The sequence below is a fragment of the Cajanus cajan genome, chromosome 9, assembly GCF_000230855.2.
Source record: "Cajanus cajan strain Asha chromosome 9, NIPB_CcT2T_4, whole genome shotgun sequence".
Taxonomy (NCBI): Eukaryota; Viridiplantae; Streptophyta; class Magnoliopsida; order Fabales; family Fabaceae; genus Cajanus; species Cajanus cajan.
This window is the reverse complement of record NC_138525.1, coordinates 10,885,507-11,021,017: the sequence shown is the minus strand read 5'-3', so window position 1 is coordinate 11,021,017 and position 135,511 is coordinate 10,885,507. Positions and strand designations below refer to the sequence as shown.

General features: G+C 32.8%; 11 protein-coding genes and 1 pseudogene across 16 annotated transcripts; 8 read left to right on the top strand and 4 right to left on the bottom strand.

The window, feature by feature from the left end:
- Positions 1-14,721: 14,721 nt before the first annotated feature.
- Positions 14,722-21,316, top strand: LOC109816186 (cyclic nucleotide-gated ion channel 1). 5 transcript variants are annotated; one of them, XM_020381085.3, is made up of 8 exons: positions 14,722-14,877; positions 15,471-15,589; positions 15,864-16,434; positions 16,545-16,757; positions 18,153-18,445; positions 19,009-19,120; positions 19,850-20,086; positions 20,485-21,316. In XM_020381085.3, the coding sequence occupies exons 2-8, from the start codon at positions 15,555-15,557 to the stop codon at positions 21,181-21,183; spliced, it is 2,160 nt and encodes a 719-aa protein (XP_020236674.1). In that variant the 5' UTR covers positions 14,722-14,877; positions 15,471-15,554; the 3' UTR covers positions 21,184-21,316. The 5 variants fall into 5 exon arrangements, with proteins under 5 accessions (XP_020236674.1, XP_082919486.1, XP_020236693.1 ...); XM_083063360.1 differs by having other exon boundaries at positions 14,728-14,917; XM_020381104.3 differs by lacking the exon at positions 14,722-14,877 and adding an exon at positions 14,916-15,026.
- A 4,010-nt stretch (positions 21,317-25,326) lies between these two features.
- On the top strand, positions 25,327-28,322 carry LOC145951934 (uncharacterized). Its single transcript, XM_083064128.1, has 2 exons — positions 25,327-27,055; positions 27,118-28,322. Exons 1-2 carry the CDS (start codon positions 25,327-25,329, stop codon positions 28,320-28,322), a joined length of 2,934 nt encoding a protein of 977 aa, XP_082920254.1.
- A 1,937-nt stretch (positions 28,323-30,259) lies between these two features.
- On the top strand, positions 30,260-30,646 carry LOC145951933 (uncharacterized). Its single transcript, XM_083064127.1, has one exon. It carries the CDS (start codon positions 30,260-30,262, stop codon positions 30,644-30,646), a length of 387 nt encoding a protein of 128 aa, XP_082920253.1.
- A 4,774-nt stretch (positions 30,647-35,420) lies between these two features.
- Positions 35,421-37,552, top strand: LOC109794562 (putative 6-phosphogluconolactonase 4, chloroplastic). The gene is made up of 3 exons (XM_020354007.3): positions 35,421-35,837; positions 36,060-36,195; positions 36,805-37,552. The coding sequence occupies exons 1-3, from the start codon at positions 35,479-35,481 to the stop codon at positions 37,273-37,275; spliced, it is 966 nt and encodes a 321-aa protein (XP_020209596.1). The 5' UTR covers positions 35,421-35,478; the 3' UTR covers positions 37,276-37,552.
- A 14,760-nt stretch (positions 37,553-52,312) lies between these two features.
- LOC109795013 (putative 6-phosphogluconolactonase 4, chloroplastic) lies at positions 52,313-54,489 on the top strand. The gene is made up of 3 exons (XM_020354418.3): positions 52,313-52,813; positions 53,050-53,185; positions 53,827-54,489. The coding sequence occupies exons 1-3, from the start codon at positions 52,464-52,466 to the stop codon at positions 54,295-54,297; spliced, it is 957 nt and encodes a 318-aa protein (XP_020210007.1). The 5' UTR covers positions 52,313-52,463; the 3' UTR covers positions 54,298-54,489.
- A 7,039-nt stretch (positions 54,490-61,528) lies between these two features.
- On the bottom strand, positions 61,529-64,788 carry LOC109790593 (protein phosphatase 2C 51). The gene is made up of 3 exons (XM_020349780.3): positions 63,864-64,788; positions 62,827-62,932; positions 61,529-61,991 (listed from the first exon to the last, which is right to left on the bottom strand). The coding sequence occupies exons 1-3, from the start codon at positions 64,581-64,583 to the stop codon at positions 61,681-61,683; spliced, it is 1,137 nt and encodes a 378-aa protein (XP_020205369.1). The 5' UTR covers positions 64,584-64,788; the 3' UTR covers positions 61,529-61,680.
- Positions 64,789-71,413: 6,625 nt separating this feature from the next.
- Positions 71,414-75,505, bottom strand: LOC109795461 (uncharacterized). The gene is made up of 4 exons (XM_083064126.1): positions 74,841-75,505; positions 74,580-74,728; positions 72,472-74,516; positions 71,414-72,385 (listed from the first exon to the last, which is right to left on the bottom strand). Exons 1-4 carry the CDS (start codon positions 75,503-75,505, stop codon positions 71,414-71,416), a joined length of 3,831 nt encoding a protein of 1,276 aa, XP_082920252.1.
- Positions 75,506-78,280: 2,775 nt separating this feature from the next.
- LOC109788285 (LEAF RUST 10 DISEASE-RESISTANCE LOCUS RECEPTOR-LIKE PROTEIN KINASE-like 2.4) lies at positions 78,281-93,405 on the top strand. The gene is made up of 4 exons (XM_020346977.3): positions 78,281-79,188; positions 79,836-79,871; positions 79,972-79,998; positions 91,871-93,405. The coding sequence occupies exons 1-4, from the start codon at positions 78,375-78,377 to the stop codon at positions 93,100-93,102; spliced, it is 2,109 nt and encodes a 702-aa protein (XP_020202566.1). The 5' UTR covers positions 78,281-78,374; the 3' UTR covers positions 93,103-93,405.
- Positions 93,406-100,218: 6,813 nt separating this feature from the next.
- LOC109788276 (LEAF RUST 10 DISEASE-RESISTANCE LOCUS RECEPTOR-LIKE PROTEIN KINASE-like 2.1) lies at positions 100,219-109,062 on the top strand. The gene is made up of 4 exons (XM_020346965.3): positions 100,219-101,203; positions 104,710-104,742; positions 107,308-107,331; positions 107,468-109,062. The coding sequence occupies exons 1-4, from the start codon at positions 100,381-100,383 to the stop codon at positions 108,715-108,717; spliced, it is 2,130 nt and encodes a 709-aa protein (XP_020202554.2). The 5' UTR covers positions 100,219-100,380; the 3' UTR covers positions 108,718-109,062.
- Positions 109,063-118,051: 8,989 nt separating this feature from the next.
- LOC109788302 (rust resistance kinase Lr10) lies at positions 118,052-120,277 on the top strand. Its single transcript, XM_020346998.3, has 2 exons — positions 118,052-118,923; positions 118,996-120,277. The coding sequence occupies exons 1-2, from the start codon at positions 118,212-118,214 to the stop codon at positions 120,111-120,113; spliced, it is 1,830 nt and encodes a 609-aa protein (XP_020202587.2). The 5' UTR covers positions 118,052-118,211; the 3' UTR covers positions 120,114-120,277.
- A 2,090-nt stretch (positions 120,278-122,367) lies between these two features.
- On the bottom strand, positions 122,368-129,235 carry LOC109788294 (LEAF RUST 10 DISEASE-RESISTANCE LOCUS RECEPTOR-LIKE PROTEIN KINASE-like 2.1; annotated as a pseudogene). The gene is made up of 4 exons (XR_014429554.1): positions 128,455-129,235; positions 128,099-128,131; positions 123,960-123,983; positions 122,368-123,817 (listed from the first exon to the last, which is right to left on the bottom strand). The product of XR_014429554.1 is annotated as an LEAF RUST 10 DISEASE-RESISTANCE LOCUS RECEPTOR-LIKE PROTEIN KINASE-like 2.1 (transcript).
- Positions 129,236-132,725: 3,490 nt separating this feature from the next.
- On the bottom strand, positions 132,726-134,813 carry LOC109788312 (rust resistance kinase Lr10). Its single transcript, XM_020347009.3, has 2 exons — positions 134,032-134,813; positions 132,726-133,940 (listed from the first exon to the last, which is right to left on the bottom strand). Exons 1-2 carry the CDS (start codon positions 134,717-134,719, stop codon positions 132,853-132,855), a joined length of 1,776 nt encoding a protein of 591 aa, XP_020202598.2. The 5' UTR covers positions 134,720-134,813; the 3' UTR covers positions 132,726-132,852.
- Positions 134,814-135,511: the final 698 nt, after the last annotated feature.

Below are 135,511 nucleotides of genomic sequence, written 5' to 3'. Positions count from 1 at the left end.
GAAGGAAGACGAAGAAAGCCCACAAGACAAACATAAGGGATTTGCAATAGTCACCTTCCAAAGCTAAATATATAAGAAGCTTGAATGAACTAAGAAAGAAAGAATAAGAATGCATATGCTTATTCTTTATTCTTATACTTTCTATAAAAGCATACTTTGTACTTAATTGTTTATCACATCTTGTGTGTAAGATGATTCTTGGTTAGTTTACCTAACTTAAACTTTGTATTTTATCTTGAAGCCTAAAGAGGTTTTATTTTTAAAGAGTACTTGGTGCATAAAGCCTAGAGAGGCTTTCTTAATTAAAAAAATACTTAGATAGTTTGCTTGAAAAGGCAAGTCAAATAACACTTGGGTTGGTCCAACAATGGCTTGTGAAAGAATACTTTGTATCTTTTAGAAAGATACAAGAACTTGATTAGTTGATCAAGAATTGGACGTAGTCTTAGTGGTTGAGACGAACCAATATAAATCCTTTGTGTTCATTGTTTCATCCACACCCTCTAGTCAACATGTTTAATTCACGACTTTTGAATATGTGTTGATGTTTTTGATAAACACCATTCAACTCCAATTCTTGTATATGTCAATACTTTTATAGTATTTCTTTTACACTTGTGTGTAAGTAATCTCGAGTGGTGATAATTGTAACATCCTATTTTTTTATCTATATAATTTATTTAAATTATTATATATTATATGAAATAAATAATATGTGAGTTTATTGTGAATGAAATATATGTAATGTTATTTAACAAATGTTTTTTGAATTTAGTAACAAGCATTTTATTGTTAAATTTGACTGTTTCCCAAACAACATTGTGAACAAGTGATAAAATATGAGAAATTAAGTTGAAGAAAACTTAACTAATTTGTAACCTAAATGATAATTTATTGAGTGTAGATTAAGAATATAATAGTTAAGGAAGAAAATCTCTGAATTATAATTTATAAAAAAAAAATTCAAGAATTCAAGTTAGGAAATTTATTTAGTTAAAAAAAATAAGTTAGAAAATTATGGAAAAATGTTCAATAGGATCTAAAGAATTTTATCATAATTATAGTATGCTTAGAATAATTAATAAAAATTTCCATCTAGAATAAACTAAAATACAAATCTCAACCAATCAAATTATGACACATATGCAAATTTTAATTAATTAAATTAATATTAATTAGCATAATTAAGAGATGATCAAGAGACCAAATTATATGTCATTGATGGTGAAGATTTTAATGATGATATTAGTTTCTCAAAATTATAATTAATTTGTTAGATACTTTAATAATTCTATAATATTCTAAAAAGTTCTATAAAACTCTCCATAGTAGATACCTAATCACCAAATGATTAAATGGGTTGAAAGCTTAATAATTTAGATACTTAAATAACTCCATAAATATCTATAAAATTCTACAAATTAAAATGGAAATCTATAATAGATTGGAAGCTTAACCATTAAGATATTTAAATAATACTACAAAATAATAGCATGTTCTACAAAATTCTACAAAAAAACAAAGGACACATAATCACCATGTGATTAAAATGTGATGGAGAACCCTCCTTGAGGATGCATGTAGGTCCCATTACTAGGTTCATGGCTAGGAGAGTGGAAGAAGATGAAGGAGAGGCTACCTTAGCTAGAGTTATGCTCATGGTGACCATTGAGTATTAATTCTCTCCTAGGTCTATAGTAGATTAGGGTTTACTGATTTATTTTGTATTTCATATTTTATCCTTGTATTTTGGGGTATCCTAGATGATAGGATTTTATTTTATTTTTTTTATAGCTAGGGTATTATATTAGGGTTTGAGAGATAGGCCTAGACGTGTTCTTAGTGTTTATTAGAGTTAATTTTGGGCTTGGTGAAGCTTAGGCCCAAAAGGAGGGCACCTAGGTTGCATAATCTTATTATGCGCCAAGAATTAGCTTAGCCAAACCAAAGATTCCATCCTTGGCCACCAAGTAGGCATGATATTTAGGGTTGCATATGGGTTGCATTTGTGATGCATTTCCTTCCCATTTAGCATGGAAATGCACACATTTATAGACCTAGTCGCAACCCTCATCATTGGTCAATGACCTCATATCCTAATCTATAAATACCTTAGACCATGCTTCATGTATTCACTTTGGAGTATAAGTATATTGAGTGAGCCTTAGTGCATTGATCTCTTTCCATAGTCACTTGGTATATTCTGCCATTTCCCTATTTCTCTTTACCTTGAGTGAGTGGCCTTCATCCACCATGAAGCAAGCCAAACCCTAGAGTACATCTCAAGCATTTCATCAAACACCTTATCTCCATAACCATTTTCAGCCAACATCCTTATCCAAGTGTTAGAAGACTTGAAGAATCATGATCCTTGGAGAAATGGAGGTCTTCCATTGGTAGTTCTCATCCATCAATGATTGAAGGTCCTATCAAAATGAATTGAAAACTTAACCATTAAGATAACTAAATAACTCTACAAAAATCTAGAAAGTAGACACCTCATTACCATGTGATTAAATAGATTGGAAGCTTAAGCATTAAGATACTTCAATAATTCAAAAAAATAATTCTATAAAGTCCTATAAATATCTACAACATGGACACCTAATCACCATGTGATTAAAATATCTTAAGAAATATCTACAAATCTAGAAGAATTGAGAATGAAGGTGGAGATTAGTATAAATAGGAGAAACCACACCAAAAAGCTCACCAACAATCCTTAACAACAAGACATAAACCAAGTAAAAAAACCCAAAAATAATCCATCTTTACCACAATAAGGGAAGAAAACAAGGAGTAAACAACTAAAATTTAAGGAAGAGAGGAAGAAGATAGGAGAAAGAAAAAGAAGTAGGAAAATAAGAAATCAAGAAAATTAAGAGAAAACTAGCAAGGTTGGAGAAATAGGTATGGGTTAGATGTTTAATTTTATTCATGTCTATATAGTTGTAGAGTAAGTCTTGATCATTACTTATAAGTTTTGTCATGGAACTTTAGGTTAGTTGATATGGTTTTTGATTGTACTTATTGATAAATTTGATGTTTTAAGGTTAAATCTTTAAGTGATTGATTGTTTATGATTGGAAGTTGTTATTGAAATTGTTTGAGTTGTATTTGAAAAGTTTGATTGATAATGATTTTTGAAGTGATAGATTAATAATAATGCATGTTCCATATTGCATAATGTGATTTTTGAGTCAAAAGATTTTTGGGGGGAAAAGAAAAGTTATATATATATGAGAAATGACTTTTATATCAAGGATAGTTGATAGAAAAATAATGAGTTTTGAAAATGATGTTTTTTCTTGAAATTATTTTCTTTACGTTTACTATTTGAGACATTGATGACAAGAGATTGATTGTGATAATGGATACTATCAACGACAATTGGTAGTACGAGATGGAAATAAAAAATATAGATTGAGAGAGAGCTTGATATGGTTATGAAAGTTTGACTGAAGTATTTGTTTTATGCTACCAATGTCAAAAGATAGTAAATGGGGTTTGAGTAGAATGGATAAGACAAGACCTCTAGTTTAGGGGATAAACCTTTGGGCAAGGGAGTGTTTGAGCATGGGCAATCCCACAAATGACCAATCTTTGTTTGATTTTGTGTCGTGGTAGCTTGTTGAATGCATTAACACTGATTACTGTCTACTTGTTTGTATTTAGTGACACATTGTCAAATCATTGGACAGAGTGATGTTAAGTTCTAACTTTACTAAGCATTTAAAAGGAAAAATCTTCATGGAGTATTGAGTCAAAATGATTTTGAGTTAAAATTTGCATCTCATAAGCATATTGCATTATTTGGACTGTTATTGGTTAAATACCTAATTAAGTTATGTGTATTAATAATTTTATGAACCTTTTTATGTGGTTGTATGATTTGTTTGTGTGAGATTTGGATGAAATTAAATGTCTAACCCTATAAATATTTTTAAATACAAATACTAGGGATCTCATGATGTAGAAAAATCAGAAGTGCAATTAGAGGTTCAGATGCATAAATCCAAAGCATTGGATTGAGATTTATTTTATTAAGTTATGGTATTTGTATAAGAAAAAGTTGTTTGTAATATTTAGTGACTTTTATATAATAAAACTTTATCTAGATAATTAAATATTAACATATCACATGTCTTATCATATCATTTCATTGTCAACTAATCTCAATATAACAATTAACAATTCAAATATATCAATTAAATATTAACAGTCAATTGCATAAGGAATCACATCACTACAACTCATACATAGCTCATAATCATATCTATAGCATACTCATATACCACAACTAGTTATCAATATTAATTGATACAATGATTACACCTGTTTGCAGTTTAAACATAATAATTACATAATATCATTTGATACATCTCAAGACAAAATCATCATGAAATCGTCGAATCATATGTTAATACCTTGACCATAGTCACCAAGTATTCAAATCAATTGCTTAACTAGTTTAACAACCTTATCAATATTACACATTAAGTCCTTAGACATTGTTACCATCAAAACAACTCATGTCATTAACAATCAAATTACATCATAAATTATTAATAAATGTTTTCTATCATAATTCATCATTCCTAAACATTGATATAAGTACCTCAAACTATTCATAAGATTAAACATTTAAAGGGTAAAACTATTCATTATCCCCACTTACAAACTACATTTTCACAACTTAATCTTTTAAAACATCGTGTGATCCAAACACCTATATAGAGCTATATATATGATATCAAGTTGACATTAATTTTATTATGAATCTAAGACAATTATCTCCAACTTTTATGTTGATCTTGAGAGCTAATTATGTCATATACTATTTTTAAAAAAATACAAAACCACAATATTTCAACCTAAATCTTACAATCTAACCTTTGTTCACTAATTTGACAATAACTCAAGTTCTAGACCTCTTTTTTAAGTAATTATAATGGAATTTAAAATTTATCATCAAAGAATACAACTTTCATGAAGATTACAAAACCTAATTTTGCCATTTAGGTCTACTTAAAAGGCTTACAACACACGCACGTTATATTTTGTGCATAGAATATGAGGTTTATCTTTTAAATCACATAAATTGGTCATTCGTTAATATTTTTTTATGTGATTCTTGAATCTAAAATTTAGCTCCAAATGTGTACTTTCTAATCCAACAATCGAAACTCAATTTCATTAATCACACAGAGAAATCACATAAATATCAAGATATATTTATAACAAAATTTTCAAAACCAAACACAACTCACATCCAAACTCTCTTCTCTTAATATAATCGGTAAAAACATAGACTAAAGTCTAATATTACTCCATTATATCACCAATTACTCAAATTCAATCTCAATTTCACATAATTACATAATAATAACATCTCCTCATATAATTATCCAAATGCATTCCCTTAAGGTTCCCACAGCCAACTCAAATCATATCGAGATGGCTCATCACACCAAATTAACTATTAACAATTACAATTAACATCAATAGGGGAGTTTAAGAGTCATGGAACAAACAACAAATCACTAACAAAAAGCAATAGAGTTCCCCCCTTCATACAACGCATACAAACATGTAGATGTTTGGGGTCAACCTCACTACCTAACAATTATTCCACACTCTAAAATGATATTACTCACTCCCCCTTAGCTCGATCAACATTTGATGAAGGACGTGGATCTCCAGGGTGTTCTCCTATGAGTTTTGTTCTCCTTCTCATTCTATAGAGCATATGTGTAATGTGTAAAATGATAAACTTAAAAATAAAGAACTGTCGTAACCCCCTTTTTAAAAATTTAACCCACACTTAGCCCTTTTAAAAAATACTTTAACCATAGTTCTATTTTCCTTTTTCTCAAATATTAAAACTTATAAATAAATAACATATCAAATAAATATATTTTCCTCAACCCAAATAATTATAACAAAATACAATAATTAATAATTAATAAATATATAATATATAAAATAAATATTTTTCTTCCAACATAATTATAATTAAAAAATATAAAGAATTAAAATAAACACATATTTTTCTCCAAATACTTATTATAAAAAAATATCATGAAAACACATATTTCTCTAATAAATATTATACAAAATAATTTTCATAAATATTTATTATTTAGCTAAAATACTCATAATTATTAAAAGTCTCTAAAATATTTTATAAAATATATTTAATTAATTAAAATAATTACAAGAAAATAAACCCAATAAATATAAAAATAAATAATAATTAAACTATTATATTAGTAGAAAATTTGAGATGTTACATTTCAGATCCATGGAAACAAATGAAGGAAGCTAGGAGTTGCATGGAAAAATCATCAACCATTCTCTGATGAAATTCTTTTAGATTGTTACAGTAGAAACCTGAGAGTATTTTATAAATAAAATAATTAATACCATATTTAATAAATATTTATTAAGTATTATAAATATATATATTTACTTAATAGATATAATATTTAATAATATAATTAATGTTAATTAAATATTATATTTAATAAAAGTATAATTAATGCTATATAACAAATTTTTTGTTTTTTTAACTAAAATTTAAGTACGTAATATCCACGGTTGGAAGTAATTACTAATATCAAAGACCATGAATGTACATAATAAATTTTTAATCTTTTGTTCAAAAATATCTTTTATAAACCTATTTTAAATTATAATAAAAATATAAAATATATGAATTTATATGTTTACATATTAAGTTTTAAATGAAGAGAGAGAAAATATTTAGGTATTAAATACGTAATAATTAATTTTTGCTTCAATATTTTTTAGTGCACACTTTTTGTTTTATATATAAAAGAGGATTCACTTATTTTAAGAGTAAGTTTTGATAGACTTGTTTCACTCAATAACAACTAATGTTTTACATTAAATTTTAATGATCTAGTTGTTTAATTAAAAGTTCTTAACATATAGGCGAGGTCTATAAATTTTTAAAAATTTGAAAATTATGTGGTACTTCGTTATATAAGTTTAAAATCAATGTATAAAATATTTTTATGATTATTCATTAATTTGAACTATTGAACCAATGTGTCAAATAGTTTTCAATTTTTTTAAAGTTTGTAAACTTTATCTATGCATTAAGAACTTTTAATTTAATAGTTAGATCGCTAAAAATTGATGTAAAATATAAATTATTGAATAGAATAATTCTACCAATACCTATATATGAGAGGAGAGATCCGTTTACTCTGATAGTAACTCTTCTTAGACTTACTCCGAGTTCTACATCAAATTTCAACGATCTAATTATTAAATTTAAAATTTTTAATGCATAGATGAAGTGTACAAATTTTTAAAAATTTTGAAAACCATTTAAACTTCGTTTCATTAATTCAAATTGACGGATAATCATAGAAACATTTTATACGCTAATTTGAATTAATGAAACAATGTATCAAATAATTTTCAATTTTTTTTTAAATTTGCAAACTTGATCTATGCATTAAGAATTTTAAATTCAACGGTTGAATCGTTGAAATTTGATATATAACATAAGTTATTGAACAAAGAAAGTTTAGGTAGACTTACTTTTGGAGTAAGTCAATCTCTCTTTCTTTCTCTCTCTCTATATATTTGTGGGTGAATTCTCTGACGGACCACTTTCACAAGTGGTCCATGGGTGCATAATCAATTTTCACCCTTAGATTTATCTAAACTAGTACACCATAATACACCTTACCACACTGGATCTAAATTTTTGATTTTTTTACTATTTTTTTTTTAAATTACCCAAAAAAAAAAACACGTGGCAACAGACGCAGCTGCTACACTCGGAACGGGCCGTTCTGAAATCAGAACGGCCCGTTCCAAATGAACAAATAACACATAAATATTGGACCAGAACGGGTCGTTCCAGATGACAAAAAAACACATGACGAATGGAACGGAACGGCCCGTTCCAATATCAGAACGGCCCGTTCCGAATTCAAAAATGACACATCAATAATTAAATCAGAACGGGCCGTTCTGAAAATGGAACGGCCCGTTCTAACTACAAATTTGTCACACGAATTTTTTAAAGCAAAATAATATATTTTTTTCCATTCTACTAAATTACATCTACACCCTAAACCCTAAACCCAAAAAATCTTATACTAAGGTCCATAATACAAGACAAAACAATATAAACTCTTGTACTACCAAATATATAAGAAAAGTGGTCATCCACTAAGGCTCATAATACAAGACCAAACATTATAAACTCCTATACTACCAAATATATGAGAAAGGTGGTCATCAATGTAAAGTCCAAGTAAAGAGAACCTTAGGCCCACCAAACTCATTGGGCTCACTAAGCTCAGAAGTAAACAAAAGTCCAAAGGCCCACAAAGCCCAAAACTAGGTCCAATAAGCTTAAAACCCAAAAAGTCTTATACTAAGGCCCATAATACAAGACCAAACATTATAAACTCCAATACTACCAAATATATGAGAAAGGTGGTCATCCATGTAAAGACCAAGTAAAGAGAACCTTAGGCCCACCAAACTCATTGGGCTCACTAAGCTCAAAAGCAGTCAAAAGCTCAAAGGCCCATGAAGCCCAAAACTAGGCCCAATAAGCTTAAAACCCAAAAAGTCTAATACTAAGGCTCATAATACAAGACCAAACATTATAAACTCCTATACTACCAAATATATGAGAAAGGTGGTCATCCATGTAAAGCCCAAGTAAAGAGAACCTTAGGCCCACCAAACTCATTGGGCTCACTAAGCTCAAAAGTAAACAAAAGCCCAAAGGCCCATAAAGCCCAAAACTAGGCCCAATAAGCTTAAAACCCAAAAAGTCTAATACTAAGGCTCATAATACAAGACCAAACATTATAAACTCCTATACTACCAAATATATGAGAAAGGTGGTCATCTATGTAAAGCCCAAGTAAAGAGAACCTTAGGCCCATCAAACCCATTGGGCTCATTAAGCTCAAAAGCAATCAAAAGTCCAAAGGCCCATGAAGCCCAAAACTAGGCCCAATAAGCTTAAAATCCAAAAAGTCTTATACTAAGGCCCATAATACAAGACCAAACAATATAAACTCTTATACTACCAAATATATGAGAAAGGTGGTCATCTATGTAAAGCCCAAGTAAAGAGAACCTTAGGCCCACCAAACCCATTGGGCTCACTAAGCTCAAAAGCAATCAAAAGTCCAAAGGCCCATGAAGCCCAAAACTAGGCCCAATAAGCATAAAACCCAAAAAGTCTTATACTAAGGCCCATAATACAAGACCAAACAATATAAACTCCTATACTGCCAAATATATGAGAAAGGTGGTCATCTATGTAAAGCCCAAGTAAAGAGAACTTTAGGCCCACCAAACCCATTGGGCTCACTAATCTCAAAAGCAATCAAAAGTCCAAAGGCCCATGAAGCCCAAAACTAGGCCCAATAAGCATAAAACCCAAAAAATCTTATACTAAGGCCCATAATACAAGACCAAAACAAAAGTCCAAAGGTCCATGAAGTACAAAACTAGGTTAGTGAGCCCAATGGGTTTGGTGGGCCAAAGGTTCTCTTTACTTGGGTTTTACATAGATGACCACCTTTCTCATATATTTGGCAGTATAGGAGTTTATATTGTTTGGTCTTGTATTATGGGCCTTAGTATAAGACTTTTTGGGTTTTATGCTTATTGGGCCTAGTTTTGGGCTTCATGGGCCTTTGGACTTTTGATTGCTTTTGAGCTTAGTGAGCCCAATGGGTTTGGTGGGCCTAAGGTTCTCTTTACTTGGGCTTTACATAGATGACCACCTTTCTCATATATTTGGTAGTATAGGAGTTTATATTGTTTGGTCTTGTATTATGGGCCTTAGTATAAGACTTTTTGGGTTTTAAGCTTATTGGGCCTAGTTTTGGGCTTCATGGGCCTTTGGACTTTTAATTGCTTTTGAGCTTAGTGAGCCCAATGGGTTTGATGGGCCTAAAGTTCTCTTTACTTGGATTTTACATAGATGACCACATTTCTCATATATTTGGTAGTATAGGAGTTTATATTGTTTGGTCTTGTATAGTATATGACTTTTTGGGTTTTAAGCTTATTGGACCTAGTTTTGGGCTTCATGGGCCTTTGAGCTTTTGACTGCTTCTGAGCTTAGTGAGCCCAATGAGTTTGATGGGCCTAAGGTTCTCTTTACTTGGTCTTTAGTATAGGAGTTTATATTGTTTGGTCTTGTATTATGGACCTAAGTATAAGACTTTTTAGGTTTTAAGCTTGTTGGGCCTAGCTTTGGGCTTCATGGGCCTTTAGACTTTTGATTGCTTTTGAGCTTAGTGAGCCTAATGGGTTTGATGGACATAAGGTTCTCTTTACTTGGACTTTACATAGATGACCACCTTTCTCATATATTTGGTAATATAAGAGTTTATATTGTTTGGTCTTGTATTATGGGCCTTAGTATAAGACTTTTTGGGTTTTAAGTTTATTAGACCTAGTTTTGGCCTTTATTCATAAGATGTTTGATGTCATTGAGGAAGGGGCTTCATATCTCGCTCAATTGAAAAACTATACTTAAATTTTAAATGTGATTTAGTAGAATGAAAAAAAAAAACAAATATGTAGCCAGAACGGGCCGTTCCGAATTCAGAACGGCCCGTTCTGGTTTAAGTAATCATATGTTATTTTTAAATCTGGAACGGGCCGTTCTGAAATCAGAACGGCCCGTTCTGGTGTAGTTTATCACGTGTTTTTTTTCTTCTAGAACGGCCCGTTCTGTTGCATTATTCCTGTGTTATTTTTTCATCTAGAACGGGCCGTTCTGGTTTCAGAACGGCCCGTTCTGAAAGTGACAGCTGCTGCATCCTCGTAATACGTGTTTTTTTTTAGGTAATTTAAAAAAAAAAAATTTCAATAAAAAATTCAGAAATTTTATCCAGTGTGGGAAGGTGTACAATATATTTTCTCACTAAATCACAATCTCAACCATTCATTCTTTTTAATATTATATCTATGGTGATTTTAGATGCACCACCCATGGACCACTTGTCTCTCTGGACTATCAGAGACATCACCATATTTGTGTGTGTATATGCATATATATATATATATATACACACACATAGAAGATTCGTTGATACCATGTCTAAGTATAAAAATTTACACCATATCTTATACATTCAACAACTTTTTATATAACACAAATTTAATCAATTCAATCGTTGAATTATGTAATACTATATGTACATAATAAATTTAAAATTTTCTATTTAAAAATATCCTTTATAAACTTATTTTAAGCTATAATAAAATATCAAGTATATGAATTTATATGTTTACATATTGTTTTATGTGAAGAGAGATAAAATGTTTCAATATTATGTAGTAATTCATTTTTGCTTCAATTTTTTTTGTGCATACTTTTTGCTTTATGTATAGAAAAGGGATTCACTTATTCTCAGAGTAAGTTTTAATAGACTTATTATGCTTAATAACTCATATTTTATAGTAACTTTTAATGATCCAATTATTTAATTAAAAGTTCTTAAACATATAAGTGAGGTCTACAATTTTTAAAAATTTGAAAATCATATCATACTTCATTATATATTTCAAATAAACATATAAGTTACTTTTATAATTATTTGTCAATTTGAACTTATGAAACATTGTAGTAAATAATTTTCAATTTTTTCACAATTTATAAACTTAATCTATGTATTAAAAACTTTTAATTTAATACTTGGATACTTAGATCATTAAAATTTGATATAAAATATGAGTTATTGAATGCAATATTCTATCAAGATCTACTCTTGGAGTAAGCGAACCTCATGTGTGTGTATATATATATATATACACACACACATGGAGAGAGAAAAGATTCATTGATATCATGTGTAAATATAAAAAAGTTACACCAAATCTTATACATTTAACAACTTTATGTATAATGCAAATTTAACCAATCCAACCGTTTAATTATATAAAATTATATGCACTTAATAAGTTTTAAATTTTTCTGTTTAAAAATATCTTTTATAAACTTATTTTTAAACTATAATAAAATATCAAATATATGAATTTATATGTTTAGATATTAAGATTTATATGAAGAGAGATAAAATGTTTAGGTATTAAATACATAATAATTAACTTTTGCTTCAAATTTTTTGTGTGCTTTATATATAGGGGAGGGACTCACTTACTTTAAAAGTAAATTTTGATAAACTTATTCTATTCAATAACTCATGTGTTACATTAAATTTTAATGATTCAATCGTTAAATTGAAATTTCTTAACGTATAGGTGAGGTTCACAAAGTTTTTAAAAATTTGAAAATTATGTAATACTTCATTATATAAATTTAAAATAAATTTATAAAATATTTTTATGATTATTCGTCAATTTGAATTAATAAAATAATGTATCAAATAATTTTCAATTTTCTTAAAAGTTTGTAGATTTAATCTATGCATTAGAAACTTTTAATTTAATAATTAGATCATTAAAATTTGATATAAAATATTAATTATTAAATAAAATAAGTCTACTGACTCTTAAAGTAAGTAGACCCCCCACATATACTAGTACAAACCTCCTCTTACACACACATACACAAAGATATGATTCGTTGACATCATGCGTAAGTATAAAAACTTACACCAAATCTTATACCTTGAATAATTTTTTGTATAATACAAATTTAACCTCAAGATCATGTATATATCAATATTCACATTATTCCAATATTATTCATTATTTCATCATTTTATTTTATTTTAACATATAAAATAACATTTAAAATATGTGTAAATATCAAGTTTTGTATAACATAATAAAAAAATTTAAATCATGTGAAATTTGATACATACACACACACACACACACACACACACACATATATATATATATATATATATATATATATATATATATATATATATATATATTATGAAAGATCAAAGTACTCCATTCAACAACTCATGGTATACGTTAATTTTGAATGATCTAATTGTTACATTAGAAATTTTTAATGTATAAACTAAATTTACAAATTTTTTTAAAATTAAAAATCATATGATATTTTATTATATAAATTCAAATCAATATATAAAATATTTTTATGATTATCTATTAATTTAAAATAATGAAACAAAATATCAAATTATATAAATAGATATTTTTAAATACATATATATAATAATATTTATGATAAATAATGTATATTGGAATAAAATATTATTTTTATTTATTTATAATTTATTATAAAATAGTGTAATTTAATTAAAAATAATTATGATAAATAAATATCAAATTATGTAAGAAGTTAAAAAAATTCTAAAACTTTTCTTGTCAAAAAAAAAATCTTTAAAAAACACTCACGAATAAGAAAGATGTTCATATTTAATATATAAAATATAAAATTGGCATATATTTTAAATAAATGCAATAAATTATAAAATAATTTTCAAATCTTATAAAAATTTGTAAATCTCTATATATAATGTCATGAAAATTTATTTCTTTAATGAACATTTATGAAATCTAATAATACTACTGTTGATATGCATGTCTTTTAATTAATTTGTTACAAATAATAATTATGATCGAATATCAATATAAATTTAGATGAAAATGTACAACTTCATAAAAAAAATATTAATAAAAAATCTATGTTGAAGGTGAAATTTAGTGGCTGCCTTCTCGATGGGTAAAAAAAATAATAAAACAAGCAAAATGTATGATTTTAGGGAAATTTTGTGACAGAATAAAGGTGAGATATTTAAAGAAACAATTTTAAAAATATATATTTTGTTAATATTATAAAGATGACAATTAAAATAAAATATTTTTATTAAAAGTCAATAAAATAAGGTAAAGAGAGTATTTTTCTGAGAGTGACGATAATATTAGTATGAAATATCTATCAGTTTTATTAATGATTAATCTTTAACGAAGAATTTAAATGATTATTTTTAGAGATCTCTTTTCTATTTTTTTTCTTCATAAAATAGTGTTTGTTTTAGTCTATGAACATGATCAACATAATGTTTCAAAATTGATAATTAAAAATTAATTTATATTTATAAAATATACCTTTCATTGACCAAATATTATTTTAATATAGAAAGAAATCGAACTTAGAAATACTAAATCGATCGTATTTGAAATAAAACATCTATAATATATAATATATATAAAGACAATAACCTAATTTAAGGTACACATATTTTAAATAATTTTATCTTTAAAATTTTAAATAATAAAAGATAATATTAAAAATTAATTACTCTTATAAATATCTAAGTGTAATATCAATTAATTTAACAAATGTTAATAATTTTTAAACATTTTTATTATATAAAATATTAAAATAAAAAATATTTCAATTTAATTAATATAAATAAAAAAATATGTTAAGAAGAAAATATTTTCTTTATATACTCATCATTACTTCTGATTATGAATATTTCATAATAATACCTAGATTAAAAAAAAAGTGTTTAATGTATGTTTGTAAAACTATATTTTACTTTGTTCCGGTGGATGGAAGAACCCTGCCCAGTGAATTGGTTTTGGAAAATGTGGTAGAGGTACGACCCCTGTTGTCAACGGACTTGACCGCCCATACGCACAAATTCAACGCAGACAAAATTAACGTATTTATTAATGTGTAAACTTTGAACCTCAGTGGGACCCACCACTCACATGAATTTTCTTGTCTCATCGTCCTCGTTCACACGCCAAACACACTTCCCTTCCTCCCATTTCCCTCTAACCCCCCCCAACTTTCCTCAAATTTTAACTTTTGAATGCAAAACCAACCCACTTGGCGTAGTAACCGTCACTTCCATACCCTTTTCCACGAACCTTCCTATCTTCTTCCTTCCAAAGGTTCTCTTTTTCTTCTCTCTTTCTCTCTTCATTTTCCATGGTAAACTAGAGTTTTTCATGTTCCTCCTTTCTCCGCTTTTTTCTTTCCTTTTCAGTTTGACTTTTTTTTTGCTTCTTCACTGCTCCGTATACTAAACAAGTTCATTAGGGTAATAGAGTTAGACTAGTATGCAAGTGATCTCAAGTTCTTTTACATGTAAAAAAAATGCTCCTGATTTTGTTTCATTGCTTATGTGTCATTACTTTTTTTTTTTTTCTACTTTACCACTGTTTGGTTGGAATCTGGGAGTTTAATCAATATTTTAGTTAATTTAATTTCAATGAGTTTTGTTTTAAAAGGGCTTAATAAACAATAACAAAAGATTGGGTATTTGGATTTTAGTGGATTAATAGAATCTATCTGTTTTTGACTATACATATGGGGCACTCTCCAGAACTATATTTTTGGGTATCCCATTTTATATGTTTTAATGTTACAATGTTGAATTAATTTCACCGGTTTGTGTTTTTGGTATTGTTATGGTGGGGTTTCAGGTTTGTGCTTTGCTTGAGCAATGGAGTATCTGAAATTCAACGTCTCTTTTTTATTTCAGGATAAGGGAGTTGGTGCATGAAGGAGTTACTCTCTGAGATTTACGAGTCTGCTTTTTCTGCATTGTTTTTTGAAGTTGGCTGCAATGATGAGTACTACACAGCAAGAGAAGTTTGTTAGGTTGGTTTGATGATACGTGTCTTATTTACTTTCTCGGTGATTTTATGTTGCTGTCCATGGAAATTTTAGAAGCATTCTATTTTTTACTCTCAGCAAGTTTTTCATGCTTGCCGTTGAGGCTAAGAGCCAATATTTTAGTTACCACTTCTTTAAATCCAAGTGTTTCGTAATTTCCAAATTGTTACGTGTTAACCTTTTATTTATAAAGTTTTATTCCTTAATCAGTATTACTTGCGGAACCATTAGATAAGTTTAATATTTATATGATGTTCAGGTTTCAGGATTCGAATTCAGAGAAGGGTTCTGAGAGCAGTTATCCTGCAATTAAGATAACAACACAATCAGGGAGATTTAGAACTACAATGAGTTCAGTTTCTGAGAAGTTTCAACATGGATTAGAATCTGGTTCTGAGAGGATAAAGAGATTCAGAACATCATTCAAATCTTTTCCTTATAGTGGAGTTCTTTCTAGAAGCTTTAGTTCTAGAAAGAAAATCCTTGATCCACAGGGTCCGTTCCTTCAAAAGTGGAACAAGATTTTTGTATTATTATGTGTTATTGCAGTATCGCTGGATCCCTTGTTCTTTTATGTCCCGGTTATTGATGATGAGAAGAAATGTCTTTCACTGGACAGCAACATGGAGATTACAGCCACTGTTTTAAGATCTTTCTCAGATGCTTTTTATATTATCCACATGATTTTCCAATTTCATACTGGATTCATTGCTCCCTCTTCTCGTGTTTTTGGAAGAGGCGTTTTGGTTGAAGATTCTTGGGCAATTGCACAAAGGTATCTGTCGTCATATTTCTTAGTTGACATTCTTGCTGTTCTGCCCCTCCCACAGGTATGGATACTTTCATCTTGTGTATGTTCCTCTAATTGGTGTAGATTCAATTTTACTCATGGGATTTATTTGTAATCTTATTGACTCGAGGCTCGCTATGATATTGCTAGGTGGTGATTCTAGTTATCATTCCAAAGATGAGTGGCTTTAAATCACTTAATACAAAGAACCTGCTGAAATTTGTTGTTTTCTTCCAATATGTGCCTCGTCTATTGCGAATAATTCCATTATATAAGGAAGTTACACGGACCTCTGGTATTCTTACTGAAACTGCTTGGGCTGGAGCTGCATTTAATCTCTTTCTTTACATGCTTGCAAGTCATGTAAGTTTACACTATATACTTACTTTATATATTTATAGAAAATTATAGAAAATATTTTTCATAGTACTGCTTTTATTATTATAGGTATTTGTTTTTGTTATTTACTTTCTATTTCTGGGTTTACTAGTTCTTTTTTCTTTTTTTTCCTTCCAATCCATTATTGAAAATTATTACTTTGCAGCGTGATGGTGGCAGTTATATTCTTTCCATAACAATTTCGTTTTGTCTGATCCGTTATTAAAAGTTTTGGTAGTCCCAGATATATGTGCTCTTATGGTGGCTGTTCCACTTGTCACTTCTGTATACTATTACTATGCTAGTTTCATAACAGCGATGTAGAATATTATATGCAGATATTTGAAGATTGGAGAAGATAAGTCTAGGCTACGTTCTTATAGGAACAATCAGAAATGAAAATTGCAGAATAGAGTTTCAAAAGTGTCCTATACTTGGGAACAACCATTTCCATTCAATACCTTTATATACATTTCTTCCTATCTCACCAAACCTTCCCTCTCTTACATTTATTTCACTCTTTTCTATCAGAATCCTCTGTTGCCTGCTGCCTCATGTCTAGGTAATTACAAGATTTCTAACCTCTTCTGCTCCAGTGAATAATTCATGTTAACCCTACTACTCCAGAGTCCAGAGGCAGGGGCAATCCAATGTTTTATTTGATTTCCATTCCCTTGGGGTCGGAGAGGTGGGTATGTTGCTTTTCCATGGGAAAATTGGATGTTATCTTTTAATGTGGGTAGTAACTTCCCTTCCCTCTCACCCCACTCTTTCCTCTTACCATTTGAACTTTTAAAGATATTCTCACAAGTATTAAATTCTAATCAAACATGTTTATGAATTTACCTATAAATAACATTTTTGGTTTTTTAGAGGTTTCTAGTTGGGCTTTTTGCCCTTGTATTCTTAGAAAAAAAAATATTACATTTTTGGTCAGAGAAATCCCTGAAATGTCAAAATATTACCTTGGTAGAGATGCAACTTGAAAGGTTAACCACACTGGATCTGCTAATTTGCTTAACAATGGTTGGTAAGTTTCCTAGTTGTGTTTGAGAATGTGAATAAATTCTCGTGTCAAATTAGTTAAGTTTTGTGATCAGCACATTGTTTATGATCACTTACGTAACATATATACTTTAAAAGAACTCGTGCCTTTGCTGGACACATTTTGGGCACTTGTGTAGATGTGAATGTGCCGCACTATTTAAGTCTTTCCATGTATATTGTAGCTCACTTTGTTTTAGTTCCTAATATTGTATGTTTATATCTGACACATCAATGTTGCATTTTTTTTTAACAAAATTATAATAATAATAATGAAAGTTTGAAATGATGTTGTCAGTATATCTTTCTTATTGCTGAGTTAATTGTTTGTTTTAGGTTGTTGGTGCCTTTTGGTACTTGTTTTCCATAGAACGAGAAACCACATGTTGGCAAGAAGCATGTCGAAGTAATACACTGTGTAACAAGGCAGATATGTATTGTAATGATTATTGGGGTGGGTTGAGCAAAATTTCGACATTCCTGAATACTTCTTGCCCAATACAGAATGAAGATAAAAAGCTCTTTGATTTTGGAATATTTCTTGATGCCCTTCAATCCGGTGTTGTGCAGTCAAGAGATTTCCCACAAAAATTCTTTTACTGCTTTTGGTGGGGCCTAAAAAATTTAAGGTGCGCTTCATTGATTCTTTTTCATTAAGGGGTATGAATTTAGATTCGAAGGTAAATCATATTATGTTGCAATATGTTTATGATTGGCTGCTTTATGAGGTTTGGTGCATAATAAGAGTATTTTGTGAACTGTAGCTCTACGAGGATTCTTTATGTCTGCATGCTCATAGCATGTAAATGTTCATGATAGTTCCCTATTATAATGGATGTCTTGTTATTAGGGTTAAAAGTGGTTGGGCACAAATAGTATGTGTAGATAAATAGACAAAAATAAGTTATCTTGTCATGCTCATTTTCTATTGAGAAAGAATAGATCATCAAGTAAATTAAAGCATGTACATGTTAGACAATCTCATTTATTGCTGAAGACTGGAAATTGATTTTCACTTCAGTTTTTATCTGTTTAATGGCTCAATGAAAATGCTGGCTGGGGGGTGGGGCATTCTCAGCCACCATGAGTGTATATATCATTTACATTTTAAAGTTGAGAATATTATTACTAAAGTTATTATCTAATTCTGTAATTGTTCCTCAATTGGGGGAACCGGATGCTTTTATTGCAGTTCTCTTGGTCAGAACCTGGCAACAAGTACCTATGTTTGGGAAATCTGTTTTGCAGTTTTCATTGCTGTTTCTGGATTGGTATTATTTTCATTCCTCATTGGAAACATGCAGGTTTGTACCAAATATCTATAGAAATTCTCGTAATCATGCAATAGAGCTGTCAAGCACTATTTACTAATTTTGGATTTTGTAATACATTGATTGCCAGTGTTGAAATCTGTCCAAAATTTTCTATGGTAGGTTTTTTATTTTTTCACTATTCTTCTATAAGAGTCTGTAATTTATATCTTGCTAGTTGAATTACAGCATTATCATTGCGAGATTTCCTTGGAAATCAACTATCAAACTAATTTTTCTTATCCTTATTTTAATCATACCTAAATTTTTTGGTTCCCTTAGCATTATCTTCACATTTCTACTGTCCTTGTTAAGGTGATTCTGAAGTTAAAGAATTTATATATGTTGGAAAGCTACCTTAATTGTAGCCCCAAGGATGATGATTTAGTTTCACATCAACTTGATATATGACTTAATTAGAGCTTACTTATGAAGTTTGGACAATCCTCATTTTAGGGTTTAGGATTTAGGGATTAGTTAGACCCTAAGTCCAATTTCTAAGAATGGATGGTCATCTTTGTAACTTAAAATAAGTTATGGAAGATAGTGTATTGAGTTTAGTAGAGATAAATTAGTTTGATATGAGTATAAGGGAGCAGAGAAAGAGTTGCTAGAAGTTTTGATTTTCCATGCAAAACTCAATTTATTAATAGAAACCTGAGTCCTTCTGTTATGAGGTTATATTCTTCCTAGGTTTGACCAATTATACCTGTTTTGAAACAGACATATTTGCAGTCAACAACCACAAGATTGGAGGAGATGAGAGTTAAAAGGAGGGATGCAGAACAGTGGATGTCCCATCGATTGCTTCCTGACAGCTTACGTGAGCGAATCAGACGATATGAACAGTACAGATGGCAAGAAACCAGAGGCGTAGATGAAGACAATTTGATTAGTAATCTTCCCAAGGATTTAAGAAGGGACATTAAGCGTCATCTTTGTTTGGCTTTGCTGATGAGAGTAAAGTCCCCTTGCCCCCTTGATGGATTTATTTAAGCATGTCTATTTTTTGATTGTTGAGCATTTAATTAGTTTTGCCAAATATAACAAAAATGCTGCTTTAGAAAATTCAATCTCCTGGACTTCTGCTTTAGGTCATAGTGTAATACAAGTCCGGTGCTAAAGCATAAAGCAGCATGCAAATCTTTTCTTTGTTTGAACATGTGCTTTACGTTTGAACACTTATAAATGATGACGTTAATGTTTTAATCAGTACTTATTCTCTTCATTTTGGTAATGTATTGCTACTCTTATGTGCTTTCAATGACATTACTATTGGAAAAATCAAAAGCTGTAGTTGATTTCCAGTCTAATATTATCAATAACCAACCAAATATTTTCTCTTGTATGAACTTAAGGTGCCAATGTTTGAGAAAATGGATGATCAACTTCTGGATGCAATGTGTGACCGTCTCAAGCCAGTGCTCTACACAGAAGAAAGCTACATTGTACGGGAAGGAGATCCGGTCGATGAGATGCTCTTCATCATGCGTGGCAAGCTGCTGACGATGACCACTAATGGCGGAAGAACCGGCTTCTTCAACTCTGAGTACCTCAAGGCTGGTGACTTCTGTGGAGAGGAGCTTCTCACATGGGCCTTAGATCCTCATTCCTCATCCAACCTTCCCACCTCAACCAGGACTGTGCAAACCCTTTCAGAAGTGGAAGCCTTTGCCCTGAAAGCCGATGACTTGAAGTTCGTGGCGTCGCAGTTCCGGCGCCTCCACAGTAAACAGCTGCGGCACACTTTCAGGTTCTACTCGCAGCAATGGCGCACGTGGGCTGCATGTTTCATACAAGCAGCATGGCGACGCTATAGTAAAAAGAAGCTTGAAGAGTCTCTGGTTGAAGAGGAGAATAGGCTGCAAGATGCATTGGCCAAAGCAGGTGGTAGCTCACCAAGCCTTGGTGCAACAATATATGCTTCAAGGTTTGCTGCTAATGCACTTAGATTGTTACGTCGTAATGGAACAAAGAAGGGTAGGGTGCCTGAGAGATTACCACCCATGCTGCCTCAGAAGCCTGCAGAACCTGATTTTACTGCTGATGAGGAATAGAGGCTGTGACTGTGAGTGATGATTGGTAGAATTTTGAGGTGTATAATAATATGGCGTCCATTAATTCAGGCAAGTTGTATATATAATATCTTGTTATTGAACGCTTTTTAATATAGTTTTTGCTTTCTATTTATTCTTCCCTTTCTCCATTGTATTTGGTTGTTTTGAGTCATCGAGGCTCATGATTGGAGTCTAGAAATCGTATATATTCAGGAAGTTCTTTAATTGGGAAGCATGGAGATGATCAGAGAATCTACATTCATCATACTTATTTTAGTTGTTTTAAACTACTTTTTATGGGCCTCATCAAAACACCTTATCTTTTTGCTTATTTTGTACAACTTCAGCAACTTTTCTGTGATGGAATTTTAAAAAATTACTAAATTGGTCTTTTAGTTCTCCTTCCACCCCCCATATTTTTTAGTTTTTATTTTACTTTTATTTTAATTTTGATACTAAAATGAAAATATATAATACATTTTAAGTGTCATAATTTATTTCTGCTTTTTATAAAATATTTTATTTCAGAAAATCTAAATTTTCTAAAATATAACTGTTTTTTTTATTAATTAATTTATATCAAAAGCTTTGAAATACTTAACATTTTATAATGGCTTAAATACAATATTTTGTTTTCAAATGTTGAACCGTTAAAGATCCAATGAGCGGAAGTGCAAAGAACTGCAATAAAAAGTACAATATAATGAATTATGTTGTAAACCATAAATGATTATGCAATATTGTTCTTGAACCCACACCAACACACATTGTTATCCCTTCCTCACACAAATTACATACAGACAAATTCAAGGATTAAATAAGTTTTTAATCTCTCAATTATTCTTTATTAATTTTTTTGTCACATTATTTTTTAAGGTTAAGTCTCTTGTGTTAAATGTTGATGTATATCGATAAATTATGGTTAGTTTGACTATTAATGTTTATATGACTATCTAGTAGATACTAAATCATAGATATGTGTAATTTTTCTATTTATTCACGAATAGACATTATTTTTGAAAATAAAAGACATTATTAAAACAATTTTTAGTCTTTGTAAAATATTTTTGGTCATTATAAAATGAGTAAATTATATATATATATATATATATATATTATTTTCATCACTTTAAAATCTAAAATCAATATTTTTAGTCCCTAATAATAATTTCAAGGTAAATAAATAATCTTGGTATTATGGATCTATACAAATTTAGGGGTGTCACATATTAACATGATGTCACTATTAATTATAGAAAATACTTAAGATAATCACTTAACCTTTTAATAAACAATAAAATAACTAAAAATAATTAAATAACAACATGGAATAAAAACAATCATTCTAAATTTTAGAGGGATGAAAAATAAAGAAAATAATTATAGGGCTAAAATCAAAATTTGATCATTTTACAAGAACTAAAAATATATTTAAGTAAATTTATTATTATTATAAGTTATTTGTTTATAATTCTTAAATTAAATTATATGAAGAATCATCCGTTTATTTTAGGAGTAAGTTTACCTAGACTTATTCTATTCAATAACTTATATTTTATATTAAAACAATCCAACTGTTGAATTTAAATTTTTTATTACATATAGATTAAGTCTACAAATTTTTAACAAATTTGAAGACCATTTGATACTTTGTTTCATTAATTCTAATCAACATATAAAATAATTTTATGATTATCCATCAATTTGAATAATGAAACGAAATATCAAATAGTTCTCAAATTTTTTAAAAAATTGTAGACTTGATCTATGTATTAAGAACTTTAAATTCAGCGGTTGAATCGTTGAAATTTGAGGTAAAACATAAGTTATTAAACGAAGTAAGTTTAAGTAGATTTATTTCTAGAGTAAATTGACCCATAAATTCTCTTTATCTTTTATATATATATATATATATATATATATATATATATATATATATATATATATATATATATATATATATATATATATATATATATATATATATATATATATATATATATATATATATATATATATATATATATATATGGATGACAACAGGGCGGATAGGGATATGAGTTTCTCTATCCCTATTTCTTTATCCTATACTCATTCTCGTTTCCATACCTGTCGGGGTTAAAATTTTTGTCCCCATCCTTGTACTCCCCAAATATACTCGTACTTGTTCTCTATCTGTCTAAAAATAATTAAATATTATTATTTTTCAAAAATATAAAAAATAAGAATTTCAACATAGAATAGCAATTACAAAACTACATTAATTAAATTTTATTTGACATAAATTAAATATAGAGTAATAATTACATAAATATTAAGTAAATTTTTTTAAAAATAGATTAAGCATCTAAAAATTTAAAATGAGTACGAGTATGAGTACGGGTACAAGATGACATGTATATACCCATTCTCATCTTCGTACTTGATTTAATAAGTTGGATATTACCCATATCCTTACTCGTACTTGGTTAAACTAGATATTTTTCGTCAAAATCGAGACAGGTTCAGACATTACTCACAGGTAAAAGTTTACATGTCATCCCTCCCCCCCCTCTCTCTCTCTATATATATATGTATATATATATATACACACATAAAGTATTATTAATATGATTAATTGATAATTTACTATTAATAATATAATTAATATTTTGATATATTATAAAATACATAGTTTTTATAATTTTTTAAATTTATGCAATTGAGCTATTTAAGTTATATATAATAATTTTAAATAAATAAAATATATATTATTAGTATTAATAATAATATTATTACTATTATTAGTATATTTATAATAAATTAATAATGTAATAATAAGAAATATATCATACAAATAAATTTTAATGATAAAATAGGTAAATTATATACGCAATATTTATATCATATATTTTTAATTCACCTTTTTCTTATATATTTATATTTATACTCAATATAAATATAATTGTTAATTAGGAATTATATATGATATACTAATGGTACTTATAATATTATTAATAATTAATATTAGTTTTAATTTATCAATTATATTATGAAAACTAATAATATATACACTTGTTTTTTAATTTTATTTAGTGGTAGTAAATATGTGTGCAATTTGATTCGTATCGAAAAATAAATTATATTTTTCATTAATATATTAAGGAAATTTATTAATTTAGTGGTTAAGTGTCAGATCTTAAATATCATGATTAGAGTGAAAAAATTACATAATCAATCAGAAATTACAAATTATATAACTTTTATGATAATCATAGTAAAATTTAACAAATTTATCATTTATAGTAAATTATGATTGGATAATAGTGTAAAACTATTTTTCATTATTAATATATTACTATTAAACTTTACTTGTAGTTATTATTAAAGATAAGGGTTATATATAGGTTTTAATCTCATATATAAATATTTTGATAATATTTTTCTTATTTTCACACATGATATTATCATCTCATATCACTTAATAAATCACTCTTCACATCATCACTTAATAAATTACTCTTTGCATTATCTGTCACCTTGTTTAACATAAATAATCACTAAAATTTTAATGAGAAGATTTAAAACAACACAATTACAGTTCTTAAATAAAAATTTGAAAAATTAAAATTGTACTGGCAAGGCCTTTCGGCCACCATTTGACCGATACCCGATCGACACCTAAAGGGCCGAACCAGGTTGCCGACATCCAATCGGCACCCAAAGGGCCGAACCAGGTTGCCGACGGCTGATCGGCCATTGGATACCTAGTGAATGTGAATTATCATTAATCAAGGGACAAGAGTCATCCTTAATCAAGGGTTAAGAGTTAATCACACTAATAAGCCGATTAGAGGCGTATTACCTAATATGGTAATCTTGTGCAGGGCCCATGGGAATCCGGGCCCATAAGGGTCAATATAAATAGCTCATGTCACAAGGTAACGTCACTGTTCATTAATTGCTATCGATATTTGTGCTTTGTCCTGACTTGAGCATCAGAGTGCCTTTTGCAGGTACTTCCCCATCACCGGAGTATTCGATCGGAGCTCTCGTTCGGCCTTCAGAACACGAGAAGATTACTAGTGTACCCTTCGGCAGGTACATTTTGGCGCCCACCGTGGGGCCGAACCGAGATACTTGTGAAGTTCGACGAACAAGGCAATGACGAAGACAAGGAGAATGAACACAGAAAATCACCAAACCGAGGAGGAGGAACACGTAGAAGTTGAAGACGAAACTGATCTCTCCGAGGCCGTGCGTCTGCTCAGGCAGGAGATGGCCGCAATGAAACAACAGCGGGAGAGGGATGCAAAGGAACTTTCGGCCTTGAGAGCTGAAAACGAGGCGTTAAAAAATCAGGATCCCTCATGGAAACCTACCCAGCCCACCAATACTCAAACACAAGGATCCTATCACTCTCATGACTTCCGTACCTCGGCCCTTCACGCTTCGGCTGCTGCACCTGAAAAGTTCCAGTCGGCCCTTCCTACTGTTGGACGTCCAACCGACGTAGCAACAATGGGATCACACCGACACCCGTTTACACCGTCTATCATGCAGTTACCTTTGATGGATAATTGGAAGTCTTTGCCGATTGATAAATATGACGGTACAACTGACCCTGATGAGCACCTTGATGTTTTTCTCACGCAGGTGACCTTGAGCACCACGGATGATGCGGCTTTGTGTCGGATCTTTCCAACGTCTCTCAAAGGCAGGGCTTTGAGTTGGTTCACTCGGCTACCTCCTAACTCAATCGACTCATTCAACACCTTGTCATCACAGTTTACCATCCAGTTCGCAACGAGCCGTCCCCACAGTTTGACCTCTCTTTCATTGGTAAGCCTTCGGCAGGACAAGAAGGAATCCCTTCGGACCTTCATGGATCGTTTTAACAAAACAGCATTGGAAATTAGAGACCTCAACCCGGCCGTAGCACTCCATCACCTCACAACGGCATTGAAGCCAGGGCCGTTCGTTAATAGCATTTGTAAAAAACCTCCTTCGGACATGAACGACTTACGAAGGAGAGCCGACAAGTATATGCAAATGGAAGAGTTGGCCGAATACCGCAGTCAGGCCCGTGCCGAATCAGGGGGCAAGGCCGAAAAGCAATCGGAACCACCATTTAGGGGGAAAGGCAAAGACATAACACTGCGAGACCGACCCACTCGAGGTCTGAAATACTCTCATTACACCCCCCTGAACGCCAACAGGGCAACGGTGTTAGAGCAAGCCCTGACATCTGAAGTGCTAGCAATCCCGAAGAGGGCCTCTACCCCACCACGAGCCGATACCAGCAAGTCTTGCAGATACCACCGTAACCGTGGACATTCTACCGAAGAGTGTGCTGCCCTTAAAGATAAAATAGAAGATTTGATCAAGCAGGGACAGCTTCACAGCTTCGTCGATCGGTCAGGCTCATCTCGACCTCGCTCAGCATATCAGCCGCGACACCGGGATCGGCATCGGCATGATAGCTCAGAAAGGACACGGCGAGGCCGAAGCAGGTCTCGCGATAGGAAGGACGATCCCTCGGCCGTTCAAAGGAGGGTGATTAATACAATCGCAGGAGGATTTGCCGGGGGTGGTTCGACCTCCTTAGCACAAAAGAGACACTTGCGCGCTATTCGGTCGGTTCACGCTGTTGAAAGACAACACTCACGAAGATTACCAACCATAACCTTCACTGATGCCGACTTTCAAGGCATCGACCCCGTGCAGGATGATCCAATGGTGATCAGTGTAGAAATTCACAATTGCATCGTCAAGAAAACACTGATTGACCAGGGCAGTTCGGCGGATATCCTATATTGGAATACCTTCAAACAGTTGGGTATTTCGAAAAAGGAGTTAATCCCTTATGATGATCCACTGGTCGGTTTTGCAGGTGAAAGGGTAAGCACCAAAGGATACATTAAACTTCTCACCCGCTTTTGTTTTGACGAACAGGAAAGCAGGAAATTCAGATAAAATATATCGTGGTTGATGCTAACACCTCCTACAACATCCTCCTCAGACGACCATCGTTGAACATGCTAGGTGCAATTGTCTCGACACCGTACTTAGCAATGAAGTTCCCATCCAACAAGGGGCAGATCCTTACAATCCATGCCGATCAGAAGGCTGCTCGAGAATGCTATTTTGCCAGTCTACGCGTATCTCCCGTAGAAGAAAGGCAACAAAAATCCAAGAGAGTTCATGCTGTAACCCCTTCGGCATCAGGCGAATCTGAAGCATGGGATCTCGATCCGAGAATGAATGACGAAGAGCGCGTCGAACCGATTGATGAGAAGATCCAGCTACAACTCGGCATACTTCCAACCCAAGTCACATACATCGGCGCCGATATGTCCAAGGAAGATCACTCAGCCTTGAGCCTTGTGATCAATCGGAACAAGGACCTGTTTGCATGGACACCATCCGACATGCCTGGCATAGATCCGAATGTTATGTGTCACAAATTGTCAATATGTGCAGAAGCACGACCGGTTGCTCAACGCAAAAGAAAAATGGGAACCGATCGAAAAGTGGCAGTTGAAACCGAAGTGACAAAGTTACTTGAGGCCAGGTTTATCCGGGAAGTTCAGTACACTATGTGGTTGGCAAATGTAGTCATGGTAAAAAAGCCAAACGGCAAGTGGAGAATGTGCACTGACTATACGAATCTCAACAAGGCATGCCCAAAAGATGCTTACCCACTCCCGAACATCGATCGGTTGGTTGATGGTGCATCGGGTCATAAGGTCCTCTCTTTCCTTGACGCCTATTCGGGATATAACCAAATCCGAATGCATCCCTGTGATGAAGAAAAGACGGCTTTCATCACTGACACAACTAATTATTGTTATAGAGTAATGCCTTTCGGGTTAAAAAACGCAGGAGCAACTTATCAGAGATTGATGAACAAGATTTTTCGACGCCAGCTCGGCAGGAATATGGAGGTATACGTCGATGATATGGTTGTCAAATCCGAAGGCATCACACAGCACATAACTGACCTCTCCAAGGTATTCCAACAACTCCGCAAATTTGACATGTGGCTCAATCCGGATAAGTGTGTGTTTGGCGTATCAGGTGGAAAATTTCTTGGCTTCATGCTCTCGGTGAGGGCATTGAAGCCAACTCTGGTAAATGTCGAGCGGTCATTGATATGAGAAGTCCCCAAAACCTCAAGGAGGTTCAGAAATTGGCCGGACGGCTCACATCTCTTTCAAGATTTTTACCATGTCTCGCCGAGATTGCCAAGCCTATTATCGGTTTGTTAAAGAAGGTTAAGAAGTTTGATTGGTCCGTCGGTTGTGAAGAGGCCTTCAAGGAGTTGAAGCAACGTCTCGGCTCCCCTCCTGTTCTCTCTAAACCTGATCCGCAGGCGGATATAGTGGTGTACTTGTGTGTATCAAACGAAGCCATAAGTGCCGTTATTGTGCAGGAAAACGGCGAGCAACGACCTGTGTATTTTATCAGCCGGCTTCTACAAGAAGCCGAAACAAGATACCAACTCTTGGAGAAGGTGGCGCTAGGGTTGGTGCACGCGGCACGACGCCTTCGCCAATATTTCCAGTCTCATCATGTGGTGGTTCGGACTGACTGCCCGATTGCCAAGGTACTGCGCAAGCCAGAGTTGGCCGGCCGAATGATGGCTTGGTCAATCGAGCTCTCGGAGTTCGACATCACCTTCGAAGCGCGAGGCCCTATTAAATCTCAATGCTTGGCTGATTTCGTGAACGAGTTGTAGCCGAAAGGCCATTTTGTAAGTGACCTATGGACAATGCATGTAGATGGGTCTTCAAATAACCAAGGTTGTGGAGCAGGGGTGATCCTCGAAGGACCATCCGGATTGGTACTCGAACAATCCCTGCGATTTGCATTCAAGGCCTCCAATAATCAGGCTGAATACGAGGCATTACTGGCAGGGTTAAGACTCGCCCAAGAAGTTGGTGCTCGGCGAGTAGTGTGTTGGACAGATTCAAAAATCGTCTCAGAGCAAGTCAATGATCACTTTCAGGTGAAAGACCCTAACTTGTTGAAATATTACCATATGTTTCGGAATGCACAAAGCGCTTTCGATGAGGTCCAGGTCAAGCATACCCCTAGAGAACACAATGAACGCGCCGATCAGTTAGCTCGGCTAGCTAGCAGTAGCCGAAAACCAGGGCAACTCCGAACTACTCTGCATCTTGACCTCGCAACCCCTAGTGTGAAACCACTTGAATGTATGCCGGTTGATGAACCTCAACAGACCTGGATGACCGAGATAATGGATTATATTGAGTTGGGAAAACAGCCAACCGAACAGTCCGTCGCCAAGAAGCTCCGCACACAGGCAGCCCGATACTCAATCGTAAACGGTGAGTTATACCAAAGAGGCTTCTCCACCCCATTATTAAAATGCATTGATTCAACACAAGCAAATTACGTGCTGAGAGAAATCCATGAAGGGATTTGTGGTTCTCACTCGGGTGGAAGAACTCTAGCTGCCAAAGTGTTAAGAGCTGGGTACTATTGGCCAACTCTTAAAACTGATTGTGCCGAATTTGTGAAGCGATGCATACAATGCCAACGCCACGGGAATATTATTCATGCCTCGGCTGAAGAGTTACATAGCATTAGCGCCCCTTGGCCGTTCACACTATGGGGAATGGACATCCTCGGTCCGTTCCCCCTTGCCAAAGGCCAATGCAAATTTCTGTTGGTCGCAATCGATTACTTCACAAAGTGGATTGAGGCCGAACCGTTAGCAACAATCACAGCTGGTATGGTGCAGAAGTTTTTGTGGAAGAATATTGTCACGCGTTTCGGCATTCCATACGCCATTGTAACGGACAATGGTCTTCAATTCACAGATCAAAAGTTGAACAAGTTCATCCAAGACTTAGGCATTCGGCACCGATTCACATCGGTTGAACATCCTCAGTCGAACGGACAGGCCGAGGCGGCGAATAAGGTTATCTTAACAGAGTTGAAAAAGCGCTTGGGAGATTCTAAGGGCGCATGGGCCGAAGAACTGTTAGAAGTCTTGTGGGCTTATAGATGTACGCCTTAATCCACAACAAGGGAAACCCCATTCCGATTAACATACGGCACTGATGCCATGATACCTGTGGAAGTAGGTGAACCTTCTTTCCGTCGATTGCATTTCGACGAAGAAAGCAACAACTCGTCCCTTAGAGCAGAAATTGATGTCATAGATGAGGTCCGTGACAAGGCACGTATCATAGCCGAAGCATGCAAGCAAAGGATGACTAAGCGATTCAATTCCACCCTGGCAAAGCGATGTTTCAAGGAAGGAGACCTAGTATGGCGCGTTCAGGGATCGGCCCGGCGTAACCCCCGTGAAGGAAAGTTGGCAGCCAACTGGGACGGCCCGTTCAGAATCCGTCACTCTCTAGAAAATGGTGCCTACAAGCTTGAGGAGCTTTCGGGAAAGGTCATTCCAATAACGTGGAACTCGACTCACTTGAAGGCTTATTTTAGTTAGCAATGTTTTGTGTAAAGTTAGTATTTGCTGTATACATACAGAGTGCACTCTTTTCCTTGATCGGTCTTTTCTCCTCTTGTAAAAAAGTGAAAAGAGGTTTTGGCCAACAAGGTTTTTAACGAGGCACATATCAATGAAAGGCAATTCATGTCGTGGTTATTCTTACTCTTCTACTTGTTCAAAAATTTAAAAAGGTTTCCCTCCCGAGTGACCAACTCGGCTAAGGATGTACCTTCAAATCTCAACAAAGGTTTCCCTCCCGAGTAACCAACTCGGCTAAGGATGTACCTTCAAATCTCAACAAATCTCAACAAAGGTTTCCCTCCCAAGTAACCAACTCGGCTAAGGATGTACCTTCAAATCTCAACAAAGGTTTCCCTCCCGAGTAACCAACTCGGCTAAGGATGTACCTTCGAATCTCAACAAAGGTTTCCCTCCCGAGTAACCAACTCGGCTAAGGATGTACCTTCAAATCTCAACAAAGGTTTCCCTCCCGAGTAACTAGCTCGGCTAAGGATGTACCTTCAAATCTCAACTCAGCATCAAGTCCGAATGACCTCATTCGGTTTTGACTCAGCATCAAGTCCGAATGACCTCATTCGGTTTTGACTCAAAAGGCATCAAGTCTGAATGACCTCGTTCGGTTTTGACTCCAAAAGCGTCCGAACGACCTCATTCGGTCTTGACTCCAAAAAGCATCAAGTCCGAATGACCTCATTCGGTTTTGACTTAAAAAGCGTCAAGTCCGAATGACCCCATTCGGTTTTGACTCAAAAGGCATCAAGTCCGAATGACCTCGTTCGGTTTTGACTCCAAAAGCGTCCGAACGACCTCATTCGGTCTTGACTCCAAAAAGCATCAAGTCCGAATGACCTCATTCGGTTTTGACTTAAAAAGGCATCAAGTCCGAATGACCTCGTTCGGTTTTGACTCCAAAAGCGTCTGAACGACCTCATTCGGTCTTGACTCCAAAAAGCATCAAGTCCGAATGACCTCATTCGGTTTTGACTTAAAAAGCGTCAAGTCCGAATGACCCCATTCGGTTTTGACTCAAACAATCAAAATAAAAGGGCAAGTTACACAATCCAATTTTGAGTTTCTTCAAAAAACGAGTACTTGTCATTAACAAACGTTAAAAGGCTCTATTGGCCAACACTACAATCAACCTACACTAAAGTCAAATTAAAAAGGCTCTATCGGCCTGCCATACAACATAATCACTCTTCGGCGTTGTTGCCCGCGTCATCTTGCACCTCAGGCTCTCCCTCTTGATCTTGGTTTGGCTCTTCCTGTTGGGTTTCAGCCTCATCATCCGAAGCATCAAGGGTCTCTTCATCCTCGCGGTCATCATTCGGCGCGTCATTGTCAGGGACGGCCCCCTCGGGCATATCTTGGAAAGACATGAAAGACCCTTGATAGAAATCTTTCGACATGTCAAACTCAAATCCCTCCCTAAAACTACCGAAGTATTGTGCTTGCCGAAGAGCATGGCGAAACCCAGCTTCATGCTGAGCAACGATACGCTCCTTGGCTTGCTCTTTTACTCGCTCCAGTTCCGCCTTAGCTTCCTCCAGTCGGCGCTTTTCATCGTTCGCGGCTTTTTGCATGTCCAGCCGAAGAGTATCATTGTTGCGCCGTTGCACATCAAGTTCGGCCGCAAGTTGACGACTTTTCGCTAATGCTTCTTCAGATGCCGCCATAGCCTCGGCTGTGGCCTTATCAGCGTCCTCAACCCTTTGCCTCAGTTGAACCAACTCGCTGATTGGCTCCATAGCGAGATGGTGCGCGAGTGCCAATGACCGAGACTGCACCTCGCAGAAATATTTCCATTTCGCCACGGTATCCAACTGGCCTAAGAACTCACGGCCATGATCCGAGACTGAGTTAGACCGAACCACTGATTCAGCAGTGACGTCTTCACTCATAAAGGCCCTCGACATCAGCATGGGGGGCACACAAATAATTGTCCCACCCGGGGAGGACGCCGAGTGCTTAGATCTCTTGGTTTTTTCCGGCCTCTCCTCATTACTTTTTCGTTTCGGCCCCTCCCGAAGAACCTCTTTCCCCTTCTTCACCTTTCGGCACTTTCGTTCCGGCGTAGGCGGACTTCGATCATCTTGTACTGGACGAGGCGTTTGGGCAGGCGCCGAACTGCCCACAACCCCCGAGGCCTTAGCTTGTTGAATTCGACCAGCCAAAAGATTGCGGATGTTGAACTCATCGGCACCACTCGTCACCATGATTCCTGCACCAATAACCAAGTAAACATCAATAGGAATTAACTTAAAGGCCGAAACAAGAATGTTACATACCTATCAAATCGTTCTCCCATCGGGAAGATTCAACTACGTTTATTAAAGACTTAGTTGGCAAGCGCCTAGGAAGTTGAAGTAAAAATTGCAAATCCCTTTGCTCTTCGGCTGTGAGCATCTCATTCGGCACTACATCGTACGGCCGAGGGGCACGGGTCCAGAACAGCGGAAAAAAATTCTTGTCGTCGGCTCTAAAGAAGAAGCGCCTCCCGTTCGGACGAATGGTCACTCGAAAAAATCCCGCTTTAAAATTCTTATACGAGGACGTAAAGCTATCTAATAGCTGCCGAGAGCCCACTCGGCTAAGAGACACCCATTTGGCCAAATCCGAAGGGCGGGAGGAATAGAAAGAAAGAAAAAGTAGGGGTGACGGCCTAATGTTAACACATAGGCACAGATGCTTGAAACCTTGAAGTTGGGCCCAGCTGTTCGGATGCAGTTGTGTCGGCGCAACGTTCAAAACCTTGAGCACTCCCATCGTGAACTCATCGAATGGTAGTTTTACCTTAAGATCTCGCAGAAGGCAATCATAAATATAAAACGAGGCCATCCTATCGGCTTGCTTGTCCAAGCACACCGTATCTGGATCGGGAAATGCGTTGTTTCGGCAAGCACGCACGCCAATCGGATACGGACTCTCGCCAGCATCGAAATTCAAACACTTGGTGTACCCCAATAAATTGGTTATCATCGTGGTATCTCGATAACGAGAATAGTAGGAAGTAACTTCTCCATTGACCCACTCGTACCCAGGTACCTCGGAAGGCCCATACTTTTGCCGATTGGAAACACGTTTCACGCGGATCGGCACCTCCTCACTACCGCTGGTTGAGGCCTCTTCGGAAGTACTCACATCCTCGCTGGACCTGTCCCCGTTCGGCGACGACGTCTCCCTAGACAACGACCCCTCGGACGATGACGACCGAACCCCACTCGCCGAAGAGCTCTCGGAAGCAGTAGCCATCCAATAAAACTTACCAGGAAGTTGAGATTGAAACGATCACTCGGCGTGTGCTGTTGTATCGGATTTTCCCAAATGATGCTATTCGGCTGAAAGCGATACGCGTGAGAGGCCCTACCACGCAAGGCTATATATAGCCATGGAAAATGGCGGGAAAATTCAAATCTTTAAAACCCTAAAACCAATGAATCCACACGATCCAACGACAGAGATGACCCTAACCTTTCAACTTCTCCTACATCATAACCGCTATACCCTTGAAGAAGGTACACCTTCCCCAAGGCTGGGGGGCAAGTGTATTGGCAAGGCCTTTCGGCCACCATTTGACCGATACCCGATCGGCACCTAAAGGGCCGAACCAGGTTGTCGACATCCAATCGGCACCCAAAGGGCCGAACCAGGTTGCCGACGGCTGATCGACCATTGGATACCTAGTGAATGTGAATTTTCATTAATCAAGGAACAAGAGTCATCCTTAATCAAGGGTTAAGAGTTAATCACACTAATAAGCCGATTAGAGGCGTATTACCTAATATGGTAATCTTGTGCAGGGCCCATGGGAATCCGGGCCCATAAGGGTCAATATAAATAGCTCATGTCACAAGGTAACGTCACTGTTCATTAATTGCTATCGATATTTGTGCTTTGTCCTGACTTGAGCATCAGAGTGCCTTTTGCAGGTACCTCCCCATCACCGGAGTATTCGATCGGAGCTCTCGTTCGGCCCTCAGAACACGAGAAGATTACTAGTGTACCCTTCGGCAGGTACAAAAATTATATAATTTTTTTATATAAAAAATACATTTAGACCTAAAGTTTATTTATGATTAGATTAATATTTCCTACTATTTAGTAGCGAATAACTTCTTCACCGACAGAAGTACTACTCAAGAGAATCTCGACTTGTGTGTCTTATTCGATTTTATGTTATGGATTTTTGTATTTCGGTTTAGATAGACTCTAGATGAAACGAAGTGGTATTTTAAGATACTATAAAATTATAAATCATTATGCATGCAGAAATTCCAACCCGTTATCAAGTTTGATTTTAGTATTATTTTTAAATTCCAAAATTCTATTTTTGACAGTAATGTTATTTCTCTTATAATATTAAAAAATACTAGTAACAGTTATTTAACATACTCTATTATTAATTAACTTTATTTTTTATATACTATATATAAAGTTTTATAAGTCTCACTTCACTTCAGATAAGTCTCATTTATGATTTTATAATTATAATGAGTTTTAATTAATATTAGATTATATGTTAAAAGGAGTATATTAAAATATTATCCGTAACAAAAAAGAAATAAAACCAAGTATAGGAACTTTATAAAGATTTAATTTGGTTTATTTGATCCATATTTTTACTTTTAAGATTTTGTTTACCTTTTGCTTTGTGGTTGCTTGAACAACTTACATGAGGATCCGCACCTTGCTTCCTATAGTAATAAAAGAATCCAAACTGTTTGCCATAAATAAGGGAACCTACAACCAATCTAATGCAGGTTAATTATAAAATTTGCACATCAACTTGTTGTTTCTAACTATCAACAATGGCCACTTCTACAACTTTCTCTCTCTCATGCACTCCCCAAAGCACATTGCTGTCCAAACCAAAGTCTCACACACTATCCCCATCCATGACACTGTTGTCACCCCAAGGGGGACAAAGAAACCTCTACCACCCTCTAAGAAACAATATTATTGCATCTCCAATTTCCATGAAGCCTAAGAGAAACCATGTTGGAGGCTTAGTGAAGGCATCAATGGATAACAAGAACGTGGAGGTGTTCTCCAAAGAACACCTTGCTGTGTCTCTGGCCAAGTATGTTGCTGATCTATCTAATAAGTTCATCAAAGAAAGAGGGTGCTTCTCTATCGCTCTGTCTGCTGGGTCTATCAAGTACCTCAGGTAACTTATTTTCTAGTACTACAGTTAAGGATTCATTGAAAATTGTACGATTCCCTTTTACAAATCCAGAGAATGTATGAGGATATTTAATGTTTGTTATTTGAAACAAAGTTTGCGAATTTTGTTTGATATTACAATTTGAGAAGGGTGTGGTTGAAATCCCCCATTGATATAACACAACTGACAATTAACATTTGCTGATAAAAAAAAAAACAATTTCAGAAAGCTGGTGGAACCTCACTATTCTAACACTATCCTGTGGTCTAAGTGGCATATATTTTGGGTGGATGAGAAAGTGGTGCCAAAGACTCACGTTGATAGCAACTACAAGCTCGCTTATGATGGATTCATCTCCAAGGTATACACATATATTAGGTCCTGCTGATGATTTACTTCCTCTATTCTTTATTAGTAGAAAAGAAAATTAATTTCACATTAAATATATAGAAATGTGTTTTTTTTATTACTTATAATAATTTAGGGAAAATATTATTAAATTACGTAAACGTAATTAAAATTAGTTTATATTTAAAATAAAAAAATATTTTTTTGTTGCTTATATATAAAAGAGTGTTCATAAAGTAAATTTTAGAATATGAGTAAGAAGTTTCACATTAAATAGAAATGCACATGTTAAAACTGAAATACCTCATACCTTAAAATTTTTGGTTGATGTAATATCAAGTTTGTAATTTGTTTATGACCGATTCATGAAGATCTATCCGATGTTTTACCTGCCTGTATTTTTAACAGTTAGCATTTAAGATTACAAATTGGATGATTTTCTATAATGTGGATATAATATATGTTTTCTTTTGCTGTAATATGTTCATCTTTTGTTTTCATAATAAACAATGTTGAAAGGCATAACCCTTGACTCACTCTATACTATTATGATTTAATTAAGGATATTTCCAAATCAAAAGGTTAATTAATGAAGCTTGCTCTCATTTTTCTCTTTTAACAGGTGCCAATTCCTCCACACAATGTCAACACTATTGATGATGCCTTGCCAGCTGATGGAGCAGCTGATGTGTATGAAACAACTCTCAAACGCTTGGTTGCAAGCAATGTGATAGCCAAATCATTTGTCACAGGATTTCCAAAGTTTGATCTTGTGCTATTAGACATGGGCCATGATGGGCATGTAGCATCTCTCTTCCCAGGGCACCCTACACTTAATGAGACCAAAAAATGGGTCACCTTCCTCAAGAATGCACCAACCCCACCACCAGAGAGGATCACTTTTACCTTGCCAGTGATCAATGCTTCTTCAAACATAGCAATGGTGGTGACTGGTGCTGGTAAAGCAGATGCAGTCTACTCTACACTGGAGGAAGCTCCTAGTGATTATAAACTCCCTGCTCAATTGGTTTCACCTAAAGAAGGAGAGTTGAAATGGTTCCTAGACAAGGGTGCTGCATCAAAGTTGTGGTAGATATATCCAAGTAATTTAGTGGATTTCTATACAAAATTGTAGTTGCATAAGGGAAAATAAGGCATTAAAGATTGGACTCTAGCCATGTTTCATATTAATGCAAGTTTTATATAGTTATATATTGTTGTTTGGATCTTAAGATTGTAAGAATAAATTTGCCTTTTGTTTCTTCTTTTTGAATGTAAAATGGATACTATTTAAGTATCCTAAAATGCATTACTTGTTTTATGGGTTTCCAAAAAATATAATTTAATACAATAATGATATTTATTTAACATTCCTTATGCTGTATCATTTAGTGATCATTTCTATTTTTACAATTTGTGTGAAATTGTTAATGAAGGTGGAGAGAAATATCATAACAAAACTCAACCTTAGTAAAGAAGACTTGAAAAGAGATCGAGCCAAGTTAACTGTAGAAATAGTTTATGAAAAATCAAACATAAATTGTAATTCAGACAGGGAATAATTAAATAGTCAACGAACAACTATAAGAGACTTGAAAAACGAAAAAGGTATCGACATAATTTAAAAAATTAATATAAAGTAAACAATCGGTTAACAAAAAGAAAGTGATGCGGATTGAATTAAAATTGATTTGATGATTTTGCTCAAGAAAATATTAGAAGTAAGATTGAATGCGTTTCCTGTGGTTTGTTCCTTTGAGCAAATGGATGATAAATCCGAAGAGTTTAAGGACATGATAGAACCTCATCATGTTTGGATAGTTACAATGTAAAAAAAAAACATAAAAAAGAAACTTTATCCTTTTCTGTTTGAGGATTAGTGTTCTCTTCTTTAGGAAAAGACAAATACAATGAAACTACCTTGACATGTGGCACTGGTATATGATGTACGACTTTATTTCACTATTAGATTTATCTCATTCATAACATTATAGCGTGATAAGAAGATAAAAAAACTTCAAAATAGAGTTGTTACTATGAGACACTTTTCTCTCACTTTAAATTTTCTTTCAACGCCGTTGAATATGAAACGTCACACCATATAAACCTGTTGTCCAAAATTCAGCCAGATCCAATGGTGAACGAATCTCCAATTGTAATTCAACAAACGCTGCTTGATGGATATGTGACTTGAAAAAAAAAATAGTAGATGTTTATACTGAATAAAACCAAGCTCCTATAAGAATTTCCTCACCCATAGCAACTCCTTGCATGCATTAGTAATGACAATGAATTCTGTCTCTGTAGTAGACAAAGCTACACACCTTTATAATCTAGATTGCCAAGACACAACTCCCCCTGCAAATTTAATCAAATAGTTCAAAGTGGACTTCCTGGAACCAATGTCTTCAGCAATATCAAAGTTTGAGTACCCCATCAGTTGGTTTATCACCACCAAAACAAAGCCTTATGTTTTCAGTACCATGAAGATATCTCAAAATCCATTTAACAACATTTCAATGCTCTTTACATGGTTTGACAGAAATCTACTAACAATACCAACAACATATGCTATATCTAGTCTTGTGCACACTATTACATAGATCAAACTACCCACCATAGACGCATAAGGAATCTGTTGCATATCTAATTTCTCAGCTTCATTTGACGGACTCTGTTTAGAACTTAGCTTAAAATGAGTAGTAAGTGGAGTGCTCACTTCCTTGGCCTTTTCCATCTAGAATCTCTCCAAAACTCTTTTAATATGGTGTTCTTGTGATAGTCAAAGCTTCTTCTCCTTTATGTCATGCATGATTCTTATACCAAGAATCCGTTTAGCTGTTCTCATGCATGTACTTTATGGCAAATGAATCACCTAATTGCCTCTTCAACCTGTCAATTTTGGAAACATCTTTTCCAACCAATAAACATGTCATCAACATACAATAATATATAGGATAATTAGGGGTGTAAATGGGTTGGATTGGATCGGGTTTGGATAAACCTGTTACCTGACCCAATTAAAATTTAACAGGTTTGATTGGGTCAGATTTGTGCAATTTTTTTAAAAAAAACCCAACTCAACCCAACTCAATCACGAACATGTTGGGTTGGATTGGGTTAATTGAGTCAACATAATTAAATTTATTGATTTTTTATAAAAAAATTAAATATTTTAAAACATATATAAATCATTTGATACATTGTTACAAATACAATGTTATCAAGTTATAAAGAAATCAATGATACAAATTAAATTCTAAAATAAATTTATTAATTTGTTACATTATTATCAACTCAAAAAACCAACATTAATCAATATAAAATAAAATTTTAAATAAAATATTATATTATTATAATACTATCAACCTAAAACACAAAACTTGTTACTAAGGTAGAGTAATAGTGAGTATTGTCCTGAACAAATGATCACTCAAACACTATTATTATTATTAGGGTATATATATATATATATATATAACTGGGTGGGATTGGGTAACGAGTTGAAAACAAAAAACTCGTTACTCGACCTGTACAGTGTCAAGTTTTGATTAGATTAGGTTGGATCTGACTCAAACACTTGGGTTCGTTCAAGTTTGCAGATTACCCATACCCATTTACACCCTTAAGTATAATAAAGTCATCATTAGAAAATTTTCTAACAAAAACACAATGGTCAGAAGTAGTATTCTTGTAGCCTTACTCACATATAATAGACTCAAATTTTTTATACCACTGCCTTAAAGCTTGCTTAAAACCATATAAACTCTTTCTCAGCCTACACACATAGTGTTCCTTGCCTTCAACAAGAAAACCATCAAGTTGCTTCATGTTGATCTCTTCCTCCAAATCACCATGAAGGAAAGAAGTCTTCATATTCATTTGCTCTACCTTTAAATTAAGAGTAGTAGCCGAACTCAACATAGTTATAATGGATGTCATTTTCACCACAGGTGATAAGATCTCATTAAAATCAATACCTTTTCTTTGAATAAAGCCTTTGACCACTAATCTAGCTTTATACCTCGAAGACATAGAGTTACTCTCATGTTTCACTCTATAGATTCACTTGTTATCCAAGGCCCTCTTACCCTTAGGCAACTTCACCAAATCAAAAGTGTGATTATCATGCAAGGATTTCATCTCATCCTTTATAACATCCAACCACTTTTGTTTGTCTTCACTCTCCATGGCCTCTCTAAAGCACTCAAGGTCTCCCCTATGTGTCAAGATCATATACTTATCAAAAGAGTACCCCATAGATAGTTGTCTCTACCTAGTAGACCTCCTGAGTTGGGTTGGTGGTGGATTAGGTGCATCACCAAGACTTTCATCTTATGACATCTCATGTTCCTCGTCATCAACATCATCAATAGGAACATCTACCTCATCTCTAAATCATTGCTCACCAACATAGTCATGTTGCTCACCATTCTAAACATCAATATCCAAAATTATGAGTTGGAAACTGAACTGGATCAACATCAGCCACACCACTATCTCCCTTAGGTGTAGACTTCTCCACCTTATCAATTTCTTCAATGATTTGGTCTTCCATGAACTTAACATCATGACTTCTAACAAGTTTCTTCTCAACAAGATCATAGAATCTATAAGCAAATTCATCCTCACCATAACCAATGAAGATACATTGTCTTGTCTTTGCATCCAACTTGAATCTCTCATCCTTTCGAACATGCACAAATGCCTTGTAATTTAAAACTCTCAAGTGATCATACTTGACATTCTTGTCAAACCAAATTTTATTTGGCACCTCACTGTTCAAAGAAGCAACAAGACTAAGATTGAAAACATGCACTATCATGTACAATGTTTCACCCTAAAACTTCTTAGGTAACTTAGCCTCATAGAGCATACATCTCACTCTCTCAATTAATATCTTGTTCATCCTCTCCACTAAACCGTTTAGTTGAGGAGTTTTAGGAGGAGTTTACTCATGTGCAATACCATATTGCCTACAGCAGATATAAAATGGTCCACAATACTCACCACCATTATTAGTATGAATGCGCTCCAGCTTCTTGCTTGATTGCCTCTCAACCAAGGCATGGAACTCTTTGAACTTCTCCAATACTTGGTCTTTTTTCTTCAAATCATAGACCCATAATTTCCTGGAATAATCATCAATAAAGGTAACAAAATGAGGTGCATCGCCAAAATATTTTACCTTTAAAGGGCAACAAATGTCTAAATGCACCAATTCAAGCAACTCAGATTTCCTAGAAGGAGGATTCTTTAAGGATACACAAGTTTGCTTACCAACCATGCAATGAGAACATTTCTCCAATTCTACATTCTTCAATCCTTGAAGCACATCCTTTTTGGCTAAACAATTTAACCTTTTCTCACTAATATGACCAATCCTTCGCTACCACAAAGATGCCTCCATATACACAACATTCACATTATCTTAAGCAACTAAAGCTTTTAGCCAGTAAAGTTTAGAATTTCTCTCCCCTTTAGCCATTATTAAGCTACCTTTGGTGAGTTTCCACTTTCCATTGCCAAAGTGATTATCATAACCACCATCGTCAAGTACCTGCACAAAAATCAAATTAAAATGAACATCTAGAGCATGCTTAACACCTCTAAGAAACAATTGCATCCCCATATTGTTTTGCAAGAAAACATCACCAACACCAATAACCTTGGACATGCCATCATTACCCATCATCAAGACTCCAAGATCACCAGAAGTATAAGATGTGAATAACTCCTTCTTGGTTGTAACATGCAATGTAGTACCATTATCTATTACCTTTGATGATTACAAAGGAGAATATTGAAGATCATGAGCTATTTGAATGTTTAAATTGTAATAGAGTAGTTTATAAGTAGTAGTTTCTTGATTGTTTTGTCTTATGCATGTTTATGTTAGTTTATGCTTTGTGCATATGTCAAATATTTATCCTAATTGTCTTAGAATTAGTATGATGATGATATAAAGCATAACTTGGAAAGTTTTTGAATGTTTTGAAATCAAATTTTGAGAATCAATTCAAAGTAATCGATTATTCATTGACAATAATTGATTATTTGCTTTATTTTTCTGTAACTTGGAAAACATTGTTGTAATAATCGATTATCTGTTGAAATAATCGATTATCCCAGACTATGTATTCTCTGGAATAATCGATTATCCTGTGAAACAATTGATTATTCTATTCTTGAGTAATTTCTAGAATTGCTAAGAACAAAATAATCGATTATTCGTTGAAATAATCAATTATCTGAGCCTAAAATTTTTATAAAAATAGCTTTCTCATTCAGAAACTTAAGCAAGTGATATTGTGCAAAATTTGAAAACTACTTTTGATCTTTGTGATCTTCTTGGAGAGATTTCTGTGTGAATCCAAGAATTAAAATACTTTGTGAAATGTTTTGAAGAAAATCATCATCATCTCTACATTCTTGAAAGAAGGATAAAGACTTGACAAAGAATTCATCTATCTGAATTTGGAGTTACAGGTGAATTTGTTCCATAATCTTTTGTGTTTTGTGGTAAGATACTTGAGTAGGTTTCTCAAGTGTAGAATTTCTTGTAGTGGGTTACTACAAGGAGTACTTTCTTTGGTTCAAGAAAGAGTGTATCTTGTATGTTGGAGTCTTTTGCATGTGTGATGTGATTGTAAAACTTATTCATTGAGATAATGGAACAAATCTTGATCAGGTTATGATTGAGGACTAGATGTAGGTCACATGTGGAGTGGTTGAACCAAGATAAATAATCTTGCACTTTTCTCTCATCCTTACTCTTTTACTTTGTGAAATCTTTAATTGAAAAATTAACTTGTTTCACATATGTTTGCATGTGATTAATATTTTTGTGTGTTTAAAGGTTTAATTGATGTATAATCAGTGCATGTTAACAAGGTTGTGAATTAAATCTTTAAAGAAGAGTTATAAAAACATATAGGAACATATCCTATATACCAAGGTTTCTATAAACTTCTTTGAAAATTATTTTTAGAAATAAAGATCCATAACTCTAATATTTTTTTTAAAAGTGTTGATAGATCCAATTCACCCCCCTCTTGGATCAAGCCATTCGTTTCTAACATTATTCATATGCTTGCATCAAATACAAGATTAATTGCATCAAGATCACGAAGAAGAACAAGATCATCACTAGTAGTAGTAACACAATCACTATCATCATGATCTCTCTTTCTTTTTGCTTACCCTTCTTGTCTTTATTCTCCTTCTTCCACAAAAAAGAGTTCCTTTGTACATGTCCTATTTTGTGATAAAAGTGACACTCCACATTCTTGTATTGAGACCTAGACTAGCTCTTACTTTTATTTCTTCCATTGTTTTGTTCTTTCTTCTGAATTCTCTCCTTATTCTCAGTAACAAGTACCTCAAAATGAGATGAAGTACCTTGTGTCTTCCTTTTCATCTCCTCATTAAGTGTACCACTCTTTGCCATTTACAAAGAAGCATCACCATTAGGAGCAACACTAATCATGGAAACTCGAATGTCTCCCATGAATCAGTTATAGAAATTAATAGGAACACTCCTAATAAATTTTCATCAAATTTTATACCCACTCTAGATAGTTGATCAAAATTCTTTTGAAATTCACTTAAGTGATCTATAATTGGAATCCCTTCCTTGTCTTCAACTTCACAAGATTCTTTAGCAAGTACAATTTATTAGTCGCTGATTTAGAATCAAACAAGGACTCAAGCTTATCCCATAGAGTTCTCACATGTCTCATTAGCAATAAAATTATAGACATTATTATCAACAAATCTCCTGATAAATCCACACTCCTTTAGATGCTTAAAATCCCATTCTTCATCAGACTTGGATTTTGGTTTATTAGAAGCAAATACATAAAGATGCAAATTCTTCACTAATAACAAGTTTTTCATCTTGTCTTTCCATAGGTAATAATTTGCTCCATTCAAAGAGATCATCTTTGTATGTGGCTCTATCATTTAAGCAAAGCCAAACAACCCTTTAACAAAAAAGCTTTAATACCTTTTTGATGGGGGAAAACCCAACACAATAACAACAACATTGAAAAAGAGCAATAACATAGTGAAAATTAAATCTCCCTACTTGTAAAATATGCAAGGAGCACTAAAAAAATAGAGAAAAAATAGATAACCTAAACACACAAGAGACACAAATATTTTAATGTGAAAAACCCCTCAATGTAAGGGAAAAATCATGAGTCGCCTAGACCAAAGAAAAAATTCACTATGATCAACAAAGGATATAAGAGAGTCTCTAAAGAATGCACCAAACAATGCTTATGATTAGTCAAAGCAAAAATGAGCACAATTGTCTACAATTGAGAAATAAGAAGATTAAAAGCTCCAAAATAGAGTTGTTACTCTGAGACACTTTTCTGTCACTCCAGATTTCCTTTCGAAGATCCAACCATTGAATATGAAGTGCCATGGCATATAAATATGCTATCTAAAAATCAGCTTGATCTAATTGTGAATGAATCTCCAATTACAATTCAATAAATGTTGCCCGGTGGATTTGTGACCTGAATAGCAAAACTTTCTCTATTTTCTTCTTTGTATTTTGTTGTTGTTTTCTCTCAAAATAAGTCACTCTCTCTACCCTAATCTGACTCCTTTTCATTCTGTTAAGTGAGACATAATGAGTTTACACAATTGGGCTTATTCTCCAAATAAGAAAAGAGCCAAAAACTCAACACTTCGTAGTAATTTTTTAAAATTTTTTAATTACCCCTATGCTTTTTTATAACTAATTTTATCTCTCTTCTTCCACCATCCCTATGTGTGGTTGGGGGAGTAAATGCAACAGAAAGGTTTCGTAGAGCCAATGATAGAGAGGGTTGGAGTGGGAGCCTCAAAGGAGGGCAAAAATGGAGATGAGGGAGGATAAGAGGGAAAGAGCGGGGCATTCAAAGTCAGTGAGGGAGGAGAGAAGCTAAAGGAAAAGAAAATTCTAGAAGTTGGTGTCACCACTATCTAGATGGAAATTCGATGGTTGGCAAGATGTCACCATGAGTAGTTTCCTGAACAAATCATTTTTGTCATCTTCGGATATAGTTTCTTCATTTTTTTTTCTTTTCTTTTTTGAGCCAATGATAAAAGGGGTTGGAGTGAGATCCAGAGAGGAGGGCATAGATGGCGAAGATGGAGGAGAAGAGGGAGAGAATGGGGTAGTCAGAGTTAGTGAGGGAGGAAAGAGAGCTAAAGGAAAAGAGAATTCTCGGAGTTGGTGTCACCACTATTTGGATGGAAATTTGATGGTTGGCGGCATGTTGCCATGAGTAATTTGCTTGGTGAATATTTTTTGTCATCTTGGAATACAATTATTTTCTTCATTTTTTTCTCTTTTCTTTTTTGATCTAATGATAGAGGGGGTTGGAATGGGAGCCAAAGAAGAAGGCAAAGATGGTGATGAAGGAGGAGAAAAGAGAGAGAATGGGGAAATCATAGTTAGTGAGGAAGGAGAGGGAGCCAATGGAAAAGAGAATTCTCAAAGTTGATGTCACCACTATCTAGATGGAAATTCAATGGTTGGTGACGTGTCGCCATGAGCAATTTCCTTGTTGAATCATTTTTTGTAATCTTCAGATACAATTTCTTTCTTCATATTTTTTCTTTTCATTTTTGAGATTCTAGTAGTTTCTTATAAACTAGTGAAAGAATTCAACAAAATTGAATTGAAGTGTGCCCGACCACATTGATAATCAAGATAACTCAAGATTTTTGAAAACTAAATGGATTTTACTTGAGAGGGAAAAAGATTCTTTTAAGAAAAATATAGTATAAAGTGTTCATAGTATGATGGTATGAATGTGATAAATCTAATGATGAAATAAAAACATAACTTCAATTCTTTCTTAGACTTACTTTATGAAATAGGTTATGATGGATCTTTTGGAGTTCAAATATGAACACTATAAGCTCACAACTATTGATATATTTTTATAAACAAATTTAATTTTTGAGGGCTATGATCTCATGTTTGATAAATAACCGTAAAAGATCTCAGTCTATGACAAATTTCTAGCAAATAAGATGAAAAAATTCTTCAAACCTCCGAGTTACCTTAGATGATCTTTTGAACACACACTTGTGTTCCTTGATTAATATATGTATTATGATGTTGTGCATTGTTGCTTAAGATTTTAGTTCACTTTGCTGAGTGACCTTCTTTTTATATACCATGAAATATACTTGGGATGAGTAATCTTTGGAATAAGATTACAAAGTTTTGTACTCTAAAGAGCTGTTAAAATACTTGGTTGTAACAAAGTTGCTATAGTAGAATTTTATTGGTGTTGTAGCAACATGATGTATCTTTTATCGAAGAAACTAGTATAAATTTTTGTGCATATTTTTTCCCATCCCATCCTATTACAAACACTTTTTTTTGTGGACACTATAATATTATACCCTAGAATTGAACCTTTTTCTTGGGTTATTTACTTATTTTAGTGTTGAATGCAAACTTTTAAATTTTCAAGGAATTTGAAATGCTTTGAATTTTCACTAAAAATAAAATTGCTTTGTAGTAATACATATCCTATAACGACAAAATACTAAAGGTGAACCAACCCAATTCACTTGGGTTGACTCACTACGAATTGATGCTTTAAACGAATCAATCAAACCCTACTCACTTTCTAGTTAGCCATAAAAATACTAATCCAAATTGACCACTGGTTGTTGAGTTAGGTGGGTTGGCTCACCATATTTTTTTTAACTAAAAAAAGGTTTTGCAAATTAACATAGTGGTGACGCGAAGCAGTGGGTTCTACAAACAAACATAATGGCAGTGCAATATTGTGTTTTCTACAAATGAAAACGATTCGATGGGTTTTATGGACAAACAGATGAAATAGTCAAACACGATGGTGATATGGCAATGGGTTCTGTGGCTTCTCACTTGTGTCGTAGTGCATTCTCGATTCTTCCTTTATGGCTGTAAGTAGTGGATATAGGGTAAAGGTTCTATATTTTGATATAAATGAGAGAGACCAAGACATGTAGATGTGGATCAATGGATGTCTCATGTCACATGTGGGTGGGGTATTAATGTTTTTTTAGTTTTTTTTAATTGTAGCAGGTTCAATGGGTCAATTCGACTCACTTAAACTTAAACCGTTTGACTCACAAGTTAACATTACTACATTTTAATTCTTTAACAACATTTTCTTTCTTATATTTGTTAAAATGTCACTATATATTGAATAAATAGGTTATTTTGTAACATTTTTTTTGAAAAATGTCCTTATAGATAGAGTAACATTTTTATTTTAATATTATTTTTTTCAATTATTTTCAAAATCAAAGTCCCATATCGAGTAAAAAAAATGTTATATAGGTTATTTTGCAATATATATTTTTTTAAAATGTTATTATAGATAAGTAACATTTTTTTGTCTCAACATTATTTTTTCTAATTACTTCTAAAATCAAAGTTTCACATTGAGTAAAAAAAAATATTTTTCTCTTATCTAATTTTTACCCATAATTAAAGTCTCACATCGAGTAAATGAATGATTCATAAAGAATATATATATATAATCATATAGTTATACTTAAGATAAATGAATTTTGATATTTGATATATAATAAGCGGTGACTCATTAAGAATCTCTTCAACCTTCTCTTAAAGTTAAAGAACTCCTAAGAGTTTAGGAGGCATAAAAATATAATAATTGATAGTAATATCTAAATTAAATCTAATTATCTTTTTATAAAGTTAAGAAAAACTTAGCAACATCATTAAAATGTTATAAAAATACCACTTTGATAACATTTGAAAAATGTTGTCTAATTGTGTAAAAATGTTATTAAAAGTTAGTAGCAACATGAACTATATATAACATTTGATAATATGTTACAAAAGCAAATTAGCAACATTTATACATAATTAGGTAACATTTTTCAAATTTTGTTAAAATCTCTTTGTGATGTAGTGTAAGTGAACTTAGTTGAAATTTAGTCGAAATTGACAAACTTGTTTTTTCCTTAACTCAGCCCAACTCGAACACATGGTAAGTTGGGTTAACCTACTATGTTGGAGCTGACTTTGACACTTTTACACAATATTTGTCTCTAAAAACTACTTTTATCTACAATTATATTTTCATAAATTTTAGAAAGTGTAGATATAAACTATAATGACAAACAATATATATTGTTGAATTCCAATCAAAATTAACTATAAAATTATGTGTGAGTATATGTCAAATAAATTTATACTTACATATATTATATCTATAATGACACTTTTTGCACGTCACTACATATAACATTTATTGTAATATTTGTATTGCTTTCATTTACATTTTGTTCTTTTTTCAAATGTATTGTTTGGAGAATATTTCAATTTTTTAAAATTTCAAATACTTAAGTTAGACAATTAAGACAATTTAATTTTCACCCCGTGTGCTAAATTCATTTATTTTAGATATATATATTTAAATGTTTGAAATGTTAATATTAAATTTTATTAAAAATAGCATGAACCAATTTTTAAATATTTAATAATTTAAAAATAATTTTAATAATAGATAATATTTAATTATAATTTAAGTTATTTACTAATAAAAAATATAAATTTTAATAATTTTTATGTCAATATTATAGAGAGAGGAAAAATAGAAATAAAAGTGAGATAAGAGAAAGAAGGGAGAAAGAAGAGAGAAAAAAATAGAGTGAACAGAAAGAGAAAATAAAGAGAAGAAAAAAAGAAAAGTGAAGTAGAAAAAACTATACAAAATTTCAAAAATTTGAATAAGATTATTAGATGCAATGTTTTAAAATTCACACGAGTGATTGATCTAGTAGAGGTAGTGGATCAACAAGTCATTGATTAACCTAGTGAGTTATTAATTAAATCTCACAAATTGATATAAATAAAATATATTTTTATATGTATATTTTTATACTTGTCAGATATATTTACAAAAAAATTGATATGAAATATATAGTGATTTGTTAAGCCTCGTAATATTGCTTGGTTCATTGTTCAGCTTTTATCAAGTCTATTTTATTATATTTTGCAATCACTTGCCTCCATTAATGTAGCACTTATTTAAACTAAAAAATTTATTTATATTATTTAAAAGTTACCACAAGATTTTTTTTTAATGATAAGATGAATTTAATATCTTTTAAAATTCTAATCGATCCACCTCTAGGTAAATATGTTAACATTAAAGAGGAGAGATTTTTTTTAAAAAAACTATTACTTTTTCTTTTTGGATGAATTTTATATCTATTCATTACAAAATTATTAATGGATGAATTTAATATTTTTTAATTAATAGTATACTTTTTTAGAAACTAAATAAGTTTTCGTTTGATTCTTGCCTTGTGTTAACAAAATATCCTTACTTTTGTTTGGCTTCTAATAGATACAAGAATATAATAACTAGCATAATACTTTAAAAGGAAATCCACCGACAAAATCCATGCAGGAGTGCAAAAAAAATACTTTAAAAGAAAATCTACCGACAAAATCCATGCAGGAGTGCAAAAAAAAAATTAGGCCGTGGTAAACTATAAGTTGAGGATAAAATTGATATATATATATATATATATATATATATATATATATATATATATATATATATATATATATATATATAGAGGGAGCATAAAGTGAGAGAAAATTTATTATGAGAGATGAGAGGGTTAAAATATAATCCTTAGATTAATTTTTTCTCACTTGATTAAACTCTAAATTTTCTCTCACTTGATTAATTTAAGGTTATTTTAACTCTCTCATCTCTCATAATAAATTCTTTTTTCACTTGATATGCTCCCATATATATATATATATATATATATATATATATATATATATATATATATATATATTATATATATATAGGAGGGATCCATGTTTATTGCAGGAATAAATTTACTTAGATTTATTCCGTTCAATAACTCATGTTTTATATCAAATCTCAATAATTTAACCGTTGAATTTTTAAGTTCTTAATGTAAAAATCAAATATGCAAATTTTAAAAAAATTTAAAAATTATTTGATACTTTGTTTCATTAAATCAAATTGACGGATAATCATAAAAACATGTTATTTGTCAATTTGAATTAATAAAACGAAGTATTCAATGGTTTTTAATTTTTTTTAAAATTTGCAAATTTGATTTGTACATTAAGAACTTAAAATTCAACGGTTGAATCGTTGAGAATTGATATAGAGCATGAGTTATTGAACAGAGTAAGTCTAGGTAGACTTACTCATCGAGTAAACGAAACCCTCATATATATATATATATGGAGAGAGATTAAATGATATTGGTGTAAATTTTATCAACTATTATACTACTAAATAATATTTAATTAAATGATTATTTTTAAAATTCACCATTACATTAAAAGTTCCTTACTCCTATATCATATATACAAAATTTTACCTTAATCTAAAATGATTTGATATCTCATTCATATATATTAAAATTGATGGAATATATACATTTTAAAATATATTAAAATATGAACAAATTTATCACCTTCAAATTGTTGTTCAATTTTAACAAAATTTGATATAAACATACAAGGTAATATGAAGTTATAATATTCAATATTTAGATTGACAAAATTCTCTTATAATATAAAGTTATTAAATGGTATAATAGTTGGTACCCGATATCAAATGATATTGGTATAACTTTTATCAACTATTACACTGCTCAATAATTTTTTTAATTAAATGAGTATTTTTTAAAAACTTATCATTAGATTAATGAAAGTTTCTCACTCTTATACCATATATACAAAATTTTATATCAATCAAGATTATTTGATATCTCATTCGTATAAATCAAGATTGATGTAATATATACTTTTCAAAATATACTAAAATATGAATAATTTGATTACTTTCTAATTGTTATTCAATTTTTAAAGAAAAATTGACATAAATATACAAGGTGATATGAATTTGTAATTTAATGGTTAGATCGACAAAATTCACATTTAATATAAAGTTATTGAGCATGTATTAAACAATAAAATTTACATCGTTGTCATTTGATCCCTCTATTTTTTTTATCCATGATTTTAGTCATCATTCAATTTTAAAACAAAGACATTTAGTCACTCTATTTTTAAAAATACAAAATTTTGATTTTATCATTAATTTGATATTCATTGATAATTGAATTTTGATGTTATTTTGTAATCTGTTATCACTTAAGTAATGTGACATATAAGGATAAAAATTAAAAAAATAACATACACAATATCTTCGTTTGTATCTATTTTTATGAGTGATTGATATTTTATTTTATTAATAAAAATATTATTTGCATGTTGTCATCAATCTTTTTTTTTTTTAATTTTTAAATGTCATGTTACTAAATTTCACATAATTTAAGTACGAATAAACATTAAAACTAAAGAATTAGTAGATGCTAATTTGATGAACTATACAATTTTAGTGACACATTACTCTTAGAATATAACAATTAAGTGGCTCATAATCAGAATTGATATAATCGTTATAAATTTTAAATTTATGCATTATTGGCTTTTAATGGAGGAGTCAAATTAAAGGACAGTTATGTAACACCCCAATTTTCACAGATTATACAAAGACTCAAAGTCAATAAGAGTGATTTAATATCCCAGAACGGGCCGTTTCCAAACTACAATATAATTTTGTATGGTTGAATGTTAGACATATAATTTGCGATATAAAAGTTTAAAAAGTTATGCCGCATTTTGAATTCACAATAAACTTTTTGCAATAATTTTTTTGTAAAAATTTTTTCTATAAAATTTCTTGTCAAAAAATTCATAGAAAATTTTCTTGCGATTTTTTTTCACAAGAAATTTTATAGGAAAATTTCTTGCGAATTTTAAAATTCGCAAAAAACATATTATCCAATAAGATATTACTTGGAGAAAAAATTTCACAAAAAAAATCGTAAGAATAACATTTCATGCAAATTTTTATACAAAATTCACATAAAAAATCGTATGTAATAAGAAAAATTCTAGTAATGTCGAAAAAGTTATTAAATACTACTAATTTCACTTAGAGTTATTTATAAAGTAACTTCATCCCTGCACTTTTCTTGTACGTACATGTATTAATGTATAGGTGTGTAGATAACATAATTCAAAGCATCTTCTCTGCTTGATTCTTGCCGTGAAGTAACAAATGGATTCATACTTTTTGCTTTACTTCCAACATTGGAAAAGAATATAATATGAATAATAAAAATGTATACCGAACACCCAAATGAATCGAAGGTTCCTCAAAAACCCAAATCTAAATGGCCTTCTCAGTAGCTTTCTCTACTTCCTACTGCACTCTCCAAAGTAGCATATTGTGTGCCCAAAAATCAAATCCACAATCCCTAAAGACCTCATCGTTATTCCCACCTGGGAAGAAACTCTTCCACCAACCTCTAAGGTACAAAGGCTTTTCTCCCAAGAGAGGTGCTGGCGAAATCAAGGCATCAATTAAGTGGGAAAAGGGCTACAAAAAAGTTGAGGTCTTCAGTAAGGAGCATCTTGCTGTGTCATTGGCTTATGATGTTGCTCAGCTCTCTAACAAATTCACAAGAGAGAGAGGTGCTTTCACTGTTGTTTTGTCCGGTGGGTCACTCATCAAGTATCTCAGGTGAGTATCATTCAAATTAAATACAAGTTTAGAAATATTTTTGACAGTGTCTTTATTGAAAATAAATAATTTTCTCAACAAGTTTAAAAATTAAGTAATTATTTTTAATAAATTAAACCAATAATAATACTACCGATCGACATGCATGATGCCAGGACTCAAACCTGAATTGCCACCACATTTGTAGTATGTAATACGAGCAAAGTTTTATCATGCTTTTTATGTTGAAATTTCAGGAAATTGGTTGAACCCCCCTATATCGATTCCATAGAGTGGTCAAAATGGCATGTTTTCTGGGTGGACGAGAGAGTCGTGCCAAAGGATAACTTAGAAAGTAATTACAAGCTTGCCTATGACGGCTTTCTCTCTAAGGTATTTGATTTGACTTTTATATGCCCTATATTATTTAGCTTGAAGAAGAATTAATGACTATAATTTAATTAAAATTCATTATTTTGATTGTGATGCTCAAATTTTTACATTATATAATTGAACTTTCTCTCAGACTCATTTTAATATGATTAATGTTACATTATTTATATAATAAGAGTTTTTTTTTTATATATTGTGTATAATTTTTAAAATAATTATTATAAAAATTAATAATTTTTAATTACATAATAATTCATAATTAAAAGAAAGTATAATTTTTTTTAAACTACTAGTATATTACAATTAATTAAATTCTATGCGGACGTTATGCAGTTTTTCTTAACCATTTTGATTTCTTAATGAACTTTAATTTTATGAGTTTCTCAATGTGATGTAGAATTAATTTTTTTATAATTGTTTTTCAAAACAAAGATAACTTGTGTTATGGTTTGCAAAGTAGACTCATTTTCTTCCTTTTATACGAAAAGATCTTAGTTTTTAGTACTTCAATGATAAAAAAAAAAAAAAAATACAAGAACCAGATTTTATTCCATGAACTCATAAGAAACTCTCGTTGGATTTACACACATATGGTGAAGCAATTAATTAAAAACTCACCTTTTTCATTGTTGTTTTGAAAGGTGGCAATTCCTCCGGTAAATATTTATGCCATTGATGATGCCTTGCCAGCTGATGGAGCAGCTGATGTTTATGAAACAACTCTGAAACGGTTGATGAAAAGTAATGTGATAGAAACATCAACTAGGGGATTTCCGAAGCTTGATCTCATGTTGTTGGGTATGGGCCCAGATGGGCATGTGGGTTCTTTATTCCCTGGGCACCCCCATCTGAAGGAAGATCATAAATGGGTTACTTTCATAAAGGACTCACCAAAGCCACCACCAGAGAGAATCACTTTTACCTTCCCAGTAATCAATTCATCTTCAAACATAGTTATGGTGGTGACTGGTGAGGGTAAAGCAAACGCTGTTTACTCTGCACTAGAGGATGATGAGAAGACTGATAAATTGCCTGTTGAACTGATTTTACCTGAGGGGGAGTTGAAATGGTACCTAGATGTTGGTGCTGCTTCAAAGCTGTTCAAGGAGTAAAGGCATGTAATACGAGAGTACTGCATTTTCTTTACCACTTTTGTGGGGCGCGACTTCCTGATCTTTAGGAAAGTATCCGTAAAATACTAATGTGGACATTACTTTAATAAATATTTACTGCTCAATTGGATGCTATTTATTTTAGGTTTTTCTCAATATATTTAAATTAGATAAAATTTGGCTAAATTATAATTTTAGTCCTTTAACTTATTATTTGGATTCATTTTAGTCTTTTATATATTAAAATGTTCATTTTAGTACTTTATCTTTTTTATTTAAATCAATTTGATCCTTTTAAAATAATGATCATTTTTAATTTTACGACATGATTTTGAATCAATTTTTCATTAATTCAAGAGGTGAAACTTATAACATTAGTAAGACACAAAATACAAGCCTTAGTAAGGTCAAAAACTCTACACTAATAGGCCCATAATATATGGCCCAAAATAAGAAGTATTAGTCTTTAGGTAATAGCCCAACCCAGGAGAAGCTTAGGTCTACTAACCTCAACATAGACTCAATCCTCTTGCATCTTCCTAGCCATGATCCTAGTGATGGTCCCTTGGCTATTCCTCTACCATCATCATCCATTTTGTGGCAAGGAATAAAATGTGCCATTTTACTAAAATAGTCCACTACTACAAATATAGAATTCATTCCTCTTTGGGTTCTTGGAAGTCCTAAGATAAAATCCATATTAATATCAACCCAAGGAGAAATGGATATAAGTAAAGGTGTGTATGTACCTTGAAGCATTATTTTAGATTTAGCTCGAAGACAAGTTATACATCTATAACAATGTCTTTGAACATCCTTTTTCATATGGGCCAAAATAAATTTTCTTTTAGTATGGTAAGGGTCTTATCTATTCCAAAATGTCCCATGCGTCCACCTTCATGACTCTCTTTTGTTAAAAGTTTTCTAATACATCCTTAAAGTATACATAATTTTCTCTATTTAAGCAGGTACCCCTCAAAAATATATATAGAATCATTTTTGTGCCCTGTGTGTGCATTCTTCACAGAGACTAGCAAAGTCTTGGTTTTTCTTATACAATTCCTTTATATCTTCAAATCCTAAAATTTGAGAGCCAAGAGAAACAAGAAAAGTATGCCTTCTAGATAATGCTTTAGCCACCACATTTGTTTTTCCCTTTTTATATTTGATGATATAAGGAAATTGTTCTAAGTACTCAACCCACTTAACATGTCTCTTATTTAATTTTCCTTGACCCTTAAGTACTTAAGTGACTCATGATCACTATGAATAACAAACTCTTTAGATACAAGATACTGTTCCCAAGTTTGAAGGGCCCTTACTAAAACATAGAGCTCCTTATCATATGTGGGGTAGCTAAGGGAGGCACCATGTAGTTTTTCACTAAAATAAGCAATTGGGAGTCCTCCTTGTAACAACACAACACATATCCCAATCCCATATGCATCACATTCTAGCTCAAATGTTTTTGAAAAATCAAGCAAAGCTAGAATTGGAGCTTGGGTGAGCTTATCCTTTAGAAGTTGGAAAGTTTTTTTCTAGTTTATCAACACATGGGAAAACAACATCCTTTTTCACTAACTCATTGAGTGGTGAATCATGTGTGGAGAAGTCAGGCATAAATCTTCCATAGAAACTAATTAAGGCATGAAAACTTTTAATGTCTCCAACACTTTTAGGGGTGGGCCATTTTTGGATGGCCTTGATTTAAAACCCTTTTGCACTTACTACAAATCCTAAGAAGACTACACTATCTACACAAAAAGTGCATTTTTCTACATTTGCAAAAAGGTTATTATTTCTAATAACTAACAAAACTTGTCTTAAGTGTCCTAAATGATCACTTAAGACTCCTACTAAAGACTAAAATTTCATCAAAGTATACAACTACAAATTTTCTTATACAATCCCTCAAGACATGGTTCATTAGCCTCATGAATGAACTTGATGCATTATTTAGCCCAAAAGGCATCACTAACCACTCACATAGTCCAAACTTAGTCTTAAAAGTAGTCTTCCATTCATCACTTTCTTTGATTCTAATTTGATGATAACCACTCTTAAGATTTATTTTGGAAAGTATAGTGGAACCATGTAATTCATCTAACATATCATCCAATCTATGAATTGGGTGCCTATATTTAATGGTGACATTGTTTATGGCTTTAGAGTCACAACACATCTTCCATTTTCCATCTTTCTTAGGCACCAAAAGTATAGGAACTGCACAAGGCTAAGACTCTTTTGAACCTAATCCTTATCCAATTCTTGAACTTGAGACTCTATTTCATTAGTTTATTGGAAATTTGTCCTATAAGCATGCCTGTTGGGTAGGCTAGCTTCAGGAGCAAGATTTATTTGATGTCTTATAACCCTAAAAGGAGGTAGTACTTTCAGACCCATCACTAGTGGACTATTTTACTAGGAAGAGTTTCATTTCCAAATGATATGGCAGTGCGCACAAGAGTATTCCTGTAAAGGAGAAGATAAATAGGTTGTTCAATAAGGAGAGTTTGCTTAAATTCATGCTTGTTAGCAAAAATGTTCTCCTTTTGAAGGACCTCTAAGGAAGTGCTATTAACTCCTTTATATTTCTCCTTTTGGAAGAATTGCTCTTTTCTTTTCTTTTTTCTTTTCCTCTTTTTTGTTTTTCATTTGAACTTGGTCCTCTACCACTTGTCTAGGTGATAAAGGAGTAAGTACAAATTTATTTTCTCTATATGTGAAGCTTATCTCATTAGTATGGCCATTGTGCATGAATTTCTTATCAAATTCCCAAGGCCTTCCTAATAAGATATGACAAGCTTTCATAGGCACTACATCACATGTAACTCACTAGTACAAAAAGGGTAATTTACGTCACTTATTTTAAGCTTTTTACGTCAGAAACAGGTCCGACGTAAATGCAGGAGACGAAAAATTACATCGGCTGTGATAGCTGACGTAAATTTACGTCGAAAATTCACAAGAGCCGACGTAAAAAAGTTGGAAACAAAAAAAAATAGCAAGCAGAACGGTCCGTTCTACAAGCAGAACAACCCGTTCTACAAGCAGAACGGCCCGTTCTGCTCGGAGAACAGCCCGTTCTGCTCGGAGAATGGCCCGTTCTACTGCAGATCCACCCACTTTGCTTGCAGATCCACCCACGCGCAAAGCATTTTCTACTTGTATTAACAAACGATGATTCAGCCAAACGCGAAGAAGATGATAATATTAACTAGTATATTAATAGATAAATACATACATTTATTTTCAACATATAAGCTGATATATTAAGAAAGGATTTTCCAAACTAACCTCAAACGCGAGCCCAATGCAATTGGTCAAAAACTCAAGAATTACCCAAACACGCAAACATACACTCAGATGCAATACACTCAAACAAAATCTTAACTCAGAAAACTCGAATGACACTTACACTCAAAGCTCTCTTGTTTAAATATTGACGCGCGCGCGAATACAGTTTGAAATTTGTAAATATTTTACGTCGGATCTCATAGGGGCTGACGTAAAAATGTTGGACTTAATTACAAAAATGCCACCGCATTTTTTTAACGTCGGATTTTTCTTTGTCCGACGAGAATACAGTGACGTGAATTACCCTTTTTCTACTAGTGACTTGATCTTTATAATTGCCTATCGAAAACTTGACATTGACTTGTTGATCAACCACCAAATCCCCATCATCATTAAGCCAATGAAGTTTATAAGGTTTGGGATGAGGAATGATGGTAAGACTTAGCTTTTCTACCAATCTTATGCTACAACAATTGCAACAAGATCTACTATCCACAATGAGAGAACAAACTTTATTAGAAATATTACATATAACATGAAAAATATTCTTTCTTTGTGACATTGGTTCTACTTTAGGTTAACTTCCAAGAAGTCTTCTAACCATCACAAGATCTCGATCATAAGGAACAACTTGTTCTACTTTACCTTCACTATCTTCTTCACTTTCACTAGAACAACAAGATTCATCACTATAAATGTCATTACCCATTAATATCATAGTCTTTTTAGTAGGGCATTGAGATGTAATGTGGTCTCTCCCTAAACACTTAAAGCACTTATCTCACCAATCTTAGAGCTAGTGCATGAAATGATTTTCCCTTTTCCCCTATCTTTATCTTTATCTTTTTCTTTAGAGGACTCACTATTGGAATAATTCTGGAAAGAATTTCCTTCCTTATTATAGTCTTTCTTAGGATAAGAGTTAGAGTGGACAATCTTAGAAGATTTTCTCAATAATTGTTGCTCCACATTAATGCAAAGTTGGACTAGATCATTCAAGTCCCTATAAGGTAGGATTTCCAGTTTATCTCTACTCTCAAGATTAAGACTACTTAAAAATCTAGCTATGGTGAACCTCTCTTCCTTTGTAATTCATACTCTCATTATATAAATCTCTATTTTCTGCCTATATTCTTCAACACTTATATTTCTTTGTTGGAGCCTTTGGAACTTATCCATTAGCTCCCTTCCATAATATGAGGAGCCTTCTTTCTCTTTTTAGGGAAGTCCACCAATACATAGCATGTCCTTGAAAACTTAGAGTGGCTAAGGGAACCTTTCTTTCTTCCCCTACTTAATGAAAAGTAAAAAAGTTGTTCTATACCTTCATCTCCTAATGCAAGAAGGCATCCTCATCATCTTTACCATGAAAATAAGGGAGATCAACCTTAGATTCCCTTATTTTAGGTTCTTTTCTAACTTTCTAGGTGGTGGTTGATAAAACTCACTCATTAGAAGACTACCTTCATAATTGCAACCTTTAGCACTAGATGTTTCAATCCCTTCTCTCTCTTTTTTCTTCAATTTTTCTCTCAATTTTCCCTCCTTGTGTTTAACTAATCTAATTTCTTCTTTAAGAATGACAAGATGAACTTCTCTTTCAATTCTTTCTTTTTCTTTAACAAGAGTCTCTTGCTTTCTCCATAGTTTAAGTGATTTAAGGTATTGTACTAAACGTAAAAAAAACTTTTTTGAGAGCTTGAATCACTTCCACTATGTGAAGAAGAATGATTACTCATGATTAAACAAAGAATAAAACCAACTTATAAAGGAAACTCTAACCTATAACTTGTGACTCTAAAATGATTCAATAAGTCTTTGAAACTTATGATCACTTCCTATTCGTGAAAGCAATAAAGCATATACTAGTCGAATCTCCTAATCTAGAAGCATGAAGAACATATGAAATTTTCAAGCCACTTCCACAAGTCTAAAACGCAAGCTACTTTAAATGAAACTAAACTAAGGAAGATGGGATAACACCAAAGGCTTTCGAAGACATTCCAAAGGCCAGATTACAAGAATGGAATACAAAGAAAGTTAAACAAAAAAAAATCTGCCACTTTTAGCGACAAAATTAGAGATAGATTTTGTGATAGATTTTGTAACGGAACAATTTTGTAATAGAAAATTGTCTTTAAAATTTGTTACTAAATCTTTCTTCTCAATTGAACAGTTGGCTAAGGGTGACTACACAAATAGCAGGTGGTTGGTTTGTGTAGGGAAAATCCAATAGGTGTTTGTGGTTTACTCAATAGTTGTTGAGGGTTACGTAGGAGTTGACTAAGGGTGACTACACAAATAGAAGGTTGCTAGTTTGTGTAGGGAAAATTCAATAGGTGTTGATGGTTGTATTAAGAGCATTTGTTCTTGATTATAGTACAAAAATCTCATAGTATGTGTAGGGGCTCGATGTAACCTAAGGTTGGGTAAACCAGGATAAATCATAGTGTGAAATCTCTCTTACCTTACTCTTAAGGGACATTTGATAAGGGAGAAGTTTTTTCATACCCAAGAATCATGATTCCAGGGAATTAAAAATCCTGAAAATTATAAATCTTGAGAATCACAAATCCTAAGAATCATGATTCCTAGGAATAACTAAAATATGTTTGCTTACTCATAAAATGTTCTTGAAAATATTCATATAAGTTTCTTGAAAAAAATATTTTCATGTTTGGTTACACTATTATACTCTTGGAAACATAAGTATTTTTTACAAAAATATCCTTCATTAAAATAAACTTATTAGATATATTTATTTATTCAAATATTATTACAAATATGATATTAAACTAATTTTAAAAAGTTGAAGACTTATAGTTATAATTATATAAATACAAAATTCAACAAAAAAAAAATGCTACATAATAATTAAGAAGGGTATATATATATATATATATATATATATATTTCATTTCATTCAAATAAATTAAAAAAATTTAATAAATATCATTAAACTATAGAAACAAAACAAACTTTAATAATATTATTAAAATTGGCAATGTCAAGAAATAATGAAATACAAAAACGAGAGAGAAATAAATATATGAAAAGGGGAGGGGGACAAAGAGAGAAAGAAAGAGGGAGTGAGAGTGTGAAGAAGAGATAGAGAGAGAAAGAGAAATAGAATAAGAGAAAAAGAAATTTTATGTTTTAAAACTTATATTGTAATATTTTTATATGCATTAAATTTTTTCCCTAACCCGGAAAAGTTAGATTCTCACTCACTCTTATAAAAATATTTTTTTTTTTTGTAAAAAAATAAGATAAAATTAGTTTTTGATAAATTATATTCCTAGAAATCTTTTTTTTTTTCTTTTAAATAACTACCAAATATTTTAAAATTCTCATAAATATAAAAATATTTCACATACCAAAAGTTCTTTTATGTTTGTTTAAATTACTTTAAATTGTTCATATTTATTTCTAAACAAGTAAAAAATATTTTCAAATACCTCTTAAGCATAAACTTCTAAGAAGGCATTTTATTAAAAAAGCTAAGAACGAAATCAACTTTATAAAATCCTTCAAAAGTTGATGCTTTACATCAATTTGATAAAAAAAAATATATCAAATTTTAAGATAACCACGATCAAATCCCATTTCTTGTCAACTAACCTTTACTTCAATAATGACTAATAAATTTGAACCATGCACGTGTACAACTATCCAATAACTACTAAAAATTGTTATAACTACTTTAAATCTTTTTTTATATAATCGGAAAAAAATTCTTTTGTAAACTTGTTACTTCAAGCCTCTTGAATCTCCTTACTTCACTTTCTTCGATCAACAAAACTACGACTGTTTTTGTTCGATTAAGTCAAAAAATCTTAGATAACAAAGACTAAAGCCAAACTTGAAAAATTTTAATAGACAAAAACAAATTTTCTCTGACATTTTAAATATTTAAGAAATTAAAACAGTAATGTGGGGAAGCATCTACTCATTATTGTTTTAGTAGATAATAATCTCTCGTAGCATTGAGGACGCATAACCTGTGTTGATATTAGTCCAAAAGCAGCAAGGCAGGAAATGAAAAAGGAAGAAAAAAAAAAACATGTTGAGGCTGTAAATGAGGCCTCAATCAGATGTTACTGTTCCTCTTAACTCAACAACAATGACACTGATGTTATCTCTGCTTCCCTTTGCCAATGCTATCTCAGCCAAGAGGCCTGCAGCCTCGGCAGAACGACTCTGATGATTCTCAACTCCATTGCACACTCTCCTAATCTGCCCGTTGAGGCATTTCCTCACAACTTGGCACGCAACTTCACTGGACATCACATCCCACAACCCATCACTTGCTAGTATGAGAAACTCATCCTTGCTGCTACGTTTGGTCATTGTCACTTCTGGTTTTGATATTACATAAGGTCTAAGGTACTGATCGCCTGCATCGGTCAAATTACGGTCAGAACAACTAGACATTGGAGAAGTAATTTCATCAAACAAAACACAGTATGGAATGCATTTGAAATGGGATAATGCATATGTAATACATTTGAAACAATATGCAAAGCCAGTCAAGACCTGTTAAATATGATGATTTATATTTGTCCTTTAGATTTGTTTCAGAAATCACACGCTAGAGTCAAATTCACCGTTTATTAAGGATGCACAAATCATTTATCAAGATTCCTTTTTCTTTGAGTTAAACCATATTCATACCATATAAGTCTATCTGTTTATGATCGAAGAGTTCCACGCATTTGACCACACACCAGAAGCAATTGTTAGCATGTGATAGATGGGGACAATTGTCCAAGGTATCCAAGACATTATTATATTTCTGTCGTGCTATATCTTCAAGTTTAAGATCACACTTTATAAAATCTCTTAAATTTAAAACCAATTATGATATATGAATAAAATCAATTAAGGGCAAACTTGTTTTACATAGAAGAATCATCGTTAATCACATTCTATTAAATTACTTTTTAATTGGCGGATCTAAGCAATAGTGTGTCAACTTGATTGGTTAAAGATTTAAAAAGCAATAATTGTAGATAACAAATTTAAAGTTAGAGGATGTCGATAATAATGATCATCATTTTCTATTTTTGTCCAGGTTGCTCTACAATACTTAAAAACCCAAAGGATCCAGATTCTTCAGCTTTCTGCAGTGCTGAGCAGATAAAAAACGGATATTAAAAGAGTACAATTACTATTAATATTCGTAGTAACCAACATTATAATGAAAGTGTAGATTTGAAAGCTCAAACTAACCTATGGATCGCGAGGTGGCAAGAACACCAAGCACGCGCTGGCCATTCCAGTTAATGACCCTTCCACCAGCCTCTTCGATTCGCATCAACTCATCGGGTCTGTCGGGCTGTGCACACAGAAGGGAACCACAATGCCATGAAAAAATTGCTTAGCCATGAAAAAATGAGATGTAAATTAATTAATAATATAAAAGCTTTTATATCCCATTACAAAGAAGATCTCAAATCTCTAAATAATAATAGAATTAATTGGCTCTACGATCCGACAAAAAAACATATTTCTCTTTCGCACGCAACACAACACATACACAACACAAATTCACTTGCCAGCAACAATTTTGGCTAAATAAACTTTTGCATCACCAAATTGAAAATTATTGACTTACATCATCATATATGTATGGGTAATCTTAAGAAAATGCCAAAATTTTCAGTCAAAATGCTGCTGTGCGAGGCTACCAGCTTTTATGACACGAGGTCTAATAAAAGTATAACAATAGTACAAGAAATCAAAACTTGAAAAAAATGGCAGCAAATTTTACGAAACAAAATAAAAAATGCTTATATATAAAGTTTACATTCCGAGCAAAAAGATTAGTGTAAATATAAAAAATTTAATAAATTTGCAATAAAGATAATCACAGCTCTTTAATCTATTAAATTTTGATTATTGTAATCATCAACTCACCGTTGATGTTTTGTGAAACTGTACACATTTTTTCTATTTTAGATCATAGTGTACTATTTTAAAAAAAATTTAAAGGAATTAATAGCATCAATGTAATATTTTTCTTCAAACAATTAAGAGTTAAGAAAGTTAGTGTAAATATAAAAAGAAAAAGAAAAAAAGAAGAAAAAAAAAAGAAGGAGATGTATATACAAAGTACAGGCCTCTCAAGGGGTTAGTTATTTTCTACAATAAACTATTTATGCACAGAAACTAATAGTAAGAATTCTAAAAACGAGCTGTCTAGGGACCGAAAATCAAAGTAGAAGATTTGAGAAATTAAATAACAAAGAAAATGGAAACAAATATACCTTATGATCAGTAGACAAGTCCACGGCCTCGCCTCCTCTTCCCATCACGGCCCTGCAATCACCGCAATTAGCGACGACAATCTGCGCCTCTGCGACGACGGCGACAAGCGCCGTGGAACCCACCGTCCTAACCGCCGCATTTCCTGCGACCTCGGTGTCCATTTTACGAAAACACCCTTGCATAACTCCGTCCCAGTCCAATTCCATATGACTCCCACTCCTCTCCACCTCCTCCGCCACCAGCCGGTGCAACCGCTCCCGGCACGCCTCCGCCACCTGAGCTCCGCCGTGGCCGTCGTACACCGCGAAGAAGTCGCACTTCCCTCTCTCCTTCGCCACAAACCCTATCTCCACGCTCACCGCGTCCTCCATCTCCTTCCTGCTCCCTATCAACGACACCGACCCGTGCGACAGAGCGCCGTCCTTTTGCTTCGACGACGACCGCTCCTCCTCCTCCGATGACGACGACGCCAGCGACAGCGATATCTCAACATGCTCGTGAATCTCTCTCCTCTCTCCCTCCGAGTCCTCCGCCGCCATCGGAGGAACGCCGTCGGCGTCTTTCCCGACGCGGATCTTTGTCTGACAAGTGTACTTCATTCGCCGGATTTTTAGCCTTCTCCGACGAGAATTCTTGAACCCCGCGATAATCTCGACGGAATCGGGTTCCACTCGTCGGACCGCGTTGGGCGGCGGCGAGTGGCGTTTTGGCGTCTTCATCGTCGTTTTTGCATGCAACGAACTGAACACAACACAGCACAACAGAACTAAACACGAAACTGAATAAGAAAAAAAGAAATAAAAAATAAACGGCAATAAAGAGAAACGGCGTGTAGCGAGGAAGGATGGAATTTAAAGTGTTTGATTGCGAGATCTGAGAGGCGTGGTATGTGGACCGTGGATTTGAAAGGGAGGGTGTGATGAGGTAACAGGTGGATATTTAAGGACCAGTGAGTTGGACTTTAGTGAGGGAGACGTGGACGGTTGAGATCGAAAAGGTGGATACGTGGATAGTTGATGTTGGGGGAAGTGATACGGTTGTGTGAAAGATGAGGTGAGAGTGGGGCCAGTTGGTGAAAGAAGATGATAGAAAGAGAGAGAGAAGGGTCAGAGTCATAGGTTAGTTTACGTGGCATGACAGAGGTTGCTTTCCGTAAATTTTCCTTTTGTTGAGTTTCGCGAGGTTGGAGGACACGCGTTCACTCAAGGTGGGTTGCGTCTCTCATTTCAGCCATAGATACCATTGCCTTCTTTCCAACTACTACACAGTGGCCAGACATATGCACGCACCACGCACCACGCACTCTTTCTCTGTCCATGTTGATATTATTTCGTGTTTCCCTCACCCATGTTGATTGTGAACCTTGTTTTCTTTGTGTTTTCTCTGCGTTCTTCTCTCAACCTAATATCATGCAAATTTGGTGTTTCCACATTTTGTTTTTATGTTATTATTGTTGTTTTTATATTTTTCTTTAAATATTATTCATCGGGTTCTAATTTTATTTTTTTTCATGTGGAATATTTTTCTGGCATGATTGTTTATGTGAGGTGGTTCTTTCCTATTGGTTTATTTTGAAAAATAAATATTGGGTATATTATGTTTGGTGAATTATTTTAGTCGTGGAGCTGTGGCCCGAAGTTTTGGGAAAAATATCTTAGTGCCAGCTGCGCTTTTCTCCTTCCCGCGCCGAGTTTCCATCGAAAAGACATACGTAACTAGCGATTAGTGTCTTCGCTTCTTCCATTTGACACGTGTGACTACTTTTCGTGCAGTGTTGCGAGTTACACTATTTTTTGTTTTCTATTGAAGCAATAATTTTGTTATAATAATAATAATAATTGAATAAAGTAAAAATAATAATAACTATAAAAAGAGGCGTCAATGCCCCGTGATATTTTATTTATTAAAAAAAATACTATATCATATTTCATAGTGATAAAGAAATTATCAAAAGTAAAAATATAATAATATAATTAAGATTAGTTTAATTTGAACTTAACAATATAAGGAAAAATATGTTCACATAAAATAAATAAATATATATATATATATATATATGATTATTAAAAGTGCTATCATTTATGTTAATAGTATAATACTATTAATAATGAGAATATTTTTCTTTTTATATTTTATTAAATTATTTTGTTTTTATTGTAAACATATAATTTTAAAATTTAGCTTGAATTGATTAATGGATGTGTTTCGTCTAAAACTAAAGCATGTTATTAGTTTGAGCAAATATTCAAATTAAACATGTTAAAGACTCAATAATAATGTCAATAAACCATAAAAAATTGACATGAATTTGATTTTAAGCATTATAACACAAAAAATGACATAAATTCGATTTTAAGCATTATAAATTTGGTTGAGATCGATGACACTTTAATACATGTGAAAAGTATGTTGGACTTGTTGGTGTGAAAACCTTCTACTCTAAATATGTTTATATAACATAAAAATAAATAATATACAATTTATAAATAATAAAGTTCGTTTTCATGGATAAAAGAACTCACATCAAAGGTTTTTTTTTAGTATGAAACCAAGTATTTCAATAATAACATAAGTTCTTGAAAGGAAAAGTTAAGCATTCAAATAGTTATTAAATTTTCCAAAAAATAATCATAAATAAAATATAAAAATTGAGCTCAACAAGTGATAAGCAAAATTAATAAACTAAGCAAATTAAGTACTATTTTAGGTCTCAATGTGACACTAGCAAAGTACTCCCGTAAAAAATAAAAGCAGAAGTCTAAGTTGCATCACTCGCAAGCTCAAACTCCTTTACTTGGTCAACAACTAAAAATGGTGTTCATCCCAACCAAGGCAACATAACATAACATTGGGGAGTAAGAATACATCTCACATATGCATATAACACACATAAAGAATGTTAGTCAGTATTACAACACAAATCACATCTTAAACACAAGCACACATTGACTCTTAGCTCTTTTTTCTATATGCATGTGATATCATTCTTTTTGCATAAAGTGTTGTCCATGTAGTTGAGAACAAAAACTGATATGAACTCTTGAGGTGTGCAATGCATTGTTTTAAAGGACTTATCCGTAGCCTCCCATGTAAGTCCCTAAGGATACAACAATATCTTCTCAATAATAGACTGAAGATATGAAATTGACAAGTTCTTAAACCTAGAAAATGAGAGAACATATAGAAAGAGAGAAAAGAGCAGTATCTAATTCCTATCGATTTTCAATATTTATAAAGATATTTTCTCTTGTAAAAATGTTTTGTTTGTTAATATTAAAATTTCAAATCTTGAAGAATCAAAGATCGTCTTTTGAATTAACACAAAACATAAAATGCATAAGCAAATAATAAATTAATTCAATTGGGAACCTAGAAAATCAATTTGAGCATTCAAATTTTCTTAGTTCAATTATTTGAGGGTTCTATAAACCAAGAGAATTTGATCATGCACTTTTAACTAAAAGAAATTAGAACAAAAAGCACTCAAATAATATGACAATAAATAGAAGGAAAACTAAAATAGGAAAACTATATCATAGGTGAATAAATTAAACAAGGGAAAAGAATTATCCTAGAGTTGAAGAATCCTTCTCCAAGGGTTTGGCTTTTAGTCTCTTATAGAATCCTTGAAGGTTTGTTCCTAAAGTGGTCAAAAAGATCAAAGACAAAATTAAAAGACTGTTAACGAAAAAGTTTATTCGCACTTCTAGATAAATTGATTGGGTGTTTATTATAGACAATGCATATTATTTTCGATTCATAAATAATATCTGTGTGGAGTGAAGTGAGTTTTACAATTTTGAAAGTTCTTATTTTTAGTTCTCATTTTATATGTTTTCTGAAATATTACTAATTCTAGTTTTTCTTAACAAATATTCATAGATTGATCACCATTGTCGCTAGAAGACATAAACAACATTAGGGAGCAATGAGCCACGCTTTTTATTGACCATTACATTGACTAACTAGGATTTATGTTTTAGTATTGCATTGATAAGCTATAGGACTTATGTTTCATTGAGCAATAGACGACATTTATGTATAACATGTTTTTAAAACTCTTTTGATTATATATATGGTTGACATTTACCATTTCTTCTCATTTGTATGTAATTTGGTTCATTGGGAATTAACATAGAAAATGAAGACATTTTGATCCATTGAAAATATATGAATTGTCTGGTATTTATTAATTTGCATATTTTGTTCCGGGACGCTCTTAAAATAAATCAAATATATATAAAAAATTTATTACTTTTAAAATTAGCTATGGAATAATCGATCTTAAAAGTGTACTTTTAAAATCAGTCAATAACCTATTTTAAAAGTCCAATTTTTAAAGTTGCCTCTTTTAAAATTGGTTAAAGAACCAATTTTAAAAGTTTTTTTCCCGTTAGTGCATAAGACATCTCTTCCTCATTGGAGTCAGATGGACTAGAGTTAGGTTTAGAATTTACCTCTTTATTTGTCTTAGTGTCTACCATTAGACAAATGTTTTCCTTCTCGTCGTCTATGTTGCTACTACTACTATCGAGATCCTCTTATGTGGACATCATGCTTCTCTTGATCTTTTTCTTGTTAGACCACCTCTTCTTGAGATAAAGGGCAGTCAAACTTTACATGATTAGGCTTCTTGCACTCATAACAAATGATGTCTCTATTGTTTAAAGATCCAAACTTATTGGATCTCTTCTTTTTTGAGGGAAGGTCCTCATCCTTCTTTTCTTTTTTGGCATATCCTTAAACTTTTTAGACATAAGAGAAATCTCATTGTCTATAGAGTTGTCAGAACTTTCATCTGAGCTTTCAGGTTCAAACTCAACCTTAAACTCTCATGCTCTTTCTTTTTGCTAGCTTCACCATCTTTCAAAGCAATTATGTCATAGAGCTCCAAGAAATTCATCTAAGGTTAGAGCCTTCAAGTCACGAGCCTTAGAGATGACTATGGCTTTGGGCTCCCAAATCTTGGGTAGGTTGTCCAAGATCTTCAAGTTATTCTAAGCTTTTGAAAACTCAGTTCCTAGAAATTTTAACCCATTGAGAATTATTTAGAAATTTCCAAACATCTCGTCAATGGTCTTGTTATCCCTCATGGAGAACAACTCATAGTGCCTATGAAAAGTAGTTGCTCTCTTGATTTCACGTCTTTAGTGCCTTCATGAGTTACCCTGATGGCATCCCACATTTCCTTGGCGGTGGAGTAACTATAGAACTTGTTGTACTCAATTTGAGACAACGAGCATGCAATAAGGTAGCACGTCTTCATGTTTTTTTGTAGAATGTTGTAGCGTTATTGAGTGTATTGTGTCTCAGGCTTTGTAATAGTAACGTCACCTTGTGTTATTACCTTCCATAGGGGGTATTGAGTTGACTTTATGAACATTTCATTTGGTTCTTTCAGTACGTGTAGTCTTATCCATTAAAGGTTGAAGGCCTTGTAATAAAAACTCTTTCTAGTAGATACTAACCTTCACTACATCCTATATGGATCTTTTTTCTTTAGCACGGTTAGATGCTCAATCCCATCAAAGGCTAAGTTCTGATACTAAACTATGGAGAAAATATGGTCACTAGAAGGGGCGTTGAATAGTGAATATCAAAAACTTGCACTTTTCATGAGAGAGTGAAGTAATATCTACAACAGATAAAGTGTTGGAAGAGTAATCAAAAGTATAGTGAAAAATTATACTAGTTTGTCTCAAACATTGAGACTATGTCTATTTCTCAATACAACCATATTGAGTTCCACTAACTTTCTCAAAGTTACAAGTATTCTTTCCCAAGCCACTTCTGGCTCTACAACAAATGTTCTTTGACTGACCTCTTCTAGTCACTGCCCAAATATTCTTTTACAATCAAGTCTTTCTAGGCCCTGTCCTATAACCACAATTATCAAGGTATTAGAAGGTTGTTACGATTGTCTCTCTAAGATGTAATACAACAACGTTTTGGTACAAAGATTTTTCTACAAGACAAAAGTTATATGGAAGAGATGTGTATGTGTCTATGAATGTTCTTGTGTTTTAATCAAAATGTTTTTTTGTTATCTTGATCTTCAGAACTTCTTATATAATAGCTTTGGAGAAGATGACCATTGCAACTTCTTGAGCCTTGCTCACAAACTTACTTCATCTTACACCATCGTCTTTTCAAAGTGAGAGGAAAAATACTCGATGCATTAATTGCATCAAATAATGCTTCTTATCTTGATTGACCAAGCTACTTATTAGAACAAAGCTACAAACAGAAGTTACAAGAAGCAAGGTCACCGTGAAATAGAGCAACAAAAGCTTTTTCAATGCCTTTTCCATGAAATCTAGGATCTCTCCTTGGTTTTGACTCGTAGCATACTTTTGATCTTCTTTAATAGATTTTGAGTTCCAATATGACTTCTTTCGATCTGTCAAGGTATAAAACATTCATTTGAATTTCAAACATGTTAGTCACAATAATGATAAAAATTGAGTGTTTCAAGACACATTTGTATGTTTCATCTAAGAGCTTTGTCTTACTGAGTTTGAATAAACATTTTTTAAAAACATTTTCTTTTTTGAAAGATGCAGTGTTTGTTATCATTAAAACTTATGAAATTTAAGAATTCAAGATTGCTTTTTTGACTTAATAAGTTGATGTTATACCAAAGTTACAAGTAATCAATTCATGTCAATATTAATGTTACATCACGATTTTATTGATAAAGAAAACTAAAATTGCAATTTTAAAATTTGGAGGATGAAAATTATATAATTAAAAAGAAAGACTAAAATTATGAATTGAAAATTATAAAAGACGAAAAGTACAATTTAACATGATATTAGTTATATTTTTCTTTACTTTTTTCTGCTAATTTATATTCAACTATTACAAAAATATTATTACCGATGTATTGTAGTTTTTAAACTTTTCTTTAACATTAGTTAATTACACGTTCATGCTTATGTCCTGAAAAGTTAAAATTGCCTACTGTATCAATCATCATATTATTATATCAAATATTCATTGGCTATAGAAAAATAATTTCGTAATATTTTGATTAATTAAATAAATATATATATTATTTTAAAGGTTGGATGTGATGCAGTTAAAATGCAAATGGTTACGGCTGCAAAATGTAATATCGTGTCATTAGTCTATTTTTCCTTCTAATAATGTATCCTTTTCTAGTTTATTCAAGTATTGAAAATTGAAAGTGATTTTTGTATGTTCTTTTATCCAGTTAAATCATAAATTTAATTGTTCGAATAAAATTATATATTAATTTTTTTAACTTTATTTGAAAGGATAGAAAGATTTTAATAATATTTTCTTAATTTTGTTTCTGTTGTTTTTGTTTAACTTCAATAAAATGATAATATTTCTTTTTTCAAAATGATAAAAGCATTATGACATTTTCATAACATGCAATGGAAGATGTTTCGTTTATTTATTTATTTATATATTTTTTTTTATAGATTTTGGATGTAAATTAAGTTTTTGAACATATTACTATACATATGTTGTATGAATATTTTTGATAAGCAAGGGGGCTTAACAACCCAGAACGAAAATATTATTGAAATTCACAAGGTAGTGTTACGGCAGAATTGTCTGCAGATAAAAGAGAAAGGGCCCAACTGGGAGGTGCATTAAAACAGTGTACCCCAACAGATAAAGAAAAACTCTTTTTAGCAAAACCATTAGCAATCTGGTTTGCCTTCCTATGGATATGGGCACAATCTAGAGAAGGAAAATCACCTGCCATTCTAATTATATGATTAACTAGCGAATAACAAGGGTGATGCCCTGAACAACCTTTATTCAAAAACTTAATAGCAAGAGCTGAATCGGACTCAATAATAATATGAGCTTGGGAAAAATCCTTTTTGATCAGACGAAGTCCATGATAAACAGCCCATAATTCTGCTTGTAGTACTGGACATTGTCCAATCAATCCGGAAAAGGCCAATAAGAATCTACCATTATTATCTCTTAGTATACCACCACATGCAGCTCTGGATGATCCAGAAACAGCCCCATCTACATTCAATTTAAGCGTGCCATCTGGGGGCTTGATCCATCTTATGTCATCTTGAGAGGAATTAACATGAGTTGCATCCCTACTGCCATTGTCCAAGGATCTAGTCAACTCTGTCACACGACCTTTTATTTCGCAAACCACGTGGTGCGAATTCAAGGGTTGGTCTTCAAACACAAAATAATTCCTAGCCTTCCAAATTGAGTCAATTGCAATTCCAAATTTTTGCCTCCAGTAATTATCCTTCACCTCTAGACAAGAAGTCATCCATTCCTTCAGCGGTAGGTTGAAAAAATCATGAACGATGAACCCTTCAAATATTTGAGACCAAACAGCTCTGGCGAATAAGCAATCCCGAATAGCATGTAAGCAACTTTCTCGAGTTGAGCGGCATAAAGGGAAACCCGCGTCAGACGTTAAGGACCTGGCTAATCTCCAATCATTAGTAGATAAACTCTCATGCGCAATTCTCCAAAAGAGGCACTTAACGCGTTCTGGGCCTTTCCACTTCCAGACCAGAGAGAACAAATGATTTGGGTCCGATCTGGAGCTATCCTGAAGAGAGTTGTAGGCGCTCTTCACTGAAAAACTACCGTCTTGGGTTCCTCCCCACACAAGACATCGACGTCATTTTTTTCTGAAGGTGGTGCAACTGCCAATATTTCTTGAAGGATGGAATCCGGTAGAAGGTGCTGTAACATGTTCAGTTTCCAGTTCCCTCCCTCATCCACATACTCCGCAACTACTTGATCAAGGAAATGTCTCGGCACTAAGGTTATAACAGCTTCTAATAATATTACCCTTGAAGGTAGCCATCGTTCGTTCCAAAATTTAGTTGTTTTCCCGTCTCCCACGTTCCAAGCGATACCTGTTTGAACAAACTTCCAAGCGTCACAGATACCACGCCAGACGTTAGATGCAATAGTTTTTTTGTTTATCATAGGTACCCTATCCTCCCCACAATCATACTTAGCTTTTAACACACGAACCCAGAGCTTGTTCGGTTGAGAGCATAAAGCCCAACAGTTCTTCATCATAAAGCTTGTATTGATTTTCCTTGCCTCCCGAATCCCAAGGCCACCTACAGTCTTCGGTTTGCAAATAGTTTCCCAGGCTATGGCATGCACACGACGATGGGCTCTTGAATCACCCCAAAGGAAAGATCTGCTTGCTTTATCAATCTCATCACAGAGTTGACGAGGGAGAAATACTGTCTGCATGGTATATGAGGGGAGAGCAGCCAAAACAGACTTTGTTAATGTAAGGCGTCCAGCAAAGGAGAGGGTTTTCGCCTTCCAAGAGCTGATACGCCTATTGATACTATTCATGACAGATTGGAAAGAGTTTCTACTTACTCTGGTGTGGTGTAGTTGGACACCTAGGTATTTACCTAGATTGTCAGTTCGTTGGAATCCCAAAGACGAGCTTATCTCTGACTTGACGTTCCAACCAACGTTCTTTGAGAAGAAAACTCGAGTATTCTCCTCACTAACCTTCATACCCGAGCTCAAACAGAAGGAATCAAGGCAAGATTTAATGATCTCAGCTTGGTCTAAAGATGCCTCTGCAAACAGGATTAGGTTGTCAGCAAAGGCAAGATGAGATATCGCTGGACCTTTCTTAGATTGTTTGATTGGTTTCCAAAGCTCTTGACAAACAGCCACTTCAATAAGGTGGAAGAGTCTTTCCATACATAGTACGAAGATGTAGGGAGAAAGCGGGTCACCTTGTCGGATTCCCCTCGTGGGCTTAAACTCAGGTAGTGTCTCCCCGTTCCATAAAACCTGCATAGAAGACGATGAAATGCAATGCCAAATCAATTCAACAAGATTTAACGGGATACCAATCATAGTTAAGGTTTCCTTTATGAACGTCCAGTTTAGCCTATCATAGGCTTTTTCTAGGTCTATCTTAATGGCCATCCAACCCTTTTTCCCAGTCTTGTAGCTCATAGAGTGGATAACCTCTTGAGTGATGATTATATTATCTGATGTGTGTCTGTTGGGTACAAAATTGCATTGGTTTGGACCAACTAGATCTACCATGATATTTCTGAGACGGAACGCAATGGCCTTTGTTAATAGCTTATATGACACGTTACAGAGACTAATAGGTCTCATCTGTTTGAGTGATGAAACATTCTCCACCTTAGGAATCAAAGTGATGAACGTTTTATTCATCTCAGCAACTTTCCTTGGATTCTTGAAAATATCTTGTAACAGCTTACACATAGTCGTTCCAACAGTGCTCCATTGGGTTTGAAAAAAGAGCGCTTGAAAACCATCTGGACCTGGAGCCTTTAAACCGCCCATTCTCTTTAGAGCTTCGACGATTTCTAGTTGTGTTATAGGTGTACTAAGCATGCTACGATCCTTAGGAGATAGCTCAGGGAAAGAATTTGATAAACAATAGGGTTCGTACCCTCCTGGGTCTTCAAAGAGTTGCTTATAAAACTCTGTAACCATTGACTCCAATGCAGACTTCTCCAATACCCATTCTCCTAGATCATTTTGAAGCTTGAGCACTCTATTTTTACGTCTTCTAATGATGGTAGTTCCGTGGAAGTATCTAGTGTTGCGATCACCATGTTCCAACCACTTGCAGCGAGATTTTTGGAACCATAACAATTCTTCTCTAACTAAAATTTACTCGTACTAACACCAAAGCTCTTGAGAAAGTTTCTCAAGAAAGGGATTATAACCTTGAGAGAGCTTTGAGGCAATCCCATTTAATCTTCTAGATAAACGTCTCTTGGTGTAAAATATGTTGCCAAATGTAGATTTATTCCAACAGAAGAGGCAGCGTTGTACTTGAGACAGCCTTTTTGACCAATCAGAATCATCATGCCAACTATATTTAACCACATCATGAAAGCCAGGGTGAGTTAACCAAGCATGCTTCAAAACGAAATGGTCTAGATGATTGACTTGATCTATTTTCATGACCAAATTTCAACAGTAACGGGCAATGATCGGACTTTAATGGGTGTAAGTGGAAGACATCCACATTAGGGTATTCCACTAGCCACTCCACATTAGTCAAAACACGATCCAAACGTTCCAAAACAGTGCCTCTCTTCCATGTAAACGGCCCTCCTTGGAAGCCTAGATCAAGAAGGTTACACTCTCTTACAACATTTTGAAAGGCTAAATCACCCCTGGTAGACGCTCTAACAGAGCCACCTTGTCTTTCTTCAGGTTTTAACATTGCATTAAAATCACCTAAAAGACACCAAGCTCCCACGGTCTCATTAGCGAGGGTTCGAATATCCCTCCAAAGCTCCACCCGAAATTGAGAATGAGGACTCCCATACACCACTGTCAACAACCATGCAAGGCCATCTCTATTAACTTTGAGATGAAAAAATTGGTTGGTATGCTTGCGAACATCAAGTTTCCATATGGCAGAGTCCCAGAAGATCCATATGCCCCCTGCATGTCCACGTGCTTCAACTAGAAAAGACTTATCCAGTTTGATACGTTTGGTCACTTTTTGTGCAGCAACACCACTGATATGTGTTTCCAATAAACACAAAATCCCCACGTTGTTTTCTTGAATAAAATCATTGATGAGAGGAACAAAACTTTTGGATCCTGCCCCTCTGCATTTCCAACTAGCAATATTCATAACATCATATTTGGGGAGTGGGATTAAAGCTCCCAGTGTCATGGTGGATAACCACATCAACCCCTCCAGAAGGCTTCGCAAGTTGACCGCGACTTTCTTCAATTTGACAACGTAGCGAATTTGCCAGTGCCAACGTTTCAGTATCAGGGAAGGAGGTATGCGTGATGATACCCAAGTCTTGATTTTTAGTGTCTTTCCATAGCGGTTCTATGTTTTTTATGTTCGCCAGTACCTTAGCAGAGTTAATTTCCTCACGTTTTGCATGTCCTTCTTTTGTCCATGCAGTCGCAGAAGAACCATTACTGTTTGTAGATTGGGTCCCACCCTGGGTTCGTATGTTATTTTTCGCATTATCCGGATTCACATGAGGGTTTACACCTTTTTTCCGTTGTCCTTGTGGGTTTTTGCCACCTGTTTGGTTACGTACTATCATTACATTCTTATCTGGAGTTTTTGTAGCAACCCCATGATTGATGTGAGTTGATGGGGCTTCCAGAGCATCAATATCATCACACGTACTCTTAGCATTAGGACCCACATGATCCTTCCTTCTTGAGATTGAATCCAATCTGGTATTTGTGTTTGTTGTTGCCACTTGAGAAGGATTCCTTGAGTTAAAGGATTTTTTCTTTCTCTTCACAATCATCCAAGGGCCATATTGATCCTTAGACTCAGGTTCATTTTGATTGGGAATAATCTCCTCCACATGTTTAGGAATCTCGTTATGGCTGCGGACTTGATCAGCTATTTTTGTTGTAGCATTATCAACGTCCATTAGCGTCTGATTCTTGCTCTCTTCCTTGTCGTCACCATTTTGAAATTGTGGGCATGAAGATTGTTTGTGGCCGTACTTCCCACACTTGAAGCAGATGGAATGCAGACCTTCATATTCTAACTTGAGATTAATATGGCCTAAAACATCTATCTGCGGGACTAGTTTTTTCTTTAGATCAATCTCCACACAGATTCTTGCAAATCTTCCACGGGACTGAATAGATGTTAGCTTATCAATTTTTAACATCGTTCCTAGTTTACTCCCCACTCGCCAAAGAAATCTATCGTTGAACAGTTCAATTGGCAACCCTGGGATACGGATCCAAGCAGCAATCTTGCGCGTCTGTTTGGCAGTCACTGTAAAGAAGGGTCTCCACCTTTGAACGACTATGTAGTGGTCAGCAATAAGCCAAGGCCCTTCAAATAATGCATGCTTGTAATCCTCTTCAGAAGCAAATTGGACCAGGTAATAATCCTGTGATAGGTCTATCAATCTCACTGATCCCGTTTTAGCCCATTCTCGCTGGATTTTGTTGTCCAACATTCGGAATGCCACACGCTTATCTAGTACGTGAATGACAAGAGAGCTTTTCCACGGAGCACACCACTCCTCAAATTCTTCTTGTGTAACATGGATCTTGGGGCAAGGATCCAGATCAGAATCATCATCAACAATATCATCTTGATCATTATAATAGCCGTCTTCCGGGCATTCCATCTCTCTGATCAGGCTAGAAAAGTCGTTAAAAATTTTCCCTCCGCTTTCCGAGAGAAGACTCTCCATATAGGATTTAGAAGGATCTGAGGCAGATCCTGATGCGGAAACCTTCTCTTCCATACTCACGTCTTTTCCACCAAAACCCTCTGAACCATCAGCCTTCGTTTTCACCTTCTTCGTACTCCTGATAGCAGGATCGTCGCCGGTAGAGCCTTCATGCTCAAAAACCCTAGCAGACCCAGCCTTCATCGCGCCGTGCAATGGAAAGTTTTGTATGAATATTGATACACATACTTTTTTAGATAATTTTTATTTTTATAGTTGTCTGCCAAATTTTAAATTTTGTAATTTTGGCCTCCCATGACATGAAGTCTGGCTCCGTCCTTGTTACACTAACTTGATTTATTTTTAAAACTAATTTCCAACTATGCTTTCTTTAATTGGTATATATAATTCTTGGTTCTACACTATCGAGAATCAAACATCTGCTGCAATTTATTCTTTAATTTTGGAATAGGAAGTTGCTTCTAAGTTCAAATATATTACATTTTAAAACTTATTCAATGGTCTGAATGAATATGACGGGTTATCATTTAAATGCTTGATAAGTGACAAAAAGTCGCAATGGCTAATTCCATCTGGAAAGGGTAAATTTATGTAGTGTCTGGACTAACTTCATTGCGTATAGATCTTTTTAATGCTTTGCTAGCTTTTTTAATGCTTCACACCAGTTGACCCTTTTACTCCGTCTCCATACTGAAAGAAATATCTTGTTTCTCTTCCCATTAATCCTGAACAAGTGGAAAGAAGTACTAGCATTTATTTTGTTTGCTGTAACAAAAGTCAGCAATTATATTAATGTCCCCCAGCTACTTTCCAGAAAAGCAACGTGAATAATAAAGTTCTCCAAAGATACGAAGTTGAAAAAATAAAAGGAAAAATCTGTTTGTTGACCCAATTAATGGCCTCCTAGCAAATAAGCTAAGAATTTAATGAGATTTTAAACATTAATTTTAAAATTGAAATAGAAACCATAAAAATTAATTCAGATACGTTCATCGAAGTAAGTTCATGTAATATATCTACCTTTTGATTTTAGTTGCTAAGAAAATCTTGCTTAATAGTGACGTACTAATTACTTATTTAATAAAATAATAATAAAATAAATAATTTTAAAAAATTAATTAATTTTCAGTATAAAAAATTTTAGACTCACGATGATTAACTCCTTTTTTTTAAGAAAAAAGATATTTAGGCTATAAAAAGAATATACAGCTGTGTGGCAGCTGACAACAATTGAATATCTTTCCTTGATCCACATAAATATGAATTGTCTTTGCCTCACCCAAGAATGCAAACACCTATTCTTTCATCGGAATGAAAAAGATGAAAAGAGCAATAACTATCAGCCATCTTCTCTTTCTACAAACTTGTGCTGCTGCCTCGCTTATCCACGACTGTCCCGTTTCCTCATGCGGCAGCGGCACCATTCGCAACATAACTCACCCCTTTCGACTCAGAGGTGACTCGCCTCACTGCGGCGACAACAGGTACCAATTAGATTGCGAGAACAACACAACGATTTTGACTCTGTTTTCAGGTAAATACCACGTGCTAGAAATAGATTACAAGAGGTACACAATCCGAGTGAGTGACGCGGGCGTTGCGGAGGACGCTAAGTGTTCCTTCATGCCCCGCTATTTCTTACACTACAGCAATTTCAGTGCCACTTATCTTGGGCCTGGGCTGGACCCGCTACAATTGGGCCAGGGCCAAGGCCAAGCGTCAATAGCGTTTTTCAACTGTTCCGGCCCAATCACCGATGATTCCAGATACGTCGCCGTAGAAAGCGCCGGTTGTGGCTCTGGAGGACACGTGTATGCTGTTGTTAAAGACTCGATAAATGATTTTGGATTTGGTGTGAAGGACGTGAAGGTTGGGTGCCAACTAAAGGTGGCTACTTATGCGAATTGGGGAACACAAAAAGTGTCTAACGAGAAAGTTTCTTATGGTGATATCCACGACGCGCTTTGGCGTGGGTTTGGGCTCTCTTGGTTATACGTTGTTTGTGAAGAACGATGCGGAAAGGGGAAGGGTTGCCGTGTCGTCGATGAATCCAGCGGTGAAGTCCAATGTGACCAGCAAGACTGTAGTTGGGTCTACGATGGGAACAAAGCCACGTACGACTGTGGTAAGGGAGGCAATTCACATTGTTGTCTCAACAATAAATATTAGTAATACTAATTTTCTATAAGGATTCATAGAATTTTCCATTCTTAAATCACTAACCTATAATTGATAAATATATGTAGGAAAACTAATACAGTAAATATTTAACCGTTGACTTATGTTTTGTAGTTTAAAATTTTATGTTTGACACATGTTATATGTTTTTATTAAGTGTTTTTATATGGTTAAAAAATGTTAATATGTGGTTGTTATGAGTAGAATTAAACTGAAATCTTTTAAGAAAATTTCAAATTTAAGTCTTATTTGTTAATAGAAAAGATGTAGTTAAGAAAAAAAGACTCAATTAAAAGTAATAAAGTTTTTTAACGAAAATTGTCTATAGGGAAAATCTTTCATATTTAACACTAATAACATGTTAATAAAGAAATAATATTTTTAAACAATTAATTAATATTTTAATTGAGAATTTTGAATGGCACGAAATATAATATTGAATTATAAAATAAAATATTTTGCTTTTTGTTCAGATTCTTTTTTTATTTATTCAGATAACCTATCATTTTGCATATATTTATGTAAGATGGTATGAATTTTCTTTTTTCGAAATTCTTTTAGTTCCCTAAATTTCATTTTAACCTTTTCTTTTAGATGGCAAGGGAATAATCTACATATTTGCCCCTATTGGTAAGGATTCTATACTTATTTATTTACATCACTTCCTCGATTCCTTAATTGTAGTAGTATTATTGTTTAACATGTTGACGCCACAATATATTTCTTGCAGCTTTATATGGTATTGGCGTTTATAAAGGTAATTTTTTATTCCCTCTAATCTATATGGCATTGTTCAACATGTATCTTCTAATGTATCTTTCATTTATTATATTTACTCTATTCTCTTTCATTCATCTTTGTAGAGGCACATGCTTTATAATGATCTTAAAGTGGAGGAAAAAAATTAATATTATCTCAATCCTATTAAGATATATAGGATGTACATTAGTCTCATTTGCAAAATAAGATTTATGACAAACTTTATCTCTTTCACAAGAGGCAAATTAGGTACATTTTCAAGAAAATCTATTGTCACTAGTACAAAGTCTAGATGAAGATCACTCGTTAACTTCTAGGAATGGTAAAAACATGTTTCCCTAGAGTTCTTAATTCTTCCAAAGAAGTTTGTACTTTGTTGGTAGTTACAAATTCACATCCTCGTAATTTAGCAAAATTAAAGTCTTACTAACACAATTAATTAAGACATAGTTGGAAGATAATAAATTTATTCTTAAAATGACATTTAAGTCCGTTTAGGGAAAACAATTTAATAATTGAATATAAACAAATGGAGTTAAAATCTTCATCTAAACACACTCTTAGAAAATTCTAATCTATTCACACAAAAGTAGGATATAAACAAATGTAGGATCCTAAATCAAACAACATAGGTAAGGGATTAGCATCCGTGAGAAACTCTCCCAAATGAAGACTACAAACTTGGTGGCTTCAACTCTACTCATCCCAGAGACTCTTCATACAACTATCATTCTTGTGTTTTTCATGTTGTTGACCATTGGTTATTGGTTTGCTTATCCTTCACAAGCTTCATCTATCTACTTGAACTTTTTGCACATGAAACACGTGTACCTTTTAGTGGATACTCGTTAGCATAGTGTGGTGTTTCTACACTTGAAACATTTGATTCTTACTTTTTGTTGTTGTTTCACCCCACTTCCTCCCTTGTAAGTTAGGGTGGAGGATTTTTGTGTTAGGAATTTTAATGATGATAAGATTATAATCTTCCAGTCTTGCATAGGCTGTTATAAAATAAAAAAAGTCTAGTTATCAAACTAGAAACAACGACTGACATAGAGGTTAAATTGATTTTTCAGATTTTGTCACTTAAATTAGGAAAATATAATATTATTATTAGAACAAAATAGCTTGGTGCAAGCCTATCACAACCTTAACAAACATAAACTAAGTCTCTCATGAGATTAGCCAATTGGCTGCCCTTTAAGTATCACACACCCTTTTAGTAACCAGTTAATGATTTTAACTCTCAAGTTCATACCTTACTCAATTTGGTCACTTTATACATGTATGGTTCGACTTGACCTCATACGGTTCCTCATAAATCCTAGAGGAGACACCTTAAAACACCTGCCTATTCAAAAGTCAACTCACTCACCGAAGGATTTTCAATGTTACCCTTTTTAAGCACCACAACTAATATCCATCAATTGGATATGAAAACTTTCAAATATATCTTTTTTATCCTATAATCTTTATATATCTGAATGGAGACATGTATCACAATACCACATGTCTAGGCAACTTAACAACAATTATCGAGACAAATCCAACTAAGACATGTATCACAACATCACATGTCTAAAACTCTTAATCAATTCCAAATCAATTAACAACTTAACACCTCACTACATATTATCCTAGATCAATGCATAATGAATCATGGTCATACATCATCACATAAGTAAGAAAGCATTGCACTTTAAATGATCTTCAAAACTTAACCAAAATCCACCAAGTTTCATCAAACAAGCCACACCCAATGTCATTCCCTATGTTCCTAACGTTATTGAGGTTGAGATCTTTTTGCCTTAAGCACATTTGACGCCAATCCATCTGCACCTAGTGTAAATGAGGCAAAAAGTCTTTGAGTCAATCATGCCTGGCATGGCAAAACCCATGTCCTGCCTCAATTAGGTAGAGAGTCTTTGCCTGACTCATGCCCATTGTTACTCAACTTGCACCTAACGTGATTCAAGTTGAGAACCAGTGACTTGATCATGTCTGATGCCTCTTCACTTGTGCCTAACGTCACCAAGTTAGAGAACACCTTGAGCACTTACACCCAATGTGACCAAGTTAGAGAGTTCCTCACTAATCCACCCCTAATGCTACCAATCTCGTGCCTAGTGTGATCAAGACAAAGAGCCCCTATGTTGAGCCATGCTTAGCACTATGAAGGTGCACCCAAAGCGATGAAGAATTTTGGTCTTGGTAGAATCTTCATTTGGCTTAATCTTACATGAAATCCAAATTAATCTAGCATGCAATCAACCAAATATATATATATATATATATATATATATATATATATATATATATATATATATTTCAAGAAAATCATTCAAGAGTATTTCTCTATAACATTTCAAACCCTTGATTTTCACAATTTCAATCATGTAATGACGAATCTAGGCAACAACCAAAAAGTAATCATCAAACAACATTCAATTAATTCACAAAATTTCCTTACCTCTAGTCGACCAATTGAGAATAGATAAGGAAGAAGAATGTGGACTCCTCAGGGTTTCGACCTGAGTTTCCTAACTCTAGGAGCTTGAATCTCCAAATCCGTCACCTCATATCAGATGTAGGGAAGGAATAGAAAATATCAGTGGAAACAAGGGAATAAGAAATCTTCTAGCTCTAGAGACCTTTTCTCTAACTTTTCTCTTGTTTTCCTTAAAACATGAAATTATGAGGTTCACACCTTAAGAAAAATCTCATATACCATTTCTTAGGTTAAACCAACTTAACTTTGTCCATGACTATCTTAAAGACAACTTAACTCTCAAGAGCTTTTGATCCTTAAAGCTTTAAAATAACAATAATAACAAATATTCAACAATTTAATCATATATCATATATAATTAAATAAAACACCTAAAACATACAATGGTATAATTCTCCTCGACAACAAGAACTTTTGTCCCCAAAAATCAACTTACTTGAAAAGAGAAATGGATATTGATCTCTTATCTTATCTTTCATCTCCCATGTAGCCTCACTGGTGGCCACATCGCAAATCACCTTGACCAATCTGATGGACTTACCCCTTAATTCCTTCACCTTATGATCCACAACCGCATCTGATTGCTTTCCATAAGTCAAGTTCTCTTTTACTTTCACAACATTAGGCTCCATAACATGATGGGTCATTAATATACTTCCTTAACTAGGAGACATGAAACAAATCATGCTGGTTGTATAGGAATGGTGGAAAAGCCAATTGATATGCCACTAAACCTACACGATGAAGGATTTGATAAGGTCCAATAAACTTTGACATTATTTTCTTGCACTTTATCAACCTTCCCACTCTAGTAGTGGGCATCACCTTGAGAAATACATGTTACCCTTCCTCAAACTTAAAAGTCTTTTTTCTCCTATCAACATAAAACTTATGCTTAGTCTAGGAAGTCTTCATCCTTTCCTGAAACATCTTTACCTTTTCTATAGTATGCATAGCTCTGGTCCCACTACAATTGACTCACCCTCCTTATACCAACATAGAGGATTCGTAGTACATCTTAATCATACGGAGCTAGAGACGAAGTTGACTTTTGTGGCCCTCCTTTAGAACCATTGTTTTTAACTCAAAATCTTGTGGTAGAGAAATTCTACCTTTGAACATCAAAGTCCCATCTCCTCCAACCTCAAAGCCCACTACTTTCTCAATGCTTACCAAATCTAGATCTAATAGTTGGTTTTCCTTCAGTAGCTCTAAGAACTCATTAGTAATTGTGGTCATCCCATAACTAATGTAATCTTGAGCCAGTTCTATATAGATATTCAAATATCTAAATCTGTCAATCAATTCCAACTCCTTTACCATCAATGAAGAAATATGGATGGATTTCTTGCTCAGTGCATCCATCACCACATTGGCTTTCCCAAGATGATACATCAATTGGAAGTTATAATCTTTCAAAAATTTCATCCACATCCTTTGTCTCATGTTTAGCTCCTTCTAAGTAAACAAGTACTTCAAGGTCATGAATGGGGTAGTTCTTCTTGTAAAGCTTCAATTGCCTTGAAGCATAAGCCATCGCCTTCCTTTGTTGTATCAACATACACCCAACCTTGGTGACAAGAATCACAAAACATATCAAAGGGTTCATTAAGGTCAGGTAACACCAAAACTAGTGAAGTGGTCAACTTTCTTTTCAACTCCTAAAAACTTTCCTCACATGCGTCAGTCCAAACAAAAGGTTGATCTTTCCTAGTTAGTTGAGTCAGAGACATTACTATTTTGGAGAATCCCTCAATGGATATTCAATAGTAACCCACTAACCTAATAAGGCTCCTAGTTCCAAAAATAGTCAGAACACTTCCATTGCAGCACTATCTCAACCTTGGCTAGATCCACAAAAATCCCTTTAGCAGAGATTACATGACCCATAAACTTTACCTCATCTAACTAGAATTCACACTTGGAGAGTTTGACAAACAACTTCTTATCCCTCAAAATATTCAACACCAATCTCAAATGCTCATTATGCTTCTCTAGAGATCCTAAATAGAAAAGTATGTCATCTATGAACACAACACCAAAATTATACAAAAATGGTCCAAATTTTTTTTTTTTTCATGTACTCCATGAAAAATGTAGGGGTATTGTTCACTCCAAAGACCATTACCACATAATCATAATGACCATACATAGTCCTAAAAGTAGTCTTAGGTATGTCACTATCCTTCACTTTGATTTGGTGGTAACCTAACTTTAATCAACTTTGGATAAATAGAAGCTCCTTTCAATTGATCCATTAAGCTTTCTATCTGAGGTAGTGGGTGTTTGTTCTTAATGGTCAACTTATTCAACTATCGATAGTACACACACAATTTGGCACCACCATCCTTCTTCTTAACCAACAAAAATGGAGCATCTCATGGAGACACACTAGGTCTAATCATCTTTTTCTCCAAGAGCTTCTCCATTTATTTGTTCAACTCACTCCATCGTAGCCATCTTATATGGAACTATTGATACTAACCCTACATTTGGAACTAGATTAATATAAAACTCCACTTCCCTCTTAGGAGGCAATCTTGAAATTTCATCAAGAATAACCTCTAGACAAATTTATCACCACTTTCATTACCTTCACCAATTGTTTACCTTCTACACTCAAAGAGGATAGAATCATGAAGCACTCAGCTCACTCCTTCAGTAGACCCTCAACTTGCTTGGTAGAGATTAATCCATCCCTTTCAACATTAGGAAAGGTTAACTCACTCTTAAAATAATCAATCAGAACATGGTTAGCAAACATAAAATTACATCCAACTTGATTAGAGGAAAACAAATTGTTATTTCTGTAACACCTCCCAAACACCTCAACTAGGCACCTTAAAAAAACATCAAACATGACCATATAAACAAAACTAGGAGTAGCCACATCTAAGTTCACATCCAAAAAATCCACAAATAAATTCAACTTCCCTACATAGGTAATAGATATAAAGGAGTGTGTGGAACTTGAGTAAAAAATGATAGAGACATCCTTACCAGTTGCCTTGCCCTTCCCCTACACAAGATCTAATGAAGTTAAAGTTTGAGCTCTCAACAATGCAAACACTCAGCCCATAGTTGTAGGCTTCTCCACCCTTGATGCACTTCTAGCTTAAGTAGCCTTGTTAGAACAATCTTTAGCCAAATGCCCAAACTTGTTACATTAGTAACACTAGAACCTTGTAACTATGCAATCCTTAATTATATGAGGTCCTCCACACTTAAAGCATTTTACACCTTGAGCTCCTCCCTTGGGTGTAAAGGATGACTCATTGTGATAGAACCTCATTGTTGTGGTTAGGGTCTATCATAAGATTTTCTCAAATTACCAACTTTCTTGGACCCAACTGGCCCTTTAGTAGCCTTCACAACTTGACTACCACCTTCCAATCTCTCCACCATCCTGGTCTTCTCCACCAACACACAGAAATCACCAATGTCCATAGGCACCACATCTTCTTTAATTCATGCCTCAAACCCTCACTAAATTTTCTATATCTCCAAGCCTTAGATGTGGCCTGAGAATAATATCTATCAAGGTTCTCAAACTTGACTACACACTTTTGCACAGTCATAGACCCTTGGTATAGTCTCAAGAACTCCATCTCCTTGGCATATTTGACATTATTCAAAAAGTTTTTGTTTTTTGGAGAAATACCCTTTTGAAGTTCTCCTAACCAAACTTTTCATTTCCGGCCCCTATCATCTGTCGAATACCCTTTCACCAATATTCTACCTCACCACTAAACATAAACACAACATAGGTCACCTTTTTATCCTCAAGGCCAACCATAACCCTAAAGATTTTCTCAATGTCACTAACTCTTTGGTCTGCCATCTTTGGGGCTAACATATACATTAAATAGAGGGGGGTTCATCTACTTGAACTCAACCAGTCCACGATACTTCTATGGAACTGTTGTCCTCATCACCTTAACTACTACCTTGTTGGCCTCCATCTAATCTAAGATAACCCATTGTTATTGGGCCATCATAGTCTACTGTTTCATATTAGTAGTTTGGTGTTGAGCCATAGTTGCATTCTACCAATTTATTACAGTTGTTATCATCTTGATGGCCCGTGTTATCTAAGCTCCATTAGTCTGGGGAGTAGGAGGAACTAGATATCTAAGAGGTCAACCTACCATCCTATACCGAGATCAAGTAATCCATAAGATAACACTTAACATCATAACACCACCACATGACTTAACAAAGTACACAACAATAACACAATAGGTAAACCCCTACAAAGTGTCCCTATATAGACGCAACCAACCTAGATATCATAAAAATGTAACGACTTGATAGGTCACTATAATTAGTTTAGTACAATTGCAACATAGTAAAAATACTAAATTATATTTAGCTACCCTAGGGTTCTCATGAAATAGTTACCTAGTCATTCATGCATTATATACATGTATAGGGGCTGAAGGTATAAAAATAATTCTTGCTTATAAAATTAAAACATAAATCATCTTGTGGGATTACATATATACCTTGTACATATATACACTCTACATAAACTAAACCACTGTATACAAAATAACCCTAATAGCCGATCAAGAGTCTATACAACAATAATGCTACATAATAATAACATCACCAAAACTGGGTTATCATCAGCATGACCCTTCAACAGCCAACCAAGCTATCCTATTAATCCTACCTGTCGCAACCCAAAAATTTCCGATCTCACGACTAATGGTTTAGACATCCTTTTAAAAGTCTCATTAATTAAGGAATGTCCAGACACCAGACTAATCCTTAATTAATGGTTTTGAAAATAGGTTCATGGAGTCGCCACCAATATTTTACTCAAAACATTGAAAAAAGAAAAGATTTTTTAAAGTAAAAGAATCCAATAATGGCCTTGATAACCAGAATTGGGTTCGGGGGTCGGTTACGTGTAGGGAAGGTATTAAGCACCCCTACAACGTCCTTAATTGGTACCCTATGATGAAGTTAGCATTTATAAATGATAATAATAGAAATATTAAATCCCCTTTTATTAATAATTATTTACATGCTTGGTTGACCCTAAAATGTCTACATGATTGTTTTTATTATATCAATAATTATTATAAGTAAGAAATAAAAAAATAGAGAAAGAAATTAACTGAAATACCTCTTGAATGAGCTCTATTATATCTTCAAAACAGGAAGATTTTAGGTGCTTTTTGGCAACCCTTCACACTACAATGTCTCTCAAAATCTCAAGAAATACAAAAGAGAGAGGGAAAGAGAAAGAGAGAAATTTCGAGCTCTCTAGGGAGTCTGAACGAAATTTTTGGACCCCTGAGAAATGAGCCCCAACTGTCTATTTATAGACTTTAAAAAGGGTCCAGAAAGGCCCGTTCCAAAATCGGAACGGCCCGTTCTGGATATGGCCGTTGTGGGTTAAATTGGTAACTGGAACGACCCGTTCTGAAATTAGAACGACCTGTTCCAGAGACACAATTAACACACACTTGGCTATGCTGGAACGGCCGTTCCAAAAAAGAGTTTTTAGGCATTTTTCATAACTTGGAACGGCCCGTTCTAGTTAAGGTTAAAAACCCTTTTTTAGGAGATTGGAACGGCCCGTTCCAATTCTGGAACGGCCCGTTCCAGCCTACAAATTATAGGCCTTTTAGGAGCCTCGGAACGGCCCGTTCCAATTCGAGAACGGCCCGTTCTGGACTTGGGAACGGCCCGTTCTGATTTTGGAACAGCCTGTTCTAGGCCACTAAAAACAATTAATTTGGGCTTTTGGGTCTTCTGATGTCCTATCTTGATGTTTGCATGCTTTGGGAGCTCCTTCCCTTCATAACAGAGGTCCATTCTCTTGTTTGTATGCCCCCAGACGAAATTGGGTGTCTACACTACCTTACTCTCATACCAAGTATGATCATGACAGTTCCAATTATACGGACAAACAAAAGTTAGCTCAAGTAAAAGCTTCAACTGATATCATTCATCAATGATTTAACGAAAACAACTAAATAAAATCAACTAACAATTGATCATTATATAAACAACTAAGTATAGATTATAAATACCTTTCAAATATATCTTAATACTTTCACAAATTCTAATTCAAATTTCACAATTTCATATACAAGTCACACAACGGAGCAATGACTAATAACAAAGAAATTATTAAACAACTAATGATAATTTCTAATCAATTGAACAACGGATGCATCATTACACATAATAACTAACGGAGATCTCCTATAACAACGATGAATAGTCTAAGTGGTTTGTCCCTATCGAATCACATTGACTAGTATAAAACTAGAAACAACGACTAGTTATCAAACTAGAAACAACAGTTGACATAGAGGTCAGATTGATTTCTTAGGTTTTTTCCACCTAAACTAAGAAAGTCTAGTATTACTATTAAGGTAGAAAAGCTTATGTGTTAGCCTACCACAATGTATCATGCATAAGCTAAGCCTCCTATAGGATTAAACCACTAACTACCCTCCAAGTACCATGCACCTTTGAATTAATTAGTTAAGGATTTAAACCTTGAAATTCATACCTTACTCAATTTGGTCACCTTATACACGTATGACTCGACTTGACCCTTATACAGTTCCATATAAATCCTAAAGGAGACACCTTAAAACACCAACTTGTTCAGGAGCAACCTCACTCATTAATGGGTTTTCAACTTTGGCCTCTTTGAGCCCCACAAATGGTATTTACATAATGGGATATGAAAACTTTTAAAAAATATTTTTTCTCTACTATAGTCTTTATATATCTCAATGAATACATGTATCACAACACCACAAGTCTGGGCAACTTAACAACTATAATCAATTATCAACACAAAATCGAGACATGTATCACAACACCATATGTCTAAACAACTTAGTCAACTATAAATCAATTAACAACTCAACACCTCACTAAACAATATCCTAGATCATAGCATATTGAATCATAATCATATGACGTAACATGGCAAGTAAGAAAGCACTACACTTCATATGATCTTCAAGACTTGACCAAAATCCACCAAGTTTCATCAAATAAACCACACCTGACTACATTCTCTACACATCTAGTGCTATTGAGGCATAAACTTTTCTGTCTTTGAGTCAATCATGTTTGGCGTGGCAAAACCTACTTTCGACCTCACGTAGGTAGAGAGTCTCTACCTAACTCATACCTAACGCCACTTAATCTATGCCTGAAATCATTCAAGTAAAAAGGTACTGACTTGATCATACTCAATGCCTCTTTAGCTGCATCCAACATAACTAAGTTAGAGAGCTCCTTGAGAACTCACGTTTGGTATCTCTCATTACTACGCTCGGTTTTATCAAGTTAGAAAGCTCCTCATTGACCAATGCTTGACGCTATCAATACCACACCCAATACGATTAAGGTAAAAAACCTCTAACTTGAGCCACACCTAGTGCCATGAAGGCATGCTCAGTGTGTTGAAGAATTATGTGTTTGGCAGAATCTTCATTTAGCTCAAACCTGCATGAAATTCCGACCAATCCAACATGTAATCCACCAAATAGCATACATACATCATAGACAACACCAAACCAACTCAAAACAATACATACGACCACCAAATTTCAAGATTATCCATGTCACTCAAGAACACCTTTCAAGAGCACTTCTTTATAACATTTCCAATCCATGATTTTCACCAATTCAATCATCCAGTTATGAATCCAAGCAACAAAACAACAAGTATTCATCAAACAAAATTCAATTCACAAACTCCCCTTACCTCTAGTCGATCAACTAAGTAAAGATGAGGAAGAAGAATGTGAACTCCACATGGTTTTGACTTGAGATTCCTAACTTCGGGAGCTTGAATCTTTAAATCCGTCATCTTGAACCAGCTATACGAAAAAAGTAGAAAAGATCAATGAAATTAGGGGAAAAAGAAATCTTCTAGCTTTAGTAAAGATCTTCTATTTCACTACACAATCTAAGCTTCTATTAAATTTATGAATTAATTTAATTTATGGCTTAAATAATATTTTCACTTATAAATGGTACAAATTAAGTTAGTTAAGAAAAATAAAAAAAAATTGGAGTTACAAACTATATGTAGCTATAAATCATGCAATGATATGTTACAAATGAAATTTCTCTTTTTAAGTTAGGCCATGATAAACAAAATCATGTGGTACTTGGCGATAACTTAATGATAATATTTGTAGATAAGAATTCAAGTTTTAATCCTAGTCAAAACATGTTATATTTAGTTTTCATTAAATATAAAGTTTGTTGGAGGAAAAGCTATAAAAAATTCACAATTATGATAATTAATCAAACATTATGCAAATTGAAAATTGCAATAACCATTGCTAAAGTATCATTACAATGGTGCCACCCAAATAAGTTGATTAAAAAGAGAATTGTTAGGATTTCATTTGTTATTAAGAAGATACCATAATTACTCTAAGTATTCTTAGTGATATCAAATGCTTGGAAAAAAGTTAAAGAAGAATATATCATGGTCTTGAGATATTTTTCATGACCTTTGAGATTGAGAACATAAATAATCATCTTAAACGGGGTGATGCATCATTTAATGGTCGTGGAAAGGGATATAATCAAATAAAACCCACTCAATTTGTGGGTGAAAAACACATCCCACCATTTTGTAAAGGGAAACCTTAATAAACAAATCAATGAGTGGTAGACTCGGTGAATAACTTATTGTAATACTCTTTAGGAAAGAAACAAATAATTTTTATGCTATTTAATAAGATTAATGTGACATTGTATACCATTCATGTTTTGTAAGACTGAAAGATAATTTTGGTTGTGTCAAGAAAGAAATTAATATCTTACTTTATAATAGAGGCATTTATAAACTTAGTCTCATGATTTTTCATTTTCATATTAAGTGTTTTTTTTGGCTATGGTATTATTTCTTTCTTTAAATGCTCTAATTATTTCCATTGAAGAAAATTGAGCTAGTATTTTTCAACGAGTACTATATAAAAATACATAAAAATTTGTGTATATATATATATATATATATTATTGGTATGATTATAAAATCATATTTTAACTATTTTCTTTTTTGAATTTCTAAAGGGGGTATTTCTTAGAATTATTTTCTAAAGTTTTATCTTGGCTTTTATGTCCTCTATTTTTTTTTCCTTTTATGAAACATAAATGTATATTAAAGTTTATTATAATTTGAATGTTAGCTACATACAACTATTTTGCAATAATTATATCCTACAACTTTAATTAATAAATAATTTAAATAATATTGGATCTAGTAGTAATGAATTGGAAATATTTTATTAGAAGATTTTGGATGATAACAAAAGAACTTATTATCAAAACAATTATGATCAAATTTTTTGCCATGCAGGTTTGGTAAAACTTTTTGGCTTAAATAAAGCTATAGAGTATGATGAAATTGAAGTTGAAATAGGAAAAAGCACAGGAAAATACGTCATACCATTCATTATAATTCGATTTTTATGTGGCATGGTAGCTTTTGTTGTGTTGTTGATTTGCAAGTGGGGAAGAAGACATAAATCAAAGTATGAAAATATCGAAGCCTTCTTGCAAGGAAATACCCTTATTCCATTAAGGTACTCATTTAAAGAAATAAAGCACATGACTAGGGGTTTTAAGGAAAAGCTAGGCCAAGGTGGATTTGGCTTGGTGTACAAAGGAATGTTACGTAGTGGATCATTTGTAGCAGTAAAAATGTTGAAAAAATCAAAGGACAATGGGCAAGAGTTCATTAGCGAAGTTGCAACTATTGGAAGAATACACCATATGAATGTGGTGCGACTTATTGGATTTTGTGTTGAGGCATCAAATCGTGTTCTTGTTTATGAATTCATGTCCAATGGCTCTCTTGATAAATATATTTTCTCCAAGCAGGATAATATCTCTTTAACTTATAGGCAAATATACGAGATATCTCTTGGAGTTGCTCGTGGTATTGCTTATTTGCATGAAGGTTGTGACATGCAAATTTTGCATTTTGATATCAAGCCACATAACATCCTGCTTGACAATAACTATATTCCGAAAGTTTCTGACTTTGGCTTGGCAAAACTTTATCCTATAGATAAAAGTATTGTCACTTTGACTGCAGTAAGAGGAACACTTGGATACATGGCCCCTGAGTTATTTTACCATAATATTGGGGGAGTATCATTCAAAGCTGACGTTTACAGCTTTGGAATGCTTTTGATGGAAATGGCAAATAAGAGAAGAAATTTTAGTCCAAATGTAGATCATTCAAGTGAAATCTTTTTTCCTCTCCAAATATATGATCAATTGAGTGAAGAAAATGAAAAAGAAAAGAAAGAGATTACCGAGGAGGAATATAATAATGAGGCAAAAAAAATGATTTTAGTAGCATTATGGTGTATACAATTGAAACCAAGTGATCGTCCTTCGATGAACAAAGTAGTAGAAATGTTAGAAGGAGAACTTGAGAACATTGAAATGCCTCCAAAGCCTTCCTTATATCCTCATGAAATGATTCGAGAGAGTCTCCAAGACAACTCAAACCAAACTTTTTCAACTGATTCTGTAGGATCTACAAGTTATCTTGATGAAAGTATTACTCATGTTGACTAGGACCATTATCTTTTAAATATTTGTAATAAGCTAATATGCATATTTTTGCAATGCACGAGCTAGATTTCTTTTTGCCTTAATCAATTTAGCAAGAAGATGGGTGATAAAATCGACCAAACGCTTGATCAAATTTTTTTGCATTTTTCAACAAATAGCTAAGAAATAGTCTTCATTGACAATGATGTATACTTTTATCTTGCCCATATGCTTGTTGATGTTGTAAAAAGCAAAAAAGAAATGTGTATGATGGTATTGACATTTACTCATGTTTATATAAAATCCATGTACATATTCTTACTCTGATATGTATGATTTACTCTTATATTGTCCATGATCTATTAAGTTATTTGCTTAGATAGTTTTGCCTGTATATACTGAAGAATGTTAAGTTTTCTCTAAAAGATAAGTGTTAAAAACTTAGTGGGAGTTTATACACTAGGAACATATACCTTAATGTATGTCTTTACTATACTTTGATGCATGATGCATTTTTCGTTGAATTCATAGATGAAATTAATCCAACTTTGTCATCATAAAAAAAGGAAAATTATTGAACCAAAAACATTTTTTAATGTTCAACATCTCTTAAGTTCTAATGGTAACAAAATGGTATGTATTTTGATGGACTAATATCTCCATGAATATTTGCATGAATCATAACATGCACATGTCCAAAGCACCACACTTATGTTTAAGTATAAATAATAATTATAGTTGTACTAACAACTTCTATATGCACTTAAAATAACTGGATAGGATTATCAAATTTTAATATGTTTCTTAAGTAAAATGAACATATACTAAAGACTCAATTGTCAAATGTCCAACACATTAAGTCTTTATACATAATCAAAAGAAAAAACAAGTCCAACACTTGCACGTTTTATTATAACCAAAATTTGCACTATTTTTTATTTTATTTTTTTATATTCATACTCATTCGAAACTCAAATGTAAATGCTTACACATGATAATTTTCTCTAGATATATTGCATTTATAATATAGATGCCTTTCTTGTATATAAGTACAATTCTTGGTCAAAAGTAACATGATCATTGTACAAAAAGAAAACATAACATAGGAATATTTAGACATGACAAAATGCAAAGTTGATTATTAAAAGAACTGGATGAAGTTTGGAAGAAGAAACTTGGTATTTTAAGCTAAGCAATAATAACTATGATTACTCCTTAAACTCTTCTCTTTTATGTTTTCTTGAAGTAATTCTTGTATTAACTATGTTAACATCCATTTATTCTCAATCTACACCCTCGAAACTAATATAAAAGAGAAAAACAAATAATTAAAATGGAATATAAATTATTTCAAAGTATATTATATATGCTAAGTTTCTACTACATATAAATTCATTATAGTTCAATATACAACATTAGTAATGATAGGTAATTAATAAATGATATGATGGAAATTCATTATGCTATGTTAGCTACTTTAACCTCCACACACAATATTTTATAATATTTTAATCTCGATTCATTTTTGTATTAGGAATAAATAAGTATATTTTATAGTAGCTATTAAAAAAGAATTGGCTACCCCTCAAAAAAAAAAAAAGAATTGGCTAATATCCTACAACGTTAGACATAGTCTTATTTACCATCACAAGCGTTGTTTGTATTAAAATAAAAATAAAATGTAATGTAGTATGAAATAATAAATTCCCAAATTCTTGGTTGTTCCTATGAGTAGAAAAGTTATGGAGCAACAAAACAATTTATTTTGAAAACAAATCAACGACATACTACTCGTTTTATTCTTTTTAGTATATCCCTTTTGCAACCTTTTGGTTTGACAGTTGGACAAAAAATGTAGCACAAAGATGATCACACATAAGTACATGCATGTTCTCATATTGATAATTGATGTACATAAAAGATTTCAGTTTAGCCAAGATGATGATCTAGAATAATGAAACAATATCCATGGTTGCTAGATCATATGGCTACATTGCCCCTAGTGAGTTACTAGTTCTTACTTTATTTGGTATTAATATCTAGATTAGCTTCCAAACCAATTTTGAGCAAGTAGGATATTTAGTGTAAATATAGAGAATATATCTTTCAATTAGCATGCCCTTTGGTGTTTATATGTAAGAAGATTATCTATATTCATATTTGATTTTTTTAGATGTACAAGATTTATATTTATGACATTTCAATTATTTAATATTTGGTAGAATATGCATATTCCTTGAAGGTGGATGAGAAGATCGATGTTTATAGTTAAGGAGTAGTTTTATTGGAGCTTCTCACACGAAAAAGGCCTTTAGATCTAGAGTTTGTAGACAATAGACATGGTAGAGTAGATCAGAATGAAGATTAGAGACAACAAATATCTAAAAGAAGCATTAGACACTAGTGTAGGAAACAACAGGCATGTTGTAGAAGAGATGCTTTTAGTTCTAAGAATTTCAAATTATTTGCATTCCTAAGCTCCCTAAGAAATAATGCATTTCTATTGTTTAATGAATAAACATCTCACTAACTCATTTTCTCTTCTTCCCTGCATATTCTATTCACTTACTCACAAGTAATTAAGTGTACCTTGAGCATCAGTATTAGTAAGTATGTAACACTTAACCATTTCACATCTTTATTTCTCTTACGGACTCGTTCTCATTCTCTTTGAAACCCTAAACTCTCCTCTCCCAAAATAAAAACCCTAATATCTCCAAATGGTACCTAAGATGCAAGTTATCAGAAGCCTTAAAGTCACATGGAAGAATATTTTGAGACTTTTTTTCTTCTTCGGAAGACCATTGCACTCCAGCAATTATAAGACAAAGGGTATCCCATGAAACACTACATGGATAGGGCTAGATGGACCAAGTTCACGAAACTCAAGTGCGACTAGTTTCACGGTCTCTATGCTTATTTTTTGGCATCAGTTAGGATGGAGGCTTATGCCATGGTTGGTCAAGTGCACTAGAAGGTGATAAGGATCAACCCTATTGCCTTGAAGTTGTGTCTAGTTATAGAGAAAAAGGAACCACCTACTTTGGTGATAGGGAGTAGACGATCACCTAAGATATAGTGGATGCAATGTTGTATCCTTCTCCTTGCCTAACAGATAAGATAAAGCTAAAGAAGTACCTTCACACATTAAACCTAAAACCCTTATGAAACCTACTCCACAACTTGTTGTTCAAAACATTCATCCCTTGGTCTAGCTACAAGGATAATGTTTCTGATGTAGATATCGCTTCTACCTTTACCACCTCTGCTTGGGAGTTCAAGTTAATGTGCCCAATTTAGTCTACAACCGCTGAGTTTGATGTTCAGACACAAGCGCCAAATGAAGCCATGTCACCAATCCAAGACACAACACCTTTTGAACCAGCTGCCCCTACTGAAGAAGTCTTATAGTCTACTTTAGAGACTATAGAATTGGTCGATGATAATGTAGAATTGTCACTTGAAGTGTTTGCATCTGAGGCCATCCCATTGAGTATGGAAACCACCTTGGTGCGATTGGACACTGAAGGACCAAAATAATTTTCATTTATTATGCCTTATAGTGATGATGTTGATAGTATAAGTGTTGACTTTGAGGTAGTTGTAGAGATCGAACGTCTAGAGGATGAACGCATAATTGATAGGGAGTATTAGGAACCCCCTATCTTTGATTCTACTAAAAGATTTCCCTACTTCAACTTGAAAGAGTACCTCCAAAAATTGTATCTATAGAGAAACCCTTTGTCATCCATCCCAAAACCACCCTTGTAATAGAACTAAGGCCACTAGACATTTATGCTCAAATCTTTCGTTTCATTGATCAATTATGCCATGAACTTGAAGATGAATGTCATCTCCAGGTTACCTTAGAGTTAAGTTCTGAAGGTAGCCTTCATTAACTTCCTCTAGTGATTGGAGGACAACAAAGGATATTCATGATCTAGCCTTGGACTAAGTTCTTTATTGTTGATTCTAGACCCAAGGCTGCCCTACACTTTGTCAACAAAAGGAAAGAGAAAAAGGAACAATATACTAAGGATGTGAGGTACATGAGGTATGCTGATTGCCATCAGTTTGGTGCTTTCGACATAGACAAGAAGTATCCTATCTATTCCATGAGATGTTGCAAGTAGAAAACTCTAGCTCCTTCCCCCACCAGTCCAACTACCAACAATGCTCTTTATGAATCACGCCACGTCTATCACTATCTTACACCTTTTAATTTCATGTTTCATATTTGATTACTTGTGGATATTATTTTTGTTTATTCTCACCCTAAGACTTTGTCTACCCCATTATGTCTGATTGAATTAATTGGAACCAATCGTACAAGTACTTGAAGTATCGTAGTATGATCACAAGCATGCTTTGTCTATCATCGTTGGCTTCCTTGTTGGACCTCTTTGTGCATCCCTTCGTAGGCAAGCATATGAACATAAGTTTTATAAGTTGTTTACTAGATTTAACATAGAGATCAACTTAGATGAAGACAATTAGTTTTGGCCTAACTTTTGTTAGTGTCAAAAGGGGAAGTAGAAATTTATAAGATTTTGACAAATTTAGTTTTGTAGAAATTGCATATTGCTATGCACATTTCATATTCTTTATTATGAAAAAAAGATAAACACTAGAAGGAAGTTCAATAATGTATATCAAAAACTCGCAAGTTTACTGAAATATTGTGTCTGTCTCACTTAAACTTTACACAATCAATTATATAGCAATGAATGTATACAAAAAAAAACAATAGATTTTAGAGTGTTTTTGTACATATGTATATGTATCAATTACAATTAGTGTCTCTCTCTTTCTTGTACTTTGAATCTTCTTATATAGTAGCTCGTAGAAGATAACAATTGCAACACTTTGAGTCTAACTCACAAGTTTGCTTCATCTGTCTTCATTATCTTCCCTTGTGTGAAAGAAAATATGCACAAATGTTTTGATGATGCCAAAGTGATTATAAAGCATTGAAGAAGAATCAAGGTTGAGCTAAAGCAAGTTGATGCAATAACAAGATCTCAAATGTTACATAGATAGTTCTTGTCAACTTAGCTAAGAATGTAAAAGAATCTTTTAGAATTGCAAGTATGCTTGGCCTTGAGAATAAGTTTTCAAAAATCTCAAATTAATCTCTTTAAATTTAAGCAAGTTTTAAATCTTTTGAAAGTAAGTAAAAATGTTTTCAAAAGACTTAACAAAAGCTTTAAAGAATAGTTCAAATCATTTCTTAAAAGAGATTGTGAAAGAAATTATTGATATGAAGTTTTCTACATAAAAGTTTTTGAAACAATGCAAAATTATGTTTTGGTAATCCATTACTAGAACAAGAAACTTCAAAGTTCAAATTCTGAATACAAAATGTGTTCTGGTAATTGATTACCAAACCTTGTAATCGATTACCAGAAGAGAAAACTTTAAAAGTTTGAATTTAAAAGATACGTTTCAATTTTTTGAACTTAAAACCGTTGTAATCGATTACCAAGTCTTGTAATCGATTACCAGAGCATATTTTCTGAAAAATTATAAAGAGTTACAACTCTTCATGGAAAGACACAACCTAATAATTAATTGTCTATAAATACCTATAATTTTTCATAAATAGGTTACGAACTCTATTATGAAAAAGTCATATACAAAAATATCTTGGCCAAATTCATTTGCATTATTCTAAAAGAGTTCATTAAGATCATAAAAGTGTATATCTACTCTTAAAAGAGAGTTATTCTGTAATTCCAAATTGATCATTGGATTTGTGAAGGAGAAAGGGTTTTTCTCCTTGTTGGTTTTTGAATCTCAACACAAGGAAAGGGAGTTCCGAGGTGTTGAAAGATTCAAGTCTTGTAAGGTTTACAAGAATAGTAGAAATCTCAAGTAGAAGACTTGAGGACTGGACGTAGGCAGGATTGGCCGAACCAGTATAAAATTGAGTTTGCAATTCTTCTTTCCCTACACTTTTTAATTACTTGTTATTAATTGTGATTGAGTAGTTTGCATCATCATTCATTCTATACATATAAATTTATCTAAGGAATTGAATTTGTAGGAAAGTAATTCGAAAAAGTTTTATAAGAGAAAAATTTGAAAAACTTAATTCATCCCCCTCTTAAGTTATACGAGGCTATTTGACTAACACCTTGTAGTGGTAGGTAAACGTTTGTCATATTTAATACGAGCATTAAATGCATTTCACCAAATAGTACCTCTTATCTAACCAAGAATATTACTTATCAACTTTTCATATCAAACAAAACTTGTAAAAACAATATTAGCGCTTAACAGATATAATACTAACTTTATATTATTTTTTTCATGATTTTGAGGATTTGATTTTGACAGAAAATATATTTCTTTTTAACAAAATTGTGAATTTTAAGATGATTTTTTGATTCGACCTATTAAGTAGTGATACATTCAAAACGACCTTTATTATTAGTCTCAATATAATGAACAACCTTTAAATCTTTCTAAAAGAGGTTTCATAGTAGAACAATAATAATAATAAAAAATATTACTCTCTCCAACAATCTTTCTCTCAACGCGTACACACACCGGTAACTGTTGTTTTGAAAGGGTGCTGTTAACCGAAATAAATCTTTTCAAAAGATAAAAAATAAGACAATTTTTTCTACTAAAACCAAGGAAAAGAATATGTTTTAGCCTAAAGTTAGCAAGTGGCATAGTGGGTGGATTCCATCGTGCACGCTCCTCAATATTGAATAATGCATGAAACAACTTGCCAAATCCTGTTGTCTGTGATGTATGCGTCCATTCATTTCTACAATGAATTATTTTGACAACCACGCCGCCCCGTAGTCAAGATTGTGCTACTTTGACTATCTATCATTCTATCTACGTATTGGAATTTAGTAAAAGACACCTATCCAGCAATAGCAAAACCTGGCTCAAGTGCCCAACACTATAAAAGACCAAAACAAACACAGTAAATTCATGAAATGATGAAATCGTCATATCAGTACTGTCAAAAACATTTCATTTAATACTTTATAAAAAAAAAATTGATTTTTTTAGAAGAAAAAAAACATTCGATTTAATCACTACCATTATCCCCTTTTGGTAAGTACCATAATCGGTCCTTTTCTGATTGATGACTTGTTATTTTGTAATTAGAAAATTAACATTGGTAGTGGGAAAGAGATCGAATAAAATGTGAACAACGAGAAAGTTAAGGCAGGTGGAAAGGCGTCTACGAAGGAAGGACCATTTGGCATTTTTTAATTCCAAAATGCGAAGCAATAATTAGACCAAGGTGAGAGAAGATTATTCATGTTCTTCTGAATTATGGAAAATGAAGTCTCTTATGGTTCACGCATTCGTCTATCAATATTTGCTACAATTCTTCTCCAATTCCAATCAAATTGCGTCGCCAAGCAGCACCCACAATGCCCTCCTTCATCGTGCGGCAAAATCGGCAACATATCTTTTCCATTTCGCCTCAGAAGTGACCCAAATCACTGCGGCGACTCAAGGTACGAGTTAGAATGCGCGAACAACGCGACATTGTTAACCTTGTTCTCGGGAAAATATCATGTACACGATATTGATTATAAGAGATACACAATCCTAGTTAGTGATGCGGGTGCAGTAGAGGACACTAATTGCTCCTTCATCCCTCGCTATTTCTTATCCGATAGCAATTTCAGGCCCACGGGCCTGGTTGGCCCAGATGATTTTGGATCAAAGCCGTTCAATTTGGACTTAGATACGTTCAGAATTGGGTACTTCAACTGCGCCAATCCAGTAACCGGCGATCCTCGATATGCTAAGGTGGATACGGGCCGATGTGGGACTCGAGGGCATGTCTATGCTCTTTTGGAACCATCGTATTTGCAGTATCGCGTGCAGGACATCGAGGTTGGGTGTGATCTTATGGTGGCTACCTTGGCGAATTGGAGGAATCTTTCGGAGACCCAAAATGGGAATATTTCGTATGAAGAGATCCATCAGATAATAGTCGAGGGATTTCAGCTTTCGTGGTTGCCTGTTATTTGCGAGAATCGCTGTGGAAAGGGGACCAAGTGTGAGGTTATCAATGAATCCAGTGGAGAAGTCCAGTGTGACAAGCATTTCTGTCATTACGCCTATCATACGACTGATAAGTGCGGTATAATCACTATCCATCTCTTCATTATATTTTTATATTTGTTTCGGTCTAAATTTTTATGGTATGAACTAATAAAAATCTTCAGTAAAAAAATTTAAGGTAGTTATTAACTTCATTATAGTTTTTCACTAATCTTTTATATTTATTTTTGTGAGTTTTCTCACTTAACTTTTAAAATTTTATATATTTTATCATTTTATTAGTTGATCATTGATATAATTGATTGATTTGACATGTTGATTATTGATTTGATGTATTAGTTGCTAATGTGTCACACTTTCACTTAGTGACCTCTTTGCATAGGATTCATACTACATATCATAAATTCTTAATTTTCATGCATATGAAGCATGACTCTTACAAAGATGCTCATATATCTCACGATTCTCAATTATACACATCAAATGTTCCAAGGTTCTAACGTCGAATCTTAATCATATAAAATAATCCTGTCAAAATCTCATATTTCATGGTGTATCTATTCCTTTATAATAGGTCCTCTCAATTCTTAAATCCCATTTAATTCTTAACTATCTCAAGTATGGTTATTAAAAAGGGTCAATTTTGTAAATATATTTCTCACATTACAAGGAATTATGCTTAACACAAAAGCATGTTGCTTGGCAAAGAAAGGTTAAAGAACTAGGGTTGCTCTAGGGTAGTCTCATGCTCTATGTGAAGCACCTCGTGCATAGCGCCAAAATACTTATTGCTCATTATGATGACCCTCTCACTCAACAAAACTCGATCTCGCTTAGTGTCCAAATAGATTATGCCTTTTCTGGGTTATATGCTTAACGAGTACCAAGTCTTGGTTAGCATCAAAATATGTTGTGCTATTGCTACCTAAAAAAATGTCACTTTTTATTGGTTCTTCACTTAGTGTGAGAATGCTCATGATTAGTGCCAGAAACATTGGTGCTCTTTGTGGCTTTAGTGCTTTGCTAGAGTTTGGTCTGACACTTAGTGTAAGAGGGACAAAGATCAAAACTTTCCTTCTTTACAAGTATAACACTTAGTATGGGTAACTCATGTTTCGCTTGAACTCATGTTTTTTTCTCTCCTTAATTTGATGTTTTCACAAAATTGTTCAAACCTCACTCAAATTGTACCAAAATTACAATTTCTAATAGATAACACAATTTACGTCTCAAATGAAAAATGACTATCAATATATCATACATCTAATTCAATTTATGTAATAGTCATAATCATATACAACTCAATAACAATTTCATCACAAAACTTGATTATAAGTATGTGGTTATGCAAAGATTTGTAGAGGTGTGAGGCTGTACAATTGAGAATGACTTAAATGAATTAATTTGTATTGCATGTATCAACAAGATGCATCTATTTTTCAGTAGTTCATCACTTAAGAACTTCACAGTTAAGTGTGCTTGACTTGGAGCAATTTAGAAATGGTTGACTTCTGGAAAGTTTCTCAAAAAAAATGTACAAGTCAAAACAAAGCAAGTTGAAAAGTTGTGTTAATTTGCGAGATTAATCAAAATGACTTTGATATCACTATTATCAATTAAATTCATGAAAAAAAAATCAACCAATTGAACAAGCAATTCAACAAGTAAACCGATAATAATTAATACATCAAAAATAGATAAAACTAAGTGCTTTAGGTTATTTAAACTAATCCACAAAAGTAACGAAACAAATAAGATAAAATGAACACTCACAAGGTTGATGGTCAACCTCACTACTCATAATTTGATTTAGACCCATGATCGACATAACTCACTCCTTATCTTTACATGGAAAACATTCAAGTAATGATAAAGGTTTATAACCTTAATCCATATCTCAAGCTTCTAACTCCCCTATTTGTAATTTTGATAACATAAGGTCCCTAAAGACAAAATAAAAGAAAAGAGTATTAATGAAAGACTGAGTTATAAAAAACCTAATGACAATAAGGTAGAGTTGAGTTCACATAGACAAAAGCAAAAACTCTTATTTTCACTAAAATATGTTAGCTCATTACTTGCTAAAACCTTCATTTTCAACTCATTAACTTGAAAAAATATTATTCAATTAAAAAAATATAAATTAAAATAGAATATTTACTAAATGTTATTTAATATATAATATTGGAATGAAAACTTAGGTGTGGCAATGATAACTATAATGCTACAACAATAAAGAAGGCAACAATGATGATGATGATGACAACAACCATGATGATAATAATATCAATGATAATTGGTGCGACGTTTGTGGTAATGATAGTGTTAGTAGCAATGACAACTAATGATGATAGTGGTTAAAGTAACAATAATTTTAGTAAAGACAATGATAACAACAATAATTATAATGAGTACTATTATGGAAAGACAATTAATGTCAATAATTAAATTGGTCGTCGTAGGTGATGTGGGGTGGTTGTGAAGGGCAACAATATTAGTAATTAGTGAATAATGATAATTGTTGTGAATGTTTTTTAGAGAGATGCGAAAATTAAATGGAATAACTAATTGTTATAAATAAGAACCAAAATTATTATTTTTAGTTTTAAAGATTAAGTTGAAGTAATTTCAAAATTGAATAAAAAACTAACTTCATTTTAATCTAATATAATTTATTTCAAACTTTTGTTACGCACGGTTATAAGTTTATTCCTATATTTATTTAGAAAGGGAAAATTTTAAAAGGAAAACAACTGAAATGATGATTTTTCTTTAATTCTTTATTACACAAGACATAAGTATCGTATTATTTGAAGGAGATTAGGGCATTGAGGTTCTTATTAGTAAAATAAACAAATTAATTTTTATTTGTTTTAGTATGTTAAATAAAAATATAATTTCATTTCTAGATTGTTTATGTACCAAAAGTTAAATATACATTTACAACACTTAAAAAGTAGCAAGCATGCTCTACTTAGTAAATCAAATAACAATATTATGTTATCAAGAAAATTAAAAATATGATAAAAGATCATTTAGATATTGTATAATATTAGTTTAATTTGATTGAAACTTACTAATATATGAAATTCAACAATATTATTCTTTACTATTTAAAAATTTATTATAAATTATAGATTATAGATTTAATTTTAAACTTAAATATGAAATTAAAACCAAAAATATGATTTTATTCCTATAATAACTAACCAAAATTATACTTCATAATTATACTTAATATACTGAATCAACTCTTTTTAATATGAATTGTAATCGGCCACTTCCTTGTTAGAAAAGATAATTTGTCCATGTTATTGTGATTAACAACGAACAACCCGCTATATCCTCCCCTAAACAATTAATCAAAAACAAAGAAAAGAAAAGAAAAATACCTATACAAGATAATTACTCATGTTCATCATTAAAGTTTATCATGTAATTTTTCTCAGAAATTGACTTGTTTACTTACATAAATCGGTAGTTAATTTTTTTTTTTTTTTTTTTTTTTTTTTTGTGTATATAAGTTTTTTTCTTTCATTTTCAGAATTTCATTACATGTTAACACTATTGTTTCGGGTGTTTCAGAGCCTTGGCTGAAGATTTTTGGTTATACTCGAGGTATGGAATCCCTTCTGTCTTTATTCTTTTTGTGATATTTCTGTTTTGTTCCCTTTTCTACTTCTTTGGTATTTAATATGTATTTATTAGATTTTTCTTCAATGGAATAAGCACCTCTATTCTAAACCTTTTTTTGCTTTTACAGCTATTCTAAACTTTTTTGGCAATTCAAAATTTATATATATTATATGTAGGATTTTGAAGTTAATAAGATACCAAATATATTTCTATACTATAAAGACTCAATTAATTATTTCTTTAGAATGATAAAAAAATTATTAATTTAGTCAATAATATTATATTTATTTTAATTCATATGTTCTTTTCAAAATTATACACACACATATATATATATATATATATATATATTCATTCTTTTTTAAATATTTAATTTTAATTTAAATATATTTTTAATTCCTTAAACTTGTGATAAATTTATTTTTGGTTTCTCAAATTTAAAATGAATTTTTTAATTTTAATAATTTAAAAAACAAGTTCATTTTAATACCTCATTACCACCATAAGAAGCAATAATAATTAGGGATGGCAACGGGGCGGGGCGGGTACGGGTTTTATGATACCCATCCCCGTCCCCGTACTCGTCGGGTATGTGGTTTTCATCCCCATCCTCGTCCCAGACGGGTATCGGGTATACCCGTACCCGTCAATTTTTTTATTTTTTATTTTTTGTAAAAAAAATATATTTTTAAATTATTTTTTTTATTATATTATAATTATAATTAAGTTATTTTTCTATCTCATATTATAATAAATAATCACACATAAAAAATATTAAATTTTTTTAATATAATTAAATTAAAAGTGAGTATTAAATTAAAAATGGAAACGGGGACGGGTACGGGTACAGCTACGGGGCGGGTAAGTACATACCCGTACCCGTACCCGTACCCGGTCAAACCGGGTATTCCCCGTCAAAGTCGGGACGGGTTCGGGTATTACTCGCGGGTACGGGTATATTTGTCATCCTTAATAATAATAGAGATAGATTGAGTTAGTCGTACAATATCAATTAAACATTAATATATGAAGTTTTTGGCATAATCACTAAAGATATTTGAGCAAACAAACTAAAAGAATTATTGTTTCAAATCAAAACAAACAAAGAAATTAATATATAATGTACAAAATTAAAAACAAATTTACATTTTAGGAGACCTAAAATATATTTAAGTCTTTAATTTTTTTAAAGCTTAAATGTGTTTTTAGTCCCTATAAAATGAGTGAATTTTGATTTTAGTTCCTTTAAATTTTTCTCTGTTTTTCATTATTTTAAGATTTATAAGCATTATTTTTGGTCTTTGTAAAATAAAATATATTTAGGTTTTGATCTTGTAAAATATTTTTTTTTCTCATTTTTATCCCTCTAAAATTTAAAGTCATTATTTTGTATACCTAATGCTCATTTTAGGATAGATAAATAACTATGATATTAAGGATCTATATGAATTTTTAAAGATATTAAATACTAACATGATATTACTAATAATTGTGACTAATACCTATAATAGTCACTTGATCTTTTAATAAACAAAAGGTACTTAAAAATGATTACATACAAAATATGGACTAACAAGAAAATTTCAATTTTAGAGGGATGAAAAATAAACAATTTTTACAAAGATCAAAATCAAAAATAGCTAGTAAAGACTAAAAATATATTTATGTCTTATTTTAATCTCTCATCATTAATAGTTTTTTTATTTTGATTTTTATTGACTACAAATTTGAGGAGACAAAAGTTTTCTGAATTCTTTAATGCAAAGTTAGACTCTAAAAAAATTCCAATAATTAATATATTATCCTTACTATTTATGGAACATAGAGAAAAAGACTTGTATTTAGGTATTTTTTTTAAAAAAATATTATTAATACAAGATACATTCTAAATTAGTTCTTATAAAAATAACCAAAGTAAACTATTAATTTGCTTCTTATAAAACCACGACAAGAGGATATACGAAATTCACTATGGTCACTTTATTGATGGTGAATGTAGACAAATTATAATAATTCCACTGTGATGTTTCTATTGATATGAGAATTTAGACAAACTATATTATGTCTTAAGTTTAAATCTCATTCGCACGTATTGCAACAACAAAAAAGATCATATTGATGGAGGATTAAAAAAGCATTATATTTCACTATATGCTCATTTTGTTGATATATAGATTTAGACAAATTATATTATGTCTTAAGTTCAAATCTCATTAGCACGTATTGCAACAACAAAAATATATGCGTCATAATATTAAAGGAATAAAAATTAAAAATATTATCAATTTTTACATTTATAATTTATCGGATACAATTCTAAAAACACGTTGTCAGTAAAATGTGTATTTTTTGTGATAATTAATGATTATTTCATGATAGATATAGCTAGAAACATTTTACAACTTACATTCCATAGAATTAGGATTGTTTATTTTATTTATCTTTTCTTAAGTCAATACTTTAAAATTTCTTTCTTTGAAGTTATTTTTAAATTATTTGTATAATTTTTTGAATTAACACGACCTTTTATATATTTTTGTTTTGCAGCTTATCTTAGAGGTGTTATTTTCGGTAAGACCCTTCTCTCTATTTTCCAAAAAGTATATTCACATCATATGATAATATTCATTGAATTTTATGCTTGAATGATGTTACGGATCATCAGACATGCTACTTTTCCTTACTCATGGTGAAAACATCTGCACAGGAATAGGAAGCAGAATAACTTTTAGCACAAAACAATTGGATAACCCAGTTGGATTGCAATATTTTGATGGTGGAATTTTCATAGGACGAAATGTGATACCGATATACTTGGTGACCAGATTTCTGTTTGGACTTTTACTTCTCCTTATGTTATTGATCCACAAATGGCGGCGAAGACATTTTTCAATGTATGAAAATATTGAAAATTTCTTGCTAGACAGTCATTTAAATCCCATTAGATATGAATACAAAGAAATCAAGAAAATGACCGGAGGTTTCAAAGTAAAATTAGGTCAAGGAGGCTTTGGCTTTGTATATAAAGGAAAACTTCGAAGTGGATTGGATGTCGCCGTAAAGATGTTGAGCAAATCCAATGATAATGGGCAAGATTTTATCAATGAAGTTGCTACCATTGGAAGAATACATCATGTAAATGTGGTTCGTCTCATTGGATACTGTGTTGAAAGAGATAAGCGTGCTATAGTTTATGAATTCATGCCTAATGGATCGTTAGATAAATACATTTTTTCTAATGAAGGAAGTATCTCTTTAAGTTATGAGAAAATATATGAAATATCTCTCGGAATAGCAAGTGGGATTGAATATTTGCATCAAGGTTGTGATATGCAAATTCTACATTTTGATATCAAGCCTCACAATATTCTTTTAGATGACAACTTTGTTCCAAAGGTTTCAGATTTTGGACTTGCAAAGTTACATTCTGTAAATGACAGCATTGTAAATTTGACTGCAGCAAGAGGAACTTTGGGTTATATGGCTCCGGAATTGTTCTACAAAAATATTGGAGGAGTGTCTTATAAAGCTGATGTTTATAGCTTTGGAATGCTTTTGATGGAAATGGCGAGTAAGAGGAGGAACTCAAATCCTAATGCAAAGCATTCAAGCCAACATTACTTTCCCTTTTGGATTTATGATCAATTTAAAGAAGAGAAAAATATTGACATGGAAGATGTCTCAAAAGAGGACAATATTCTAGCTAAAAAGATGTTCATGGTTGCACTTTGGTGTATTCAGTTAAATCCAAGTAATCGTCCTTCGATGAATAAGGTAGTGGAAATGCTTGAAGGGGAGATTGAAAGTCTTAAATTGCCTGCAAGGCCTTCTTTTTATAAAAATGAAACAAATAGACATAATGATGATATCAGTTCTCATCTAACATCATTAAATGATTCCACTGATAGTTATCATGTTGAAAGTATAATTGGTAATTCAATAAAAAGTAACACTTGACGAAGACAAATAATTTATCTCAAATTTAGTATAGGTCATGAGTACTTCTTGATTAGTGTCAAAGCTTGGTACTTGAAATCATGAACACTTAATGATTTTCCTCAATTATAAAAACATGTAATTCACTTTTAAGGTACAAATATGTTTAGATGCAATAAAAAATCTATTCCTACTTATTATTTTATAATTGTTCATAATTAAAAGAATGATAGATAACAAAGAGACATGTGAGGACAATACTTGATGTTAATGTATTTAGCCTTTATGTGTTGGTTTTGATGATTTCTAAAGCCTTATTTAATGTTGTGATGGCATGTTATAAGCTTTTGTGTGTAAGTTTATGATTTTGTTGTTGTTTAGGCTATATCCAAATAATTCTTGGTGATCCTTCAATGATCTTAAAACTTAAATTAATTAGTGATAACATATTTTGAAAAGATCAAATGAAATCAAATAGTTTTAAAAATTAAAGAAAATTTATTTCTATAGAATAAAAGATTAAGTTGATATTACTTTTGATAAAAGGCATCTTGAACAAAATAATTGATTATGTTGTTTTTAAATCAAATAATTGATTATTCGAGTTAAGCCTATAAAATAATTGTTTCCACTTTCTATTTAAAAAGAGTGACTTCAAAAAGTGTTCTAAGGTACTATTATGAGTAAAATTGCTACGAAAAGCTTCAACAAAAAACTTATATCAAGATTCAACAATGTTTTTTTATCAAAACAAAGGATATTTCTATAGCTTTATCATGAATCATTAATCTGAACTTTTATCCTTCATGGCATTACTTAATATAAATTACACATTTTTACTAAATAAAGAAAAACATCATCAACAATTTTTGAAATTATTTTCTAAACATAGGCAAAGGATTCACGTCTCAAACGAATTTGAATTAACTTTTAAATAACTAAATGAAAACAAACAAATAAGTATCGATACTCAAAGGCCATACACATATTTTTAAATCGAAACCATAATTAAAAGGTAAATAACATAAATATCTTATATAACTAAATACCCATTACCTTAATGTCACATTCTATAAAAACAAGGAAATCTAACATAAATGTTAGTTTATCTTTCTTCATTAGCATCAACTTCAGATTGATATTCACCTGCAAATTTCATTCAACCTAAACACAAACAAAAAGAGAGTAAGATAAATCTCACTCAAATTTCTCTCTATAAACACAAATCCTAAATTCCTAAATCACCAATGGCACCTAAAGTTGCTCTGTATGGCCATAAAGGATCCATGGAGGTGTACCAAAAATTTGTTTTCCTACCCAGCAAGATCATTGTCATGAAAAAAATGTAGGATGAGGGCTACCTAGTGAAGGCCTACCTCAACCAAGCTGCCTAGACCTCATTTGTCAAGCTAAAGTGCAACTAGCACCATGCTCCTTACACCATCTTCTAGGCAACATCCATATAGGATTTGTACTCCATCATTGGACGAGTAGACTAGACGGCCATCCAAGTCAATCCCTTAATCATTCCAATAGTCTCAGGTTGCAAGGATGAAGGTGAGGCCTACAAGGATGATTGAGAGCCAACCATCACCCAAGATATAGTAGATGCACTCATCTACTTAAATGGTATGTTACCATCAAAGAGAAATGAGCTAAAGATACTCCTCTGCATAGCTAATGTCACTCCACTCAGTAAGATGTTCCACAATCTACTCTTTAACACTTTTTTACCAAGTTTAGAATCAATAGATCATGTATCTGATGTGGATTAGTTTTGCTTGGACTATCTAGTTGTGAGGAGTAAGATTGACTTGCTTGGATTGATCTACAATCACTAGCAGGCATGCCTCTTGTAGCCAAGCAAGAGAAAAACAAAAAATCCCCATACCCAATGGGATGCTCTTCACAAAGGTCATTCAGCACGTAGGGATTCACACTTCGTCTCTCTCTATTGGGCCTAAAAGAAGGGAGGAAAATAAGTATATTCTATCATTTTCCTTTGCTGTAGAGCAACTCTCTAACTATCAAGGAAAAACCAGTCGAGGAGGAGCCACCTACCAAGAAGCCTGCTTTGAGTTCTTAGTAAACTTATCGGTCTAAAACCCTACCTTTAGCCTTCAAAGCCATTGTCTCAAAACCCCTCAAAATACATTTCCATGAAACTTCATCTAACTTAGATTATAAGCCACTCATCCATCGTCTTACCCAAAAATCCTCCACCTTTAGCCTAAAATTCATCTTTCAACCTCCTCCATCATCTGCACAGCCATCCCAACCAAAACCCAAACCTCAACCTCAGCCTTAGCCACCTTAACAAATTACCATAGAACCTTCACTTACCCATAAGCAGCACCTAGTGCGCTGCTCAAGACTAGCCCAAGCCTCACAAATCTTAAAGGAAAAGTAAGATATGAAGCATCTAAAGCTTTAGTCTGTTAAGGAAGCCAAGAAGCAAACCATCACAGACACTAATCTGACTTCTCTAGAGGCTCAATAATTGAAAGCTATTACCAGTTTGTCTCTTTTAGAGACCCCAGTTTGCCTTAAGTGGAGCACAAGATTGATGAAAGCTAGGTGTAGGAAGCACCTATGCTTCAAGCCTAGGAGAAGCCTGAGGAACTAGTTTAGGAGGCACCCCATGTTGTTTCTAAGGGGGAGCCTCAATCTAAAGGTCTTGCTTAGGCTGGTGAGGTTGACGCTAAATCCTAAAGCTTGGACTTTCTTGGTGTGTTTGGCATTCCTATTGTACCACAGTTTCAAATCTTGGTGGAACTTATGCATGCAAATTTTGATGCCACAGTGTCAATGGAGGTGATTCTCAATGTTGAACCTCTCAACATTAATAGTTCCATGGTGGAACAAGACTAGAGGGACCTAGATGACTTCATCTCTATGGTACCTCCCTTTGATCTATTTGAGTCTGATGATGGAAGCACAAACTTTGATGAAACAAGGGAGATGGAACACTTTTTCAAGGAGATGTCATCAAATGATGACTGAACGCCACCCATTTATGACTCCAACAAACATTTTTTTTATTTTATAATTTTCTCAAAATCGTCTTTTCGTACATGATGAGTTATACAAACCATGGATGATTTTGCCTTCAATGAAGTTTTACATGTAAGACTTTGTTTTCAGGCCTGTAATTCACTCTATATGCAAAGGCAATGAGAAGATGACTCAGCTTAAGCTTGACAAATTACATGATCATTATGCATGCCATCATACCTCTTAGCCTCTTTATCTTGTTGGTGAGAAGCTTGAACAGTTTCTCCGAGTCTTGGGTTGAGGCTTCATTGTCTACCCTCTCCCTTCCAGGGCCTTGCCTACCCTGTTCAACACTCTCTTTATTAGACAACAACTATACAAATATTATTCCCCTCATAATGTTACTTTTCATGTATGTTTTCCTGGGAATATAATCTTTTTGTATAGGAGAATGTTTAGGTTGCTAGACCCATCATGACCCTTTGCATCATTTACTTCTTCCCCATAAACAACTTCACCTCTCCCTCCACTTGCCACTGAAGAAGATCGCAAAGATGTGATTGTTGGCCTTTACCATGCTATACACTACACTTTGAGGAGACAAGCACACATTGAACAAAAATTCAACAAGTTGTTGTCTCGCCTTAATATTGATCTTAGCTTTGACGAGGAGGATGCCTTGAATAAGCATTTGCTAGTGGCAAAAGAGGGAGAGTGATAGTGATTAAGTTTTTAAATTTTTGATTATTTTGCTTTAATTATGTTTGATTTTATGAATTCTTGGATTAAATTTATTAAAATCATGAACAATATGTTATGTTTTAATATACATTATATTTACTCTAATTTATGCAAGTTATATTCGTTAGATCATACACATTTTCAGGAGGAGTTCCCTATGCATTACGTATAGCACCTAAGGTAGGTATATAAGGTTTGATTACATATGCTATGATACCTAGTGTAGAAAAATTTGTTCTGCTCCATTATTGTAATATGCTTGACAAGAAAGAGATAAAAACAAGCATGTTATGCCATATATAAAATTTCTCTTATGTTCTCTAATTTCTCTTATGCCATAAAATCTATATGCATACATAATCTAACATGATTTAAGTATTAATTAAATAACATTCTAGTTGACCTGATTTAATTGCTTAGTCTATCTCAAACACGATTTCAAATGATGATAGAATTAAGTAAACGTGAGACGATACATGTCTTTAAAAAAATGTACATGTAAAAATCAATTTTCTTAAATGATCTTACAACATCTTAGATGTGTGCTTAAATAACTCTAGTAAAAATAAATCCAAATCATTTATACATTTTAAAGAAAAATATCTCAAGCAATATTTAAAAGATTTTTTTTCTTTCAAGGTTAAAAAGGTCAAAACTCTTTTCATGAAAAACACCTTTTGAATGACGACAACATTTCCGAAAGAAAAAAAATCTTTTAATCTTACCAAAGTGAAATATTTTCTAAGACAAAAAAAAATTAACATTTCAAAAATACAAAATCGTGTTTGTCGCCATAAGAAAGAGGGAGATTGTTAAGTCAAAAGATGATATTAGATCCCTCCAATTTATAGTTTTAATCTTAACAAATGAAATGTTTTTATAAGAAAAAATATCTTCAAAAATATCTTTGAAAACTCATTAAACGAAGTCTAAGATGCATATCATCTATAAGATGATGAAAATCAGACAAAGCATACAATCTGTCTCATACACATTAAATGCTTATTATTTATTAAGACTAACAACAAAAGCTTATTGAAATCTTCATTCCTTAATAAATTGAGTTAGAATATTATATTAGAACTCGTAAATCTGTTAAAGAGAACAAGATCAAACTTTTCAGTAGGACCAAGAGCAAAGTTCCCTAAATCATGGAGAAACAGAAAATAAAGTCACTATTGTTGTTGCACTACACTGACATTACTTCCACAAACTTCGTTTAGTATGAAAAGTTAATAAGAGTCTCCTTGATATGATAAGAGGTACCATTTGGTGAAATGCATTTAATGTTTGCATTGAATGTGTTGAACAGTTACCTACCATTATAAGGACACACAATGAAGACAAACAAAACAAACTTGTCAACTGGACTCAAAGTATTGCAACAATCATCTTCTCCAAGATACTATATAAAAATACTCAAAGCTTAAGAAAAAAGAGATACATAATATACAGAAAAGACTTGTATAGAAAGAAACACTTTGTAAATTTATTCTTTCTTGTAAAAGCTTATTATTCTATACTAGTTGTATAACGTCTAAGTGATACGAACACAACATTTGTGTAACCTTCATAACCATTGTTATAAGGTTTAGGCTGGAGAGGCTTGTCAAAAAAAGAATACTTCTTTTCAGCCCGAAGAGGCTTGATTGAAAAATAATAGTTGGTTGTTAAGCTTGGAGAGACTTATTGAAAGAATACTTGGGTAGTTGCTTGAAGAGACAAGTCAAAAAATACTTAGGATTGAGCCAAAAGTGGCTTGTTGAAAGAATACTTGTATCTTTATTTAAAGATAGTAGAAATCAATATGGTTGGACTAAGAATTGGACGTAGTCTCGGTAGTTAAGATGAACCAGTATAAAAATACCTAGTGTTCTATCTAATTTCTCTTCACACTTCATCTAACTAGTGTTACTACTTCACTACAAAAAAACATGCAAGTTTTTAATACACACTATTCAAACCCCTTCTAGTATTTATGTTTTCTCCACAATTCATTTCTAAGATAATTGAATCTGTCACTAGGTAAAGGTCTAGTGAATATATAAGATAATTACTTATTTGTTTCTATGAACTCAACCATATAATCTCTTTTTTGAGCATGATCTCTAAGAAAATGGTGTCTTATTTCTATGTTCTTAGTTCTAGAGTGTAAGATAGGATTCTTAGAGAGATTTATGGCACTAGTATTGTCACATCTAAGAGAGATTGTAATTGACTTTACTCTATAGTCTACTAGCTATTTCATCCATAGAAGTTAAGCATAATAGCTACTAGCAGCTATGTACTCAACTTTAGTTGTAATCAAAGCAACACAAGCTTGTTTTTTACTATGCCATGAAACTAAAATACTTCTTACAAGATGACAAGTACTACTAGTACCCTTTCTATCCATTCTACACCTTGTATAATCAGAATCAAAATACCCAACTAGACTTAGAGATACACCTTTAGGAAACCACAATCCTACATTTATTATTCCTCTTAAGTATTTCAAAATTTTCTTAATAGAAGCCATATGATATTCTTTAGGATTAGCTTGAAATTTTTCACACAAGCATATGACAAACATTATATTAAGTCTATTAGTTGTAAGATATAAGAGAGATCCTATGGAGAAAAGATAGACACTAGAAGGGGGGTTGAATAGTGTATATTAAAAAACTTGCACATTTCCAAGTCAATGAAGTAGTATCTGTGACAAACAAAGCGTTATTAAGAGTAATCAATGAACAATAATATCAACATCATACTTGGTTCATTCATAGCATAATAAACAATAACAGATAAAATTATAATGAATTATGGAATGGACATAGACTACAGGTTAACATGCATGTGGTGCTAATAAAAATGTCACACTTATGCATTGTAACTAGCAATACACTAAGAGTAGTCTATGAATACATGCTGAATCAAACCCTATATGCACTCTCACTAGGAGAACATACTACCAAGTTCCATTCGAGATTGCTAAACTATACAAGACACATCCCATGCTCACGAGGATAGGATTGAGACTTCCAAATCGAGCTATCCCCAAAGTTGGTTCCTAGTTTTTACACAAGGAACATTCCTTGGCAGTGTATTACACATTGTACCCTAGAAAAACACTTTTTATGCAAATGATGTGTGCCAAACATACTCAATGTATTACATCCACATGACTCCATAGTTTCACATTTCACATACTCTTCATATCACATTACTCATCATTCACATTCATATATTCATATATAGATATCAATTCACATATACATCAACATCTCAATATAAAATTACAACATGGAATTTAATAAAAAGAGTAATAGGGAATTCTCATGTTGGATGATGCCTAACAACACACACCACTTGCTCGATGAAGTCTTCCAAAGACCCTTATCGGCCTCTATTTGAACCACATCCAACACGATAGAGCTCCCACCCAATGAAAACACAATAGAGAGTCCTTACAACATCCATACCAAACGAGAGTCAGCTCATACCCAGCAAAACTATCACAAGGAACCCCTTGGAACTTTCACGCCTGATGAGGGTCATCCCACGTCCAATGTGAGAGACTCCAAGAGAAAACTTTGTTCTTGACCTAGATGATGCCCGACATTCCCTAAGTAGTTCTCGACACCTTATAAAAAACCATAAGCACAACAGAAAAATGGAGAATTATTAGTCATGCACCAATCACCAAAACACATAATTCAATTCGTAAACATGTTCTATAGCATACTATTAACACTCCATACTACACAATTTACACATATAAACCAATATATTCACCCAACTATCACGACAAGTTCCCTTGGGGTTTCCCATTGGAACCCATAGGAGCCTCAGATCATGTAATTATAATCCAAAGCATATAATTAATCATACATTCAAATAATTCATGTCATTAGGAACACGTAAGAAGAACAAAAAACAAAATATAAGCATTTGGGGGAAAATCCCTCATATATAGGCATACAACACACATAGGTTGGAGCCAATCTCGCATATATGGCCTCTCCCCAAGCAGTTAAAGCACTTAATGCTACTAATCCTAGATCTAGTGTTCGAGGATTCTTTCTCTTCATAAGACTTCTTCTCTTTCTTTTAAAATGGTTCACCCTCAGGGTAATTCTTGGAAGAATTACCTCTCTTTTGTGGTATTTCTTATGATATGGTGTAGATGCAAAGGAATCCATTCTTGAAAGAAGTTTTTCTCAAAAGTTGTTACTCTACTTGGATGTAAAGTTGGACCAAGTCATTGAAGTACCTATAAGGTAAAGGCTCTACATTATCCCTTATTTCTAGACTTAAACCACTTAAGAATCTAGTAATGGTGGTCCTTTCTTCCCCCTTATCCCAACTTTATCACATAAAGCTCTATTTTCTACTCATATTCCTCAACAATCATATTTCTTTATTAGAGCCTTTGGAGCTTATCCATAAGCTCTCTATCATAATTAGAAGGGATGTGCCCAAGGACGGAGCCAAGGGGGGACCTACGGGTGCCACGGCCCCCCCAACAATTTTAATTTTTTTTATATACATATATATTACTATATGGCACCCCCTATTTTTAATATAAACTCATATTTTTAATATAAACTCATATGTATATTACTATATGGCACCCCCTATATGGCACCCCCAGTATTGAAATCCTGGCTCCGTCCCTGGATGTGCCTTCTCCTCAATGCCCCCTTTAACACATTCAAATATTGAATTGGATAGTCATTGTGGAGTCTTCTTTCACATTTTAAGAAAGTTCATCAATACATGACATACCCTTGAAAGCTAAGAGTAGCCAAGGGAACTTATCACTCTTCATTCCTTTGGTGGTAAGTGAAGAGTTGTTCTACCTTCATTTCCCAATCTAAGTAGACTTCTACATCATTTTTGCTATGAAAGTAAGGGAGATCCAATCTAGATTTCCTCACTCTTTTTTCTTTCTTAAACCAATTTTATTTGAAATTTGTCGGCAATATTCACTCATGATAATAATAAAAAAAAACTTAACAAAAAGGTCATGTAAAGAATGATTAACAATAACTTTTCTTAATAATTACTTATGCCTATTATTGATAAGCTATTAAGTAGAATAACTCAACAAAAACTTAATTTTGAAATAATTCCATTCCTCTTCTTAATCATAATAACATGTGAAGAATAGTCAACAATAATTATTTTAAGATTTAAATATGTTTTTTAGTCCCTCAAATTTAAGACAAATTTATTTTTAGTCTCTCAAATATAAAACTGTTATTTTTAGTCCCTGTAATTTTCAAAAATTTTATTTTAGTCCCCCAAATCACCAATAATATATTTAAAAGTGAATAATTAAGATGATTATGCAATATCAACCAGATTTAATGTGATGTTTTCACTAACAGAAACATCAATAAGTAAATTTTATGTAATAATATTTAATAATTTTTTTAACAAAATTTGAATATAGTGACTAAAATAAAAAATTTTAAATTTAAAAGACAAAAAATAAATATATTTTAAATTTAAAAAACTAAAAACATATTTAAAACTTATTTTGAACATACGTTAATCAAATATCAAATAAGGTCGCATGTAGTTAGACAAAGCCTTATTGTGTAGTGTTTTTTTTTCTTTTCTTTCCTGACCAGTGTAATAATAATAATAATATCCTACAACCAGTAACCACCAACTAAAACGCAAGCGCAGCACAACATGACCAAATAGCTAGAAAGTAACACGGAATCGCAGTTGCATCTACACTCGGCGGCTGTCATCATCCGTGTACAACTCGCGCACACTTTAAAGACATGCTTGAGGCTGCAAAGCGTTTCTACCACCACACAATGCTAAATTTTCAAACTTTTTCCCTTCTATTCACGCTCTTGTTTCTGCTATGGAAGCCTGCCACAGGCAAGAGCGGGTGCACGGATAAGTGTGGACGCGTTCACATTCAATTCCCATTTCACCTCAGAAACAGCAACTTGAACATGAAGCACCGCACCGACTATCCTTCTGGGTTTGATCTGCTGTGCACAGACGCAGGTGAGACTGTGCTGGAGCTTCCTTCTGTTCCAATCAAATTATCTGTCAAAAGCATCGATTACAAGTCACAACAAGTCCAAATCTACGACCCCCAAAATTGCCTTCCCAGACAACTCATAAAACTCGGCAATTCCTCTATTGCGCCTTTTAATTTCCAATCATATGGTGCAAGCAACGTTTCCTTCTTCCGCTGTAACTCCATGACGTGCCCAATTTTGCAACTTTATTTTAGTGACGACTTTATTGATCCTGCCATAATATCTTGCACCAAGGTGAGTGATGTTTTCTCGGTCCAGTGGCAAGTGCTGGATGACTCGAGGAACACCGTTGTTATGGAATGGTCCAACCCTGATTGCAGTTCCTGTGAAGCACGAGGGCAAAATTGTAAATACAAGAATGGTACCCAAGGAGAAACTGAATGTTTCATTTGCCCAACTAACAGGCTTCCAAGATCAACTATTGTACTTATTGCTGCAGGTATGTAATTTCCCTTTGCTTTTTTCTGTTTTTTATTATTTATGATTTGTCTAACAGAAGAAACACCAACAGGGGTAGTAGTTGGTTTGATTCTTTTGGTGCTACTGGTGAAAGCGCTGTTTTATGTTTATGACTATTATAAAACGAAAGGAGAAGACCGGGCTAGGATAGAGAAATTCTTGGAGGATTATAGGGCAATGAAGCCTACAAGATTCACTTATTCCGACATTAAGAGAATCACAAATAGATTTAGTGAAAGTTTAGGAGAAGGAGCTCATGGAGCAGTGTTCAAAGGAATGCTCTCCCGAGAGATTCTCGTTGCTGTGAAGATACTCAACGACACAGTGGGAGATGGGAAGGATTTCATAAACGAAGTGGGAACCATGGGAAAAATTCATCACGTTAACGTTGTTCGCTTGCTTGGATTCTGTGCGGATGGGTTCCACCGTGCTCTCGTCTATGATTTCTTCCCAAATGGGTCACTGCAGAGATTCTTGGCTCCACCTGAGAAACAGGATGTTTTTCTTGGTTGGGAGAAGTTGCAACAAATTGCCTTGGGTGTTGCAAGAGGAATTGAGTATCTCCATCTTGGTTGTGATCATAGAATACTTCACTTTGACATCAATCCTCATAATGTTTTAATTGATGACCACTTCATTCCAAAGCTCACTGATTTTGGACTTGCCAAGTTGTGTCCCAAAAATCAAAGTACAGTGTCTATGACCGCAGCCAGGGGAACCTTGGGCTACATTGCCCCCGAAGTTTTCTCCAGAAACTTTGGTAATGTGTCTTACAAGTCTGACATTTACAGTTATGGGATGTTGTTGTTGGAGATGGTTGGAGGAAGAAAGAATACAAATATGTCACCAGAGGAAAGTTTCCAAGTTCTGTACCCGGAATGGATCCATAATTTGGTAGAAGGTAGAGATGTTCAAGTTACAATTCAGGATGAGGGAGATGTTAAAATTGCCAAGAAACTTGCCATTGTAGGACTTTGGTGCATTCAGTGGAATCCAGTGGACCGTCCATCCATGAAAACTGTGGTGCAAATGCTTGAAGGAGATGGAGAAAAGTTAATAGCACCCCCTACTCCTTTCGACAACACCGTTTCTTCTAGAACAAATACTGTTGTTGCATCAAGACACCATAATTTTGAGTTAGAAATTATTCATGAAATAGAAGAAGAGTAAATAAAGTCTCAATTTTAGGTTTTCATCAAATGTAATCTGTACTGTAGTACTTTATAGAAATCATAACACAAGCTTATTAATTTGCTTGTTTTTTGTTTCTTATCCGAATTGGATAATTGTTTTGACCGACTTGCAACACAAAATGCTTTCTTTTTCTGCTTCCACTTGTAATTGTGTTAAAATACCTTCATGTAGCCTTCATAATGCATTAATTTTTTTACCATTTCTTCATGATGGATCATGAATGCTACCGAATTCGCTGCAACTCATGGGGGGTTTTCATTCCAAGACAGGTAAGTACCGATAACTATAGAGCTTCATGACTCACGAGAATGTCAACTTTCAAATCAATGGAAAAAAATATCACCTCGCAAAAAAAATGGGTAGTCTTTTTTGGTTGAATCTATGTGCTAGCCAGATAAATTAAGTTGATTGACAATTACCAAGTGCATTTTATTTGGGAATCTTAGGACATGAACTGTAGCATATTGTTGTTGGCAAGATAAGGGTGGTAGCTAGCAGAAAAATTAGCAATAATGATAGTATGGGGAGCAATTCATCATGGGCATGGGTTACAACTTACAAGGAAAAGAGATCATTAAGGGATCAAATGAGTGGTAGATGTGATAACCATTGATATATTTTTGGAATCACTGTTGAACGAACATATCTAGATTAGCATACAATTACAAATGTTCAGGACCCGTCTAATATATTATTAGACTTAAAATAAATTTAAAAGTAATTTTTTTAAAATTAATAGAAATATTTTTTTTATAAAAAAATTAAAATATTTTAAAGATTGATCTCAAAAAAATAATTATATTTGTATATCTTTTAAAGATAAATTTTTTTAAGTAAATTTTTAAAAACGTAAAAAGTGACTTTTAAATTATGAAATCTTGAAAAAATTATATAAATATTAATATAACTTTTTTAATAGACACATAAGGTGAAGACTTTGTTAACCTCCTCTTAAACTCAGGCCGCAAATAATATAATATTTATGTAAAATGAAGATAGGCTAGCTCAATAATAGCCACTTCACATGGCATGATAGTATACATATATGATTCACGTTTGCCTTTGGTCATGCCATATGGTTTTTGGGCACTGTTAGCACCATGGAATTGCGCTACAATCAGATTTATTAAAGCATTGAAATGTTAAACGAGAAATGAAGTTGTACATTCAAAATAACTCCGCTAATAAAAGTGTGGCTCAAAAAGCAATTTGAATAGAAAGAATTTATTTAAATATATTGATAAATAAATATTTTTGAGATGCAAAATTACATAAACAAATAAAATGTCTGGCATAACAAATTTGGAGATAGAGTGCATTTTTTTGCCTTTAGGTTTTGTTTGGATGGAATATTTTGTAAATTCAAGAAAAATTTAAATTCTTAATTTAGATAAGGTAATTTAATTTATGTCATAAAAATATTATTTTAAATAAATAAATATTAAAATTTTAAAACTAAGTTCTTTAAAATAAATATTAGCCAATATTTAATAATTTTAAAACAATATTAGACACTATTTAATATTTTTTGAAAAACTAATATTTAATAATTAAAAATTTATTTATATTTTTCATGTCAATGTTGAAAAATAGGATAAAGAAGCTAGTAGGTGAAATAAAAAGAGAAAAGAAAATCAGAGAGAGAGGTAAAGATGAAGGATAAATAGATAATATATATATATATATATATATATATATATATATATATAAGTGAAATAAGAAAAAAAATATGAAAAATTTCAAATTCTATATATTTTTTTTGGAAGAATTTTGAAATTCTATAGTTTTAAAGAATTTAAAAAATATTTTAATATTAAATTCTTTAAAAATTATTCATTCAAACAAAACATTTAATTCCAAAACGTTTGAAATTTTCTTAAGAAAAATGAATAACCCCTTTAAAATGTTTCATACAAACACACTATTAATGTATTTTAATAAATTCATCTAAATATTTTGTCATTGAAATAAATTGTGTCAATTTTACTCCACCATAAGTTGTGATTGTGTGAATGTGATTAAATAATGAATAAAAGATATGATATATGTAATAAATTACACTAGCAACAAAAAAATAGATATTTTTTTTATAACCATGATATTGGTGTGAAGTATTCACAACTAAAAGTAGTGAGCTCACACAAATATTCTCTTGGATTCAAGATCAGGACAACTTAGTCACAAGACACAAGTTACTACCATTTGTGACTAATAATGAAGAAAGATAGAGTTAGAAAATACTATTAAGTAATTAACTTGTATTCTAACGATCGTACTATTACAATTCAAATCCTTCCAACACTAACAAGTATGAAATGTACTATCAAAATAAACAAGGACCAATCTATGACACTAATCCAATAGTTTCTAACACCATGATGCATTACAACTCTAACTTAATAAATTATCATTACCAAACTTAAATTGTGGATATTATGTTGGTCAAATAGTATTTGGGGGTTCATCAGGCTAAGTATCTGAGTTGGTGATATCACTCCATGATGTTTGGTCGGAGCTTATTATGGCATTAGGCACAGATACTTCATGTGGATAAAAAGATGGCCTTGAAGGCATTATAAGGTTTTCAATTTTTCCTTCAAGCATCTCTACTACCTTATTCATCGAAGGACGATCCTTAGGTTTCAATTGAATGCACCAAAGTGCAACTATAAACATCTTTTTGGCTAGAATCTTATCCTCCCCTGAAACATCTTCTATGTCAATATCTTTTTCTTCTTTAAATTGATCATAAATCCATAATGGGAAGTAATGTTGACTTGAATGCTCTGCATGAGGATTAGAGTTCTTCCTCTTACTCACCATTTCCATCAAAAGCATACCAAAACTATAAATATCAGCCTTATAGGATACTCCTCCAACATTTTTGTAGAACAATTCTGGAGCCATGTAACCTAAAGTTCCTCTTGCATCGGTCAAAGTGACAATGCTATTATTTATGGGATACAACCTTGCAAGTCCAAAATCTGAAATCTTTGGAATGAAGCTATCATCTAGAAGAATATTATGAGGCTTGATATCAAAATGTAAAATTTGCACATCACAACCTTGATGTAGATATGCAATCCCATGAGCTACTCTTAAACAAATTTCATATGTTTTCTCATAACTTAAAGAGACGTTTCTTTCTTTAGAGAAAATATATTTATCCAATGAACCATTATGCATGTATTCATAAACCAAAGCATGTTTTTTTCCTTCAACACAATATCCAATAAGACGTACCACATTGGTGTGATGTATTCTTCCAATAGTAGCCACTTCACTAATAAAGTCTTGTCCATTAGCTTTGGATTTGTTCAACATCTTTATTGCTACATCTGAACCACTTCGAAGCTTTCCTTTGTATACAGAGCCAAAACCTCCTTGACCCAATTTCACTTTGAAGCCTCTAGTCATTTTCTTGATTTCTTTGTATTCATACCTAATGGGACTTATATTGTTGTCTAGCAAAAAACTTTCAATATTATTATACATTGATAAATGTCGTCGTTGCCACTTATAGAACAATAGCCCAAGCAGAAGTGCAACACCAAATAAATATCTAATTGCAATGAATACTGAAAAAATATTTCGTCCAATGAATACAGCTTCATCAAAGTATTGTTGTCCAACTGGGTCGTTCAATTGTTTCGTACTAAATGTTAATCTACTCAATAGTCCTGTGTGGAAAATTTCATCAAAAGAGTCGATAAATAATTAAAGTATGCTTTTGTATAATTAATAATTTTGTTCAAAATATGAAATAAGTTAACAATTATTATGACGTAAACTAGTAATGAGATGATATATAAAATGTATTACCGATTATAATGCCTTTAAGATAACCTGCAAAAGAAAGAAGGGGAATTATAAAAAACATACTAAAAACATCAAAGAAAAGAACCAGTTGATCAGTTGACTGAGAACCAATCTAGTGACTATAGTTTGTTAGCTAAAAAAAGGTGCATTTCAGAACCACTGCGAATTGGTTCAAAATCTAAAAAATTTGCAAAAAAAAAAAAAAAAAAACTAGTGGAAAAAATCATCAGTTTGAAATGATACTGTTAATTTTTTAAAAACAATTGTGCAAAATGTTTTTATAATAAATAAAAATCATATTTAATAAAGACTACTAATTTGAATAAATTATTTTATATATTATTTTTAAGAACTTTATTATAAAGATAATTTATATTAATTTTATAATTTTTAATATCTTGATATTTTATAATTTTATATTATATTATTTGACGTATTTATTTTAGATGTAAACTTGTTTTTGTTAATAGATATTGTTGTATTTTATTAAAGTTTAATCATAAATATTACATTTAGATTTTTTTTGAAGTTGAATTTAAACAAAGAAACAAAAGGGAAAAAAAAAAAAAACTAGACACTTAATTGTTGTTCACCACATGCAACAACACGGAATATTCATTAGACTTGTAGGAGCTTCAAAAACTATTACTAGTCTTATGTTTGACGTTGCACCTGTTTTGATGAGGAATTCCACTGCCATGTTGCCCTCTCGAAGCACACATGTGATAAATTGCACTACCAGCCACGACCCATCAGCCTTCGAATGCATCATTAAGTTTTAGTTGGTTGTTGAGATGTTTTTCATATGATTACATGTTCTTCTAATTAAATAAGAAAGGTTGTAAAATATGTATTTATCGTCTAGTTTGGTTAAGCCAAGCTGATCTCATGTCCAACATGGATGAGTCGAGTTGGGCACAAGTTTTTCCGTATTGGACTCTCCAACCATTAGAGCTTCAAGGGAAAACTCTAAGCGATTCATCTCTAAAGACTATAAGAGTATCTTTACACCACATATCTCTCAAAATTAGGGATCACATTATTAAGAATAATAACTATACTTATCAACAAGAATATCTCCAAAAAATTATGCAAATTATCCCCTAAAATCATGCAACATTATCTCTAACCTTAAAGATAAGATCAATTATCTTTATATGAGACACCTATATATGAGAACCCTATATATGGGACACCATATATCATTCTAACCATAATTCTATACTTAACCTAAATCCCCCTCTAACTTTAGCTTGAGATTAGCTTTCAAGGTGCCCCCCACCGTCGACATTGAAGCATGAAGGGTATCACCCTCATCACCACTGTACTTGCGAAACTCGGTAAGAACATTTGATACCCACCATAGGCCAAATTAAAACCATTCTCTAGTCACACATGATTTCCACTTGAAACTAGATAATGAGCAACAACATGACAATGAACTCTACTACAGCCAACCCCTCAATTCATTCCTGACACCTGTAGTGCCACTTGTGGCATTAATGGCATTGCCTACCACCACAACTATGCAACCCATTGCATCATCCAACTTAATTTGAACTCTTAGAACACATAGAGGCCACGTAGAAGTGCAATGAGGAAGCCTTGATTGCTTTCCACCAACATGAGGTTGATCATGCTTAGTATGATCACGGGTTTCGAGCTTTATGACAAGAGACCAACAACATTTTCAAAATGATTAGTGTCTTAACAATGGAGGAATACACAACCTCCCAAACTATGAGAGACACACATTGTGCAAGGTTTCTAGCTCAACTAGGAGGTCCAAGCTCATCCTCGAATCACACCAATGCAATTCTTAGTAGAACATCATGGTCATCCCTTCACCAATGACATGATTGATGTGTTGCTTCCTTGGGGATGGAGACACATTACCATGAAAGCATATGATGGGTTATTGTGCCTAGACAAGTATCCCACTTCCAATAAGACTAGGATGCACTTGTACACCCTGAATAAAGTAGGCTTTTGCAAAATATTCCTGACAACACTTGAGGGCCTTGCCTTGTTGCGCTATACTCGTTTACCCCTATTGAGTATACTAGTTACACCATTTTGACGCAACAGTTCAGAGTGTGTTTCACCACTAACCGACCTTGTGAAACATCAACTTTAGTATTACTCAACCTTAGACAGAAAGACCATGAGTCACTTTGAGCCTTCATGGGGAGATCCTTAGCCATAGCCAACAAAATATAAGACCTTCATCTTCAAGTCACCTTTAACATTGTGTTGAGTGCGAGACTTTTCTCCAATGAGTTGTATAAAATTAAAGTTTAAACCTAGGTTTTCATAGACTTTTTTATAGGTCAACCTTTTTAAAAGTTTGTCCTTACCTATTAACCTATTTTATATTAGCAATGTTAAATAGAAAAATAATTTTAGTTTTAAATAAGTCAACAAATTTGTTTTTAAATATGTGTATAAGTCTTGTTTTACTTTGCTTTATTAAAAAAATTAGTTTATTACGTTATTATTAAAATTTAGATTTAAAAAATAGCTAACATAAGAGAACAAGTTACATGTACACTAATTAACATGCACTTATGCATAAGTTGCCTGGTGAAAAGGGATAATCTTATGAAAACAAATTTTTCTAAATATTTTTTATTTTTCATTTGAAATATTCTAAATAACCTAACATGTAGGAAAAGAGCACGCAAAGATACCGTTGTTAAAGTTTCTATTTTTGATCTCCTATCAATAACAAATGTTAAACGTTATAAAAAGTGGGATTTTGCAGCTATTATTGAAAATGAAAATGAGTTTGAAGCCGAACCAAAAGATTTTCTTCCTCATGTGTCTAAGGAAGCTAAATCTATGGCAACTAGGGAGTGCAAGGGCCAGGTTCCTGTCTATTATTTAGATCAAAATGCAATATATGAGCCTAGCTTGGATGATCTTGTTGATTCCTATCAAGCTCACCTGAATTTTGTCAATTTTTCACCTTTAGTTCATCAATACTTTAACATCCTAGCTACTATGGTTTTGTTTGGAAAGATGTGTGTTAATCTTCTCAAAAGGATAAAAGTCAGAAGCCTAAAAAATTGTCGGTATCTAAGCCTAGAACTAGATCAAAGGCAGCAAAATTATCTAAGTTTTCCTGATTTGCGGGTTGTTATTCCTGGATGATCTGTTGACTTTTTCGTTTGTAGTTGTTTGTAGCAGATTTGTTATTGTCCAAAACAAGAGTGCGTAGGTGGTGGTTTTGGTGGCTGTAATTTGGTTTGGAAGATGCAATTGTTTTTGCTGTGCTGGAGTTATTGCTGCTTGGATAGTTTTGGATTCCTATTTCTTTGTGATAGGTATCAGCTACATTTGTTAATTGTTGTATGGTGCTGCAGCAGCCTTCTTTTTTGTCTTAGCTTAGGCTTTTGGCTTAGTTGTTTAGTGATATGATTGTATTGTTTATCTTTAGTTTCTTTTGTTTTTGTTTTGATTGTGGATTTGATATAATCACCTCACGTGTATTTTTCGTATTTTTTTTTAATATTAGTCCTTACATTGTGTAGTGATACTATTAAACATCTATCTTTCTTCAAAATAAAGTGTAGTATAAATATAAAAAAAAAAAAAAAGTATTATAATCTTAGTTTTTCTACTAAAAAAATATTTCTTTTATTATATTAATAATTAATAATATAATATGTATATTAATTTTTATTATATTATATTATGTAGATAAATAAATCTATATGATGTATCACACTTTTATATAAATCTAAATCTAATATCTTTATATAAATAGACTTTTATAAAATTTTAAATCTAAACTTTTTATTAAATATGTCAATTAAATTAGATTATAAAATTTAAATATTTCATAGCATAGGTCTTTAAAGTCTTTATTTAAAGTATAATTTATTCTCATTCCTAATAATTAGAATTATGATAGTATATATAGATCATTAAATTCAAATTTAATGGATATAATTCTGATAGAAGAAAAAAAAAAAAGAACAATTAAGAGAAAATGTTGTTTTGGTCTTATTCCCAATTTTGTTTTCTTATCGGTGTAGTTATCCCCAATTTAAGTGGTGGTACCTAATCCCCCTTACAAGAAAATAAAGAAAAAAATCTCTACAGAGAATCTAACGAGAGAAACGGGAAGGCGAGCTTACCTCGTATATATCCAAGAACCTGTGATGCAATTCCTACAATACGGAGAGAGAAAATATTAAGCGTTTAATGTAATCGTCAATAACAAGTTACTAATTAATTAGATAAATGAAAAGTTGGATTAGATAAAAAAAAATTCAACAATTTTATAAATTTAAAAAATAACACTAAAAACACTCTTTTACAATATAACAAGTAAATAAATTGTGGAAATTATAATAATAGTTTCTTTTAAAACTTCCACAAATGTAACCATGGCATAAAGAATATGAAGAAAAAGAAAACATGTAGAGTATGCAATATGCATAATAAATAAAGATGTGTAATTAGTGGAGAAGACAGAAGAATTGGCACGCACCGCACTTGGTTGTGGTATGATAGACGTAGTGGCAGTAACGCTGTCCCAGGGGGTCACATTCAACTTGCCATGTGGTTTCATTAAGAGAGCATCCGATACCTTTTCCGCAAAGATCCCTACAAGTAACTGGGATCAACCAAGACAAAGAAAATCCCTCCAGAAGCCCCTTGTGAATATCAATCAGCATAGGAAAAGTTCCTGTTGTTCTCTGAAACTGAACCCAACATCCACTCGTTTGCAAAAGTGGCCACCTTCAGATGGCACCCGACCTTAATGTCCCCCATCGTAAATTCATTCCAAAAAGATGCAAGAACGACATATATATGCCCTCCGTAATCACAAAGACCCGTTTCCATTTCCACATATCGAGGGTCATCACCCACTGGATTTAAGAAATAGCGAGGAATGGGGCAACCAGTGTCCTCCACAACACCAGCATCAGTTAATTGGATTTCGTATCTCGCGTAATTGATATCCTGCACATGCTATTTCCCTGAAAACAGAGTAAACATTGTCACGTTGTTCACGCAATCTAACTCATACTTTTGGAGGCCGCAACCACGTGCATCGCCTTTCAGTCGAAATGGATATGTTATGTTGCTAATTTTGCCGCATGAAGAAGGAACACAAGATGGGTCATGCTTGGCGCTGCATGTTGATATTTGTTGAAATAGCACAAAAATGATAACCACAATGCCAACCATTGTTTGCGCACAGCGGTAGAAAGAAGGGAAGACAATCATTCTTTACTATGCTCTTCTATGTGAAGAAATTATAGTTAAATAGTTCTTCAATAAGAGCTAGCTGCATGCTGGACCACTCTTTGAATGTTGTTCCGTGTTGAACTAATCAAGGGTCGGGCCCTTCGGTTCCTTTCTTTCTTTTTATTTATTAATTTTACGTTAAAAATGAAGTCAACTGTAAAATAAAATTCCGCCTTTTTTAATACGGCACGAAATGCAGTTGAAAATTCAACGACATTGATGTTTAGTGATTCATTTTCACTAGTAGTGGGCCTGCTTCGAATTATTGAGTGGGGGCCTTCATCGTTCTGACACGGAATCATGGGACTCTGTTTCTAGGTAGATTCGTAGAAAAGGTTATTGTTTTTCGGTATCAAACCAATCCGTTAAGGTGCATCACCTGAAATGTGGTTTGCCAATACACCATCACTTTAACTACTTGTCTTTGTGGTGCACAGCTGCGGAAAGAAGATAAGACAATCATTGCTACCTGCTTGTATGTGGGGAACATATTGACGAATTCTACTTTGAATAACATACTCATATGGTTCTCTTAGGCTTTGAGTTTTGTTTTGTTTTTTTTTTTTTTTTTTATATTTTGAATATCAAATTTGCTGTGTTTGTACTTTCTTGATAAGAAATCTGTTTTATATAAAAAAAGAAAAAAGAAAATAGGCAATATGTAATATGTTTTGGTGAATATATAATAAGCAAAAGTGGGTGAAAATCATTATTTTTAGAAGATAATACAACTACGTTAACTATTTTTTCTCGTAATCTTGTACTTCATGACTTTCGAGTCATTGAAAAATGTTTATATATGTAGTAAAATGTAAGTGCACATCAGAATCCTCACTACATAAGTTGTCTTGCTCAAATTTGTTCTTCTCTTCCTACCTATCTGATTTCATTTTTAACATGGTATTAAGAGTTTTATTGATCTTTAAGGGTTTGTGAGGGAGAGAATAAAAATTATGAGAAACAAAGTTTGGGTGTGAGAGAAAATCAGTAAGGAAACCCACTCAAAAAACTTTCAATCAAATGCTTCTTGTAGCAATTTGTTAAGTCAAAAGATGATTTTAGATCCCTCATTTTTTATAAGGTTTAATGATAACAAACATTATGTCTTTAGGTAAGAAAATGCTTTCAAAAAGTTGATATTTTATAATTTGTAAGACGAAGTAGCATTTGTAAGACGAAGCAAATCAGATGAAACATACAATTATTCTTAACGTCCATTATTTATTATGAGTGGCATTTTTAAATTTTCAAATGAATGCTTTCTACTTTAACATATCAAAAGTTGTTGTCTTGGACTCACATTTTGTTAAAAGTGTATAAAAACATGTAGAACATCAAAACAAAAGACAAATATCCCAAATTTCATAGAAAAGACACAAAAAAGGACTACATCCTCATTGCATACTGACTTTGCTTCCTGTTGTTCCCATTTTGCTATTTTGCATCGATAAGTAACTTGATCTATCAAAGATAAGGAGTACATTTAGATGAAAGACATTAATTGAAGCATTTAATGCACCAACAGATACTTCCTCTCTCTAGATTAGACAAAAGAGTAAGACGATATAAAAAGTTGCAATTGTTATCTCTTTCAAAGCTACGATATAAAAAGCTCTAGAACTCAAGAGAAAAAGAAGTGATACAAAGAGAAGATTTTGACATATAGAGAAAATATACAACTCATAGAAAATCTACTTCAAGAGTTTTCTTGTACTTAAACATTTGTTCACATCTAAAAGAGACGACAACTACGACTTTGTAATACCTTTGTAACCATTGTTATAGGGTAGAGCTTGAAAATGTTTGATTGTAAAAAAAAATACTTGGGGTTAAGGCTAGAGAGGTTTATTTGTAAAAAAAATACTTGGGTAGTAGCTTGAGGAGGTCAGTCAAAGAGCACTTATTTGAGTCAGAAATGGTTTGGTAAAAAAATACTTGTAACTTTGTTAAAAGTTAGTAGAACTCAATCTAATTAAATTGAAAATTGGATGTAGCCTCTATGGTTGAGGTGAACCAGTGTAAAAACTTCATGTGTTCTTTGTTCACTCGTATTAATCCTTTGTCTGTTATAGATACTACTTCACGTACTTGCAAATGTGCAACTTTTTTATATGCGCTGTTCAAGCTCGATTCGAGTTTGACATTAATAGTTTTTTTAGCTCGAACTCGACTCGATTTAAGCTCGTTAATAACTTGATTGAACTCATTAGCTTGAATCATATGAATGAATAGTCAATTTTTTTTAAATCTTATGCATTTCAAATTTTCAATTTATTAATATATTTGACTCATTTTAGACAAAATGATTTTTAAATTCTTTAGAGAGTCAAAACATAACTTATTATATTAGCTTTGCAAGGTGACAAAGTATGATTGTAAAGAAAAATAATTACAACCAAAGTCTATATAAATAAAAACTAATTCACCTTACTAAAATCATAGAAAACCTAATCTATAATCATGAAACTCTAAGATGCCCGATTCTCTTATTATTATTATTAACTTATAACTAACTTTTCAAGGTTCTTTTAAACTTTAACAAGCATGAAAATTTAATAGAAAGTAAATTATATAAAATCATATATTTATATTCTTAACTGATTCATAAATCAAGTGAGCATAACTATACACAATCATTTATTTATCGAGTTTAATTTTTAGCTAAAATTTGGCCCATTTAGTTCATAAACTAAGTTAAACAAATTAATTTTATAATCATGAAACTATAAGGTTCCCTATTCTTTTATTATTATTAACTTATAATTAACATTTTAAGGTTCTTTTAAGCTTTAACAAGCATGAATTAAGTAAAGAGTAAATTATATAAATCATATATTTATATGCTTAGCTGATTCATGAATCAAGCAAGCAGAACTATACAGAACTCAAATTTGACTCATTTATTTATCGAATTTAATTTTTAACTAAAATTTGGTCATTTAGTTTATAAACCAAGTTAAACAAGTTAATTCTATAATCATGAAACTTTAAGGTATCCTATTCTTTTATTATTAATAACTTATAACTAAATTTTTAAGGTTCTTTTAAGCTTTAATAAGCAAGAATTAAATTGAAAGTCAATTATATAAATTATATATTTATATGCTATTTGATTCATGAACCAAGCAAATAAAATTATACACCACTCAAATTCGACTCATTTATTTATCAAATTTAAATTTTAACTCAAATTTAACTTATCTAATTCATGAATTAAGTTAAACAAATTAATTATTGAATCGAATTTTAAATTATATTTAAATTGGTTTACTTCATTATCACCGAATAATGCTAGTCAATTATCTTAACTTGCTTACATAGATATGTTTATACAACTAATGTCTTAAAGCATTGCTAATCAATTTATAAGCCTAGTAAATTCTTTTACCTAAAAAAAAAAAAAAAGTAAGGCTAGTAAATTGATCGCTAATGAAAAAATCCGTTGATTTAAATGGTGAAATCTCGTGAGTCGTTTGCATAGCGTCCATAATAAAAGAAATGGTAAAATGCATTGGTCAATACTATTTTATTTCCGCTGGAAGGATCATTATTTAGTTCCAACAATATTTTTGCTTATAATCCTACTTGCCAAAAAATATTACATTTGAGAAAACCTAAAAATGTTTAAACAATGTTACTCTTCTATTTCATGGATAACTTCCAACTCAAAATTTTGATGTGTTGCTGGTACAATGTTTGTTCTAGAAAAAGGAGTTGGAGGTTCAATTAACTCCTCTCCATCCCCTTCAAGCATTTGTACCACAATTTTTATTGAAGGACGATTCACTGGGTTCCACTGAATGCACCAAAGTCCTACAATGGCAAGTTTCTTTGCAATGTTAACATCCCCCTCATCTTCAACATTAATTTGCACGTCTCTGCCTTCAAGCAAATTATGGATCCATTCAGGGTACAAAACTTGGAAACTTTCCTCGGCTGATACATTTGTATTCTTTCTTCCTCCAACCATTTCCAACAGCAACATCCCAAAGCTGTAAATATCAGACTTGTAAGACACATTACCAAAGTTCCTTGAGAAAACTTCAGGGGCAATGTAGCCCAAGGTTCCCCTAGCTGCAGTCATAGACACTGTACTTTGATTTTTGGGACACAACTTTGCAAGTCCAAAATCAGTGATTTTTGGGACCATGTCGTCATCTAGTAAAACATTGTGAGGATTGATGTCAAAGTGAAGTATTCTATGATCACAACCAAGATGGAGATACTCAATTCCTCTTGCAACACCCAAAGCAATTTGTTGCAACTTCTCCCAACCAAGAAAAACATCCTTTTTCTCAGGTGGAGCCAAGAATCTCTGCAGTGACCCATTTGGGAAGAAATCATAGACGAGAGCACGGTGGAACCCATCCGCACAGAATCCAAGCAAGCGAACAACGTTAACGTGATGAATTTTTCCCATGGTTCCCACTTCGTTTATGAAATCCTTCCCATCTCCCACTGTGTCGTTGAGTATCTTCACAGCAACGAGAATCTCTGAGGAGAGCATTCCTTTGAACACTGCTCCATGAGCTCCTTCACCTAAACTTTCACTAAATCCATTTGTGATTCTCTTAACGTCTGTATAAGAGAGTCTCGTAGGCCTCAGTGCCCTATAATCCTCCAAGAATTTCTCTATCCGAGCTTGGTCTTCCTCTTTCTTCGCATAATAGCGATACACGCAAACCAATGCCACGACTAGTAGCATCAAACCCATTATTCCTCCTGTTGGTGGAAAATCATGTTAATCAGACAAAATGAATAACAAAACAGGAACATGGATTAAATTACAGTTACAACATAGGAGATTGCAAACCTGCGGCAATGAGTAAAACATTTGTTAACCCATGAGTGGTATTTGTTAGACAAACGGAACATTCAGTTTCACCGCTGGTTCCATTCTTCCGTTTACATTTCTGGCCTCGTGCTTCACAGTATCTACAATCAGGTTTCAACCATTCCATAGCCACCGACCCGTCATTGTAGGAATACGAATTATACCATTTGGCAGACAAAACATCTTTCACCTTGGTGCAAGATACTAATTCAGGTTGAACAGAGTCCAAGGAGGATTCACTTAGCAAAATAGGGCACGACATTGAATCGCAATTGAAGGAGGAAACGTTAGTCCCGTCAGAACCATAATATGGCTTGGGAAATTGGAATGGAGAAATGGATGCGTTGCCGAGTTTCAAGAGCTGAGCGGAAAGGCAATTTTGCGGCTCATATATTTCAATTCGCTGAGACTCGTAATCAATGTTTCTGACAAACAATTTTATTGGAACAGAAGGAAGCTCCAACATAGTCTCATCTTTTTCGTTACACGACAGTTCAAACCCAGGTGGGTGTTCGGTGGTGTGATTCATGTTGCTGGTTTTGAGATAAAATGGAAACTGAATACGAACCCTTCCACATTTATTCGCGCAGTGGTTCTTGCCTACAACAGGATGCCGTAGGAAAAACACCACAGCCGATAGAAGACACAATTTCTGAAAATTTAGCATTTTGAAATCAGGCCAGAAAATGCTTTGCAGGGTCAGGTTTTTTGGGGGAGAAGAATCGAAGGAATCCAAAGAAAATAAATAATAATTGATTCAATGGAGTGAACATTTGTAATCGATAGAATAAAATTAAGTAAAAAATACAAAGAAATTAGTATTTTAAAATTATATTTATATAAAAATAAATAAATTATTCAATAGTTACAGTTTTATTTTTATTAATTATTTTTAAATATATATTTAAATAATAATATTTCAGTAATTTTGATTTAATTTATTTTTAAGATTTTTACACAAATTCATTCATTAAAAAGTGAAATTAAATTTACTATATAATATCTTTTAAATTGACTTAAATCTTTTTTTAACAAATTTTTTAATTCTTAATTGTTCCCTTTGTTCTTCATTTTCTACATGACAGCAACTCCATGTTGTGATTACTTTCTGAGTTTATGGTCTTATTGTCTTCTGGCTTGATTTCCAAGAAACTTCTATTTTTATTTTTTTATTTTCAATGCTAATACTTTATGCATAATCCAAATACATGATATTTTTTTTATTACTAAATTTATTATAATCTTTATGTAATTATTTTTTATCAGTTTTCGTTAAAGTTAAAGACTTAAATAAATTTATGCCTAAAAGTTAGTATGATAATTTAATAAACAATTTTATAAACATATATGTTATTTCATATTAAATCAGATAATTTAGTATAATCTAATTCAATACAACAAAATGAATTATGATAATTTTTTATTTTTTATTCTCCATTTATTAAATTTTTTTTTATTT

Bases quoted from the DNA above. Each gene is read 5' to 3' on its own strand.
- LOC109795013 (XM_020354418.3), top strand. From the start codon at position 52,464: ATGGCCTTCTCAGTAGCTTTCTCTACTTCCTACTGCACTCTCCAAAGT. The intron at 52,814-53,049 runs GTGAGTATCATT...TTGAAATTTCAG, and splicing joins TCACTCATCAAGTATCTCAG to GAAATTGGTTGAACCCCCCT. The intron at 53,186-53,826 runs GTATTTGATTTG...TTGTTTTGAAAG, and splicing joins ATGACGGCTTTCTCTCTAAG to GTGGCAATTCCTCCGGTAAA.
- LOC109788302 (XM_020346998.3), top strand. From the start codon at position 118,212: ATGCTTGAGGCTGCAAAGCGTTTCTACCACCACACAATGCTAAATTTT. The intron at 118,924-118,995 runs GTATGTAATTTC...AAACACCAACAG, and splicing joins TATTGTACTTATTGCTGCAG to GGGTAGTAGTTGGTTTGATT.
- LOC109790593 (XM_020349780.3), bottom strand. From the start codon at position 64,583: ATGAAGACGCCAAAACGCCACTCGCCGCCGCCCAACGCGGTCCGACGA. The intron at 62,933-63,863 runs GTATATTTGTTT...CTGTGTGCACAG, and splicing joins ACTTGTCTACTGATCATAAG to CCCGACAGACCCGATGAGTT. The intron at 61,992-62,826 runs GTTAGTTTGAGC...TGACCGATGCAG, and splicing joins TGCCACCTCGCGATCCATAG to GCGATCAGTACCTTAGACCT.
- LOC109816186 (XM_020381085.3), top strand. From the start codon at position 15,555: ATGATGAGTACTACACAGCAAGAGAAGTTTGTTAG. The intron at 15,590-15,863 runs GTTGGTTTGATG...TATGATGTTCAG, and splicing joins CAGCAAGAGAAGTTTGTTAG to GTTTCAGGATTCGAATTCAG. The intron at 19,121-19,849 runs GTTTGTACCAAA...GTTTTGAAACAG, and splicing joins TCCTCATTGGAAACATGCAG to ACATATTTGCAGTCAACAAC.
- LOC109788285 (XM_020346977.3), top strand. From the start codon at position 78,375: ATGAAAAAGATGAAAAGAGCAATAACTATCAGCCATCTTCTCTTTCTA. The intron at 79,189-79,835 runs GTAAGGGAGGCA...CTTTTCTTTTAG, and splicing joins CAAAGCCACGTACGACTGTG to ATGGCAAGGGAATAATCTAC. The intron at 79,999-91,870 runs GTAATTTTTTAT...TTTGCCATGCAG, and splicing joins TGGTATTGGCGTTTATAAAG to GTTTGGTAAAACTTTTTGGC.
- LOC109788312 (XM_020347009.3), bottom strand. From the start codon at position 134,719: ATGCTAAATTTTCAGAAATTGTGTCTTCTATCGGCTGTGGTGTTTTTC. The intron at 133,941-134,031 runs GTTTGCAATCTC...TTCCACCAACAG, and splicing joins TGTTTTACTCATTGCCGCAG to GAGGAATAATGGGTTTGATG.
- LOC145951934 (XM_083064128.1), top strand. From the start codon at position 25,327: ATGACGAAGACAAGGAGAATGAACACAGAAAATCACCAAACCGAGGAG. The intron at 27,056-27,117 runs GTGAAAGGGTAA...TTTGACGAACAG, and splicing joins TCCACTGGTCGGTTTTGCAG to GAAAGCAGGAAATTCAGATA.
- LOC109794562 (XM_020354007.3), top strand. From the start codon at position 35,479: ATGGCCACTTCTACAACTTTCTCTCTCTCATGCACTCCCCAAAGCACA. The intron at 35,838-36,059 runs GTAACTTATTTT...AAACAATTTCAG, and splicing joins GGGTCTATCAAGTACCTCAG to AAAGCTGGTGGAACCTCACT. The intron at 36,196-36,804 runs GTATACACATAT...CTCTTTTAACAG, and splicing joins ATGATGGATTCATCTCCAAG to GTGCCAATTCCTCCACACAA.
- LOC145951933 (XM_083064127.1), top strand. From the start codon at position 30,260: ATGATACCTGTGGAAGTAGGTGAACCTTCTTTCCGTCGATTGCATTTC.
- LOC109788276 (XM_020346965.3), top strand. From the start codon at position 100,381: ATGGAAAATGAAGTCTCTTATGGTTCACGCATTCGTCTATCAATATTT. The intron at 101,204-104,709 runs GTATAATCACTA...CGGGTGTTTCAG, and splicing joins TCATACGACTGATAAGTGCG to AGCCTTGGCTGAAGATTTTT. The intron at 107,332-107,467 runs GTAAGACCCTTC...ACATCTGCACAG, and splicing joins TCTTAGAGGTGTTATTTTCG to GAATAGGAAGCAGAATAACT.
- LOC109795461 (XM_083064126.1), bottom strand. From the start codon at position 75,505: ATGAATATTGCTAGTTGGAAATGCAGAGGGGCAGGATCCAAAAGTTTT. The intron at 74,729-74,840 runs GTTACTGTTGAA...GGTTAAATATAG, and splicing joins TTAAAGTCCGATCATTGCCC to TTGGCATGATGATTCTGATT. The intron at 72,386-72,471 runs GTAGTTTTTCAG...CTGGTCTGGAAG, and splicing joins GTGGGGAGGAACCCAAGACG to TGGAAAGGCCCAGAACGCGT.